The sequence below is a fragment of the Scyliorhinus torazame genome, chromosome 5, assembly GCF_047496885.1.
Source record: "Scyliorhinus torazame isolate Kashiwa2021f chromosome 5, sScyTor2.1, whole genome shotgun sequence".
In the NCBI taxonomy this organism is placed as follows: domain Eukaryota; kingdom Metazoa; phylum Chordata; class Chondrichthyes; order Carcharhiniformes; family Scyliorhinidae; genus Scyliorhinus; species Scyliorhinus torazame.
The window spans coordinates 180,640,766-180,763,335 of NC_092711.1; the positions used below are offsets into that span (position 1 = coordinate 180,640,766).

The following is a 122,570-nucleotide window of genomic DNA, read 5'->3' on the forward strand; positions in this document are numbered from 1 at the left end:
CCGGTGCTGGCCACACCACCGATCGGCAGTATGCGACCTGCGGCTCCGTTGTCAAGCTGTTCAATGGCCGGCACAACGTCCGCTTGCACTCCCACGACGTGAAGTACCGGTCGGGAAGTGGTCAGCGGTCTATTATCCACTGGGGTGTATGCAGCTACTGGACAGTGAGAGGGAAGCCAGGCCAGGTTTGTCGGCGAGGAATACCGACCAGACAAGGCCAGTCAGTATGGCTGACACATGTCAACACTGGAAGAAACATTCAGGCATCACTTTGTGTCGCCACTCTCTGGAAACCAGGAAGTAAGTGCTGTTGGTGAGAATGGAGAAGGAGATGACTTGGATGTATGGATAATGCAATGCAGTGGAAACAGTGAGAAATATTGTGACATTGTGTGCGTTTGATAAATTACTTCATCTCATCTTGTTATGGGCCAGGGTTCAGAAAATTCCAAAGTAGATCATGGAGTTCACCTGACTGACAATTGTTTATTGATTTTGGTTCCGATGAGCCCAAGGGCTGCCTTTCAGGGGATATTCAACAGAGGCCTTAAGCATTTTTAATCAAAACAAAAGTTTATTCTCCAAATTCAGTTAACATTTTTATAAACACACACATTAAACATTTTATCAACTACCAACATAAATACCCCGCACAGCTACAGTACTCTGTATATAACTCTTAATAACTTCCCTTAACTGTTTCAATTAAGTAACATCCATAATACAGAAAACCCTTTTACCAAAACAGTAGGTTTGAATTCCCTCCAGAAAACAGTTATCACTGTTAAATTATCAAGTGATCTAGAGACACCTTTTAACATGCAGAGAGACACACAAGACTGCTCTGTCTGAATCCAGCTTCCAAAATGTGGAAACGAAAGTAAAACTCAGAGCCACAGCCAGCTCCCAGCTCAAAAACGAAACTAAAACCCAGAGCCACTACCCAGCTCCACCCACACAATGACATCACTGAAGCCATTTGATAATACAAAACATTTCTTAAAGGGACACTCCCATGACAGTCTAAAGTCATAGTTTATAAAGTAAAATCTAGATTGTACTTTTTTCTATACTTGTTTAAATTTCTAAAGAAATGGGAATATATTTAAAACAAAGTCTGTGTGTAAATGTAAGGAAGCGCATGTTCAAATGAAATTGTTTTATGAAACCAGAGGCTGATTTAACACAGGGCTAAATAGCTGGCTTTTAAAGCAGACCAAGGCAGGCCAGCAGCGTGGGTTCAATTCCAGTACCAGCCTCCCCTAACAGGCACCGGAGTGTGGCGACTAGGGGCTTTTCACAGTAACTTCATGTGAATCCTACTTGAAATGAAATGAAAATCGCTTATTGTCACGAGTAGGCTTCAAATGAAGTTACTGTGAAAAGCCCCTAGTCGCCACATTCCGGCGCCTGGCTGGTACAATAAGCGATTTTCATTTCATTTTTTTTCATTTTAATTTTCAATAGTTAAAAAGTCATAAACTTGGAAAAATCAGGTATTGGAAATAAAGTTTCAAAATTTAATTAAAAGATTAAATATGAACGATGGAGTCTTTCTGCCAGAGGCAGCGGCAGAGAGGTCACGTAGCCAGCACATACACTGATGCCCTTTAGGTCCGTGCTTTGGACGCAAAATCATGGGGGAGAGATTCCTCCATTTTGGAGCTGCTGACAAGCAAGGCAAGAGGACTCTGCGAAGAACTGAAGATGGCTTATTTTGTAATAAGGAAGAGAGGGCCAGAGACACAAACAGGTCAGGATCTGAGAACTGAATCAGCTGGAGAGAGCTGCACAGGAGAATCCACGGTAGGACAAAGCAGTGCTGGTGTGAGATGGATACAGAGCCCCAGGGCTTCTGATGAACAATTCATTAACAAGAAACTGAAATCGGGACCAAAGCAGTATAAAGATGATTTCTTGAATTATGGCTTTAATTGTGCCGATGCAAATCAGGATGCAAAGCCCATGTGTGTTATATACAGGGAAGTACAGGCAAATGAAAGTTTAAAACCAGCAAATCTCCAAAGGCATTTCAACACTAAGCATGGCAAGTTGGAGGACAAACGTCTTGACTTTTTTTCCCAAAGGGTGCAGCGAGAACTTAAATCGTCAGCTGAAGATCTTAGCAGAAATGTAACCTTGAATGGCGAAGCAAGTGATATCTTGAGGACCAGGTCGGCTCACCTGGCGCATTAAAAGTAAGCGAAAATGGTGTGTCGCAAAGGTTGTCCAGCATGGGTCGCTAAGGTCGGCCGACATGTTGGGTCCCAAAGGTCCGCCGGTTGGTAAATGTGAGTTCCCTCGTGGTTTAGGGGATAATTTCTGTATCTTCCTCCATGAAGACAAACACATTGTTTAGTTTCTCTGCCATTTCCTTATTCCCCATTAAAAACTCTCCTGTCTCTGCCTGGAATGGACCCACATTGGTCCTTACTAATCTTTTGCTTTTCACATTCCTAAAGGAGCTTTTCCAGTCAGTTTTTATGTTTCTCACATTCTACTTTCTCTTTATCAGTTTCTTTGTCCTCCTTTGCTGAATTCTAAAACAAGTTCCCAATCTTCAGGTTGACTACTATTTTGGCTACTTTATGAGCCTCTTCCTTTGATCTAATGGAATCCTTAACTTTTCCTGTTCGCCATGGTTACATCACTTTTCCGGTTGGATTTTTGTTTCTGAAAGGAATCTATAATTTATGTACATATGTAATAATTCCTGAAGTACTAGCGATTGCCAGTCTATCATAATACTTTTTATTTCCGACTCTACCACATACATCTTGCCCCTCAGACCTTGACATTTTCCTTCTGTGAGAAACACGCTGATAAATTAAACAAAGGAACCATGTAACCACCATAGCCCACCTTCATGGCAATGTGGCATAATGTGGGGGGATCTAAACAGAAATGGGAACTAAATATATTTTAACTTCCAAACACTGTTTCATTCTGTGATCCTTATAAAATCTGAAACTGGGTATTCCCAACAAGACAGTTCATCATCAAGAAACTCTCTAACCAACGCTTGTCGCCAACTTTCAGAGTGATCAAAATGCAGTCCTGGATGTAATTGAGAGCAGAACCAATAACATCAGAATCCAGCCCCTGTAATCACTTGTGAACGTGTTGGTGTCTCAGCAGGTGCGAGGAAACACTGAATCCCTTCCCACATTGGGAGCAGATGAATGGCCTTTCTCCAGTGTGAACTCGCTGGTGTCCCTTCAGGGTGAATAAATCACTGAATACCTTTCCACACAGAGAGCAGATGAACGGCTTCTTCCCAGAGTGAATTTGCTTGTGCTTCAACAGGTGGGATACCTGAGTGAATCCCTTCTCACACTGAGAGCAGGTGAATGGCCTCTCCCCAGTATGAACTCGCTGGTGTGTCCGCAAGTTGGATGAAGCACTGAATCCTTTACCACACGCAGAGCAAGTGAATGGCTTTTCCCCAGTGTGAACTCGCTGGTGTATCTGCAGGGTGGATGAATGACTGAATCCCTTCCCACACCGGGAGCAGTTGAATGGTCTCTCCCCAGTGTGAAATCGCTGGTGTATCTGCAAGTTGGATGAATGACTGAATCCCTTCCCACACTGAGAGCAGGTGAATGGCCTCTCCCCAGTATGAATTCGCTGGTGTGTCCGCAGGTTGGATGAAGCACTGAATCCCTTCCCACACTCAGAGCAAGTGAATGGCTTCTCCCCAGTGTGAACTCGCTGGTGTATCTGCAGGGTGCATAAATGACTGAATCCCTTCCCACACTCAGAGCAGGAGAAAGGTCTCTCCCCAGTGTGAACTCGCTGGTGTATCTGCAGGGTGGATAAATCACTGAATACCTTTCCACATGGAGGGCAGGTGAATGGCTTCTCCCCGGAGTGAATTCGCTCGTGTTTCAACAGGTGGGATACCTGAGTGAATCCCTTCCCACATTGAGAGCAGGTGAATGGCCTCTCCCCAGTATGAACTCGCTTGTGTGTACGCAGGTTGGATGAAGCACTGAATCCTTTACCACACTCAGAGCAAGTGAATGGCTTCTCCCCAGTGTGAACTCGTTGGTGTACCTGCAGGGTGGATGAATGACTGAATCTCTTCCCACATTGGGGGCAGGTGAATGGCCTCTCCCCGGTGTGAAATCGCTGGTGTGTCTGCAGTGTGGATGAATGACTGAATCTCTTCCCACACTGCGAGCATATGAATGGCCTCTCCCCAGTGTGAACTCGCTGGTGTGTTTCCAGGGTGGAGGAACGGCTGAATCCCTTCCCACACTGAGGGCAGGTGAAGGGCTTCTCCCGAGTGTGACTGCGCCGATGAATTTCCAGTTCTGATGGGGATCTGTATCCTTTCCCACAGTCTCCACATTTCCACGGTTTCTTCATGTTTTGTGTCTCCTTGTGTCTCTCCACGTTTGGAAAATCAGTTGAAATCTGTCCACACACACAACACAGGTACGGTCTCTCCCCACTGTGAATGGTATAATGTTTTTTCAGGCTGTGTAACTGGTTAAAGCTCTTTCCACAGTCAGTGCACTCGCGTTGGGGGGTGGGTCTTGGTGCTTTTCCAGTCACACTGAGATTTTAAATATTTTCAAACCGACGGATTGGGCAAACATTTCTCCTTCTAGGTTCAAAGGTCGATGAAATTTAGGTGCTGATGAATCGAGTGACTATCAGACATCGACGTGACGTTTGAGATTTCTGTCTGTAATTCCTCGATTTGTAACATTCTGTAAAAATAAATCACAACATACACCGTTATCAGTACAGCGTCCTTTAGTTTATATGGTACATTCTTTGCTGTCTTATTCCACAAAATCTGTAAATCTCCAACCCACAAACTCTCCCTCCATTCTCACTCTGCTGTATCGAATATTCACCCTCCCAATTCTCCTGAAGGTGCTGATTCAGGCTGATTGACAGATCCATGCTCACTGCTTCCTGTCCTGGACACAGAGACCATAACAAGTAGGAGCTGCAGCCCATTGAGCCTGCTCAACCATTCAATGAAATCATTGACCAATCTGCCTCAGCACCATTTTCCTAAACTATGCCCTTGATATCTTCAATATCTAGAAACCTATCAATCTCTGTCTTGAAAATACTTGATGACTGAGGTTCCACGGTCCTCTGGGGGAGAGAATTCCAAAGCTTCACCACATCCTCGAGTGAGGAAATCCCTCCTCATCTCAGCTTTCTCTCCATTTTCATGCCGGTTCCCCATAACCCTCGACTCCCTCGTCAATCATAAGTCTGTCCAACTCAGCGGTGAATATATTCAGTGACTCCCAGACTCCACTGGTCCCTGTGGAAGAGAAATCCAGAGACTAACAACCCACTGTGGGAAGAGATGACTGGAAATATATAACGTAGCTACAGCACAATATTACACAACTGGAAATAATAATAAATGTATTTTATTACAGAACCAATCAATAATATATCTAATCTGCACCATATAAAAACACTGAACATTTCTCTGTCTGATATTAATTGACTGTCCCCTTAAATGTCAGCTATCTCCTGGGGAAAGCAGCCCTTTAATTGTGAACATTGGGAAAGAGACCATCCTTTTAGCCAGACAAATAAATGTGTCAAGCTGAGGGAGCAAAGGATGTCAATGTCTTTAAGAGAGAGAGAGAGAGACCTGGGCCAAGCTTTGCAGAGTCTGCACCCTCCCTGGATTCACTTCCTTTCCCTTCAGTTGCTGCAAGTGACCAATTGAAGGCCAGAATGAGAAAAGAAAGTGTTTTACTCACAGAGGTTGCAGACAGGAAGAGGTTTCAGTCTGTGTGACCCTGAAGCCTCATCAGCCCGCGGTCTGATTGGCTAGAGGACCAGACTCCTTCCGGTCATCCTTGTCTTCCCATTGGTCGAGGCCTCAGCAGCCAGGTCAGGGGGTGGGCACTCCGCCGCACATGCGCAGTCTCTGAGTCGGCTTCCCGCTCTGGCCGCAACCGTCAGCCGGTTGCCTGGAACCCTTGTCTGAAAGAGGGGGAGGGGGAACAATGGGTGGGGGCGGGGCCGCCCTGTCCATGCGGCCGGGCCTGCGCACTGGAACCCGGAGACGTCGCCGCGGAGCAGGCTGAATACTTTTGGCTGATTCAGGCAGGGCTCTATTGTGACGTCACAATGTGGAGGTTGTACAATGAGTTTCAGACTGAAACTTCCTCCTCTGGGCAACATCTGGGAGCAAATCAACATCTCCCCTTTCCACTTCTTATCTCATTCTGACCTTCAATTGGTGACTTGCAGCAACTGAAGGGAAAGGAAGTGAATCCAGTCTGTATTTTTTTTGTGAATTGTAAAAAATTAATTTTTATTATTTTTATCAAAGAGTGCAAATCACCTTAAAAGGCAAATAATTGCAATTAACAGTAACTTGTGTGAGAATTCTCACACTTGCAATGCAATATTAATACTGACTAATTAAACATAAATGGTGTGTGACAATTGAGTTGTATATCAGTGCACAATATATCAAAGCTTTTAGAGAATTTTAAAAAAATGTTTTTATTCTCCATTTTCACATTTTCCTTCAAAGTTTCCACCCCACCCACAAACAGTAAACGGTAACGAATACAAAATCAATCCCCTTAACAATACCAACGATCCCATCCGCCCACCACCCCAAACAACGGCCCACCTGTCAATATATGCATCCAATAAAACAAACCCTCCCACGGTGGCAATAAAAAACAAAGGAGAAAAAGAAAAAGGAGTCTGGGACCGCCCATGGTCACCATTGACCTATAGAGTCCACTCCCCCCCTACACTCAACGCCATCCAACCTCTGAAAGAGTACCGTACATGATACCCAAGAGTTGTACACCCCCCCCCCCCCGCCCCCCCAGCCTCCCCCCAGTCTCCAACTCCTCCCATCCACTGCCTCTTGTAAAAATCCTCCCCCCAACCTCGGTTCCTTCCCCCCAACTTTCCACCCCGGCTAGACAACTCGGACCCTGTTCTGCCAGACTCCGATGGCCGCAGCCCCTCCCCCCACCTCACTCCCATTCACTGGCCGGCACAAACCGGCCAGCATGGAGGCCCCCGCCCGGGTCCCTTTCCCCCTTGCCCGGCCCTAGGAAAGCCCAGAGATCCCCTTTTTGCACACACACGCTGCATATCCACCTACACCCCAAAGAGCCCTCATTTTGAGTGAAAGTCCCATCACTTCCCTTGTCCAAATATATACAACATTGGCTCCTTTAGCCCATACACCCGCACGCAGTGAAACAAAAAAATAAGAAAATACAGTCAGTCATGAGGTCACATCGGCACATGGCCATTTCTCAATTTCTCAGTTCTGCCACAGTCCTTCTGCCTTCGCAAACTCCTCCGCTGCTTCCGCCGTTCCAAAATAAAAGTCCCTGAGCTTGTAAGTCACCCTCAGCTTCGCTGGATATACAATGCCGCACTGCACCTTGCTAATGTACAGTGCCCTCTTCACCCGGTTGAAGGCAGCCCGCCTCCTCGCCAGCTCCACCGTAAAGTCCTGGTATACACGTATACCAGCTCCAGCCCACTGCACCACCCGCTTCTGCTTGGCCCAGCTCAGGACCTTCTCCTTCACCCTGTACCTACGGAAGCACAGAGTCACTGCCCTTGGCGGCTCACTTGCCTTTGGTACAGGCCTCCACGACCGATGAGCCCGATCCAGTTCATATCGGGAGGGATCCTCCCCCTCCCCCAATAGTTTCGTCAGCATCGCGGCAATATACTCAGTCGGCCTCGGGCCTTCAACTCCTTTGGGCAGCCCCACAATCCTCAAATTCTGTCACCTGGTTCTGTTTTCCAGGTCTTCCATTTTTTCTCACAGATCCTTGTTAATGTCCATCACCTTCCACATCTCCTTCCCCATTGAGGCAAGTTGATCACCGTGCTGCAATAATGTCTCCTCCACTTCCTTCAGCGCCTCCCCTTGCTCTCGCACCTCCGCCACTGCGCTCGCCACCGCCGTCCTCACCGGGGAAATCGCCTCCTCCACCAGCGCACTCAAAACCTCCCTCATCTCCTTCCTCACCGTCTCCATGTATCTTGTAAACTGCCTTTCGAATTCCGCAGCCATCACCTTAGTTATTTCTAAAGCCGTAAGCAATGCGGCCTCCCCTGGTGCTCCAGCCTCCATTTTCCTTAGTGACCCCGCGGTGACCTTTCCACTCCCCGACGGACCTTCAGCTGTTTTCTTTCCGGATGATTTTTTGCTTACCCTCGACATTTTTGTTCACTGTGCCTTCACTGTTTCTTCCTGCTTTTGCCGCCTCCGTGGACCCTGGGACCGGGCTTAAAGCCCCGAAAATGCCGTTCCCGAACGGGAGCCCTCCATTGTGCGGCCGCCTCCCGCCCGCCGTCACCGGAAGTCCCAGTCTGTGTATTACACACATTTTTAGACCATAATATCGACATATATTTGTCTCCAGGGCAGGATGTGGAGATGCCGGCGTTGGACTGGGGTGAGCACAGTAAGAAGTCTTACAACACCAGGTTAAAGTCCAACAGGTTTGTTTCGATATCACTAGCTTTTGGAGTGCTGAGAAAGGAGCAGTGAGCAGGGATCTGTCAATCAGCCTGAATCAGCACCTTCAGGAGAATTGGGAGGGTGAATATTAGATACAGCAGAGTGAGAATGGAGGGAGAGTGTGTGGGATGGAGATTTACAGCTTTTCACTAAATGAGAGTGAAAAGAATGTTGCATAAACACGAGAACTGAATTTCTATCCTGTACTGGCTGCGATGACTTTGAAACTCCTTTCACGGGATACTGGATGGGAAGGGTTTACAGACACAATCTCAAACCAAACGTCTGTTCAGAATTTCTATCCTGCACTGACAGTGATGACTTTAGCAAATTGCTTTACAGGATATTAGAAGAGGAGGAATTGCAGACAGAAATCTCAAGGCAAACATCACGTTCAGAGCCAACAGTCACTCAATTCCTCGTGACCTGAACACCATCGGCCTTTGAATCCGGAACAAGAAATATTTGGCTTATTAAAAATTTTTTAGACATCAATGTGACTGGAAAAGCACCGAGACACACAGGCACCCAGGTTACTGTGTTCCATTCATAAAATTCTTGCAGTGCAGAAGGAAGACATTTGGCCCATCCCAGTCTGCACCGACCCTCCAAAAGAGCACAGTACCTAGACGACACCCCTGCCCTATCTCCGTAACCCCATCTAACCTTTGCACATTAAGGGGCAATTTAGCTTGGCCATTTCACCTAACCTGCACATCTTTGGATTTTTTTTGGAAACCGGAGCACCCAGAGGAAATCCATGCAGACAAGGGGAGAACGTTCCAGCCGAGCCAACACAATGTCACAGCAGACGGGCTGTCTGCCCAGCCAGTTATCAACAAAGGCATCTGGTTGTAAGTCCTAGTCTCCAATAATGGTGCCAATGGCCTCAGCATTAACTGTTCCAATATTAAGGTTTCAACAAGGGACAATAACAGACAAATATTTCTCCTTCTAGAGGAAAAGGCCGATGGTTTCAACCATTAGTCAACCTGCAGCCAGTGTCTCCAAGAGTAAAAGGAACCCGGATTCCAACTGACCACCTCAGGTTTCCAGCCCTGGAAAAATACATCCTTTCTCCAACATCTCGGAGGAATGATGGGAGACGTGTCACATGACCTCGCCCAAGCTGCTCGCACTTGTAACATTGTCCTGTGGAACTGAACTCAGGCAGACGCTGCTGAATCTCTGAAGGAAACAGTAGCTCCAGGCAAGCAGACTGTGCTGTCCACATCTTACCATCAAGCCCGTGGCAGGAGCGGCTGTGTTTTTGCCCTTTTATTACCCTGATGCACATCTCATTATGACTTGCTTTTGGTGCATATGTCTTGTACTATGTCCCTTGTACTATCGTGATGATGGCTGCCATTGTGAATGATATTCTGGACGATGGTCTCAGCTCCGTGGTCCCGGTTGTTGGTGTTCACTTTGATGAACTGTGAAATATCCTTGAGAGAATAGTGGAAGTGGAGAAGAGAATCCTGTTGCTCGATGGGACAATCTCCCTGGTGAGGGCCCATCTTCAGTCCTTGGAAATCCTATTGCACGATGTGTCGTTTATCCTGACCGACTCAGGGAGTCAGGGCTGGACGGGGAGTGTTTGCGCGCCTGGTCCCTTGAGGGGAGCGGGGTTTGAGTTCCCGGCTGAATTTGAGAATTAGCTGCCGTGCTTTCACAATCTTGACTTGAAGTCTGATCTTTTTGAGTTTGACAGCACATCGTGTCCGGTCTTTGAGGCCTGGGGTCAGTCCAAGACCTCGACCACTGGCCTGCGTTGTCTGGTCATTGATGCTCGTCGAGAGGAGTTGGAGGTGGTTGGACACATCGGGTTATTGCCTCTCGCCGGGGCCGAGGTTTCTTGCTGCCTGGGCGTCGGGGCGGCAGTGTTGCGGAGGCAAAGGCGCTTCGTTCGATGGAGCTTTGGACGATCCTGTCCTGACTTTGGCCTTTCCAGATTCAATGGATGGTGTTATTATCCTGCAGCTCATAAATACTCCTGATATTATTCCCTTGTGACTATACAGCTGATTTATGATGTTGTCTATTCTCCTCACAAGGGTGTGAGATATATTAGCTCTGAGGAGGTGGTCGCCTGTTATCCTGTTCTGGTAAAAATCATACTGAGTCGGCAGGGTGACATGAAGTTTGTGCAGAGTCTTGTCTTTTTTTCTCTGATGTGCTGGAATAACAAAGAACAAAGAACAAAGAAATGTACAGCACAGGAACAGGCCCTTCGGCCCTCCAAGCCCGTGCCGACCATACTGCCCGACTAAACTACAATCTTCTACACTTCCTGGGTCCGTATCCTTCTATTCCCATCCTATTCACATATTTGTCAAGATGCCCCTTAAATGTCCCTATCGTCCCTGCCTCCACCACCTCCTCCGGTAGTGAGTTCCAGGCACCCACTACCCTCTGCGTAAAAAACTTGCCTCGTACATCTACTCTAAACCTTGCCCCTCTCACCTTAAACCTATGCCCCCTAGTAATTGACCCCTCTACCCTGGGGAAAAGCCTCTGACTATCCACTCTGTCTATGCCCCTCATAATTTTGTATACCTCTATCAGGTCGCCCCTCAACCTCCTTCGTTCCAGTGAGAACAAACCGAGTTTATTCAATCGCTCCTCATAGCTTATGCCCTCCATACCAGGCAACATTCTGGTAAATCTCTTCTGCACCCTCTCTAAAGCCTCCACATCCTTCTGGTAGTGTGGCGACCAGAATTGAACACTATACTCCAAGTGTGGCCTAACTAAGGTTCTATACAGCTGCAACATGACTTGCCAATTCTTATACTCAATGCCCCGGCCAATGAAGGCAAGCATGCCGTATGCCTTCTTGACTACCTTCTCCACCTGTGTAGCCCCTTTCAGTGATCTGTGGACCTGTACTCCTAGATCTCTTTGACTTTCAATACTCTTGAGGGTTCTACCATTCACTGTCTATTCCCTACCTGCATTAGCCCTTCCAAAATGCATTACCTCACATTTGTCCAGGTTAAACTCCATCTGCCATCTCTCCGCCCAAGTCTCCAGACAATCTAAATCCTGCTGTATCCTCAGACAGTCCTCATCGCTATCTGCAATTCCACCAACCTTTGTGTCGTCTGCAAACTTACTAATCAATGTTTGTATTTACAAAGGGGGAGGACATTTTCAATACCCCTCACCTCGTATTTTAGAGAAGATGAGTAGCCCCACGGCAGGGTGGTGGGTGGATGGTCGGTGTGGTGGTGGATGGTCCAGTTAAGTCCTCACTATGGATGAGAAAAGCCCCCAGTTCGAACTATCTGTGTTGTTTTTTTAAAAAATTGTTGCTATTTTGGGTTTATGGAATTCGTGCTTATTTCCAAGAAAGTCCGGACAGATCATATATCCTAGAACATAGAACATGCAGTGCAGAAGGAGACCATTCGGCCCATCGCGTCTGAACCAACCTACTTAAGCCCTCACTTCCACCCTATCCCCGTAACCCAATAACCCCTCCTAACCTTTTTGAACACTAAGGGCAATTTATCATGGCCAATCCACCTAACCTGCACATCTTTGGGCTGTGGGAGGAAACCGGAGCACCCGGAGGAAACCCATGCAGACACGGGGAGAACGTGCAGACTCCGCACAGACAGTGACCCAGCGGGGAATCGAACTTGGGACCCTGGCGTTGTGAAGCCACAGTGCTATCCACTTGTGCTACCCGTGCTGCCCTGGAGAGGACTGGTTTCCTGGTGATTCTTCCCTGTGGTTGGCACCTCTGGAGTTGCTGGAGTCGGGGGAAATGTATAATGGCGCACGCCTGAGTGTGGTCGGTTAATCCTTGTTCAACTTGTCGTCTTCAATATTCCCTTGGCTGCCTGGGCAGTGGTCACTTGATCGGGGAGGGCAGATGTAACTGTGTTTACCTGGGTCGGGCGGAGGGTCTGTTTGATGGTGGAGTGAGTCTCCCTTCCCCAAGTTGTCCCCTGTTGGGATAGGGTTTCACTGGGGAGGGAGTAGCCTGTGGGTTGGAGTGTTTGAGTGAGAGTTTGAGTGTTGAGGATTAAGGTTGTTGGAGCCCTTCTTCGTGTGAGGCTGCGTGGGGGGATAGACGTCCTCCTCCAACTGGTCTTATGTAGTGACTTCCTGAATGCCCTCCTTTGAAGCCGGGGATCCCCTGGGGAGGCAGTGTTTAGTCTTCGGTGGGGCTATGCTGCCCTGCTCCGAGTATCCTTTTTGTGATGGTGCACGGTGCTGGTCCCTGTCTGGTATCCTTTGGCTAATCCTGATGTTCCTCTCTTTTGGGGGTTTCTTTTCCTTTCTTGGGGTGGGACGGAGGGTGTAGCGTGCTGATGTAGGCCCCGATTTGGTATATTGTGTCTCGGGGATTTCCTTCGCCGTGTCCGGGGTGGTGGGGGGGGGGGGGGGGGGTCGTACACCTCTCGAGACGCCCAGTTGTTGGGTGTCCCGATGAATCTTCCTCTTCTTGTGGCTGGGGTCTCCTTGGTGGAGGACGGCGTCAATCCTCATGTGTCTACGGGGACGGTGCACTACCCTCGGATGTGGTGAGAGAGGATCCCTGGAACGAAGCGCTTGTCCTATGAGGAACGGTTGAAGACTCTGGGTCTGCACTCGTTGGGAGTTTAGGAGGATGAGGGGGGATCTTATTGAAACTTACAGAATACTGCAAGGCCTGGATCGAGTGGACGTGGAGAGGATGTTTCCACTTGTAGGAAAAACTAGAAGCAGAGGACACCATCTTAGACTAAAGGGACGGTCCTTTAAAACAGAGATGAGGAGGAATTTCTTCAGCCAGAGGGTGGTGAATCTGGGGAACTCTTTGCCGCAGAAGACTGTGGAGGCCAAATCACTGAGTGTCTTTAAGACAGAGATAGATAGGTTCTTGATTAATAAGGGGATCAGGGGTTATGGGGTGAAGGCAGGAGAATGGGGATGAGGAAATATCAGCCATGATTGAATGGCGGAGTAGACTCGATGGGCCGAGTGGCCTAATTCTACTCCTATTTCTTATGGTCTTACATATCTTGTAACATAGAATTTACAGTGCAGAAGGAGGCCATTTGGCCCATCGAGTCTGCACCGGCTCTTGGAAAGAGCACCCTACCCAAGGTCAACACCTCCACCCTATCCCCATAACCCAGTAACCCCACCCAACACTAAGGGCAATTTTGGACACTAAGGGCAATTTAGCATGGCCAATCCACGTAACCTGCACATCTTTGGACTGTGGGAGGAAACCGGAGCACCCGGAGGAAACCCACGCACACGCGGGGAGGATGTGCAGACTCCGCACAGAAAGTGACCCAAGCCGGAATCGAACTTGGAACCCTGAAGCTGTGAAGCAATTGTGCTATCCACAATGCTACTGTGCTGCACTGGCATGGTGTGGCTATGCTTGCGTTCCTGACCCCTGTGTATGAGGGTGTACAGGGCTGGGCCAGGTCTTGTATTGTGGTCGCTTTCCTGTTGCTCCCTTTTTCTCAGGAGCTTCCCTCTGAGCCGGGGTGTCCGGAGAGGCTGAGTGAGGTTTCGAATGAGCAGATTGTTCCCTTTCTGTCTTGTGGTGAGGGGCGTGCGACAGGGGACTGTGTTCCCTACTATCCTGCGACCCTCTGCTTTCGGTCGCACTTTTTAATCCTGTCATTGTTGGTCTCTTGGGAGTCACTGACTGCAGCGATTAGAATCTGAACCAATTGTGTGAATATTTGCTGCTCTTCTCTGTGTAGTTGTGTGGAGCGATGATCGTTCTGTGCTGTGCTGGAGTTGGGGGATCTATTGCGTCTGGTGGTTTTATGTAATAAATTCTTTCAGGTTGAGTGACCTCGCTGATATTTTCTGAAATTTTATGTCTCTGTTATTTTGGGATTAAAAAATCATTGACTGGTTCCTGCAAAGGTATAGACTGGTCTTGTACCCGAGAAGGGGACGTAAGGATGTGTTATTGATGCCTCTGGTGTGACTGGAGCTGGGGGGAGATGTGTTCTGACACCCGCACGAACCTGGCACCGTGATCTTATCCTGGACTCTGATGGGCGGTGCGAGCATTCGCTATGTAGGAATTGTAGTGATATGTATATATAGAGATATATAAAGGGTTAACAACTACATCATAGTGTAAGACAACCACTAGATGACAGCACTAGATTCATGTATAAATAAGTGAACTCAAAGGATCTTGGGTCTCTTCGAACCAGGAGTGACTAGACAGCAGTGTGTTAGAGAGATAGATAATAGCATAGTTTTCGTTAAAAAAAGTTCATACTTTATTCTGAATTACTTAATCACTAGTTATAGTTCTGTAAGAGTGAACAAACTCAACATTAATCAATTCGTTATTCATTAAACCTATTTTGCTTTAAGTTGAAGATTGGTAGTTTCTTTAGAATCTAACCATCAGACCATTCTGGAAGTATGGTAACAACATAAAGGGTAACAACATATTGGCAACGAGTAATATAACAGGAATGTGTGCGCCGTTTCACCACATTTTCATGGCCTTTTCCTCCTCTCCCTTGTTCTCCAAAATCTCCATTGGTACATACGGAGGCACCAAGCTTAACGGTTATACTGATCCATCTGTGTTGTCGTCCTCCTGTCCTCTCCTGTATTTCTGTATTGCTGAGACATTTCTGCTGTGCTGCACCAATCCTGAGCTTTTGTTGGTTATTTGTTAAAATGGAAAAACTTCAATAAAAATATATATGAAAAAACCCGCAAAGTGCTGAAACATTGGACCGTGTTCCTCCCAGACTGACTCACTCTCCGTGTCTTCCCCCATCGTGGAAGTCTCACTGCTGGAAAGACGGATCTCCCGCAACAGTAAACCTCCCTCTGAAGAAACATTCCATTAGACTTCGGATTCTGGAATCTGGACACACGGAAAACCGTAACTTGTATTTTATTGTGGTCATTCCCGGAGCCCTCTTCCTTTTCCCTTGTCCCCCGTTTATTGTGTTAGTGCAAAAAGGGGGCAGACGTTGTTAAACCCCTCCCACCCCCGTGTGTGTAAAAATAAACCAACCTCTTTATTTCATCTCACCTCGAGTTTGCTGTGCAGGTTTTTCAGAGAATTGAAACACTCCAAATTTAAGGGGTGGGGAAATACACCACCATTTATAAAGGGGGAAATCAGAATAAAATAAAACCCACAGCAATGTGGTTGACTGTCAAATGCCCTCTGAAATGGAGGGCAGTTAGGGATGGGCAAGAAATGCAGGTCCAGCCAGCAACGACCACATCAAGTAAATGAGTAAAAATAGAATCAGAGAGAGACCCTGTCCCTGGGACAGAACAGAGACCCTGTCCCTTTAATCAGAGAGAGACCCTGTCCCTGGAACAGAACAGAGATCCTGTCCCTTTAATCAGAGAGACCCTGTCCCTGGAACAGAACAGAGATCCTGTCCCTTTAATCAGAGAGACCCTGTCCCTGGAACAGAACAGAGACCCTGTCCCTTTAATCAGAGAGAGACCCTGTCCCTGGAACAGAACAGAGACCCTGTCCCTTTAATCAGAGAGATTCTGCCATCAGAGACTGAGAGACTATCTGCCAATCCCAGAACATTCTCAGCGATGGTCAAAGCCATTTTGAAATTCCAACTTGTACATCACTTTTCAGTAAATCCTGTTCTTTTGCCCAGAGACTCAACTTCCACATACTCGATCTGTCGAGGATTCACTGGTCCCACTGAAATTCCAGGATTTCTGATCCTGCAACGAACTCCCACATTGTTAGAATCCAGCTGATGTAATTACTCGGTGCTTTGAGGCAGCAATGCTAACCACTGTGCCACCGTGCCTAAATAAATTAAACTTAAAGCTGTATCTTATTCCTAATAAACACACATATAACTTACTTAAAATGATCTCCTGTTCCTAACACCTCCACAAGAATTCCCTTCGGAAATCTTGAAGTTTCGTTCACTTTCTTGCGGGACAAACACCCTCTGGAGTTTACTTTGATTTCTCACCAGATTCCCAGACTGGCACTTAGAATTCCAGAGTTCATTTTCTCTGGGAATGTTCCACTGCCTTCTCCAGCTTTGAACATACGGCTCTGACAGCTCTTTCCAAGCCGACTGCTCTCTGCCACAAGGCTAACTGCCTCTCACTGTGGGAACCCCAGGAGATTTCCTCCTCTAGCTTCATGCTGCGTAAATCTTCCAACTTCCTTTTCCTGTCATGAAACTCAAATAAATTGTAACTGACCAAAGACCAAATCTCTAACTGTCTTCTGTGAAAAACAGAGATAAATTGAACAAAAAAGCATACTCACCGTCTACCGACCATCTCCGTGGCAATGTGGCATGCCTTTGGAGATTCTAAACAGAAATGCAAACTAAATATAATTCTCATTCAGGGCGGCATGTGGCGGAGTGGGACTATGGCGCTGAGGACCCGGGTTCGAATCCCGGCCCTGGGTCACTGTCCGTGTGGAGTTTGCACATTCTCCCCGTGTCTGCATCGGTTTTACCCCCACAACCCAAAGGTGTGCAAGTTAGGTGGATTGGCCACGGTAAATTGCCCCTTAATTGGAAAAAAAAATAATTGGGTACTCTAAATTTAATTTAAAAAAATATATATATATAATTAACATTCAGACTATCCTTTGACTTTATGATCAATATATGAAACAATATATTTTGCAACAAGGCTCAAAGAGCATCAGCCCACTGGAAGCAAAGTTGTGAGGCCAACCAGTCCAGCAGAAAGAAACCCTCCAAGATAATCTAGTCCACTCCTCCACCATACCCAACTCCTCTCCCATCACCCATGGCACCTTCCCATGCAACCGCAGATGGTGTAATACCTGCCCCTTTACCTCGTCCATGCTTAACATCCCAGGCCCAAAACACTCATTCCAGGTTAAGCAGCGTTTCACTTGCATCTCTTTCAATTTGGCCTATTGCATTCGCTGCTCCCAATGGGGTCTCTCTATCGGAGAGCCCAAACGCAGACTGGGTGATCGCTTTGCTGAGCATCTTCGGTCTGTGCGCATTCAGGACCCTGACCTTCCCATTGCTCGCCATTTTAACAAAAGACCCCGCTCTCGTGCCCACATGTCGTCCTTGGCCTGCTGTAATGTTCCAGTGAAGCTCAACGCAATCTTGAGGAACAAAATCGCAGCTCTACCCCACCTCGACCCATTTGGTTTCATCCCATTACATTTTAACTATCTTTTACCATTTCTCTCTCTTGTCTTTCTTTATATATATTTAACCCCCCCCCCCCCCCCCCCGCCCCCATCTTATCCACCTTTCCTTACTCTTTCTCCCGTTTGCTTCCCTAATCTCCTCCGCCCCACATCTATATCTGTCACAGTTCACCCTCTGATGTTAGTTTCTCTGCTGTTTGGCCTTTCACACCTTTTGTCCTCTCTGGGGACTGCCATTAGCACTCTTTCCCCTTGGTTTCTGTGGCCATTAGCACCCGGTTTCCCTGGGTTTCTGTGGCTATGACTCATCTTTCATTCTCACTGCACAGGATAAATATTTCCCACTTTCTTCTTTGACAATGGGTCATCTGGACTCGAAACATTAGCTCTTTTCTCTCCCTACAGGTGCTGCCAGACCTGCTGAGATTTTCCAGCATTTTCTCTTTGGTTTCAGATTCCAGCAGTAATTTGCTTTTATCCAGTGCTATTAGGTAATTTAGACATTCTGAATTCTCCCTCTGTGACCCGAACAGGCACAGGAATGTGGCGACGAGGGGCTTTTCACAGTAACTTCATTGCAGTGTTAATGTAAGGCTATTTGTGACACTAATAAAGATTATTATTATAGTATTGCTCTCATTTAAGGAATGATGTAAATGTGTTGGAAGCAGTTCAGAGAAGGTTTACTGGACTCACACCTGGAATTGGAGGCTGGTCTTATGAGGAATGATTGGACAGGCTGGCATTGTGTCTGGAGTTTAGGTGACTTGATTGAACCGTATCAGATCCTGAGGGGCCTTGACAGGGTGGATGTGGAAAGGATGTTTCCTCTTGTGAGAGAATCAAGAAATTGGAGTCACTTTAAAAGTAATAACTTGTCCATTTAAGGCAGAGGAGAGTTTTTTCTCTCAGAGGGTTTTGAGTTTTTGGAACTCTCTTCCTCAAAGGGCAGTGGAAGCAGAGTCTTTGAAAATTTTGAAGTCAGCGCTGGATAGATTCTTGATAAGCAACGGGGTAAAAGGTTATCAGGGGGGACAGCAGGAATAAGACCATAATAAGATCATAAGAAGTAGGATCAGGAGTAGGACGTTCGACCCTGCTCCACCTTTCAATAGGATTATGGCTGATCAGACATATCTCTCGTCCACTTTCCTGCCCTGTCCATGTAACCCTTGATTCCTGACTGATCAAGAATCAATCTCAGCCTTAAATATAGACAAGGACTCTGCCACACAGCTCCCCCAGTTCCAAATACACACAACCCTCAAAGAAATTCCCCCTCATCTGTGTTAAATTCTTTATTGTGAGACGATGCCTTCTGAACCGAGACTCTCCCACGAAGGGAAACATCCTCTCATCATTTACCCTGTGAAGCCCCTTACGGATCCTATATGTTTCAATTGTTATGGGCGAGGCGTTTTCAGAACCCCAAAATGAATCATGGAGTTCAACCAACCTCTCTCTTTAATGTATCTGTTGCTTTTCCGAGCACACGGCTTGTTCCCTAGGGGTGGGATTACAATTATGGACACGTGGGTTTTTAAACACAAAACAATGTTTATTCCATGAACTCAACTTAACCCTTTTAAATAAACATTGGATCTCTTAACACCCCTTGCTTCAAAGATAACCCCGAAAATATTACACTAAATAATCCTTCAGTTATTCCTTTCAACATCCAAGAGAGACTTAACACCTTTAAACAGAAACACATCAGGTTAAAGGCATTACTATTATGAGTTTAAATCACCCAAATGATCCAGAGATAATCTCTCATTGCAGAGATCACAGCAGGTCCAGCTCACTGCAAACACAGACACACCCCAAGCTCTTTCAAACTGAAACTCAAACTAAAAAAACTGCAAAATGGCTGATCTAAAGCCCAGCTCCACCCACACTCTTGACATCACTGCATTTCTTAAAGGTACATTGCTTAAACATCCATTTCTTAAAGGCACTCTCACATGACACGATGAGATCACCTCTCAATCTTCTAAATTCCAATGAGTAGAGTCCCAACCTGTTTAACCTTTGTCCCAAAGACAATCCCTCCACACCGGGAATCATCCGAGTGAACATTCTTTAAAACACCTCCAATGAAATAACATCTTTCTTGAAATAAGGGAACCAAAACTACTCTCAGTTCTCCAGATGTCGTGTCACCAGCACCTTGTACAGCTGCAGCAAGACTTCCCAACTCTTATACTCCAACCCCCTTGGAATCAGGGCCAACATTCCATTGGCCTGCTGTACCTGCATGCTTACTTTCAGCGACTGATGCACGATGACACCAAGGTCTCACAGAATATCCACCTCTCTCAATTTACACCCATTCATTACTATTTTTGCTCCCAGAGTGGATAACCTCAAATTTATTCACGTGATACTACATTTGCCATGCATATGCCCACTTACTCAGCCTGTTCAAATCCCGCTGAAGTATCTCTGTATAGTTCACCCTCCCACCCAACTTTGTATCATTTCCAACTTTGGAAATACTACATTTAGTTCCCGTGTCCAAATCATTAATATATAATGTTGGGGTCCTTGGTTCTCTAGTGTTTTGAGGACAATTTCTGTACCTTGCTCCAAGAAGACAGACATACAGGGCGGGATTCTCTCAGGCCACGCCGGGCCGTAGAATCGCCGGTCCGGGCGCGAATCACGCGTCGCCACCCCGATGCCGGTGAGCGGAGAATCGGCGCCATTGGCGCTGGTCGGGGGCCGCTCTACACGGCGATTCTCCGCCCGAGATGGGCCGAGTAGCCACAAAAAAATCCGAGTCCCGCCGGTGCCGTCCACTTGTGGTCTTACCCGGCGGGACCTCGGCGTGCATCCTTTCGGGGGTGGCCTGGTTGGGGGGGGTCCGACCCCGGGGGGGGGGGGTGCTCCGTTGTGGCCTGGCCCGCGATCGGGGCCTACCGATCAGCGGGCCGGCCTCACGGGCTGAGAGCCTCTTTTACTCCGCGCCGGCCCCTGTAGCCCTACGCCATGTTGCATCGGGGCCGGCGCGGAGAAGGAAGCCACCGCGCATGCAATCGCGCCGGTCGCAGTGCACATGCGTGCATTTGCGTCAGTCGCAGACCCGCGGTGCACATTTGAGGCCGGTATCGGCAGCTGGAGCGGCGTGGGACGCTCCAGTGCCGTGCTGGCCTCCTGAAGGGCTCGGAATCGCTGCTCCTGGGGGCCTGGTGACGGCGTCAACACTTAGCCTCAGGATCAGAGAATCCCGCCCACATTGTTTAGTTTCTCTGCCATTTCCTTATTCCCCATTATAAACCTGGCTCTGTCTGGAATGGACTCACGTTGGTCTTTGCTAATCTTTTTTTTTCACGTTCACATAGGAGCTTTTCCCATCGTTTTTTACGTTTCACGCCAGTTTGCTCTCATATTCTATTTTCTCCTCCTTTGCTGAATTCTAAAACAAGTTCCTAGTCCTCAAGCTTACTACTATTTTGACCACTTTATAAGCCTCTTCCTTTGACCTAACGGAATCCTTAACTTTTCTTGTATGCCACAGATGCATCACTTTTCTTGTTGGATTTTTGTCTCATATATTCCGATCCCAGACCAGACTCCAACAGTGGCAAGGATACTGGACGAAAATTGCAATATTTTAGTTTATTTTGTAAGACTGTGTGGAAAGATCTCACTTATAAGCTAAAGGGTTAGTCAGATAAGAACTCAACTTAAAAAGCTTTCTCAAAATGTCTGAATACCTTAGCCCCACCCAGCAATGATAACATCCCCCCCAAGCTGAAAAACAATTTGCTCTCCAGGATGAAAACACATTGGCTCTACAGGGACTCACTCGAGTCAGACAACATTGCATTAGCCCAGGCAGGAAACACATTATTCTGGGCGATTTCACCTCTAAAAGCACGGTAGCATAAGTGGATAGCACTGTGGCTTCACAGCTCCAGGGTCCCAGGTTCGATTCCCCGCTGGGTCACTGTCTGCGCGGAGTCTGCACGTTCTCCCCGTGTGTGCGTGGGTTTCCTCCGGGTGCTCCGGTTTCCTCCCACAGTCCAAAGATGTGCAGGTTAGATGGATTGGCCATGCTAAATTGCCCAGAGTGTCCAAAAAGGTTAGGAGAGGTTATTGGGTTATGGGGATAGGGTGGAAGTGAGGGCTTAAGTGCGTCGGTGCAGACTCGATGGGCCAAATGGCCTCCTTCTGCACTGTATGTTCTATGTTCTAAAAGCTTTCTAGTCTTGCAAAACGAGATTGAAAAACAAACATGGCTACTGCAGTCAAACACACTCTAACCTCAGGCTGTTAACCCTTAAACTACCAAATGTTTACAATCTAATATATCTAAAATCCTGGATTCATCACATCACCCCCCCTTAGAAAAATGAACCAGCAATATATACAGATGGCTTCATTTTTCCATAGACTTTTAATTCTAAACATTTCTCATGATTAAACACAATTTATACTCTATAAGATATATATCATTTTACATTTTAAACATGCAAACGTAAACATGAGTATAGTCCATTCCAGTCTTCCCACACGTCACAGTCGTGATAAAGCATCAGGACAGCACGGTAGCATTGTGGATAGCACAATTGCTTCACAGCTCCAGGATCCCAGGTTTGATTTCCTGCTTGGGTCACTGTCTGTGCGGAGTCTGCACATCCTCCCCGTGTGTGCGTGGGCCCCCTCCGGGTGCTCCGGTTTCCTCCCACAGTCCAAAAGATGTGCAGGTTAGGTGGATTGTCCATGATAAATTGCCCTTAGTGTCCAAAATTGCCCTTAGTGTTGGGTGGGGTTACTGGGTTATGGGGATAGGGTGGAGGTGTTGACCTTGGGTAGGGTGCTCTTCCCAAGAGCTGGTGCAGACCCGATGGGCCGAATGGCCTCCTTCTGCACTGTAAATTCTATGATGAATCACATTTTCTCTTCCTGCCACATGTAGAATTCTCAATTTAAAGATTGTAACAATGAATTCCATCTGAACAGTCTTGCATTTTGATTTTTAAACTTGCCCCCAAAAAACTAATGGATCATGGGCTGTATATACAATTGTCTCCGATGAATTGTTACCAAAGTAAATGTCAAAATGTTGCAACACCAATACCAAACTTAATGTCTCCTTCTCGATGGTGAAATATTTATTTTGATCAGTATTTCGTTTCTGAGAAAAAAAAACATGGGTCTTTTGATTCTTTCATCACCTTCCTGTAACAGTACGGCACCAATACTCACATCACTTTCATCAATTGTCACCTGAAATGACTTGGCACAATTATGTGCCATCAGCACCGGTGTGGTGGTTAACGGTCTCCAGATTATCGAATGCTTCCTGACATTCTGAGGTCCACTGAAATTTCTTGTGCATTTTCAGAAGTTCAGTCAGTGGAGCAATGGTGCTGCTGAAACTTGGCATGAATTTCCAGTAGAAACCACTCCTGTCCAGAAATCTCAGAACTCCTCTCCTAGCTGATGGTGTTGGAAACTCTTCAATCGCTTACGTCTTCACATTCTGTCGGGCCATCTGACCATGTCCAATTGTATGGCCTAAGAACGTGATTTGACCTTTCGCAAATTCACTTTTAGCCAATATTTACCACCAATTCAACTTGCCGTAGTCGATCAAATGTTACAAATGCTCATTCCACATCTGACTGAACACTGTCAAATCGTCAATTGTTTAGTCCAGAAATGACTTTGTTGGTTAATCTTTGGAATGTTGTTGGTGCATTCTTCATTCCAAATGGCATGGCGTTAAAACAGATACAGACCATTTGGCATCACAAAAGACGAAAATTCCTTCGCCCTGTCTGATAAAGGTACTTGCCAATATCCTTTAAGTAAGTCAAGTTTGGTAATCTAATTTGCTTGTCCCACTTTTTCGACAGTCTTCCAAACGTGGAACGGTATACGAATCTGACTTTGTAACCGCGTTGACCTTTCTGCAGTCCACACACAAGTGTTTTGTTCCATCTGGTTTTGGTACCATGACAATCAGTGAGCTCCAATCTCTGCAACTCAGTTCAATGATATCATCCTTAAGCATGCTGCCAATTGCCTTTTGTACCTGTGCTAACTTTAGTGGATTGAGTCTGTGGGGATGTGGTTTAATGGAAATAGCATGTCCTACATCATGCATAATTGCTTCCATACTTCCCAATTTATTCCCACACACACAGCTCTTTGTGACTACAGTAACTCTTTATAATTTTCCTCCGGAAGGTAACTCAATAATTTATCCCAATTTCTTAATACATCTTCATTATCCAATGTAATTTGATGAATATCAAATTCAGAACCATCTGGATTTTTTTATTTTATTCATCTACGGGATGTGGGTATCGCTGGTTAGGTCAGCATTTATTGCCCATCCCGAGTAGCTCTTCAGAAGGTGGTGGCGAGTTGCCTTCTAGACCACTGCAGTCCTTGAGGTGTGGGTACACCCACTGTGCTGTGAGGGAGGGAATTCCAGGATTTTGACCCAGTTGCAGTGAAGGAACGGCGATATATTTCAAAGTCGGGGTGGTGAGTGACTTGGAGGGGAACCTCCAGGTGGTGGGTTCCCAGGTATCTGCTGCTCTTGTCCTTCTAGATGGTCGCAGTCGTGGGTTTGGAAGGTGCTGTCTCAGGAACCTTGGTGAGTTACTGCAGTGCATCCTGTAGGTGATACATACGGCTGCCACATAGCAGACTGCAGCGGTTCAAAAAGGCAAATCACCATCACCTACTGAAGGGCAACTAGGGATGGGTAATAAATGCTGAGCTAACCAGTGACGCCCACACCCCAATTCATTCAGTGCATCCCTAATTGCAAATAGTACAAATGGAATTCCTTTATCCCAAACCTCTGGATAATCCTGACGATAAGCCCTCAACATGGTCTTTAGAGTTTGATGCCGCCTTTCTAACGCCCCTTGTGATTCCGGATGATACTCTGTTGAGTTCAATTGCTTTATTTCTAAGCTATCATAACTTCCTTGAATAATTTTGACATAAAATTGGATCCCAGATTTGATTGTATTTCTTTTGGCGGTCCATATTAAGAAAAAAAAATTGGTTAACTCCTTTACAACCCTCTTAACTGTATTGTTTCTTAATGGAATTGCCTCCTGAAATCTAGTAGACACATCCAATATGATCAACAGATACTGATTACTACTCTTTGTTTTAGGCAGAGGTCCCAAGCAATCAGTTCGGACCCGAGTAAAAGGTTCCTTAATTGCTGGAATGGGTTTAAAGTGGCTGGCTTGATTCCCACCCCCTTATTCCTAATTTGTATGTTGTCACATCCGTTATAATAGATTGTAGCATTTGCCCTCCTACAGGTTTTTTCAAACTCAGGGTCACAAACCGCGGGCGGGTGTCGGGTGTTTGTGGAGTGATCTGTTGTGGTGTTCCCAATCGCGGAAAGAAGACCCCAACGGCCGTGAGCGAATGTTAAGAATGCCGGCTGTGGGCAGTGTCCAATTGTTTGCAGCGTTTGAGGGGGCTGGGCAGTGCAAGGCCGGGCTGTGTGCTGGTAACCGTGCGCAGAGCGGGGTGGGGGCAGGGGCTGACAGGCCTCTGCTCCGGTGCTCGTCCCACCACCGATCGGTAGTATGCGACCTGCGGTTCCATTGTCAAGCTGTTCAATGGCTGGCACAAAGTCCGCTTGCACTCTCACGATGTGAAGTACCGATCGGGAAGTGGTCAGCAGTCTATTATCCACTGGGGTGGATGCAGCTACTGGACAGTGGGAAGGAAGCCAGGCCAGGTTTGTCGGCGAGGAATACCGACCAGACAAGGCCAGTCAGTATGGCTGACACATGTCAACACTGGAAGAAACATTCAGGCATCACTTTGTGTCGCCAGTCTCTGGAAACCAGGAAGTAAGTGCTGTTGGTGAGAATGGAGAAGGAGATGACTTGGATGTTTAGATAGTGCAATGCAGTGGAATCAGTAAGAAATATTGTGACATTGTGTGTGTTTGACAAGTTACTTCATCTAGTATAAAGTCATAGTTTAGAAAGTAAAATCTAGACTGCACTTTTTTCTATACTTGTTTAAGTTCCTCAAGAAATGGGAATATATTTAAAACAAAGTCTGTGTGTAAATGTCAAGGATGCGCATGGTCAACTTAGATTGTTTTAATTTTCAGTCTCAAAAAGTCAGGAACTTGGAAAAATCAGGTATTGGAAATAAAGTTTCAAAATTAAAAAAAAAAATTAAATATGAACGATGGAGTCTTCCTGCCAGAGGCAGCGGCAGAGAGAAGGTCACGCGGCCGGCACATACACTGATGCCACGCACCCTTTAGGTCGTGCTTTGGGCACAAAATCATGGAGGGGAGATTCGGCCATTTTGTAGCTGCCAGCGCGCAAGCAACAGGACTCTGTGAAGAACTGAAGATGGATTATTTTGTAATAAGGAAGAGAGGGCCAGAGACACAAACAGGTCAGGATCGCACAACTGAATCTGCTGGAGACAGCTTCACAGTAGAGCCCACGGTAGGACAAAGCAGTGCTGCTGTGAGCTGCATACAGAGCCCCAGGGCCTCTGATAAACAACGCAGTAAGAAGAAACTGAAATTGGGACCAAAGCAGTATAAAGATGATTTCTTGAGATATGGCTTTAATTGTGCCACTGCAAATTAGGATGCAAAGCCCATGTGTGTTATATACAGGGAAGTACTGGCAAATGTGAGTTTAAAACCAGCAAATCTTCAAAGGCATTTGAAGACTAAGCATGGCGGGTTTGAGGACAAACGTCCTGACTTTTTTCCGAAGAATGCAGCGAGAACTTAAATCGTCAGCTGAAGGCCTTAGCAGAAATCTTGGCCAGCATGGGTCGCTAAGGTCGGCTGACATGGGTCCCAAAGGTCCGCCGGTTGGTAAAAGTGGGTCCCGGGAAAAATAGTTTGAAAAAGACTGCACTAGTTCATTGATTCTCCAGTGGTTTTGGGGATAATTTCTGTATCTTCCTCCGTGAAGACACACACATTGTTTAGTTTCTCTGCCATTTCCTTATTCCCCATTATAAACTCTCCTGTCTCTGCCTGGAATGGAATTTGGTCGTTGTTAATCTTTTCACATTCCTGTAGGAGCTTTTCCAGTCGGTTTTTATGTTTCTCCCCAGTTTGCCCTCATATTCTACTTTCTCTTTATCAGTTTCTTTGTCCTCCTTTGCTGAATTCTAAAACAAGTTCCCAATCCTCAGGTTTCTACTATTTTTGCTGCTTTATGAGCCTCTTCCTTTGATCTGATGGAATCTTTAACTTTTCTTGTTAGCCACGGTTGCATCACATTTCCTGTTGGATTTTTGTTTCTTAAAGGAATCTATAATTTATGTATATATGTAAGAATTCCTGAAGTGCTAGCGATTGCCAGTCTATCGTCACAGTTTTTATTGTAATTTCCGAATCGATCACAGACAACTTGCCCCTCAGACTTTGAAAGTTTCCTTCTGTGAGAAACACGCTGATAAATTAAACAAAAGCACCATGTAACCACCATAGCCCATCTTCATGGCAATGTGGCATAATTTGGGGGGATCGAAACAGAAATGAGAACTATATTTTAACTTCCATACACTGCTTCACTCTGTGATCCTTGTAAAATCTGAAACTGGGTATTCCCAACAAGGTTCAAAGAGCATCGGCCCACTGGAGGCAAAGTCATGAGACCGGCCAGTTCATCATTAAGAATCTCTCAAACCAATCCTTGTTGACCAACTTTCAGAGTGAACAAAATGCAGTCCTGGGTGTAATTGAGAGCAGAACCAATAACATCAGAATCCAGCCCCTGTAATCACTTGTGAACGTGTTGGTGTCTCAGCAGGTGCGAGGAAACACTGAATCCCTTCCCACATTGGGAGCAGATGAATGGCCTCTCTCCAGTGTGAACTCGCTGGTGCCTCCTCAGGGTGCCTGGATCAGTGAATCCCTTCCCACATTCAGAGCAGGTGAACGGCCTCTCCCCGGTGTGAATTTGCTGGTGTATCAGCAGGCTGGATGACTGGATAAATCCCTTCCCACACTGAGAGCAGGTGAATGGCCGATCCTCAGTGTGAACTCCCTGGTGTACCCGCAGGTGGGATAACTGATTGAATGTCTTCTCACACTTGGCACAGGTATATGGCCTCTCCCCGGTGTGAACGCGCTGGTGTGTCCGCAGATGGGTTAACTGCGTGAATCCCTTCCTACACTGAGAGCAGGTGAATGGCCTCTCCCCAGTATGAACTCGCTTGTGTGTCTGCAGGTTGGATGAGGCACGGAATCCTTTACCACACTCAGAGCAAGTGAATGGCTTCTCCCCAGTGTGAACTCGCTGGTGTATCTGCAGGGTGCATAAATGACTGAATCCCTTCCCACACTCAGAGCAGGAGAAAGGTCTCTCCCCAGTGTGAACTCGCTGGTGTATCTGCAGGGTGGATAAATCACTGAATCCCTTTCCACACACAGAACAGGTAAATGGCTTCTCCCCGGAGTGAATTCGCATGTGCTTCAACAGGTGGGATATCTGAGTGAATCCCTTCCCACACTGAGAGCAGGTGAATGGCCTCTCCCCAGTGTGAACTCGCTTATGTGTCCGCAGGTTGGATGAAGCACTGAATCCTTTACCACACTCAGAGCAAGTGAATGGCTTCTCTCCGGTGTGACTTCGCTGGTGTATCTGCAGGGTGGATGAATGACTGAATCTCTTCCCACACCGGGAGCAGGTGAATGGTCTCTCCCCGGTGTGAAATCGCTGGTGTGTCTGCAGGGTGGATGAATGACTGAATCTCTTCTCACACTGAGAGCAGGTGAATGGCCTCTCCCCAGTGTGAACTCGCTGGTGTGTCTCCAGGCTGGAGGAACGACTGAATCCCTTCCCACACTGAGGGCAGGTGAATGGCTTCTCCCCAGTGTGAATGCGCCGATGAATTTCCAGTTCTGATGGGGAGCTGTATCCTTTCCCACAATCCCCACATTTCCATGGTTTCTTCATGTTTTGTGTCTCCTTGTCTCTCCAGTCCACACACAGAACAAGTGTACGGGGGGGGGGGGTCTCTGTGCTTTTCCAGTCACACTGAGGTTTAAAATGTTTTCAAACCGACACATTGGGCAAACATTTCTCCTTCTAGGTTCAAAGGCCGATGAAATTCAGGTGCCAATGAGTCGAGTGACTCTATCAGACCTCGATGTGACGTTTGCGATTTCTGTCTGTAATTCCTCGTTTTCTAAAATTCTGTAAAAATAAATCACACCAGACATCGCTGTCAGTACAGTGTCCTTTGGTTTATACGGAACATTCTTTGCTCTCTTGTTCCGCAAAAGCTGTAAATCTCAATCCCACACACTCTCCCTCCATTCTCACTCTGCTGTATCTAATATCCACCCTCCCAATTCTCCTGAAGGTGCTGAATCAGGCTGATTGACAGATCCATGCTCACTCCTTCCTGTCCTGAACACAGAGGTCATATCAAATAGGAGCTGCAGCACATCGAGCCTGCTCAACCATTCAATGAAATCGTTGACCAATCTGCCTCAGCACCATTTTCCTAAACTATCCCCTTGATATCTTCAATATCTAGAAACCTATCAATCTCTGTCTTGAAAATATTTGATGACTGAGGCTCCAGTCCTCTGGGGTAGAGAATTCCATAGCTTTACCACATCCTCGAGTGAGGAAATCTCTCTTCATCTCAACTTTCTCTCCATTTTCCTGCCAATTCTCCATAACCCTTGACTCCCTCGTCAATCAGAAATCTGTCTAACTCAGCCGTGAATATATTCAGTGACCCCCAGACTCCACTGGTCCCTGTGGAAGAGAAATGCAGAGACTAACAACCCTCTGAGGGAGGAGATGACTGGAAATATATAACGTAGCCACAGTACAATGTTACACAACTGGAAATAATAATAAATGTACTTTATTATAGAACCATCAATAATATATCTAATCAAAGCTTTGATAAAGGGTCATCTGGACTCATAACATTTTAGCCCTTTTCTCTCCCACAGATGCTGCCAGACCTGTTGAGATTTTCCAGCATTTTCTTTTTGATTGGTCATTTCTGCACCCTACATTAATTTACTGTCCCCTTAAATGCCAGCCATCTCCTGGGGAAACCACCCCTTTAATTGTGAACATTGGGAAAGAGACCATCCTTTTAGCCAGACAAATAAATGTGTCAAGCTGAGGGACCAAAGGCTGTCAATGTCTTTCAGAGAGAGGGAGAGACCTGGGCCAAGCTTTCCAGAGTCTGCACCCTCCCTGGATTCACTTCCTTTCCCTTCAGTTGCTGCAAGTGACCAATTGAAGGTGAGAATGAGAAAAGAAATGGAAAGGGGAAAAAAAAGAAAGTGTTTTACTCACAGATGTTGGAGACAGGAGGAGGTTTCAGTCTGTGTGACCCTAAAGCTTCATCAGCCCGCGGTCTGATTGGCTGGAGGACCAGACGCCTTCCGGTCGTCCTTGTCTTCCCATTGGTCAGCACCTCAGCAGCCAGGTCAGGGGGCTGGGCACTCCCCCGCACATGCGCAGCTTCCCCTCAATGTCTCCCTCTTTCCATTTCTTTTCTCATTCTGACCTTCAGTGGGTGACTTGCAGCAACTGAAGGGAAAGGAAGTGAATCCAGTCTCTAAGTTACACATTTTTAGTCCAGACTATAGATATATATCTGTCTGGCAGTCTGCATGAAGATTTTCAGGTCCCTTTGTCCAGGACAGGAAGCAGTGAGCAGGGATCTGTCAATCAGCCTGAATCAGCACCTTCAGGAGAATTGGGGGAGGGTGAATATCAGATACAGCAGAGTGAGCATGGAGGGAGAGTGTGGGGGATGGAGATTTACAGCTTTTCACTAATTGAGAGTGGAAAGAATGTTGCATAAACACAAGAACTGAATTCCTGTCCTGTATGGTCAGTGACGACGTTTGTAAACTCCTTTCACAGGATACTGGATGGGAAGGGTTTACAGACAGAAATCTCAAACCAAACGTCTGTTCAGAATTTCTATCCTGCACTGACAGTGATGACTTTCACAAATTGCTTTACTGGATATTTTTAGAAGAGGAATTACAGACAGAAATCTAAAGCCAAACATCACGGGCGAGATTCTCCGACCACCCGCCGGGTCGGAGAATCGCCGGGGGCTGGCGTGAATCCCGCCCCCGCCAGTTGCCGAATTCTCCACCACCGGATATTTGGCGGGGGTGGGAATCGCGGCGCGCCGGTTGGCGGCCCCCCCCGCGATTCTCCCACCCGGATGGACCGAAGTCCCGCCGCTAAAATGTCTGTCCCACCGGCGTAGATTAAACCACCTACCTTACCGGTGGGACAAGGCCGCACGGGCGGGGTCCTGGGGGGGGGGGGGGGCGCGGGGTGATCTGGTCCCTGGGGGGTGCCCCCACGGTGGCCTGGCCCGCGATCAGGGCCCACCTGTGCCGTGGGGGCACTCTTTCCCTTCCACCTTCGCCATGGTCTCCACCATGGCGGAGGCGGAAGAAACTCCCTCCACTGCACATGCGCGGGAATGCCGTCAGCGGCCGCTGACGCTCCCGCGCATGCGCTGCCCGGAGATGTCGTTTCCGCGCCAGCTGGCGGGGCACCAAAGGCCTTTTCCGCCAGCTGGTGGGGCGGAAATTCGTCCGGCGCCGGCCTAGCCCCTTAAGGTTGGGGCTCGGCCCCCAAAGATGCGGAGCATTCCGCACCTTTGGGGCGGCGCGATGCCAGACTGATTTGCGCCGTTTTGGGCGCCAGTCGGCGGACATCGCGCTGTTTCCGGAGAATTCCGCCCCACGTTCAGAGCCAACAGTCACTCAATTCATCGTGACCTGTATACCATCGACCTTTGAATCTAGAAGTAGAAATATTTGTCTGTTCCGCCTTATTAAAAAGATTTTAAGCATCAATATGACTGGAAAAGCACCGAGACACACAAGCACCCAGGTTACTGTGTTCCATTCATAGAATTCATACAGTGCCATTTGGCCCATCCAGTCTGCACCAACCCTCTGAAAGAGCACGCTACCTAGGCCCACACCCCCGCCGTATCCCCGTAACCCCATCTAACTTGCACACTAAGGGGCAATTTAGCATGGCCATTCCGCCTAACCTGCACAACATTGGACTTTTCTTTGTAAACCGGAGTACCCAGAGGAAACCCACGCAGACATGGGGAGAATGTACAAACACCACCCAGACAGTGACCCGAGGCCGGAATTGAACCCGGGTTAGAACATAGAACATAGAACATAGAACGATACAGTGCAGTACAGGCCCTTTGGCCCACGATGTTGCACCGAAACAAAAGCCATCTAACCTACACTATGCCATTATCATCCATATGTTTATCCAATAAACTTTTAAATGCCCTCAATGTTGGCGAGTTCACTACTGTAGCAGGTAGGGCATTCCACGTCCTCACTACTCTTTGCGTAAAGAACCTACCTCTGACCTCTGTCCTATATCTATTACCCCTCAGTTTAAAGTTATGTCCCCTCGTGCCAGCCATTTCCATCCACGGGAGAAGGCTCTCACTGTCCACCCTATCCAACCCCCTGATCATTTTGTATGCCTCTATTAAGTCTCCTCTTAACCTTCTTCTCTCCAACGAAAACAACCTCAAGTCCATCAGCCTTTCCTCATAATATTTTCCCTCCATACCAGGCAACATCCTGGTAAATCTCTGCACCCGCTCCAAAGCCTCCACGTCCTTCCTATAATGCGGTGACCAGAACTGTACGCAATACTCCAAATGCGGCCGTACCAGAGTTCTGTACAGCTGCAACATGACCTCCTGACTCCTGAACTCAATCCCTCTACCAATAAAGGCCAACACTCCATAGGCCTTCTTCACAACCCTATCAACCTGGGTGGCAACTTTCAGGGATCTGTGTACATGGACACCTAGATCCCTCTGCTCACCCACACTTCCAAGAACTTTACCATTAGCCAAATATTCCGCATTCCTGTTATTCCTTCCAAAGTGAATCACCTCACACTTCTCTACATTAAACTCCATTTGCCACCTCTCAGCCCAGCTCTGCAGCTTATCTATATCCCTCTGTAACCTGCTACATCCTTCCACACTATCGACAACACCACCGACTTTAGTATCGTCTGCAAATTTACTCACCCACCCTTCTGCGCCTTCCTCTAGGTCATTGATAAAAATGACAAACAGCAACGGCCCAGAACAGATCCTTGTGGTACTCCACTTGTAACTGAACTCCATTCTGAACATTTCCCATCAACCACCACCCTCTGTCTCCTTTCAGCTAGCCAATTTCTGATCCACATCTCTAAATCACCCTCAATCCCCAGCCTCCGTATTTTCTGCAATAGCCTACCGTGGGGAACCTTATCAAACGCTTTGCTGAAATCCATATACACCACATCAACTGCTCTACCCTCGTCTACCTGTTCAGTCACCTTCTCAAAGAACTCGATAAGGTTTGTGAGGCATGACCTACCCTTCACAAAGCCATGCTGACTATCCCTGATCATATTATTCCTATCTAGATGATTATAAATCTTGTCTCTTATAATCCCCTCCAAGACTTTACCCACTACAGACGTGAGGCTCGCCTGTCTATAGTTGCCGGGGTTGTCTCTGCTCCCCTTTTTGAACAAAGGGACCACATTTGCTATCCTCCAGTCCTCTGGCACTATTCCTGTAGCCAATGATGACATAAAAAGCAAAGCCAAAGGTCCAGCAATCTCTTCCCTGGCCTCCCAGAGAATCCTAGGATAAATCCCATCAGGACCCGGGGACTTATCTATTTTCAGCCTGTCCAGAATTGCCAACACCTCTTCCCTACATACCTCAATGCCATCTATTCTATTAGCCTGGGTCTCAGCATTCTCCTCCACAACATTATCTTTTTCCTGAGTGAATACTGACGAAAAATATTCATTTAGTATCTCGCCTATCTCTTCAGACTCCACACACAACTTCCCATCCCTGTCCTTGACTGGTCCTACTCTTTCCCTAGTCATTCTTTTATTCCTGACATACCTATAGAAAGCTTTTGGGTTTCCCTTGATCCTACCTGCCAAATACTTCTCATGTCCCCTCCTTGCTCGTCTTAGCTCTCTCTTTAGATCCTTCCTCGCTACCTTGTAACTATCCATCGCCCCAACTGAAACTTCACACCTCATCTTCACATAGGCCTCCTTCTTCCTCTTAACAAGAGATTCCACTTCTTTGGTAAACCACGGTTCCCTTGCTCGACGCCTTCCTCCCTGCCTGACCGGTACATACTTATCAAGAACACGCAGTAGCTGATCCTTGAACAAGCTCCACTTATCCAGGGTTCCTGGCGCTGTGAGGCAGCAGTTCTAACCACTGTGCAACCAATTGCACGAACTGTGGAAAGAGCTTTGAACAGTTACAGTCTGAACAAAATTCCACCAATCACAGTGGGGAGAGGTTGTATTCTGTGTGTGGACGAGGCTTCAAATCATTGTTGAATCTGTAGAGGCCATGGAGAAACGCTGGAAATGTTCAGATTGTCAGAAGGGATTTATTTACCCATCCCAGCTGGAAATCCATCGACGTCGCCATACCGGGGAGAAGCCATTCACCTGCTCTGACTGTGGGAAGAGATTCATTGATTCATCTGCCCTGCGGAAACACCTGCGCATTCACACCCCGGAGACACTGTTCACCTGCTCCGATTGTGGGAAAGGATTCATTGATTTGTCTACACTGCGGAAACTTCTGCGAGTTCGCACTGGAGGGAGGCCTTCCCTCCGCTCTGTGTGTGAGTAGGGATTTTGTTTAAAAAAAAAAAAATTTAGAGTACCCAATTATAATTTTTTTCCAATTATGGGGCAATTTAGTACAGTCAATCCACCGAACCTTCACATCTTTGGGCTGTGGGGGAGAAACCCACGCAGACACGGAGAGAATGTGCAAACTACACACGGACAGTGACCCAGGGCCGGGGTCCTCAGCGCCGTAGGCTGCAGTGCTAACCACCAGGCCACGGGCCGCTCCGTGAGAAGGGTTTAATCAGTTATCTGACCCACAGAGACACCAGCGAGTTCACACTGGGGAGAGACCATTCACCTGCTCTCAGTGTGATAAGAAATTCATTGCTTCATCCAATTTGCTAAAACACCAGCACGTTCACCTGCTCCGTGTTTGGGAAGCGATTCAGTCACTCATCAAACCTGCTGACGCACCAGCGAGTTCACACTGGGGAGAGACCTTTCACCTGCTGTCAGTGTGATTTTACAAAATGTACAATAGCTGAGCTAACGGTCACATGCTGGTTTCTGGGAGTTTCTGAGCAATTTCAAAGTGAACAAAGGCTAACGGCTCAAACATCCTGGAATGTGACACACCTCGCATCACATGAACATTCCAGCCGAGCCGACACACTGTCCCAGCAGACGGGCTGTCTGTGCCCAGCCAGTTACCCACAAAGGCATCTGGTCCTAATCTCCAATAATGGTGCCAATAGCCTCAGCATTAACTGTTCCAACACAGAGGTTTCAACAAGGGGGCCACATTCAGTCAACCTGCAACCAGTGTCTCCAAGGATAAAAAACAAAACCCGGATTCCAACTGAACACCTCAAGTTTCCAGCCCTGGGAAAATACATCCTTCGTGCAACATCTCGGAGGAATGATGGGAGGTGTGTCATATGACCTCGGGCGGCACGGTAGCACAGTTGTTAAGTGGTTAGCATTGTCGCTTCACAGCTCCAGGGTCCTGGGTTCGATTCCCGGCTTGGGTCACTGTCTGTGCGGAGTCTGCACATCCTCCCCGTGTGTGCGTGGGTTTCCTCCGGGTGCTCCGGTTTCCTCCCATAGTCCAGGTTAGGTGGATTGGCCATGCTAAATTGCCGCTAGTGTCTAAAGGGGTTGGGTGGGTTCCTGGGTTACGGGTATGGGGCGGAGTTGCGGGCTTAAGTGGGGTGCTCCTGAGAGTTTTAATGAGAGTTTGGCTCAAGATAAAATAGAGCTTTGTGTAAACTGGAATGTCAAGGCTTTGTAATCGCTTCTGCTTTTGCACCTGCCAAATTGCAGTAACGGCCTTGGGAATGGTTCCTAATTTTAAAGATAACTATAACTAAGCTGAGAGCAACAGAATGCCGTAATGTAGGCCTCCTCTAAGGGGGCTGTCCTCAGAAAAGAAACAGTGTCATATATTGTATATAAACTACTGTCGGATGTATTAACTTTGGCTTGCTGCTGTGCTCCCCCGAAGCACAGTGGTGCAGCTCCGGCCGAGAATAAACGTATGTCAAAGTGACTTGGTGTTCGATTGATCATTTCATCCGTACTGGAGGGAAACAAATTCTCACTCCTTCCAAGGTCCGGTGCAGGCTCGATGGGCCGAATGACCTCCTCTGCCGTGTCTTATTTTTGTTGTTGTTGTTGCTTATTTGAAAGTGTTTAGATGTATTCTTTTTAAGTGGAGTTTTGTGATTGTATTAGAAAATTTTGCGAAGGACATGTTTCATCATTGATCTATGTTCCCCAAGCTGCTCGCACTTGTAACATTGTCCTGTGGAACTGAACTCAGGCAGTCGCTGCTGGATCTCTGAAGGAAACAGTAGCTCCAGGCAAGCAGACTGCGCTGTCCACATCATACCATCAAGCGCGTGGCAGCAGCAAGAACTCTGACCCTCATCACAAACTGGGATGGGGGAAACTGGGAGGGGGTCACGTGATGTGAGCACAGGAGCAGCTGTGTTTTTGCGAGCTCTGAAGCTACTCACCATTTAATCCTTTTATTCTTTTTTGAAAAAATAATTTTTATTAAAGTTTTCACAAAATATCAACAACAAAATGTAAAAGGAACCCAATAGAATTAAATACAAAACAAAACAACCCAGTGCCCCCTCCACCTATACATAAATAATATATTAACACCCCGAATTAACACATAACAAATATATACACCCCCTCAGATCCCTCAGTATAGACAAACACAAATAAAATAGAACCCCCCCCCCCCCCCCCCCCCCCGGGTTGCTGCTGCTGCTGACCATTGTCTACCGTTCTGCCAGGAAGTCCAAGAACGGTTGCCACCACCTGAAGAACCCTTGCACCAATCCCCTTAAGGCAAATTTCACCCTCTCCAATTTAATAAACCCCGCCATATCGTTGATCCGGGATTCCACGCTTGGGGGCCTCGCATCCTTCCACTGAAGAAGAATCCTTCGCCGGGCTACCAGGGACGCAAAGGGCAGAATACCAGCCTCTTCCGCCTCCTGCACTCCCGGCTCCTCTGCAACCCCAAATATTGCGAGCCCCCAGCCCGGTTTGACCCTGGATCCTACCACCCTCGACACCATCCTCGCTACGCCCTTCAAAAATTCCTCCAGCACTGGGCATGGTTTGCTGGGCTTCCTGAGCACCTAACACACCTGTCCTCACCCCCAAAGAACCGGCTCATCCTTGTCCCGGTCATGTGTGCCCTGTGCAGCACCTTAAACTGTATGAGGCTGAGCCTCGCGCACGAAGAGGAAGAGTTCACCCTCCATAGGGCATCTGCCCAAGTTCCCTCCTCGATTTCCTCTCCCAACTCCTCCCACTTACCTTTCAACTCCACCACCGAGCCCTCCTCCTGCATCACCTGGTATGTTGCCGAGATCCTCCCCACTCCCACCCACCCCCCGCGAGAGCACCCTGGCCTGTACTGTGCGTGGCCGTAGCCACGGGAATTCCACCACTTGCCGCCTGGCAAACGCCCTTACCTGTAAATATCTAAAGGTGTTCCCCGGGGGGAGCCCGTACTTCTCCTCCAGCTCACCCAGGCTCGCGAACTTCCCGTCCACAAACAGGTCCCCCAACCTTTGTATCCCTGCCCTGTGCCACCCCGAAAACCCTCCATCTGTTATCCCTGGGACAAACTGGTGGTTCACCCGCATCAGGGTCCACACCGAGGCCCCCACTTCCCCCCGTGCCACCTCCATTGCCCCCAAATTTTAAGTCAGCCGCCACCACCGGGCTCGTGGTATACCTCATTGGAGGGAGCAGCAGCGGCGCCGTTGCCAGCGCCTCCAGACTCGTACCCTCACAAGACGCCGTCTCCAGCCTCTTCCATGCAGCCCCCTCCCCCTCCATCACCCACTTGCGCACCATCGCCGCATTGGCAGCCCAGTATTACCCACAGAGGTTGGGCAGCGCCAGCCCCCCCCATCCCTACTCCGCTCCAGGAACACCCTTCTCACCCTCGGAGTCCCTCGCGCCCACACAAACCCCGTTATGCTCCTGTTGACCCGCCTAAAGAAGGCCTTCGGGATAAGAATGGGGAGGCACTGGAACAGGAACAAAAACCTTGGGAGCACCGTCATCTTTACTGACTGCACCCTACCCACCAGGGACAGCGGCAACGCGTCCCACCCCTTATAAACTCCTCCTCCATTTGCTCCACCAGCCTCGTGAAATTAAGTATATGCAGGGACCCCCAGCTCCTGGCCACCTGGACCCCCAAATACCTGAAGCTCCTCTCCGCCCTTTTTAGTGGGAGCTCGCCAATCCCCCTCTCCTGGTCCCCTGGGTGAACCACAAACAGCTCGCTCTTCCCCATGTTGAGCTTGTACCCTGAGAAATCCCCGAACTTCCTGAGGATCCTCATTACCTCCGGCATTCCCCCCACCGGGTCCGCCACATATAGCGGCAAGTCGCCGCATAGAGCGACACCCTATGCTCCTCCCCACCCCGCACCAACCCCCTCCAGTTCCTCGACTCCCTCAGTGCCATAGCCAGGGGTTCAATCGCCAGCACAAAGAGCAGGGGGGACAGGGGACACCCCTGCCTCGCCCCTCGATGCAACCAAAAGTACTCAGACCTCCTCTTGTTCATGGCCACACTCGCCATCGGGACCTCGTACAACAGCCTAACCCACCTAACGAACCCGTCCCCAAACCCGAACCTCTTCAGCACCTCCCACAAGTACCCCCCACTCTCCGCCTCCCCCTCCCTTGCTGGCACCATAATAACGTTCAGGAGCCTCCACACATTCACATTCAACTGCCTCCCCTTCACGAACCCCGTCTGGTCTTCGTGGATGACCTACGGCACACAATCCTCAATTCTCGTTGCTAAGATCTTCGCCAGCACCTTGGCATCTACATTTAACAATGAAATCGGCCTGTAAGACCCACACTGCAGGGGATCCTGGTCCCGCTTCAGGATCAAGGAGATCAGTGCACGGGACATCGTCGGGGGCAACGCCCCCCCCTCCTTTGCCTCATTGAAGTTCCTAACCAGCAACGGGCCCAAACAGGTCCACATATTTTTTGTAAAATTCGACCGGGAAACCGTCCGGCCCCGGTGCCTTTCCCGCCTGCATGCTCCCTATCCCTTTGGCCAGCTCCTCCAACCTAATTGGGGCCCCTAATCCCGCCACCAGTCCCTCCTCCACCTTCGGGAACTTTAGTTGGTCCAGAAAGCGGCCCATCCCTCCCTCCTCCAGTGGGGGCTCGGACCGGTACAATTCCTCATAAAAGTCCCTGAAGACCCCATTGATGCCAACCCAACTCCACACCACACTCCCTCCCCTGTCCTTAATTCCCCCAATCTCCCCAGCTGCATCCCGCTTCCGAAGCTGATGCGCCAGCATCCGACTTGCCTTTTCCCCATATTCATAAATCGCCCCCTGGGCCTTCCTCCACTGCACCTCCACCTTCCTGGTGGTCACCAGATCGAATTTGGCCTGGAGGCTGCGCCTCTTCCTCAACAATCCTTCCTCGGGCATCTCCGCATACCTCCTGTCTACCCTCACCATCTCCCCCACCAGCCTCTCCCTCTGCTCTCTCCTCTCCTTGTGGGCCCTAATGGAGATCAGCTCTCCCCTAACCACCGCCTTCAGCGCCTCCCAGACCATCCCCACTCGGACCTCCCCGTTGTCGTTGGCCTCCAGGTATCTCCCTATGCTTCTTTGGACCCGCTCGCTCACCTCCTTGTCCGCCAACAGCCCCACCTCCAAGCGCCACAACGGGTGCTTGTCCCTCACCTGCCCCAGCTCTAGGTCTATCCAATACGGGACGTGATCCGAAATGGCTATCGCCGAGTACTCGGTATCCTCTACTCTCCCTATCAGCGCCCTGCTCATAATAAAAAAGTTGATCCGGGAATAGGCCTTATGGACATGTGAGAAGAATGAAAATTCCCTAGCCCCCGGCCTTGCAAATCTCCAAGGGTCCACCCCCCCCCATCTGGTCCATAAATCCCCTCAACACTCTAGCCGCCGCCGGCCTCCTACCCGTCCTAGACCTGGAGCGATCCAGTGCCGGATCCAGCACCGTGTTAAAGTCTCCCCCCATTATCAGGCCCCCCACTTCCAAGTCCGGGATCCGACACAACACGCGCCGCATAAAACTCGCATCGTCCCAGTTCGGGGCGCACACGTTGACCAACACCACCCTTTCCCCTTGCAGCTTACCACTTACCATTACGTACCTGCCGCCATTATCTGCCACAATGCTCGACGCCTCGAACGACACCCTCTTTCCCACCAAGATCGCCACCCCTCGATTTTTGGCATCCAGCCCCGACTGAAACACCTGACCTACCCACCCCTTCCTCAATCTTACCGGGTCTGCCACCTTCAGGTGTGTCTCCTGGAGCATGACCACATCCGCCTTCAGCCCCTTCAGGTGCGCGAGCACCCGGGTCCTTTTATTATCCTGATGCACATCTCATTATGACTTGCTTTTGGTGCATATGTCTTGTACTATGTCCCTGGAAGATCCTGGGTATATTTTGATGATGAGAACCCGAGTTAGGTCAAAAACCCCTGATTGAAAATGTCGGAGGGGGTTGGGGTGGGTCCCTGCTTGCAGTGGGGGTTTTGCTGGTGAGGGGTCTACACCCCGACAGTGCTGTCAGCATCGTGATGATGGCTGCCATTGTGAATGATGTTGTGGACGCTGGTCTCAGCTCCGTGGTACAGCTGGTTGGTGCTCAGTTTGATGAACTGTGAAATATCCTTGAGAGAATAGTGGAATTGGAGAAGAGAATCCTGTTGCTCGATGGGGCAATCTTCCTGGTGAGGGCCCATCTTCAGTCCTTGGAAATCCTGTTGTATGGTGTGTCGTTTATCCTGACCAACTCGTAGAGGTGGGGCTGGATGGGGAGTGTTCGCACGCCCAGTCCCTTGAGGGGAACGAGTTCCCGGCTGAATTTGAGAATCAGCTGCCATGCTTTCACAATCTTGACTTGAAGTCTGATCTTTTTGAGTTTGACAGCACATCGTGTCCGGTCTTTGAGGCCTGAGGTCAGTCCGAGGTCACGACCGCTGGTCTGATTGTCTTGTCATCGATGCTCGTCGAGGGGAATTGGAGGTAGTTGGACACATCGGGTTATTGCCTCTCGCCGGGGCCGAGGTTTCTTGCTGCCTGGGTGCCGGGACGACAGAGTGACGGAGGTGAAGCCGCTTCGTTCGATGGAGCTTGGGAGGGATCCTGAATATTGATCGACAATCCTGCCCTGGCTTTAGCCTTTCCAGACTCCATGGATGGTGTTATTATCCTGCAGTTCATCAATAATCCTCAACTTCATTCCCTTGTGACTATGCCGCTGATTTATGTTGTTGTCTATTCTCCTCACAAGGGTGTGAGATATATTAGCTCCGAGGCGGTGGTCGCCTGTTATCCTGTTCTGGCAAAAATCATACTGTGTCGGCAGGGTGACATGAAGTTTGTGTAGACCCACTCACCAGCAAAACCCCCACTGCAAGCTGGGACCCACCTCAACCCCCTCCCACCACCTCAATCAAACAAGGGCTTTTTGACTTAACTTGGGTTCTCACCGCCAAACTCTATCCAGGATCTTCCAGGGACATAGTACAAGACATATGCACCAAAAGCAAGTCATAATGAGATGTGCATCAGGATAATAAAAGGATTAAATGGTGAGTAGCTTCAGAACCGGCAAAAACACAGCCGCCCCTGTGCTCACATCACATGATCCCCTCCCAGTCTCCCCCCTCCCAGTTTGCAGTTTTGATGAGGGTGCAGAGTCTTTTGATGAGTGGCAGAGTTCTTACTGCCGACACGGGCAGCACGGTAGCACAAGTGATTTGCACTGTGGCTTCGCAGCGCCAGGGTCCCAGGTTCGATTCCGACTTGGGTCACTGTCTGTGCGGAGTCTGCACGTTCTCCCCGTGTCTGCGTGGGTTTCCTCCGGGTGCTCCCGTTTCCTCCCACAGCCCAAAGACGTGCAGGTTAGGTGGATTGGCCATGCTAAATTGTCCCTAATGAACAAAAGGTTAGGAGGGGTTATTGGGTTACGGGGATAGGGTGGAAGTGAGGGCTTACGTGGGCCGGTGCAGACTCGATGGGCCGAATGGCCTCCTTCGGCACTGTATGTCCTATGTTCTTGTCTTTTTTTCTCTGGTGTGCTGGAATGTTTGTATTTACAAAGGAGGAGGACATTTTCAATACCCCTCACCTCGTATTTTAGAGATTATAAGTAGCCCCACGGCAGGGTGGTGGGTGGATGGTCGGTGTGGTGGTGGGTGGTACGGTTATGTAAGTCCTCACCATGGATGAGGGAAGCCCCCACAGAAATATCTGTGTCTTTTTTTATTTGTATTTTCGTCACTTTGGGTTTATGGAATCCATGCTTATTCCCCACGAAACTCCGGGGGGATCATGGGCAGGGTTCTCCAATAATGGGGCTCTGCCTCCACGTCCGCGGAAAAACGCACCCGAATCACTGCAGGGTGATTCTGTGATTTGCAGGGGTCTAGCAGGGCCCCGGAGTGCTCCTCGCAGCTCTGGCTGCCGATACGGGGCCCTGCACCTCCGGTCGGGGGTCCGCGCATGCGCAGGACGGCGGCCTGTGTCGGCTGCCCCGCGCGACATGGCCAGCCCACACCGCGGACCGGCACCAAGAAGATACGCTCCCCCCCCCCGAGATCGCGCACGCCCTCGGATCAGAGGCCCCGATCGATGGCCTGGCCATCCTGGAGGCCCCCCCCTCCCCGGTTAATGATCCCCCCCGCCCCCCCCACCAGGGTGGACTGAGTCCGCAGCCGACACACCGAGTGCCCGCCGGGTGGAACCATGAGAGAACCACGCTGGCGAGAACTTGGACAGCTGCACTTGGAGAATAGCTGCGGGGGCCCTTTTTGAATGGCCCCCGACTGCCGCCGCGTCAACTGCGCGGGCGCGATTGTGGCGGTTCTCCGGGGAACGGAGAATCACGGGAGCGACGTCTGACCCGATCTCAGGTCCATTCTCCACCCCCGCGCTGAGCACGATTCCGCTCCATGTATCTTGGATGCGGCTGGGTTTCTGGTGATTCTTCCCTGTGGTTGGAGTCTCTGGAGTTGCTGGAGTCGGGGGGAAATGTGTAATGGTGCACGCCTGGGTGTGGTCGGTTAATCCTTGTTCAACTTGTCGTCTTCAATATTCTCTTGGCTGCCTGGGTAGTGGCAGTGGTCACTTGATCGGGTAGGGCAGGAGTAACTGTGTCGGGCGAGGGTCTGTTGGGTGGTGGAGTGAGTCTCCCTTCCCTTAGTTGTCCCCTTTTGAGGGCTCCTGGTCTGCTCCCCCCATCTCGGGATAGGGTGCCATTGGGGAGGGAGTAGCCTGTGGGTTGGAGGGTTTGATTGAGAGTTTGTGTTGTGGATTGAGGTTGTTGGAGCCCTTCTTCTGTCAGAGGGTGAGGCTGAGTGGGGGGGATAGACGTCCTCCTCCAACTGGTCTTGTATAGTGACTTCCTGAATGCCCTCCTTGTTGAAGTCGGGCTCCCCTGGGGAGGCAGTGTTTAGTCTTCGATGGAGCTATGCTGCCCTGCCCCGAGTATCCTTTTTGTGATGGTGCACGGTGCTGGTCCCTGTCTGGCATCATTTGGCTAATCCTGGTGTTCCTCTCTTTTGAGGGTTTCTTTTCATTTCTTGGGTCGGTAGCGTGTTGATGTTTCCTTTACCATATCCGGGGTGAGGTGGGGGGGTGGGGGGCATTGCACCCCTCCCAAGATGCCGACTTGTTGGGTGTCACGACGAAACTTCCTCTCCTTGTGGGTGGGGTCTCCTTGGTGGAGGACGGCCTGAATCTTCTTGCGCTGCCCTCAGATGTGGTGGGCGAGGAGTGAGGTTGGGTGTGTAGTGAGTCCTGGCACAGTGTGACTATCCTTGCTTTCCTGACTCCTGTGTACGAGGGTGGACAGGGCCGGGCCAGGTCTTGTAATGTGGTCGTTTTCCCATTGCCCCCTTTTGCTTGGGAGGTTCCTTCTTGGCCGGGGTGTCCTGAGAGGCTGAGTGAGGTTTCGAATGAGCAGATTTTCCCTTGTTGTCTTGTGGTGAGGGGCGTAAGTCAGTGGACTGTGTGCTCAGGGCTGTACCTTGGTCCCTGTTATCCTGAGATCCTCTGCTTTTGGTAGTACTTTCTAAATCCTGTCATTGTTGGTCTCTTGGGAGGCGCTGACTGCATCAATTCGAATCTGAACCAATTGTGTGAATATTTGCTGCTCTTCTCTGTGTAATTGTGTGGAGCGATGATCGTTCTGTGCTGTGCCGGAGTTGGGGGATTTGTTGCATCTGGTGGTTTATTGAATAAATCCTTTTTAGGATCAGCGTCCTCGCTGATTTTTTCTGAAATGTTATGTCTCTGTTATTTTGCGGTTGGAGAACCGTTGACTGGTTCCTGCAAAGGTGCAGACAGGTCTTGTACCCGAGATTCGGACGTAAGGATGTGTTATTGATGCCTCTGGTGTGACTGGAGCTGGGGGGAGATGTGTTCTGACACCCGCCCGAACCTGGCACCGTGATCTTGGATTGGATTGGATTGGATTTGTTTGTTGTCACGTGTACCGAGGTACAGTGAAAAGTATTTTTCTGCGAGCAGCTCAACAGATCATTAAGTACATGAGAAGAAAAGGGAATAAAAGAAAATACATAATAGGGCAACACAAGATATACAATGTAACTACATAAGCACTGGCATCGGATGAAGCATACAGGGTGTCGTGTTAATGAGGTCAGTCCATAAGAGGGTCATTTAGGAGTCTGGTGACAGCGGGGAAGATGCTGTTTTTGAGTCTGTTCGTGCGTGTTCTCAGACTTCTCGCTACGTGGGAAGGTGTGCACCATGTTTTCATGGCCTTTTCCTCCTCTCCCTTGTTCTCCAGTATATCCATTGGTACATACGGAGGCACCAAGCTTAATGATTATACTGATCCATCTGTATTGTCGGCCTCCTGTCCTCTCCTGTATTTCTGTATTGCTGAGACATTTCTGCTGTGCTGCACCAATCCTGAGCTTTTGTTGGGTATTTGTTAAAATGGAAATTCTTCAATAAAAATATATATTAAAAACCCGCAAAGTGCTGAAACATTGGAACTTGTTCCTCCCAGACTAACTCACTCTCCGTGTCTTCCCCCATTATGGAAATCTCACTGCTGGAAAGACGGGTCTCCCGCAACAGTAAACCTCCCTCTGAAGAAACATTCCATTGGACTTTGGATTCTGGAATCTGGACACATGGAAAACCCATAACTTGTATTTTATTGTGGTCATTCCCGGAACCCTCTTCCTTTTCCCTTGTCCCCCGTTTATTGTGTGAGTGCAAAAATATGGCGGACATTGTGAAACCCCTCTCGCCCCCGTGTGTGTAAAAATAAACCAACCTCTTTATTTCATCTCACCTCGAGTTTGTTGTGTAGGTTATTCACAGAGAATTGAAACACTCCAAATTTAAGGGTTGGGGAAATACACCACCATTTATACAGGGGAAAATCAGAGTAAAATAAAATCCACAGCAATGTGGCTGACTCTCAAATGCCGTCTGAAATGGAGGGCAGTTAGGGATGGGCAATAAATCAAAGACTCTGTCCCTGGAACAGAACAGAGATCCTGTCCCTTTAATCAGAGAGACCCTGTCCCTGGTACAGAACAGAGACCCTGTCCCTTTAATCAGAGAGACCCTGTCCCTGGGACAGAACAGAGATCCTTTCCCTTTAATCAGAGAGACCCTGTCCCTGGAACAGATCAGAGATCCTGTCCCTTTAATCAGAGAGACCCTGTCCCTGGAACAGAACAGAGATCCTGTCCCTTTAATCAGAGAGACCCTGTCCCTGGGACAGAACAGAGATCCTGTCCCTTTAATCAGAGAGACCCTGTCCCTGGAACAGATCAGAGATCCTGTCCCTTAAATCAGAGAGACCCTGTCCCTGGAACAGAACAGAGACCCTGTCCCTTTAATCAGAGAGACCCTGTCCCTGGAACAGAACAGAGATCCTGTCCCTTTAATCACAGAGACCCTGTCCCTGGAACAGACCAGAGATCCTGTTCCTTTAATCAGAGAGAGACCCTGTCCCTGGAACAGAACAGAGATCCTGTCCCTTTAATCAGAGAGACCCTGTCCCTGGAACAGACCAGAGGTCCTGTCCCTTCAATCAGAGAGAGACCCTGTCCCTGGAACAGAACAGAGATCCTGTCCCTTTAATCAGAGAGAGACCCTGTCCCTGGAACAGAACAGAGATCCTGTCCCTTTAATCACAGAGACCCTGTCCCTGGAACAGAACAGAGATCCTGTCCCTTTAATCACAGAGACCCTGTCCCTGGAACAGAACAGAGACCCTGTCCCTTTAATCAGAGAGACCCTGTCCCTGGGACAGAACAGAGATCCTTTCCCTTTAATCAGAGAGACCCTGTCCCTGGAACAGATCAGAGATCCTGTCCCTTTAATCAGAGAGACCCTGTCCCTGGAACAGAACAGAGATCCTGTCCCTTTAATCAGAGAGACCCTGTCCCTGGAACAGATCAGAGATCCTGTCCCTTAAATCAGAGAGACCCTGTCCCTGGAACAGAACAGAGACCCTGTCCCTTTAATCAGAGAGACCCTGTCCCTGGAACAGAACAGAGATCCTGTCCCTTTAATCACAGAGACCCTGTCCCTGGAACAGACCAGAGATCCTGTTCCTTTAATCAGAGAGAGACCCTGTCCCTGGAACAGAACAGAGATCCTGTCCCTTTAATCAGAGAGACCCTGTCCCTGGAACAGACCAGAGGTCCTGTCCCTTCAATCAGAGAGAGACCCTGTCCCTGGAACAGAACAGAGATCCTGTCCCTTTAATCAGAGAGAGACCCTGTCCCTGGAACAGAACAGAGATCCTGTCCCTTTAATCACAGAGACCCTGTCCCTGGAACAGAACAGAGATCCTGTCCCTTTAATCACAGAGACCCTGTCCCTGGAACAGAACAGAGATCCTGTCCCTTTAATCAGAGAGACCCTGTCCCCGGAACAGACCAGAAATCCTGTCCCTTTAATCAGAGAGATTCTGCCATCAGAGACTGAGAGACCATCTTCCAATCCCAGGAAAGTCTCAGCGATGGTCAAAGCCATTTTGAAATTCCAACTTGTACATCACTTTCCAGTAAATCCTGTTCCTTTGCCCAGAGACTCAACTTCCACATACTCTATCTGTCGAGGATTCACTGATCCCACTGAAATTCCAGGATTTCTGATCCTGCAAAGAGCTCCCAAATTGTTAGAATCCCAGCTGATGTAATTACTCGGTGCCTTGAGGCAGCAATGCTAACCACTGTGCCACCGTGCCTAAATAAATTAAACTTAAAGCTGTATCTTATTCCTAATAAACACACATATAACTTACTTAAAATGATCTCCTGTTCCTAACACCTCCCCAAGAATTCTCTTCGGAAATCTTGAAGTTTCGTTCACTTTCTTGCGGGACAAACGCCCTCTGGAATTTACTTTGATTTCTCACCAGATTCCCAGACTGGCACTTAGAATTCCAGAGTTCATTTTCTCTGGGAATGTTCCACTGCCTTCTCCAGCTTTGAACATACGGCTCTGACAGCTCTTTCCAAGCCGACTGCTCTCTGCCACAAGGCTAACTGCCTCTCACTGTGGGAACCCCAGGAGATTTCCTCCTCTAGCTTCATGCTGGATAAACCTTCCAACTTCCTTTTAGAACATAGAACAGTAGGCATTGTGCAGGCCCTTCGGCCCACGACGTTGTGCCAACCACTTATCCTAATCGAAGATCAACCTGACCTACACCCCTTCAATTTACTGCTGTCCCTGTGCCTGTCCAAGAGTCGCTTAAATATCCCGAATGACTCTGACTCCAGCTCCGCTGGCAGTGCATTCCACACACCCACCACTCTGGTATTATAGGTATTACGGTACCTGATAGGCTGAAGCACCATTGGTGGAAACTGTATGCTTTCTATTGGTTCAAATGTATGATAGCTCCGCCCTGCTAGGCGGGGTATAAGAACCCGTTCCGTCCCAGCAGCCTTCATTCTGTACCTGAGCTTCTGGGGGAAACATCTAGCCTTATTAAAGCCTTCAGTTGGACTACAACCTCGCTTTAGTGGTCATTGATCGTGCATCAATTTAATAAGCTAGTTTTTTAAGAAGAAAGGATGGAGCGCCGAATCAAGCCGGAGTGTCTGCAACTTAGCTCCCACGCGGCGAACGCAGCGGCAATCTTTAAGCACTGGCTGGCGTGCTTTAAAGGGTATCTCGGGACGGCCGAAAACGCACCCAAGGGAGAGCAGAAACTGCACGTCCTGCACTCAAGGGTGAGCCCGGAGATTTACACCCTCATCGAGGAAACGGAAGACTTCGATGCAGCAATAGAGCTGCTAAAAGGACACTATATTCGCCCGGTAAACCAGGTCTACGCCCGGCACCTGCTTGTAACAAGGCGACAAACCCCTGGGGAATCGCTGGAGGACTTCTACCGTGCACTCCTGGTGTTGGGAAGAAGCTGCGGCTGCCCGTAAGTTTCGGCAAGCGAACACACGGAACTCTTAGTCCGGGAGGCTTTCGTGGCAGGTATGCTATCGTCACCAATCCGCCAGCGCCTGTTAGAAAAGGACACCCTGGGTCTCAGGGAGGCACGGACCCTTGCAGGCTCCCTGGATGTGGCCTCCAGGAACGTCCATGTTTACGTTCCTGACCGCACGGCAGCCCCCTGGACAGCGTGGAACCCCTCCGCGGCCGACCCCGAGACTTCCCCCATCCCCCCACAGGCCTGCGCTGCAAGGCGTTCTTGCAACCCCGAGGAGGCCCGCTGCTACTTTTGCGGGCATGCCAAGCACCCCCGCCAGCGCTGCCTAGCCCGCGCATCCACCTGCAAGAGATGCGGCAAAAAGGGCCATTTTGTGGGGGTATGCCAGGCCCGTGCGGTTGCCGCGGTCTCCGGCGGCGAATGCGGACCACAACCACAAACTTCTCCACGGTCCCCGTGCGGCCAGCGGTCGCCGCCATCTTCATATTTCAGGGCCACGTGCGGACCCCGGGCGCTGCCATCTTGTTCCGCGGACGCCGCGTTGGTGGGATAGGCGCCGCAGTGTGCACCCCCAGCCATGTGCGACCAATGGGAGCCGCCATCTTGGATGAACCCCCAGGACCCCAGCTCGGCTGACCACGCACTGCCCGAAGAGAACTCTGCGACTAGCCTCGGTGACTCTGGATCAGTCTCGGCCTCGAACACTCTCAACTGCTACGACGACCGTATTCATCAACGGGCACGAGACGTCCTGCCTAATCGACTCTGGGAGCACGGAGAGCTTCATACACCCTGACACGGTAAGGCGCTGTTCTCTCCTCATCCACCCCATTAATCAAAAAGTCTCCTGGCTTCCGGGTCACACTCAGTGGAGATAAAGGGGTTTTGTGTAGCAAACCTCACAGTCCAGGGAAGGGAGTTCAAAGATTTCCGTCTCTACGTCCTTCCCCACCTCTGCGCGGCTACACTCCTGGGTTTACACTTCCAGTGTAACCTTCAAAGTCTGACCTTCAGATTTGGTCGCCCTGTACCCCGCTTTACTGTCTGCGGCCTCGCGACCCTTAAGGCCGACACACCTTCCTGTTTGCGAACCTCACCCCGGATTGCAAACCCATCGCCACCAGGAGTGTCGTGTCGGGTGCTCTGCTACATAGACGAACCAACACGGTTGCGGATGGTACAACTCAGTTTTATTACTGACAATATTTACAATGGTAAACTGGTAACTGTGGTTCGTTCATTACCCTTGAATCTGTGGACCCAGCCCTAACACTATATTGGAGAGGCACTCAGCACATGGTGAATGTCTAAGTGTCTTGCTGTGAGCTCTGTGCCCTAAGCTGCCTCCTGCTGGAATGCTTGGGAAGTGTCATGTTCCCCGTTTTATAGTGTGTATGCTCTTGCCTGTGATTGGCTGTGGTGTTGTGTGTGTGTTGATTGGTCCGTTGATCTGTCCATCAGTATGTATGTTTGCACCATGATGTTTACCTGAATATCATGACATCCCCCCTTTTTTTACAAGAACATGTGCCTATGTGGTTATAAATAGAGATGTGTACTGAGTGCAGCTGAATGTGTGTGTGTGCAATATCTACAACATGTACATGGGGCTAAACTATATACAAGGGGCGATGTCGGGTGCGACATAACAACGAGGTTGTACCATAAACAAAACACATGGAAATATTAAACGTCAAAACAAACTCCTGTAACGACAAGAAAAAAGAGAAACATATTAACACAGTGGTATGATAAGTCAGTGAGTTCAATGTTCAAACAGGCTCATAGGTCCAGTCTAGTAGGTGGGCGATGAATTCGGGTTGACCGCCACAAGGGTGGGTCAGGAATCACCGGCTGAGGAATGGGCCTGGCCACGGGCGACGATGGAAGGGACATGGTGGCAGGAAGCTCCACAAAGTCGATATCAGGAACAACAGGAGGGCGTGGCACCGGTGTAAGTTCCCGTAGCGAGCGTGGAAGTAGGCGAAGAGCCCGGCGATTGCGCCTACGAACGGAGCCATCAGGCATGCGAACCAGGAACGAGTGGGGAGTCACACGCCGGAGAACTTCGGCAGGTGGTTGGTGGATGCGGACGTCGTCCCCAGGCGCCAGGGCGGGATGATCAGTTGCCCGTGTATCATGTGCCACCTTCTGGCGAACGCGCTGCTGTCGCATCCTGTGCAGTACCGGAGCATGGTTGGTTGTGGGGATCAGAATGGACGGCACAGTGGTCCTGAGGGCGCGACCCATCAACAGCTGGGCTGCTGAGAGGCCAGTGGCTAGTGGGGCCGAGCGATAGGCCATCAGAAATCCGATCCGGCAGCAGCAGCCTTGCAGAGGAGCCGCTTGACGATGTGAACGCCCTTCTCCGCCTTTCCATTGGACTGGGGCTGCAGAGGGCTGGACGTCACGTGTGTGAAGCCATACGAAGCAGCAAAGGACGACCATTCCTGGCTGGCAAAACATGGCCCATTGTCCGACATGACAGTAATCGGAATGCCGTGTTTTTGCAGGCCCTGATGACAGCGGACGATGTCAAATCGTGCAGGCGTATGACCTCTGGATAGTTTGAAAAGTAATCAATGACGATTACATAGTCCCTGCCAAGCGCATGAAAAAGGTCCACACCCACCTTCGCCCAGGGGGACGTCACCTGCTCATGGGGCTGAAGCGTCTCAGGAGGTTGCTCCGGCTGAAACCTTTGGCAGGTGGGGCAGTTGAGCACCATATTGGCAATGTCATCACTGATGCCCGGCCAGTATACCGCCTCTCGGGCCCTCCGTCTGCTCTTCTCGACCCCCAGATGGCCTTCATGTAGTTGGTCGAGGACCAGCTTGTGCATGCTGTGCGGAATCACAATCCGGTCCAGCTTTAGGAGCACACTGTCAATGACGGCCAAGTCGTCCCGGACATTGTAGAACTGCGGGCACTGTCCTTTGAGCCACCCTCCCGTCATGTGGCACATCACACGTTGTAGAAGGGGGTCAGCCGCAGTCTCCCGGCGAATACGGGCCAGACTGGAGTCATCGGCTGGCAGATTTGCCGATGTGAAGGCCACCTGCGCTTCGACCTGACAGACGAACCCCTCCGAATCGGGCGGTGTGCTCACTGCTCTGGATAGGGCATCCGCGATGATAAGGTCCTTTCCCGCGGTGTATACCAGTTGGAAGTCGTACCTCCTGAGCTTGAGTAGGATGCGCTGGAGGCGAGGGGTCATCTCGTTCAGGTCCTTATGTATGATGCTGACCAGGGGGCGATGGTCGGTCTCAGCGGTAAACTGGGGGAGACCATACACGTAGTCATGGAACTTGTCCATTCCGGTTAGCAAACCGAGGCATCCTTCTCGATCTGCGCGTAGCGCTGTTCTGTGGGGGTCATGGCCCGCGAGGCATAGGCAACCGGGGACAATGACACAGTGTCATCCCGTTGCAGGAGTATCGCCCCAAGGCCGGACTGGCTGGCATCAGTCGAAATTTTTGTATCACGAAAAACGCCAATACTGGGGCTGTGGTGAGCTTAATTTTGAGCTCCTCCCATTCCTTCTGGTGTGCGGGCAGCCACTGGAACTCTGTGGACTTCTTTACTAGGTGGTGAAGAGCCGTTGTGTGGGAGACAAGGTTGGGAATGAGCTTCCCCAGGAAGTTGACCATGCCTAGGAAGCGTAGCACTGCTTTCTTGTCTGCCGGCTGCGGCATGGCTGTAATGGCGCTCAACTTGTCTGCATCCGGACAGACCCCTGACCGGGATATGTGGTCCCCCAGAAACTTCAGCTCGGTTTGGCCGAAAGAAAACTTGGCTCGGTTGAGGCGCAGGCCGTATTGCCGTATTCGCGCAAAGACGCGCTGGAGACGACTAATGTGCTCCTGTGGTGTAGTGGATCAGATGATGACATCGTCAACGTAGACGCGCACCCCTTTGATGCCCTCCATCATCTGTTCCATGATCCTGTGATAGACCTCGGATGCCGAGATGATGCCAAATGGCATTCTGTTACAGCAGAACCTGCCGAAAGGAGTGTTGAAGGTGCACAGCTTCCTGCTGGACTGGTCCAGTTGGATCTGCCAAAAACCCTTCGAGGCATCCAGCTTTGTAAAGATTTTAGCCCGGGCCATTTCACTCGTGATCTCTTCCTGTTTGGGTATGGGGTAGTGTTCCCTCATTATGTTGTTGTTCAGGTCTTTCGGGTCGATGCAGATCCGGAGCTCGCCGGAGGGCTTCTTAACACACACCATGGAGCTGACCCATGGCGTGGGCTCCGTGACCCGGGATAGCACCCCTTGGTCCTGGAGATCCTGCAGCTGCTGCTTGAGGCGGTCTTTGAGTGGCGCTGGGACCCTGCGAGGTGCGTGAATGACCGGGGTGGCGTCCAGTTTGAGTCGTATTCTGTAGGTATCGGGCAGTGTGCCCATGACCTCGAATGTCTCCTGATTGTGGGCCAGGAGCGATTGAAGCTGTGCCCTAAATTCTGCATCCGGGAAGTCAGATGTGCCTTCTGGAGACAGAGCGTGGACCCGCTGCACGAGGTGGAGAACCTTGCATGCCTGTGCGCCGAGCAGGGAGTCCTTTGATGATCCGACTATTTTGAATGACAGTGTGGCTGATTATGTGTTGTGTGTGTTGTGTGTCACCTGGAGCTGGCAGGATCCCATGGCCGGAATAACATTTCCGTTGCAGTCGACCATCTTGCAACGGGATGGCCGAATTGGTGGTCTGACCTTCAAGACGTAGAAGGCTGACCATGCTATTAGGTTGTCCAAACGGAATGTTATCGGTGATCGGTTGACCGTTAGGGTGGCACACCATTCATCACCCGGATTGACACTGTTCACTGGCATCGGCTGGTAGGTCCTGCTTGGAGACATCCAGTTCCTATCAATGACCGCAACACAGAAGGCGTCCCGGTCGTCTGTGTCACTGGTTTGGATATCGTCTGGGCACGACTTGTAGTAAGGAGGCTGAATGGTCCTCACGTCTCTGCGAGGCTGTCGGAATTGGGGAGTATTGGCAGGTTGAGCTGCTCGGCAGCAGGCAGCGTAGTGGCCCATCTTGCCACAGCGGAGGCATTATCGGTTCTTTGCCGGACATTGCCGCTTTAAATGTGCGGCTCCACAGTTGCCGCACGCCGTGACGTAAAGGCGTTCGTTGCGCTACCGCGCATGCGCAGTTCGGTCTTGCATCGAGCGCGCCTGCGCATCACGTCCCTCTGCGTCGACGTCATTTTTCGCGCGCACAAATGCGGAAGGCCGTGGAAAGCGCGCAAAATGGCTGTTCTCGTCCGGGCCGCGGGCCGGGAGGAACTCGATCGCCTGGACCCGCTCGGCCTCGCAGGACACCTGCCTCGCCAACCCGGCCGCGTAGGACCCCTGCCGCGCCGATTCGGCCGCTTGAAATTGGGAGTAGCGGCTGGTCGCGTTTTCATGCAAGACACAGGCTTCGATTGCGGAGGCTAGGGTGAGGCCTTTGATTTTGAGGAGCTGCTGGCGTAGGGTGCCCGAGGTGAACCCAAAAACAATCTGGTCCCGAATCATTGAATCGGAGGTGGCGTCGTAACCGCAGGACTGCGCGAGGATACGGAGGTGTGTGAGGAAGGATTGAAAGGGCCCATCCTTACCCTGCAGGCGCTGCTGGAAGAGATACCTCTCGAAACTCTCGTCGACCTCGACGCTGAAGTGTTGGTCGAGTTTGAGAAGGATCGTCTTGTACTTGGTCTTGTCCTCACCTTCCGCGAACACCAGGGAGTTGTAGACATGGATGGCGTGTTGCCCTGCCGTGGAGAGGGGGATGGCGATTTTCCTGGTGTCCGAAGCGCTCTCCCTTTTGGTGGCTTCCAGGAAGAGCTGGAAGCGCTGTTTAAACAGTTTCCAATTGACGCTGAGGTTTCCAGCGACTTGTAGCGGCTGCGGTGTGCTGATGGTGTCCATGGCGCAGGATGGCAGATTCCTGAGGATTCGAAGGTAGGTCCCACAGTAACCGGGTTCCAATCCTGGTACTATGATGTGTTGGGTGCTCTGCTACACAGACGAACCAACACGGTTGCGAATGGTACAACTCAGTTTTATTACTAACATTTATTTACAGTGGTAAACTGGTTACTGAGGTTCGATCATAACCCTAGAATCTGTGGACCTATTCCTATTACTATCTTGGAGAGGCACTCAGCACATGGTGAATGTCTGAGTGGCTTGCTGTGAGCTCTGTGCCCTGAGCTTCTCCTGCTGGAATGAGCGGGAAGTGTCGTGTTCCCTGTTTTATAGTGTGTATGCTCTCACTGGTGATTGGCTGTGATGTTGCGTGTGTATTGATTGGTCCGTTGACCTGACCATCAGTGTGTATGTGTGTTTGCACCATGATGTTTACCTGAATATCATGTCAAGGAGCAGACGCTACAGTGCCCAGGACCAGATCTTTATTAGGACAAAGGTCCAAAGGCTACTGAGGGAAGGGGTCATTGAAGCCAGTAACAGCCCCTGGAGAGCACAAGTAGTGGTGGTAAAGACCGGGGAGAAGCATAGGATGGTCATCGACTACAGTCAGACCATCAACAGGTTTATGCAGCTGGACGCGTACCCTCTCCCCCGCATATCCGACCTGGTAAACAGGATCGCGCATTATAAGGTCTTCTCCACGATGGATCACAGGTCCGCCTACCACCAGCTCCCCATCCGCACTAGTGACCGAAAATACACTGCCTTCGAGGCAGATGGGCGGCTCTATCACTTCTGAAGGGTTCCCTTCGGTGTCACTAACGGGGTCTCGGTCTTCCAGCGTGAGATGGACCGAATGGTTGACCGGTACGGTTGACGTGCAACATTCCCGTATCTCGATAATGTCACCATCTGCGGCCATGACCAGCAGGACCACGACACCAACCTCCGAAAATTTCTCCAGACCGCAAAGATCCTTAACCTTACATATAACAAGGATAAATGCGTGTTTAGCACCGACCACCTAGCCATCCTCGGCTACATAGTGCGAAATGGAGTTATAGGCCCCGACCCTGAACGCATGCGCCCCCTTATGGAGGTCCCCCTCCCTCACTGCTCCAAGGCCCTGAAACGTTGCCTTGGTTTTTTTAGCTACTACACCCAGTGGGTCCCCAACTACGCGGACAAGGCCCGTCCCCTGATCCAATCCATAGCTTTTCCCCTGTCGATAGAGGCCCGCCAGGCCTTCAGCCGCATCAAAGCAGACATTGCAAAGGCCACAAAGCACGCCATCGACGGGTCCCTCCCCTTCCAGGTCGAGAGCGATGCGTCCGACGTAGCTCTGGTGGCCACCCTCAACCAAGCGGGCAGACCCGTGGCCTTCTTCTCTCGTACCCTCCATGCTTCCAAAATCCGCCACTCTTCAGTCGAAAAGGAGGCATAGTAGAAACTGTGCGACATTGGAGGCATTACCTGGCCGGCAGGAGATTCACTCTCCTCACTGACCAACGGTCGGTGGCTTTCATGTTCGATAATGCACAGCGGGGCAAGATAAAAAAAGACAAGATCTTGCGGCGGAGGATAGAACTCTCCACCTACAACTACGAGATCTTGTATCGTCCCGGGAAGCGAAACAAGCCTCCTGACGCCCTGTCCCGCGGCACATGTGCCACCGCACAAGTGGACCACCTCCGAGCCCTCCATGAGGACCTCTGCCACCCGGGGGTCACTCGCTTTTTCCATTTTGTCAAGACCCGCAACCTGCCCTACTCCATCGAGGAGGTCAGGACAGCCACCAGGAACTGCCAAATCTGCGCGGAGTGCAAACCGCACTTCTACCGGCCAGAGAAAATGCACCTGATAAAGGCTTCCCGTCCCTTTGAACGCCTCAGTATGGACTTCAAAGTCCCCCTCCCCTCCACTGACCGCAACACGTACTTCTTGAACGTGATTGACGAGTACTCCCGGTTCCCATTCACCATCCCCCGCCCCGACATGACCGCAACCACCGTCATCAAGGCCCTCCATAGCATCTTTACACTGTTCGGGTTCCCCGCGTACATACACAGTGAGAGGGTGTCCTCCTTTATGAGCGACGAACTGCGTTAATTCCTGCTCAGCAAGGGCATTGCCTCGAGCAGGACGACCAGTTACAACCCCCGGGGAAACGGCCAGGTAGAAAGGGAGAATGGTATGGTATGGAGGGCCGTCCAGCTGGCCCTACAGTCCAGAAATTTCCCGGCCTCCCGCTGGCAAGAGGTACTCCCTGATGCACTACATTCCATTCGCTCATTACTTTGCACTGCTACTAACAGTACACCGCATGAACGTCTTTTTGCCTTCCCCAGGAAGTCAACATCCGGGGTATCACTCCCAACTTGGCTCACAGCTCCGGGAACCGTGCTTTTCCATAAACATGTGCGGCTCCACAAGGCGGACCCGTTGGTGGAAAGGATGCACCTGCTCCTGTCAAATCGTCACTCCACGCAAACCCACAGTACGCCTACGTGGCGTTCCCCGACGGCCGCCAGGATACCGTCTCCCTCAGGGACCTGGCACCAGCAGGTTCCGCCCCCACACCACCCCCGTCGCCCCCGGCGTTACCCTCCCCTCCCCCGCCGCCCCCATCACCCCCCTAGGACCGTCCGTCCTCCCCCTGCCCACCCCCGTTGATGAAGAGGATTTCGGCACGCTCCCGGAGTCAACTTCGACCACGACAGCACCAACATCGCCGGCTCCACTTAGTCGATCCCAGAGGACGATCAAGGCGCCGGACCGGCTGAACCACTGACCGGCCCACCGGATGACCAGAGACATTTTTTTTTCACTGTTCTGTAAATATTAAAGATTGCGAATTGTATATAGTTATCCACCACCCCCGCCGGGATCAATTTTAACAGGGGGTGAATGTGGTAAACCACTGTGTTCCTATATTAAGGGTTGTACGGTAGAACCTGCACTACAGGTTCACCTGTGGCCCCTGCATGCTAGCTCCGCCCAGGAGCCGGGTTATAAATATGCGTGGCCTTCAGCTCGCAGCCATTTCATCAGCTGCTGTGGGAGGCCACACTTCAGATACTAATAAAGCCTCAGTTTGAATTCAACTTCGTCTCCAGCCAAATTGATTGTGCCTCATGGGAGTATGAGCTTCCCCATTGAGGGGGGCGGTGAAATCATTAGCAGACTCCCTGTATAAATAAAGCTGGCCAGTTTGGAACCAGCCAGGAAGGAGTGAGCTGCAAGCAAAGTTGCTGCTGCTGCTGTTGTATACATAGGTTATTGTAAATAAATGTTATTTCTTTGTATCCTTAAAACTCGTGCAGGATTCTTCGTGGCCCTCACAAAACTAAGCATATTGATCCTTGCAGATTCAGAGTAGATGGGAGGTTGATTTGGAGAGGATTTTGGTTTCTGTCATAGTTATGTTGAAACCATCCTGAAAAAGTGTTTAATGAATAACCTGCAGATTTCCAATATTGGATTTTCTTCAAATTAACCGGCCATTTGGTTTTCCAACATGTGTCTGCTCCGCACGGATCTGGGAAGAGTGGGTGGTGCTCTGAAAAATATACCATTCTGCTGTTTCTGAAGTGTTGAAAGGAATAGGTAAGAAAGGGATACCTCCCTCTGAATGTGTAGGAATTGCAGTACACACCCAACAACCGGAGATGTTAAACTTTTCAGCATAAACGTTAGAAATTTGAAGAAGGGTATTGTCATGTGACTGTTTAGTAAGGCCTGCTAGGCAGACCATGCAACTGAAAATCAAGATTGTGACAAACATTTTTACGGATTATAATTTTGACGCGCAGGCTTCACATGCGACGCGCGGATCCAGGTTTTCTTTCCTTGGAGTTTCATGGCCGACTGTGGTCAGAAGAATCAGGTAGGGGCCCTCCCACTTGGCCCCGAGGGGATCTTTTTGTACTTTTTAAAAAATAGACTGTTCCGCCAGGTATCAAGTCGTGACCTCCTTCAGGAGGGTCGCCCCAGGCCGCTGAAACCTGTTGAGAAGAAGAACTAACAGGATTTGGTAGATTTTGACAATAACTAAGTAAAGCATCACTCATTAAATGGCAGTCGGCCTTTCGTAAGTCAATAGTTCCCGGCAGAGACATGGGTCCTCCAGTGATGACCTCAAATGGACCCAGGCCTGTGGTTCTATTTGGGGTTGCTCTGATACTGCACAACACTAGTGGCAAGGCTTGAATACAATTCATGCACTCTGGTTGTATTTGGACAGTCGTACTTTTAAAGTCCTGTTCATGCGTTCCACTAGTCCTGATGATTCTAGATGACCAGGGCAGTGTAGGTTCCAATCGATGTTCAGTAACCTGCACATCTCCTGGCAAACAGCACCTGTAAAGTGGGTTCCATTGTCTGAATCAATGCTAGCTGGTGCACCCCATCTGGGAATATAGGGCGAAATTCTCCATAATTCGACGCGATGTCCGCCGACCGGCGCCAAACACGGCGCAAATCAGTCCGGCATCGCACCGCCCCAAAGTTGCGGAATCCTCCGCATCGTGAGCGGCCGAGCCTTAACCTTGAGGGGCTCGGCCCGCGCCGGACTGATTTCCGCCCCGCCAGCTGGCGGGAAAGGCCTTTGGTGCCCCGCCAGCTGGCGCGGAAGTGACATTGCCGGGCGGCGCATGCGCGGGGGCGTCAGCGGCCGCTCACGGCATCCCCGCGCATGCGCAGTGGAAGGGGTCTCTTCTGCCTCCGCCATGGTGGGGACCGTGGCGAAGGCGGAAGGAAAAGTGTGCCCCCCACTGCACAGGCCCGCCCGCGGATCGGTGGGCCCCGATCGCGGGCCCAAGCCACCGTGGGGGCACCCCCCGGGGCCAGATCGCCCCGCGCCCCCCCCCAGGACCCCGGAGCCCGCCCGTGCCACCTTGTCCCGCCGGTAAGAGAGGTGGTTTAATCCACGCCGGCGGGACAGGCATTCCAGCAGCGGGACTTTGGCCCATCCGCCGGAGAATCGCCGGGGGGGGGGGGGGGCCCAACCGGCGCTGCGCGATTCTTTCCCCGCCGAATCTCCGGTGCCGGAGAAGTCGGCAACCGGCGGGGGCGGGATTCACGCCAGCCCCCGGCGATTCTCCGACCCGGCGGGGGGGTCGGAGAATCCTGCCCATAGTCTGGATGGCTGTATGGGTGGCTGTAGCCTTTCTGGCTGGAGCAGCTTCTACCCATCTAGAAAATGTATCTACTATCACAAGAACTTCAGTGTATCTTTGGCATGGAGGAAGGCTGATGTAAACGACCTGTATGTTCTGAAATGGTCCTGCAGGGGCAGGAGCTTTTAGCTAAGGCAATTTTTTTAATAGGTTGTTCTTTTGACATGTTACACAGTCGTCCGATACCAATTGTGCATGTTTTTTGAATCCTTTGCCACACTAACTTCTCTGGAATCGAGCCTGATGCACGATCAATTGTACAAAGACTCAGACTGGGTACAACTGTGGCTTTATTGCAGTCAGATGCGTGGCTTCCTACAGCAGCTGGCGAAATGGCAGCTGAATGGAGGACACACATATTTATACTCCTCCTCCTGGGCGGAGCCAGCAGGCAGGGGCCACCGGCGAACCTGTAGAACAGGTTCTACCTTACATCCCCTAATACAGGTGTACAGTGGTTCACCACATTCACCCCCTGTTAAAAATGAGTCCGGCGGGGGTGGTGTAGAACTATATACAGTATTGAAGATTATGTACAGTGTTTTATTAAAAGGAAGTGAGAAAAAAAATGTCCTCTTGACAGTCCGGTGCCAGTTAGAGGTTCAACCGGTCTGGTGCCTTGACGTCCGCTGGGAGTGACGTAACGGTGGCGGCAATGTTGATGATGGCGACGTCGGTGTCGGCCTGATGTTGGTGACTCCGGGAGCTTGCCAAAATCCTCTTCATCCTCTTGCCTGGGCAGGGGAAGGAGGGATGGACCTGTTGGGGTTAATATTGGAAGCGCCGGGGAAGGGGAGGATTGCGCCTGGACGGGGAAGTGTGTATGGGTGGAACCTGCTGGTGCTGGGTCCCTGAGGGAGACAGTATCTTGGCGGCCGTCGGGGTACGCCACAGAGGCATACTGGGGGTTGGCATGGAGCGAGTGTACCTATCGACCAACGGGTCAGCCTTGTGGAGTCGGACGTGCCTACGGAGCAGGACCGGTCCTGGAGCTGTGAGCCACGTCGGGAGCAACACCCTGGATGTGGACTTCCTGGGGAAGGTAAAGAGACATTCATGGGGTGTATTATTCGTAGCGGTGCACAGTAGTGGCCGGATGGAGTCTAGTGCATCAGGGAGGACCTCCTGCCAGCGAGAGGCTGGGAGGTTCCTGGACTGTAGGGCCAGCTGGACGGCCCTCCAAACCATCCCATTCTCCCGTTCTACTTGCCCGTTTCCCCGGGGGTTGTAGCTGGTCGTCCTGCTGGAGGCGATACCCCTGCTGAGCAGGAACTGACGCAGCTCATCGCTCATGAATGAGGATCCCCTGTCACTGTGGATGTAGGCGGGGAAACCGACAGAGCGAAGATTGTGTTGAGGGCCTTGATGACGGTGGCAGACGTCATATCGGGCATGGGATTGCGAAGGGGAACCTGGAGTACTCATTGACCACACTGAGAATATACGTGTTATGGTCGGTGGAGGGGAGGGGCCCTTTGAAATCCACGCTGAGGCGTTCAAAGGGGCAGGAGGCCTTCACCAGGCGCGCACGATCCGGCCGGTAGAAGTGCGGTTTGCACTCCGCACAGACCTGGCAGTCCCTTGCGACTGTCCGTACTTTCTCGACGGAGTAGGGCAGATTGCGAACCTTGACAAGATGGTACAATCATGGGACCCCCGGGTGACAAAGGCTGTCGTGTAGGGCCCGGAGTTTGTCTACCTGTGCGCTGGCACATGTACCTCGGGTTAGGGCGACTGGGGGCTCGTTGAGTTTGCCGGGGCGATACAAAATCTCGTATTTAGAGGTGGAGAGCTCGATCCTCCACCTCAAGATTTTATCATTTTTGATCTTGCCCCGCTGTGTGTTATTGAACATGAAGGCAGCCGACCGTTGGTCAGTGAGGAGAGTGAATCTTCTGCCGGCCAGGTAATGCCTCCAATGCCGCACAGCTTCAACGAACGCTTGGGCCTCTTTTTCGATGGACGAGTGCCGAATTTCTGAGGCATGAAGGGTGCGGGAAAAGAATGCCACGGGTCTGCCTGCCTGATTGAGGGTGGCGGCAAGGGCGGCGTCCGATGCGTCGCTTTCTATTTGGTAGGGCAGTGTCTCGTCCACTGCGTGCATCCCGGCTTTGGCTATGTCTGCTCGGATACGGGCGAAGACCTGTTGTGCCTTGGCCGTCAGGGGGAACTGGGTGGACTGTATGATTGGCGGGCCTTGTCCGCATAGTTTGGGACCCACTGAGCGTAGTGCGAAAAGAACCCCAGGCAGCGTTTGAGGGCCTTGGGGCAGTGGGGGAGGGGAAGCTCCATGAGGGGGGCGCATGTGGTGGGAACGGGCCCCAGAACTCTGTTCTGGACCACATAGCCGAGAATGGCTAAGCGGGTCGTGCTGAACACACACTTCTCCTTGTTGTTGGTGAGGTTGAGGAGAGTGGCGGTGCGGAGGAATTTAACAAGGTTGGCATCGTGGTCCTGCTGATGGCCGCAGGTGATGACATTGTCTAGGTACGGAAAGGTGAGCTGCAAACCGTACCAGTCGATCATTTGGTCCATCTCCCTTTGGAAGACCGAGACCCCGTTAGTGACGCCAAAGGGAATCCTACGAAAGTGATAGAGACGACCGTCTGCCTCGAAGGCGGTGTATGGACGGTCCGATTTACGGATGGGGAGCTGGTGGTAGGCGGATTTCAGGTCTACCGTTGAGAAGACCCGGTACTGTGCAATCTGGTTAACCATGACAGGTATGCGTGGGAGGGGGTACGCGTCGAGCTGCGTATACCGATTGATGATCTGGCTATAGTCCACGGCCATTCTATGCTTCTCCCCAGTTTTAAAGACTACCATTTGAGCTCTCCAGGGGCTGTTGCTGGCCTTGATGACACCTTCCCGAAGCAGCCACTGGACTTTGGACCTGATGAAGGTCTTGTCCTGGGTGCTGTACCGTCTGCTCCTGGTGGCAACGGGTTTGCAATCCGAAGTTAGATTGGCAAAGAGGGAGGGGGGTCGACCTTTAGGGTCGCGAGGCCGCACACAGTGAGGGGTGGTAGGGTGAGGCACTGGAGATTGCACTGGAAGTCCAGGCTTATTAGTAGTGCAGTACAGAGATTAGGAAGGACCTAGAGGCGGAAGCCGCTGAATTCTACGCCCTGGACCGTGAGAGTGACCGTGCAGAACCCTCGGATCAGGACGGAGTGGGATACGGAGGCTTGGGAGATCCTTTGATTGGCGGGGTGGACCGCGAGGGAGCAGCGCCTTACCGTATCTGGGTAAATGAAGCTTTCGGTGCTCCCGGAGTCCAGCAGGCACGAGGTCGTGTGGCCGTTGATTTTCACCGTAGTCGAAGCGGTGGCCAGGTTGTGTGGACGAGACTGGTCCAGCGTCATCGAGGCGAGCTGCGGGTGATCGTCACTTGTGGCAGCGTGGAATGTCGTCTGCGTCCATGCTCCGTGGGGAAGACAAGATGGCGGCAACTGAAGATCCTGCGGGGGGAGGGGGCGATAACGGCGACTGCGTGGGCCTGGCACACTGCGGCAAAAAGGTTGCCCTTTTTGCTGCAAGCCTTGCGGGCCGGGCAGCGTTGGCGATGGTGCTTCTACTGGCCGCAGAAGTAACATCGGGGACCCCCGGGGTGCGCGGATTGGCGGGTGGCGCAGGTATATTGGCTGGGTAAGGCCCCGGCTGGGGCGGCCGTTTGCGGGGTCCAGGAGGGATAGGAGGGGTGGGCCGCGCGGCTGGAGGGGTAGGCCTGAACATTACGTGAGGCGACCGTCATGGAGAGCGCTAGTTTTTTTGTCTCCGCTCGGTCGAGTGTGGCCCCTTCCAGCAATCATTGTCGGATGAGGTCCGACCCAATCCCTGTTACAAAAGCATCGCGCATGAGGAGATTAGAATGTTCGGCGGCCGTACCGGCCTGACAGTCACAGTCCCGGACGAGTGGGATTAGGGCCCGCCAGAAGTCTTCGATGGACTCACCAGGGAGTTGACAGCGAGTGGCGAGTACGTGCCTGGTGAAGCGTGTGTTCGCTTTCTGCAGGTAGTTCTCTTTGAGGAGCGCCATGGCTTCCGCGTAAGTCGGGACGTCCTGGATCAGCGGGAACACGCTTGAGCTCAACCTGGAATACAGGACCTGTATCTTCTGAGCCTACGTCAGTGGGGTGTTCGCTGAGTTAATGTAGGCCTCGAAGCAAGCTAGCCTGTGATTAAAGTCTTTCCTGGCATCGGTCGATTGCGGATCCAGCTGCAGGCGGTCTGGTTTGATTCGGATGTCCATCTTGTAGAAATCTGACTGCAATAAATTGATGCACGATCAATTGTACAAAGACTCAGATTGGGTACAACTGTGGCTTTATTGCAGTAAGGTGCGTGGCCTCCTACAGCAGCTGGCAAAATGGCAGCTGAATGGAGGACACGCATATTTATACTCCTCCTACTGGGCGGAGCCAGCTGGCAGGGGCCACCGGCGAACCTGTAGTACAGGTCCTACCTTACATCCCCTAGTACAAGTAGTTCACCACAGAGCCATCATCTGCAGAGGGGATAAATGGCCCCATGAATGGATCTGTTGTGCCAGGAATGGCATCAGTGCCTGTGGTGTCACTGTTTATCAGTCTGTACTTGTCTCCAAATATCATCATCATACACCTCAATACCTGAGTCTAGCCATGACCATTTTTCTTCTTTTGTAGAGTTATGTTGCATTTCGATAGCTCTTGTAATAACTTGGTTACTCCCAATTTGTAGGTGTGTCTTGGTTCTGCTGAAAAATGCGGAGCAGCAGGTGGGAGAATGCAGAGGTCCGTATATACCAGGACTGGAGCGCGGAGGTGGCCAAGAAGAGGGCCGGGTACAATCGGGCTAAGGCGGTTCTGCATCGGAAGGGGGTGAAATTCGGGATGCTGCAGCCGGCGCGACTGTGGGTCACGTTTAAGGACCGGCACCATTACTTTGAGACGCCGGAGGAGGCGTGGACCTTTATTCAGGCCGAAAAGTTGGACACGGACTGAGGGTCGGTTGTGCGGGGAGGTCGTGGGGGGCTACTGTGGTTACTGTGCTTTGGGGGATGTTCTGTTCTGTATTGTTTCCTTGGGTGCTGGGTGGGGTAGGGTGAAATGGTTCGAAGTGGGGGTTTTGTGAGAGTGTGGGCGTCGGTGGTTGGAAGGACGGGGCCCGTTGGGGGGAGGGGAGATAGGAGGCCCGAGGTGGGGGAGATGGGGTTAGGCCGCAAAAGGGAGCTGCGCCAGAGAGGGCGGGGCCGGTTTGATGGACAGCGTGGGCTTTTTCCTACGCTAGGCAAGGAAGGGGGCAGGGCCAGGGGGAAAGGCGGTGTTGGAGAGGAGCGCCCGCCGATGGACAGGAGGGAGGGTGGGGGAGGGGGGGGGAACTACCACACTGGGGAGTCGATGGAGTGGCAGGAGTGGCCGGGGTCAGCAGGAGTCAGCTGACTTACGGGAGTGCTATGGGGGGAGCAACGCAGCTAGGGGGGGACCTAGCTGGGGGGTGGAGGGGTTGGGGGGAACTGGGTTGCTGCTGCATTGGCCAAAGGGGAGCTGGAGCTCGGTGAGAGAGTCGGGGCGGGGGTCTGCCGCTGGGGGAATGGAGAGTGCGGGAGGTGCGGGCACGTGGTTGGCCTAGAAAAGAGGATGGCTAATCGGCGGGGGGTGGGGGGGGGGTGAGCCCCCTGATCCGGCTGATAACTTGGAATGTGAGTGGCCTGAACGGGCCGGTCAAGAGGGCCCATGTGTTCGCGCACCTGAAGGGACTGAAGGCAGATGCGGTTATGCTCCAGGAGACGCATTTGAGGGTGGCAGATCAGGTCAGGCTGAGAAAGGGGTGGGTAGGGCAGGTTTTCCACTCGGGGTTGGACGCAAAGAATCGAGGGGTGGCGATTTTGGTGGGGAAGCGGGTGTCGTTTGAGGTGCTGAACATCGTGGCAGACAGTGGAGGTAGGTATGTGATGGTGAGTGGTACGCTGCAGGGGGTGCGGGTGGTATTAGTGAATGTATATGCCCCGAATTGGGATGATGCCGGATTTATGCGGCGCATGTTGGGCTGGATTCCGGACCTGGAGGCAGGGAGCTTAATAATGGGGCGGGGGGGGGACTTCAACACGGTACTGGATCCAGCATTGGACCGCTCCAGGTCCAGGACGGGTACGAGGCCGGCAGCGGCCAAGGTGCTGAGGGGGTTTATTGACCAGATGGGAGGAGTGGATCCATGGAGGTTTGTCAGGCCGGGGGCCAGGGAATTTTCTTTTTTTCCTCACGTCCATAAAGCCTACTCCCGGATAGACTTCTTCATTATGAGCAGGGCACTAATCCCGAGGGTGGAGGTCACGGAGTATTCGGCCATAGCCATCTCAGACCATGCCCCACATTGGGTGGAGCTGGAGCTAGGGGAGGAGAGGGACCAGCGCCCACTATGGCACCTGGATGTGGGCTTGCTGGCAGATGAGGAGGTGAGCGGGCGGATCCAGGGGTGCATTGAGAGCTATCTAGAGGCTAACGATAATGGGGAGGTGCAGGTGGGGGTGGTCTGGGAGGTGCTGAAGGCAGTGATTAGGGAAGAGCTAATCTCCACTAGGGCCCACAAGGAGAAGAAGGAGAGGAGAGAGAGGGAGAGATTGGTGGGGGAGATTTTAAGGGTGGATAGGAGGTATGCAGAGGTCCCCGATGAGGAACTACTCAAGGAGCGAAGAAGCCTCCAGGCCGAGTTTGACCTGTTGACCACCAGGAAGGCAGAGGTGCAGTAGAGGAAAGCGCAAGGGGTGGTGTATGAGTACGGGGAGAAGGCTAGCCGGATGTTGGCACACCAGCTTCGGAAGCGGGAGGTAGCGAGGGAGATTGGGGGAGTTAGGGATAAAGGGGGGAACATGGTGTGGAGTGCGGTGGGAATAATTGGGGTATTTAGAGACTTTTATGAAGGGCTGTATAGGTCTGAGCCCCTGACGGAGGAAGGGGGATGCGTCGATTTTTTGATCGGCTGAGGTTCCCGAGGGTGGAGGAGGAGCAGGTGGCTGGGCTTGGGGCCGTAGGGCTGGAGGAGCTAAGGAGCTGGGAAGTATGCAGGCGGGGAAGGCACCAGGGCCAGATGGGTTCCCAGTGGAATTTTACCGGAAGTACATGGACCTGCTGGCTCCTCTATTAGTGAGGACCTTCAATGAGGCGAGGGAGGGGGGGCCCTACCCCCGACAATGTCCAGGGCACTGATCTCGCTGATCTTGAAGCGGGACAAGTATCCATTACAGTGTGGGTCGTATAGGCCAATCTCTCTCCTTAACGTAATCATGATGCCTGCAGTGGAAGGGGAGGCGGAGATAGTGGCGCCGATGGACGCGGAGAAGGCCTTCGATAGGGTGGAGTGGCGGTACCTCTGGGAAGTGTTGAGGAGGTTTGGGTTCGGGGAGGGGTTCATTAGTTGTGTTAGGCTACTTTACGAAGCCCTGGTGGCGAGTGTGCCCACGAATCGGCGGAGGTCGGAATACTTTCGGCTGTACAGGGGGACAAGGCAGGGGTGCCCCCTATCCCCCTTGCTATTTGCACTGGCAATTGAGCCTTTGGCTATGGCTCTAAGGGAGTCCAGGAACTGGAGGGGGCTGGTCCGGGGTGGGGGTGGGACTTTTCTGGGTATAAGCTCAACATGGGGAAGAGTGAGCTCTTCGTGGTACACCCAGGGGACCAGGGAAGGGGGATAGACAAGCTTCCACTGAAGAGGGCGGAAAGGAGTTTTCAGTACCTGGGGATCCAGGTGACTAGCAGCTGGGGGGCCCTACACAAGCTCAACTTTACGAGGCTGGTGGAGCAGATGGAGGAGGAGTTTAAAATGCCACTCTCCTTGGCGGGTAGGGTACAGTCGATGAAGATGACGGTGCTCCCGAGGTTCCTTTTTATATTCCAGTGCCTCCCCATCCTAATCCCCAAGGCCTTTTTTAAGCAGGTCAGCAGGAGCATCATGGGATTTGTGTGGGCGAAAAAGACCCCGAGGGTGAGAAGGGTGTTTGTGGAGCGGAGGAGGGACAGGAGGGTTAGCGTTACCTAATCTGTGTGGGTGTTACTGGGCTGCCAATGTGGCGATGATACGCAAGTGGGTAATGGAGGGGGAGGGGGCGGCGTGGAAGAAGCTGGAGATGGCGTCCTGTGTGGGCACGAGTCTGGGAGCGCTGGTGACAGCACCGCTGCCGCTCCCGCCGACTAGGTACACCACGGGTCCGGTGGTGGCGGCGACTTTGAAAATTTGGGGGCAGTGGAGACGCCACAGGGTTGAGGTAGAGGCTTCGGTTTGGTCCCTGATCCGGGAGAACCATCGGTTCGTCCCGGGGAGAATGGATGGAGGGTTCCTGAGCTGGCACTGGGCAGGAATTAGAAGGATGGGGGACCTGTTTTTAGATGGTACCAGGGGATTGGAGAGTGGCGAATGTCGTGCCCCTGTTCAAAAAAGGAACTAGGGATAACCCTGGGAATTACAGGCCAGTTAGTCTTACTTCGGTGGTAGGCAAAGTAATGGAAAGGGTACTGAAGGATAGGATTTCTGAGCATCTGGAAAGACACTGCTTGATTCGGGATAGTCAGCACGGATTTGTGAGGGGTAGGTCTTGCCTTACAAATCTTATTGAATTCTTTGAGGAGGTGACCAAGCATGTGGATGAAGGTAAAGCAGTGGATGTAGTGTACATGGATTTTAGTAAGGCATTTGATAAAGTTCCCCATGGTAGGCTTCTGCACAAAGTAAGGAGGCATGGGATAGTGGGAAATTTGGCCAGTTGGATAACGAACTGGCTAACCGATAGAAGTCAGAGAGTGGTGGTGGATGGCAAATATTCAGCCTGGATCCCCGTTACCAGTGGTGTACCGCAGGGATCAGTTCTGGGTCCTCTGCTGTTTGTGATTTTCATTAATGACTTGGATGAGGGAGTTGAAGGGTGGGTCAGTAAATTTGCAGACGATACGAAGATTGGTGGAGTTGTGGATAGTAAGGAGGGCTGTTGTTGGCTGCAAAGAGACATAGATAGGATGCAGAGCTGGGCTGAGAAGTGGCAGATGGAGTTTAACCCTGAAAAGTGTGAGGTTGTCCATTTTGGAAGGACAAATATGAATGCGGAATACAGGGTTAACGGTAGAGTTCTTGGCATTGTGGAGGAGCAGAGAGACCTTGGGGTCTATGTTCATACATCTTTGAAAGTTGCCACTCAAGTGGATAGAGCTGTGAAGAAGGCCTATGGTGTGCTCGCGTTCATTAACAGAGGGATTGAATTTAAGAGCCGTGAGGTGATGATGCAGCTGTACAAAACTTTGGTAAGGCCACATTTGGAGTACTGTGTACAGTTCTGGTCGCCTCATTTTAGGAAGGATGTGGAAGCTCTGGAAAAGGTGCAAAGAAGATTTACCAGGATGTTGCCTGGAATGGAGAGTAGGTCTTACGAGGAAAGGTTGAGGGTGCTAGGCCTTTTCTCATTAGAGCGGAGAAGGATGAGGGGCGACTTGATAGAGGTTTATAAGATGATCAGGGGAATAGATAGAGTAGACAGTCAGAGACTTTTTCCCCAGGTGGAACACACCATTACAAGGGGACATAAATTTAAGGTGAAAGGTGGAAGATATAGGAGGGATATCAGAGGTAGGTTCTTTACCCAGAGAGTAGTGGGGGCATGGAATGCACTGCCTGTGGAAGTAGTTGAGTCGGAAACATTAGGGACCTTCAAGCAGCTGTTGGATAGGTACATGGATTACGGGAAAATGATATAGTGTAGATTTATTTGTTCTTAAGGGCAGCACGGTAGCATTGTGGATAGCACAATTGCTTCACAGATCCATGGTCCCAGGTTCGATTCCGGCTTGGGTCATTGTCTGTGCGGAGTCTGCACGTCCTCCCCGTGTCTGCGTGGGTTTCCTCCGGGTGCTCCGGTTTCCTCCCACAGTCCAAAGATGTGCGGGTTAGGTGAATTGGCCAATGATAAATTGCCCTTAATGTCCAAATTGCCCTTGGTGTTGGGTGGAGGTGTTGAGTTTGGGTAGGGTGCTCTTTCCAAGAGCTGGTGCAGACTCAAAGGGCCGAATGGCCTCCTTCTGCACTGTAAATTCAATGATAATCTATGATTAATCTAGGACAAAGGTTCGGCACAACATCGGGGGCCGAAGGGCCTGTTCTGTGCTGTATTTTCTATGTTCTATGTTCTATGTGACGTTTACGACCCTTGGGGCACTGGAGGAAAAATTTGGGCTTCCCCCCGGAAATGCCTTCAGGTACATGCAGGTAAGGGCGTTTGCAAGACGGCAGGTGAGGGGGTTCCCGCTGCTTCCAGCACTCAGGATCCAGGATAGGGTGCTCTCAGGGGCGTGGGTTGGAGAGGGCAGGGTCTCGGCGATCTACCAGGAGATGCAGGAGGAAGAGGAGACCTCGGTGGAGGAGCTAAAGGGTAAATGGGAGGAGGAGCTTGGGGAGGAGATAGACAAGGGTACGTGGACGGACGCCCTGGGTAGGGTTAATTCTTCCTCCTCTTGCACCAGGCTTAGCCTGATACAATTTAAGGTTCTTCACAGAGCGCATATGACAGGGGCGAGACTGAGCAGGTTCTTTGGGGTGGAAGACAGGTGTGGGAGGTGCTCGGGGAGCCCAGCAAATCACACCCACATGTTCTGGGCATGCCCGGCGCTGGATGGGTATTGCGAGGACGATGTCTAAGGTGGTGAACACCCAGGTTAAGCCGAGCTTGGGGTTAGCACTATTTGGGGTATCGGACGAGCCGGGAGTACAGGAGGCGAAAGAAGCCGGTATTCTGGCCTTTGCGTCCCTGGTAGCCCGGTGGAGGATTCTGCTCCAGTGGAAAGATGCGAGGCCCCGAGCGTGGAAGCCTGGATCAGCGACATGGCAGGGTTCATTCAATTGGAGAGGGTAAAATTTGCCTTGAGAGGGTCTGTGCAAGGGTTCTTCAGGCAGTGGCAACCGTTCCTAGACTTTCTAGCGGAGCGTTAGGAGGTGGTCAGCAGCAGCAGCAAACCAGGGGTGGGGGTGTACTTTGTGTTTTCTACTGTGTTTAGTATTGCTTAATGGGGGGTTTGTATATTGGGGGAATTCGTGATGTAGTTGGAAGATGTTTATCTATGTGTTCTTTGTTTTTCTTTTTTCTGTAAGGTTGTTGAAAATATGTAAAAATTTGAATAAAAATATTTCTAAAAAAAAACTTTCATGACATCTTTGCTCTGTTTCCACAGCCTTCTGCTGTAACTATTCAATAAAGCATTCCTTACTCTCTCTCTCTCTCTCTCTGAGCTCCCCCCCGCCTTCAAACAAAGTTCTCCCTTGAAGTTGCCAGACTTGAATCCCTTATCGTTGCCTTGGCTGATTGCCAACTCCTGTTTGTACAAAATAACAGAGCTGTGCCGTTTATATGCAACTAACCTTCCATTGACGGACAAATAGGTCATCAGACTCTGTGTTGGACTGATGGCTGGTCAAATGTGGTTGTCCCGAATGACACTGGATCTTGAGTGGATCATCCTCTCTGAACCAGGGCATCCTGCGCATTCCCACTAACAAAGTTAAGTCTGAATGGGAAAAGGTAACTCAGGCTGTGGACGATGTATCCCTCTAACCCTGCTGCTGGCAGTATTTTCCTTCAGTCTATTTAACCCTTAAATTGCCTGATCGATTTATGGACCCAAGTTTCTCCTTATCTGACACTATGCCCCTGTTGCGGGACCTTCACCATAGTTATTCAACCACAGCGTTCTTCACTCTCCAACTGACAAGACGACATTCAGAGTTCGAGGTTCAGCTCATGAACTTCTTTATTCAAGCTACAGCAGGGGAACTAGGCTGCCACTAAATGGCTTGCCAGCCCCAAGAGCACAGAACATGCAGGTCATTTATACTTTACTCTGTTATGTCAAGTAAGTAATGTACACCAATCAAAAGAATACATTTGTTTACACCAATCAAAAGATTGTTCAAAAACTATGTCCATTCACAACTAATAAAGATTAGAATTACATAATGCATGACATGAGTGTAATCACCAATCATCATCAAGGCACGTACATGGTACAATATCGCAAAGCACGTAGGTATCTGTACATATCAATGAGCTACTAGGCATATATAAGATTAGAAGCATAGATTATCTGTGGTGTCCCTTATTCCCATCCCATTGTCCTGTGTTTGCACGGTTCACATCTGCATGATCAATTGAATTACTGAATGTTTGTGTGCAAGCTGTGTGACTATATCCTCACTGTCATTTTAAAAGGTCCTTGAGACTTAACTGCTGTGGCAACAGCCTTCTGCTGCCAGCTGGTTCTGTCTGTGGGAAGTCAAACTTTCCAATTATGGCAAGTAAGCTCCTCAAGCAGCCCATGTGAGCGCTTAAGTTGTATTTTAAAGCCTATCTCGGTTTTATACATGAACCTGTACGATTTGATTTATTAACCCTTTCAGCCCCATAGTTTTAGAATCTCCAACCAGTGGAAATAGTTTATCTTTACCGACCCTGTCTTTCCCTGTTTATATCTTGAATATTTTGATCAGATCACTCCTTCACCTTCTAAATTAGAGTGAAAACAGGTCTAATTTGAGGAATCTTGCCTCATAATTCAACTGCTGTAAACCTACGTTGCACTCCCTCCAAGGCCAAAATATCCTTCCTAAAGTGTGGTGTCCAGAACTGCTCACAGTCTCCAAGTGGAGTCTAACCAGGGTTTTGTACATAACCTCTGTATCTTTATATTCCAACCCTCCAGATATAAAGGCCAGAATTCCATTAGCCTTTTCATTTTTTACTGCACTTGTTCCTGGTATTTTAAGGATCTGTGCACCTGAACCCCCCCCCAAGTCTCTTTGGACATCCAATGTACCTCTTTCCATTTAGAAAGTATTCTGCTCGATCCTTTTTTTTGGTCCCAAATGGACAACCTCATACTTGCTTGCATTAAAGTCCATCAGCCACAATATCGCCCATTCACCGAGTCTGTGACTATCTCCTTGCAATTTTCTGTCATCATCTAGCTGTCTGCAATGCCACCTAACGTTGTCTCAAATTTGGATCTGGCTTCTATGCCTTCGTCCAAGTCATTAATGATGTGTGAATAATTGAGGCCCCAACACAGATCCCTGTGATACACCACTAGACACCTCTTGCGAATTAGGGTAATTACCCATCACCCTCACTCTCTCCTGCCACTCAACCAGTTTCCTGACCAGGTCAATAATCTGCCCTCAACTCCGCGGGCTCCCAACTTAGTTAACAGTCTCTTGTGTGGATCTTTATCCAATGCCTTCTGGAAGTCCATATAAATGACATCCATAGACAATCTCCTGTCGACTACCGTAGTCACCTCTTCAAAAAATTCAATAAGATTAGCCAAAGAATTTAATAAGATTAGTCTGGCATGACTTCCCTTCACGAATCCATGCTGGCTCTCTCTGATCGACCAAAGTTTCTCAAGGTGTTCAGTTACCCCATCCCTCATTCTAGACTCCAGCAATTTCCCCACCATAGATGTTGGGCTAACTGGTCTGTAATTCCCGGGTTTCCCCCTTCTTAAAAAGTGGAGTAACATGTACAGTTTTCCAATCCAGAGGGACTACTCCTGAATCTAGGGAACTCTGGAAGATTCTAGTTAGAGCATCTACAATCTGCTCCCCGACTTCCTTTAACACCCTCGGATGGAAACCGTCAGGTCCAGGGGATTTGTCAGTCTTTGGTTCCATTAATTTCCTGGTTATTTACATCGTGTATTATGTCCCTGTCCTCCATCAATTATTATTTTTTTCGGGACTTCCAGCAGGTTTTCCATCTTTTCAACTGTAAATCCTGAGGCAAAGTAATTGTTCCGCCTGTCTGCCATTTGCCCATTATCACTGACAATATCTCCATTTTCAGCTTTTACTGGGCCTACATTGCTCTTCGCCACCCACTTGCCCTTTATATAACTATCACATTTCTTCTTATCGATGTTCCTTGCAAGTTTCCTTTCACAATCCTCTTTAGTTGCTGAGAAGCTGCTTTGTGACCCTTTGCTGGTCCTTGTATCGATCCCATTCCAGATCTGTGCTATGTCTTGCATTTTTGTCAGCCCCTTCTTTTAGTTTTAAGCTGTCCTTATCCTCTTTAGTTGTCCATGGCTGTGACGACTGCACATCGAAATAGGAATTTGGTACTTTAAAACAAGACTTTATTATTAATACACGAGTAAACACAACCGCAAATAGCTTACTATTACCCATTGTACTACTCAATACAGCAAATACAATACCCTTAATTATTATCTCTATTCCCAATTAAACAACAAGGGAAAAGTATACAGCCTTCAACCCATCTCAGTAATACTTGCTTTCCAGTACAGGAGTCGCTCCTGTTTGAACCCTTGCAGATTCTGACTGGATGTCTTCATAAAGCTGTTTCAACCTCTGTAGGTTTCACCTCTGGCTCCTAAAAGCTTTCTGGTCTTGCAAAAACTGGTTTTAAAAAACATGACTACTCCAGTCGAAGACACTCTATCGATAGGTTATTAACCCTTAAATTGGCAAATGCTTATAATCCACCATATCTAAAATCCTGCATTTGTCATACTTAAAAGAATTTATATTTGATGTAAATATATAATAATTCCTTAAAAGGTAGTGATTGCCTATCTATCGCCAAACCTTTGATTGCAAGCTCCCAATCTACCACAGACTTGCCCCTCATACCTTGATAGTTTCCTTCTGTGAGAAACACCCAGATAATTTAAACAAAAGTACCATGTAACCATCATAGACCACCTTCATAGCAATACGGCATGCTTTGGGGGGGTTCCAAACATAAATGGGAACGAAATACCTTCTAACATCCAAACATCATTTCACACTGCAGTCCTCATGAAAGTTGAAACCAGATATTCGCAACAAGGCTCAAAGAGCATCAGTCCATTACAGGCAAAGTGGTGAGACTGGCCAATCCAGCAGAGCAGAAAGAAACCCTCCAACCCTCCCCATTGACCAACTATCAGAATGAACAAAATGCAGTCCTGGGTGTAACTGAGAGCAGAAACAATAACAGCAAAATCCAACCCCTGTAATCACTTGTTAACGTGTTGGTATCTCAGCCGGTATGATGAATTACAAAATCAGCCTGAACCCCAGAATGAACTCGGTGGTGTCTCCGTAGGTGGGATGGATCACTTAACTGCCTTCCCCTACACAGAGCAGGTGAATGGCCTCTCCCCAGTGTGAACTCGCTGGTGTGACTTCAAGCTGGATAATCGAGTGAATCCCTTCCCACACTGAGAGCAGGTGAACGGCTTTTCCCCAGTGTGAACTCGTTGGTGCGTCTGCAGGGTGAATAACTGAGTGAATCCCTTCCCACACTGAGAGCAGATGAATGGCTTCTCCCCAGTGTGAACTCGCAGATGTTTCCGCAGGGTGGATGAATCACCGAATCCCTTCCCACACTGAGAGCAGATGAACGGCTTCTCACCAGTGTGAACTCGCTGGTGTGCCTGTAGGTGGGATAACTGAGTGAAACCCTTCCCACACTGAGAACAGATGAACGGCCTCTCCCCAGTGTGAACTCGCTGGTGTCTCTGCCGGGCGGAAGAATCACCGAATCCCTTCCCACACTGAGAGCAGGTGAACGGTCTCTCCCCAGTGTGAGCTCGCTGGTGCGACTTCAGGCTGGCTAAATTAGTGAAGCTCTTCCCACACAGGGAGCAGCTGAATGGCTTCTCCCCAGAGTGAACTCGCTTATGTGACTTCAGGTTGGATAACTCAGTGAATCCCTTCCCACACACCGAGCAGGTGAACGGTCTCTCCCCAGTGTGAATTCGCTGGTGTGACCTCAGGCTGGATAATTGAGTAAATCGATTTCCACATTGAGAACAGGTGAACGGTTTCTCTCCAGTGTGAACTCGTTGGTGTGTCTGCAGGTTGGGTAACTCAGTGAATCCCTTCCCACACCGAGAGCAGGTGAACGGCTTCTCCCCAGTGTGAACTCGCTGGTGTCTCTGCAGAGTAGATGAATGACTGAATCCCTTCCCACACTGAGAGCAGGTGAACGGTCTCTCCCCAATGTGAACCCTCTGATGTGACTGCAGGTGGGATATGCAAGTGAATCCCTTCTCACACTGACTGCAGGTGAATGGTCTCTCTCCAGTGTGACTGCGTCGATGAGCTTCCAGCTCAGATGGGGCTCTGTATCCCTTTCCACAGTCCATACATTTCCATGGTTTCTCCATGGTGAGGATGTCCTTGTGACTCTCCAGGTCGGCAATCAGTTGAAGCCTCGTCCAATCACAGAACACGTGTATGGTCTCTCACCGATGTGAATGGTGTGATGTTTCTTCAGGCTGTGTAGCTGGTTAAAGCTCTTTCCACAGTCCGTGTTCTGGAACACTCTCACTCGGGTGTGTATGTGTCTCGGTGCTTTTCCAGTCACACTGATGTTTAAAATCTTTTGAAATCGACAGATAAGCCAAACTTTTCTCCTTCTCAATTCAAAGGCCGATGATATTCAGGTCCCAAGGAATCGAGTGACCCTGTCAGACCTTGACTTGAGGTTTCTGGTCTGTAATTCCTCCTCTTCTAATATCTGTATGAACAATTTCCAAAGGATATCACTGTCAGTACAGGCTCACTACAGGATGAAAATTCAGAACAGACAATTCAAGTTTCTCTGGAACATTTTTTCCTTTATCATTCCCCAAAGGCTGTAAATCTCCATCCCACACACTCTCCCTCCATTCTCACTCTGCTGTATCTGATATACACCTTCCCAATTCTCCTGAAGGTGCTGCTTCATGGTAATCAACAGATCCCTTACTTTTCCTGACAGTTCATAGACCTAAATATCATCATGCAGCTGTTAAACATATACATCTTGATATTACAAGATGAAAAATGTGACCCTTGATCAGAGATACAGGGAGATTAGATATATAAGGAGGAGCTTTTAATAATAATCTTTATTAGTGTCACAAGTAGGCTTACATTAACACTGCAATGAAGTTACTGCGAAAAACCCCTGGCCGCCACATTCCGTAGTCAGAGGGAGAATTCAGAATGTCCAATTCACCTAACAAAGATGACCAATAATTTCAATCTGAAATCGATTGGACCATTGAAGCTGGTGGTGAGCTGTCTTCTTGAATGTCAGCAGCCAGCGTAGGCCATTTGGCCCAATAAATATTTTGCAAAGTCCCCTCCCTCCCCACTCCCTCAGCTGGCAGCAAAGCATGCAATCGCAGAAAGGGAGTACTTACTATGATATCAGAATAATAAATGCAATCTACTAGAGAATCATAAATATCTAGTATGTACCTTCTGACACTCATACTCTTACTACCTTACAACGTTGTACACTTAAATGTCAGCCATTCTCTGGAGAAACCACAATAATGTGAGGGAGACCTGGGCCAAGCTTTGCAGAGTCTGCACTCTCCCTGGATTCACTTCCTTTCCCTTCAGTTGCTGCAAGTGACCAATTGAAGTTGAGAACGAGAAAAGAAATGGCAAGGGGGCGAAAAAAGGTGCTTTCCTCCCAGATGTTGGAGACAGGAGGAAGTTGCAGTCTGCGTGAAGCTCAACTGTCATTCACACAAAGTCCGCGCTCCGAGTGGCTGGAGGATCAGAGCCCTTCCGGTCCTCTACCTCTTCCCATTGGTCAGCACCTCAGCATGACGGTCAGGGGGCGGGTTCTCCCCCACAACTGAGCAGCTTCCCCTCTCCCTTGTACATGCGCAGTCCCGGGCCGGGGAGATCACCCAGCGGCTTCTCGCTTTGGCCGGAGCCGTCAGCCCGTTGCCTGGAAACCTTGTCCGGAGGAGAAGGAACAACGGGTGGGGGCGGGGCGGGCTTCGTTGTCCGCGCGGCCTGGCCTGCGCTCTGGAACCCGGAAACGTCACCACGGAGCAAGGTGATTCCTATTGGCTGACCAAGGCAGGGCACCGTTGTGACGTCACAAAACGGAAGTTAGACGTTGAGTTCCAGACTAAAACATCCTCCTCTGGGCAACATCTGGGAGGAAATCAATGTCTCCCCCTTTCCATTTCTTCTCTCATTCTGGGGGGACATTGGTGACTTGCAGCAACTGAAGGAAAAGAAGTGAATCCGGCCTGTATGTCCATGTGGGAGGGAGAGTTACAGCTTTTCAGAAAATGAGAGGAAAGAATGTTGCATAAACACGAGAACTGAATTTCTATCCTGCACTGACAGTGCTGACTTTCGCAAATTGCTTTACAGGATATTAGAAGAGGAGGAATTACAGACAGAAATCTCAAGCCAAACATCAGAGCCAACAGTCACTCAATTCATCGTGACTTGAATACCATCGGCCTTTGAATCTGGATGAGAAATATTTATCTGTTCCGTCTGATTGAAAAGATTTTAGACATCAATGTGACTGGAAAAGCACCGAGACACACAGGCACCCAAGTTACTGTGTTCCATTCATAGAATTCATATAGTGCAGTAGGAGGCCATTTGGCCCTTCCCAGTCTGCACCGACCCCTGAAAGAGCACCCTACCTAGGTCGACACCCCTGCCCTATCCCCGTAACCCCATCTAACCTTTGCACACTAAGGGGCGATTTAGCATGGCCATTCCGCCTAACCTGCACATCTTTGGACTGTTTTTTGGAAACCGGAGCACCTAGAGGAAATCCACGCAGACAAGGGGAGAACGTGCAAACTCCACACAGACAGTGACCTGAGGCCGGAATTGAACCAGGATCCCTGGCAATGTGAGGCAGCAGTTCTAACCACTGGGCCACCAATTGTACGAACTGCGGAAATAGTCTGATCAAAATTTCACCAATCACAGCGGGGAACGATCGTATTCTGTGTGTGTGGACAAGGCTTCAAATCATTGTTGAATCTGTAGAGGCCATGGAGAAACGCTGGAAATGTTCAGATTGTCAGAAGGGATTTATTTACCCATCCCAGCTGGAAATCCATCGACGTCGCCATACTGGGGAGAAGCCATTCACCTGCTCTGATTGTGGGAAGAGATTCATTGATTCATCTGCCCTGCGGAAACACCTGCGCATTCACACCCCGGAGACACTGTTCACCTGCTCCGATTGTGGGAAAGGATTCATTGATTCGTCTACCCTGTTGAAACATCTGCGAATACACACTGGAGAGAGGCCTTTCCTCTGCTCCGTGTGTGAGAAGGGATTTAATCAGTTATCTGCCCTGCAGAAACACCAGCGAGTTCACACCGGGGAGAGACCATTCACCTGCTCTCAGTGTGAGAAGAAATTCATTGATTCATCCAACTTGCTAAAACACCAGCGAGTTCACACTGGGGAGAGACCGTTCACCTGCTCCGACTGTGGGAAGGGATTCAGTCATTCATCCAACCTGCTGACGCACCAGCGAGTTCACACCGGGGAAAAACCGTTCACCTGCTCTCAGTGTGGGAAGGGATTCACTCAGTTAACCCACCTCCACACACACCAGCGTGTTCACAAACAATAGGGTGATTTATGGGGTGCAGGTTGTTTTTCAATAAATCCCCACTGTGAATTAAATCGAGTTCAGCAAGACTTAACCATCCAGCCAGAATGAACACTTCAAGTGGTAAATTTAAAAGATTCATAAACTGTTAAAAGGTTGAAAAGCAACAAATTAAAAAGATTAAAACCAAAATTTCAATTAAAAGTACCTCACCGTCAAGATGGGGAAAATATACATATCTGTGTCAGTTTGACTCCTTTATAAAGTCTTTTTTTTAATGATTTTCAAATTGCTGAGCTGAAGGGTTCACATGCTGGTTTCTGGAAGATTCTGAGCAGTTTCAAAGTGAACGAAGGCTAACGGCTCAAACGTCCTGGAATGTGACACACCTCGCATCACATGAACATTCCAGCCGAGCCAACACTGTGTCCCAGCAGACGGGGTGTCTGTACCCAGCCAGTTACCAACAAAGGCATCTCGTTGTAAGTCATAATCTCCAATAATAGTGCCTGTGGCCTCAGCATTAACTGTTCCAACACAAAGATTTCAACAAGGGGTCCCCATTTAGTCAACCTGAAACTAGTGTCTCCAATAATAAAAGGAATCCGGATTCCAAGTGAATACCTCAAGTTTCCAGCCCTGGGAAAATACATCCTTTATCCAACATTGCGGAGGAATGATGGGAGATGTGTCACATGACCTCCCCCAAGCTGCTCACTCTTGTAATATTGTCCTGTGGAACTGAACTCAGGCAATCGCTGGTGGATCTCTGAAGGAAACAGTAGCTCCAGGCAAGCAGACTGTGCTGTCCACATCTTACCATCAAGCCGATAGCGGCAGTAAGAACTCTGACCCTCATCAAAACTGCAAACTGGGAGGGGGTCATGTGATGTGAGCACAGGAGCAACTGTGTTTTTGCGAGCTCTGAAGCTACTCACCATTTAATCCTTTTGTTATCCTGATGCACATCTCATTATTACTTGCTTTTGGTGCATATGCCTTGTACTATGTCCCTGGAAGATCCTGGGTCGCTTTTGGCGATGAGAACCCAAGTTAAGTCAAAAAACCCTGATTGAGGTGGTGGGAGGCGGCTGGGGTGGGTCCCTGCTTGCAGTGGGGGTTTTGCTGGTGAGGGGTCTACACCCCGACAGTGCTGTCAGCATCGTGATGATGGCTGCCATTGTGAATGATGTTGTGGACGCTGGTCTCAGCTCCGTGGTACAGCTGGTTGGTGCTCAGTTTGATGAACTGTGAAATATCCTTGAGAGAATAGTGGAATTGGAGAAGAGAATCCTGTTGCTCGATGGGGCAATCTTCCTAGTGAGGGCTCATCTTCAGTCCTTGGAAATCCTGTTATATGGTGTGTCGTTTATCCTGACCAACTCGTAGAGGTGGGGCTGGATGGGGAGTGTTCGCGCGCCCTTGAGGGGAGCGGGGAACGATTTCCCGGCTGAATTTGAGAATGGGCTGCCAACAACAGAGCACATTGTTTCTGGCCTTTGATGCTTGGGGTCAGTCTGAGACCTCGACCACTGGTCTGCGTTGTCTTGTCATTAATGCTCGTCGAGGGGAGTTATGAGGCGGCTGGACACATCGGGTTATTGCCTCTCGCCAGGGCCGAGGTTTCCTGGTGCCTGAGCGGCGGGACGACAGAGTGACGGAGGTGAAGCCGCTTCGTTTGATGGTGTTTTGGAGGGATCCTGAATGCTGTTCGACAATCCTGCCCTGGCTTTGGCCTTTCCAGACTCCATGGATGGTGTTATTATCCTGCAGTTCATCAATAATCCACAACTTTATTCCCTTGTGACTATGCCACTGCTTTTTTGTTGTTGTCTTTTCTTCCCACAAGGGTGTGAGATATATTAGCTCCGAGGCGGTGGTCGCCTGTTATCCTGTCCTGGTAAAAATCATCCTGAGTCGGCAGGGTGATATGAAGTTTGTGCAGAGTCTTGTATTTTTTTCTCTGATGTGCTGTAATGCTTGTATTTACAAAGAGGGAGACATTTTCGAGACCCCTCGACTCGTTTTCTAGAGATGAGTAGCCCCACGGTAGGGTGGTGGGTGAATGGTCGGTGTGGTGGTGGATGATATGGTTATGTAAGTCCTCGTGATGTATGAGGAAAGCCCCCAGTTAAAACTTTCTGTGTCAGTTTTTTTTCTTTGTATTTTTGTTATTTTGGGTTTATTCAATTTGTGCTTATTTCCCATGAAAGTCACCAATGTCCCCCCCAGAATGAGATAAGAAATGGAAAGGGGAGACATTGATTTGCACCCAGATGTTGCCCAGAGGAGGAGGTTTTAGTCTGAAACTCATTGTCCAACATCCACATTGTGACGTCACAATAGAGCCCTGCCTGAATCAGCCAATAGGAATCACTCTGATCCGTGGTCCACCTCCACCTCCTCGGGACACGGTTTCCAGACAACCTGCTTGCGGCTCCCGCCCCACGGCCCGGGACTGCGCATGTGCGGAGGAAAGCCCACAACCTGGCAGTCGTGCTGAAGTTTAGACCAAGAGTTGGAGGACTGGAAGGACTCTGGTCCTCCAGCCAATCAGAGCGCTGAGCTTGCGCGAATGAAAAGATTGAGCTTCACACAGACTGAAACATCTCCTGTCCAACATCTGTGAGTAAAACACTTTCTTTTCTCCCCCTTTCCATTTCTTTTCTCATTCTGGCCTTCAATTGGTCACCTGCAGCAACTGAAGGGAAAGGAAGTGAATCCAGGGAGGGTGCAGACTCTGCAAAGCTAGGCCCAGGTCTCTCTCTCTCTGAAAGACATTGACATCCTTTGCTCCCTCAGCTTGACACATTTATTTGTCTGGCTAAAAGGACGGTCACTTTCAATGTTCACAATTAAAGGGCTGGTTTCCCCAGGAGATGGCTGACATTCAAGGGGACAGTAAATTAATATCAGACTGAGATATGTCCAGTGTTGTTGTATAGTATGTATTAGATATATTATTTCTGGTTCTGTAATCGAGTACATATTATTACATCTAGTCTTGTAATGTAGTACTATAGTGATGTTGTATATTTCCAGTCATAAAATCATTACGGCACAGAAGGAGTCCATTTGCTAACTCCAGTCCACGCTGACTCATTTGCTCAGAGGCAGTGAGTTCCAGCACTTGATAACTCTCATCAAAATAACGTTCTTCCTCACATCCTACTTGTACCTGTAAGGGCGCAATCTTGTATATGATGCACATTTTAAGTTGAAGTATATTGGTTGGTAAGCTGCATGACTATTTTCAGGTCTCTCTGCTGACGCCAGCAAGTGGTGCATATGGATCTGTCAATCAACAGGAATTCTCACCTTCAATATAATGAAGAGGTTGTATGCCAGGTATGGCAGAGTGAGAATGGGGGGAGAGTGTATGGGACAGAGATGGACAACTTTTGCAGAAGAGAGGAAAGAATGTTCCAATAGAAACTAGACTGTCTGCTCTGAATTGCTATCCTGTACTGATAGTGATGAATTTTGTAAACTCCTTTTCCAGGATATCAAAAGGGGAAGATATACAGACCAGAAACTGTGACCATTCATCATACCAAGATCCAACAGGGTCACTCAATTCCTCGGCACCTGAATATCACTGGCCTTGAATTGAAATGTTTGTTCTGTTTTAAAGATCAGTGTGACTGGAAAAGCACCGAGACACGCACACACCCGAGTGAGAGTGTTCCAGAGCACTGACTGTGGAAAGAGCTTTAACCAGTTATACAGCCTGAAAAAACATTTGCAATTGGACAAGGGAAAAACCATTCACGTGTTCTGTGTGTGGACACCTTAGTTGAGCGTGGAGAAATATAAGGTCACCTGTACCATGGAGAAACAATGGGGATGTGAGGAGTGTGGGAAGAGATTCAGATTCCCATCAAAGCTTCAAACTCATCGACACTGTCACTCAGCGGAGAGACGGTTCACCTGCTCTAAATGTGGAACCAGTCATCCACACTGCTGAGATACCAGTGAGTTCACACTGGAGAGAGGCCATTCACCTGCACTGAGTGAGGGAAGGGATCCGCTCAGTTATCCCACCTGCTGAGACACAATGTCACTCACACCAATGAGAGACCCTTTAAATGCTCTGACTGTGGGAGTGGCTGCAAAAGTACACAGGTTCTGATGGCCCACCAGCGCACTCACACCGGGGACAAGACTGTTCAGCTGCTTCAACTGCACATAGGTGTTTAGAACATCATCCAACTGCTGGGACACCAGCAAGTTTACACTGGGGAGAGACAACTCATCTGCATTGTGTATGGGAAGGGATACACTTAGTCAACTCAAATACAAACACATTGGGCGGGATTCCCCGAAATGGAGGCAGTGTTCGCTCTGTCGAGGTTCACGCCGGCGCGAAACGGACCCTATCCCGACCAATTCAGGGCCCGATAATGGGCTAGGAGCAGCGCCGCGTCATTTACGCACGACAGACCTTGGCGCCGCGTGAAGGTGGCGGCGCATACATGACGTGGCCGGCGCCGCATAACGGGCGTCACCCGCGCATGCGTGGTTGCCGTCCTCTCTGAGTCCGCCCCGCAAGAAGATGTCTGACGGATCTTGTGGGGCTGCGGAAGAAAGGAGGTCCTCCTTCAGAGAGGCCGGCCCGACGATCAGTGGGCACCGATCGCGGGCCAGACCCCATTTGAGGCCCCCCCCCCGGTGCAGGATCCCCCCTCAGCCCCCCGCAGGCCGCCCCCCCCCCCCCCCCAGCGTTCCCGCGCTGTTCCCGCCGGCAGCGACCAGGTGTGGACGGCGCCGGGGGGAACCCGCCGTTTTGGGCAGGCCGCTCGGCCCATCTGGGCCGGAGAATCGCGGGGGTACCGGTGAATCGCCATTTTGGCTGTACCGGGCGATTCACTGTACCGCGCCGCGCAAAACGCGATTGTGCCGAGCTGGCCGCTTCCGTGAATCGCGGGAGGGCGTCGGACCAGCGTCGCGGGAAAATATGGCGACCCAGGCGATTCTCCCAACCGGCGCGGGAGCGGAGAATCGCGCCCATTGGGTTCACAAGTGATGACAGGGGTTGGATTCTGCTGCTGTTAATCACATCCAGGACTGAACCATGTTCATTCTGACACTTGGTGAAGTGGGAGGGTCGGAGGGTTTCTTTCTGCTGGACTGGACGGTCTCACCACTTTGCTCCCAGTGGTCTGATGCTCTTTGAGCCTGGGAGAGCACATTTCCACTGAAATGATCCACAAAAGCTGATGAAGGACATTTATTTTATCCTGGATAGTAAATAGTGTTTTCCCCCCACTGCAGGTAGATCTAAAATAAACACATTTGTCTCTGTTCCATTGAGGCTACAGCACAGGGCCAGGCCGGTCGGCTCAATTGGTCTCTGTCAGTATTGATGCTCCACATGAGCCTCCACCCACCCCTCTTCGTCTCCCCCATCAGCATCTCCTTCTATTCCTTTCTCCCTCATGTATGTATCTAGCTTCCCCTTCAATGTATTCATGCTGTTCACCTCAACCACTCGCTGTGGTAGTGAGTTCCACATTCTCACCACTCGCTGGGTAAAGAGGTTTCTCATCAAATCCCTATTGGATTATTGAATCCCTTCATCATCTTAAAGACTTCCATCAGGTCACCCTTCAGTCTTCTCTTTTCTCGAGAAAAGCAGCCCCAGCCTTTCCTGAGGGTGAAATGCTCTCAGTTCTGGTATTTTTGTGAATATTTGCAGCACCTTCTCCAGTGCCTCGATTTCCTTTTTCTAAACGGCTTGGAGGCCGAAAGACCTGTTCCTGTGCTGTATTGGTCTTTGTAAACGGAGATCTCAAATGCTGGCAGTCCTGCCAGTGTAGTCTTCTCATGAACATATAAATTAATCAAGGTGAAAAAATAGATAACAGGTAGAATTGATTGAAAATGAGGACTTTATACTTTAGAATTGAACAAAGGGTTATGTTTTATTTAGAATTGTGCAAAGGGGGGGCAGCACGGTGGCGCAAAGGGGGGGGGCAGGACGGTGGCGCAGTGGGTTAGCACTGCTGTCTCATGGCGCCGAGGTCCCAGGTTCGGTCCCGGCTCTGGGTCACTGTCCGTGTGGAGTTTGCACATTCTCCTCGTGTTTGCGTGGGTTTTGCCCCCACAACCCAAAAGATGTGCAGGGTAGGTGGATTGGCCACGCTAAATTGCCCCTTGATTGGAAAAAAATTAATTGGGTACTCTAAATTTATTTTTAAAAAAGAATTGTACAAAGGGTTAATTTTTACTAACAGGAAGAGAGGAGCCAAAACCTTATTAAGTTTGTGTTAAGGGGTTCGGCTCAGGGGTTCACCAGGCGGTGGCAACCGTTCGTCGACTACCTCACAGAAAGATAGAGGAAATGGAAAAGAAGTAGATAACAGCAGCAACCCAGGGGGGAGGGTGGGGGGGGGGGGGGGAGGGGGGAGGAATCGGACGGACTCTCAGGGATGTTATTGTACATGTATAGGTATTTGGTATATGTAATTGTATATTGGACTGTTGGATTGTAATTTTGGAGAGTATTTATTTTGGACAAGGCAGTTGCCATTTAGTTTTGTTTTTCTTTTGTTTTTGTTTATATATATTATTTATTTATTTGTTTAAAACTGGCCACGGCTATTTATATTGCTTTATTGTTGTGTAAAAGAAACACTACGTAGTGTTATGTTTGGCTAAAAAACTCGAATAAAATATATTAAAAAAATTTTTTTTAAAACATTGAGGAGCGAGATTGGTCTTGACGACCCACATTGCAATGGATCCTTGTTCCGCTTCAAGGTCAAAGAAATCAGCGCCCTGGACATTGTCGGGGCAAGGTAACCTCCTCCCTCACCTTATTAAAAGTCCTCACTAGCAACGGGCCCAGAAGGTCCACATATTTCCTATAAAATTCAACCGGGAACCCATCCGGCCCCGGGGCCCTCCCCACCTGCATGTTCCCCAATCCTTTAACCAGCTCCTCCAGCCCAATCGGTGCCCCCAAACCAGCCACCTGCTCCTCCTCCACTCGTGGGAACCTAAGCTGATCTAGGAATCGTCGCATCCCCTCCTCCCCTGCTGGGGGCTCAGACCTGTACAGATCCCAATAGAAGTCCCTAAATACCTTGTTTATTCTTACCGCACTCCGCATCATATTCCCCTCTCTATCCCTAACTCCACCAATCTCCCTCGCTGCCTCCATCTTACAAAGCTGATGTGCCAGCATCCGACTCGTCTTCTCCCCATACTCATAAACTGCCCCTTGCGCTTTCCTCCACTGTGCCTCTGCTTTCCCCGTGGTCAACAGGTCGAATTCCGTCTGGAGGTTCCATCGCTCCCTAAGTAGTCCCTCCGCGGGGGCCTCTGCATAACTCCTGTCCACCCTTAAAATCTCCCCCACCAACCTCTCCCTCCTCTCTCTCTTCTCCCTGTGGGCCCTAATGGAGATTGGATCTCCCCTGACCACCGCCTTCAACGCCTTCCAGACTACCCCCACCTACACCTCCCCGTTGTCATTGGCCTCCAAGTATCTTTCAATACACCCCTGCACCCCCCCTCATCCGCCAACAGTCCCACATCCAGGCGCCACAGCGGGCACTGGTCCCTCTCCTCCCCCAACTCCAGTTACACCCAATGCGGGGCGTGGTCCGAGATGGCTATGGCCGAATATTCCGTTCCCTCCACTTTCGGGATTGGCGCCCTACTCAAAATGAAAAAAATCTATCCGGGAGTAGGCTCTATGGACGTGGGAAAAGGAAAATTCCCTGACCTGCGGCCTGTCAAACCTGCATGGATCCACTCCCGCCATCTGGTCCATAAACCCCCTGAGCACCCTGGCCGCAGCCGGCCTCTTACCCGTCCTGGACCTGGAACGGTCCAGTGCTGGGTCCAGCACCGTGTTAAACACCCCCCCCCCCCCCATTATGAAGCTTCCTGCCTCCAGATCCGGAATCCGACCCAGCATGCGTTTCATAAATCCGGCATCATCCCAATTCGGGGCATATATGTTCACCAGTACCACTCACCATCACATGTCGACCTCCATTATCCGCTCCAATATTCAGTGCCTCGAACGACACCCGCTTCCCCACCAGTATTGCAACCCCTCTGTTCTTCGCATCCAGCCCTGAATGAAAGACCTGCCCTACCCATCCCTTTCTCAGCCAAACTTGATCTGCCACCTTCAGATGTGTCTCCTGGAGCATAACCACGTCTGCCTTCAGTCCCTTTAAGTGCGCAAACACCCGGGCCCTCTTGACCGGCCCGTTCAGGCCCCTCACGTTCCAAGTTATCAGCCGGATCAGGGGGCTACTCGCCCCCCCCCCCCTCCTGCCGATTAGCCATCTCCTTTTCTAGGCCAGCCACGTGCCCGCACCTCCCGCACTCTCGAGTCCCCCAGGCGGCGGACCCCCGCCCCGACCACCTCTCCTACTTCCAGCTCCCCTTTGGCCAATGCAGCAGCAACCCAGTTCTCCCCCCCCCCCCCCCCCCCCCCGCTAGATCCTCATCTAGCCATTTTGCTCCCCCCATGACACTCCTGTAAGTCAGCTGACTCCTGCTGACCCCGGCCTCTCCTGCCATTCCATCGACCCCCCAGTGTGAGAATCCCCCCTCCCCTTCGCAGTCAGTGTGCGCTCCTCTCCAGCACCGCCCTTCCCCCCCGGCCCCGCCACCATCCTTCCCTAGCGCGGGAAAAAGCCCGCGCTTTCCGTCTGAGCTGGCCCGGCCCCTCTGGCGCAGCTCCTTTTTGCGGCCTTACCCCAACTCCCCATCCCCGGGCCTCCACCCCCCCTCTTCCTCCGCGGGGCCCTGCCCCTCCAACACCGACTCCCACACTCTCCCACAGCCCCCACATCAAATCCATTCACCCATCCCCACTCAGCACCAAAACAAAAAGAATATTCCCAAATGCAGTAAACACAGTAAACATCCCCCCACGACAAACCCTCAGTTTGAGTCCAACTTTTCAGACTGGATAAAGTTCCATGCCTCATCAGGCATCTCAAAATAGTGGTGCCGATCTTGGAACGTGACCCACGATCGCGCTGGATGCAACATCCCAAACTTCACCTCCTTCCGATGGAGAACCGCCTTAGCCCGGTTAAAACCAGCCCTCTTCTTAGCCACCTCCGCACTCCAGTCCTGATAAATTCGGATCTCCGTGTTCTCCCACCTGCTGCTCCGTTCTTTTTTGGCCCATCTCAGGACACACTCTCTGTCCATAAAGCGGTGGAACCTCACCACTACAGCCCTTGGCGGCTCGTTGGCTTTCGGTCTCCTTGCCAGGACCCGATGAGCCCCATCCAGCTCCAGGGGCCTCAGGAAAGCTCCCGCGCCCATCAGCGAATTGAGCATCGTGCTCATATATGCCCCGGCATCGTGCCCCTCCACTCCTTCAGGGAGACCCAGAATCCGTAGAGTCTTCATCCTCGACCTGTTCTCCAGGTCCTCAAATTTTCCCTGCCACCTCTTGTGCAGTGCCTCGTGTGCCTCCAGCTTCACCGCCAGGCCCAAGATCTCGTCCTCGTTCTCCGAGGCTTTTTGTCGCACCTCCTGGATCGCCGCCTCTTGGGTCTTCTGGGTCTCCACAAGCTTCTCAATCGCCGCCTTCATTGGCACCAGCATTTCTGTCTTCAGCTCCGCAAAGCAGCGTTTAAGGAATTCCTGCTGCTCCTGCGACCATTGCGCCCATGCTGCTTGGTCTCCGCTCGCCGCCATCTTGCTTTTCCTCCCTCGCACTTTCCGCTGCACCGGGATCACTTTTTTGACCGCTCCACTCCTGGTCCAATCCATACAGTGCCAGGGGAACCTTGCTGTCACCTTCCCACGCTGGGAGCCGTCGAACAATTGCCGTTGGCCCCTCTGAAGAGCCCAAAAGTCTGTTCCTGGCGAGAGCTGCCGAACGTGCGACCTACCTAGGCATAGCCGCAACCGGAAGTCGAAATCTGCCATCCTTACCCGGTCTGGCCAACATGTGACTCCAGACCCACACAGCCAAGTGGGTGACTCCTAACTGCCCCTCTGAAATGGCCGAGAATGCCACTCAATTCAAGGGCAATTAGGAGATGAGCAACACTTGCTGAGCTTTGCCAGCAGTGTCCACACCCCGTGAATGAATAAAGAATATTCCATCGAAGGCGATGAATGATTTGAAATGAATTCAGTGGGTCAGGAGGTGCTCGTATTGTCCAGAGATACTTTTCAATGGATCCTCCTGCTTAAAATAAAAGCACATCAGGGTGTCCATTTTGTAGAGTTGACCTTGGGATATTACAATGCCCTTTTAAACATTCCCTTGCTGAAGAATCCATCATTTCGAATTGTGAAGCAGACGGAAGTTAAATGTTCTGTTTTTCTTGAGATCCTCCTGTACCTGGCACCTGTGTGCTGAACAAGGTTTTTAACATTCTTTTGGCTCAAGGTACATCCTGGTTCTTGCTATCTTTAATAATAATAATCTTTATTAGTGTCACAAGTAGGCTCACATTAACACTGCAATGGGGTTACTGTGAAAGGCCCCTCGTCGCCACATTCCGGCGCCTGTTCGGGTACACAGAGGGAGAATTCAGAATGTCCAATTCACCTCACAAGCACGTCTTTCGGGACTTGTGGGAGAAAACCAGAGCACCTGGAGGATATCTGTTGTGTCCTTTGTAACAGTCTGTACCAGGGCATTTATATTGAAAGATTAAGAAATTCCAATGAATTCCACCGCCTTGTGCAACGCTCCATTTGCTGTACGTCAGGTTCAGAGGTGTTCCCGTGTGTGTTAAGAGGATTCTGGGTAAGGTTTTAGCTCCTCTCTTCCTGTTAGTAAAAATTAACCCTTTGTACAATTCTTTGTTTAAATTAAATTTAAAGTACCCAATTAATTATTTCCAATCAAGGGGCAATTTAGCGTGGCCAATCCACCTACCCTGCACATCTTTTGGGTTGTGGGGGCAAAACCCACGCAAACACGAGGGGAATGTGCAAACTCCACACGGACAGTGACCCAGAGCTGGGACCTCGGCGCCGTGAGACAGCAGTGCTAACCCAGTGTGCCACCGTCCTGCCCCCCCCTTTGCACAATTCTAAATAAAACATAACCCTTTGTTCAATTCTAAAGTATAAAGTCCTCATTTTCAATCAATTCTACCTGTTATCTATTTTTTCACCTTGACTAATTTATATGTTCATGAGAAGACTACACTGGCAGGACTGCCAGCATTTGAGATCTCCGTTTACAAAGACCAATACAGCACAGGAACAGGTCTTTCGGCCTCCAAGCCGTTTAGAAAAAGGAAATCGAGGCACTGGAGAAGGTGCTGCAAACATTCACAAAAATACCAGAACTGAGAGCATTTCACCCTCAGGAAAGGCTGGGGCTGCTTTTCTCGAGAAAAGAGAAGACTGAAGGGTGACCTGATGGAAGTCTTTAAGATGATGAAGGGGTTCAATAATCCAATCGGGATTTGATGAGAAACCTCTTTACCCAGCGAGTGGTGAGAATGTGGAACTCGCTACCACAGCGAGTGGTTGAGGTGAACAGCATGAATACATTGAAGGGGAAGCGAGATACAGACATGAGGGAGAAAGGAATAGAAGGAGATGCTGACGGGGGGAGATGAAGAGGGGTGGGTGAAGGCTCATGTGGAGCATCAATACTGACAGAGACCAATTGAGCCGACCGGCCTGGCCCTGTGCTGTAGACTCAATGGAACAGAGACAAATGTATTTATTTTAGATCTACCTGTAGTGGGGGAAAACACTATTTATTATCCAGGATAAAATAAATGTCCTTCATCAGCTTCTGTGGATCATTTCAGTGGAAATGTGCTCTCCCAGGGTCAAAGAGCATCAGCCCACTGGGAGCAAAGTTGTGAGACCGGCCAGTCCAGCAGAAAGAAACCCTCCGATCTCCCACTTCACCAAGTGTCAGAATGAACATGGTTCAGTCCTGGATGTGATTAACAGCAGCAATAACAGCAGAATCCAACCCCTGTCATCACTTGTGAACTCAATGGGCGCGATTCTCCGCTCCCGCGCCGGTTGGGAGAAACGCCTGGGTCGCCATATTTTCCCGCGACGCTGGTCCGACGCCCTCCCGCGATTCACGGAAGCGGCCAGATCGGCACAATCGCGTTTTGCGCGGCGCGGTACAGTGAATCGCCCGGTACAGCCAAAATGGCGATTCACCGGTACCCCCGCGATTCTCCGGCCCAGATGGGCCTGCCCAAAACGGCGGGTTCCCCCCGGCGCCGTCCACACCTGGTCGCTGCTGGCGGGAACAGCGCGGGAACGCAGGGGGGGGGGGGGCGGCCTGCGGGGGGCTGAGGGGGGATCCTGCACCGGGGGGGGGGGGGGGGGGGGCCTCAAATGGGGTCTGGCCCACGATCGGTGCCCACCAATCGTCGGGCCGGCCTCTCTGAAGGAGGACCTCCTTTCTTCCGCAGCCCCGCAAGATCCGTCAGACATCTTCTTGCGGGGCGGACTCAGAGGACGGCAACCACGCATGCGCGGGTGACGCCAGTTATGCGGCGCCGGCCACGTCATGTATGCGCCGCCACCTTCACGCGGCGCCAAGGTCTGTCGTGCGTAAATGACGCGGCGCTGCTCCTAGCCCATTATCGGGCCCTGAATTGGTCGGGATAGGGTCCGTTTCGCGCCGGCGTGAACCTCGACGGCGCGAACACTGCCTCCATTTCGGAGAATCCCGCCCAATGTGTTTGTATTTGAGTTGACTAAGTGTATCCCTTCCCATACACAATGCAGATGAGTTGTCTCTCCCCAGTGTAAACTTGCTGGTGTCCCAGCAGTTGGATGATGTTCTAAACACCTATGTGCAGTTGAAGCAGCTGAACAGTCTTGTCCCCGGTGTGAGTGCGCTGGTGGGCCATCAGAACCTGTGTACTTTTGCAGCCACTCCCACAGTCAGAGCATTTAAAGGGTCTCTCATTGGTGTGAGTGACATTGTGTCTCAGCAGGTGGGATAACTGAGCGGATCCCTTCCCTCACTCAGTGCAGGTGAATGGCCTCTCTCCAGTGTGAACTCACTGGTATCTCAGCAGTGTGGATGACTGGTTCCACACTTAGAGCAGGTGAACCGTCTCTCCGCTGAGTGACAGTGTCGATGAGTTTTAAGCTTTGATGGGAATCTGAATCTCTTCCCACACTCCTCACATCCCCATTGTTTCTCCATGGTACAGGTGACCTTATATTTCTCCACGCTCAACTAAGGTGTCCACACACAGAACACGTGAATGGTTTTTCCCTTGTCCAATTGCAAATGTTTTTTCAGGCTGTATAACTGGTTAAAGCTCTTTCCACAGTCAGTGCTCTGGAACACTCTCACTCGGGTGTGTGCGTGTCCCGGTGCTTTTCCAGTCAGAATGATCTTTAAAACAGAACAAACATTTCAATTCAAGGCCAGTGATATTCAGGTGCCGAGGAATTGAGTGACCCTGTTGGATCTTGGTATGATGAATGGTCACAGTTTCTGGTCTGTAAATCTTCCCCTTTTGATATCCTGGAAAAGGAGTTTACAAAATTCATCACTATCAGTACAGGATAGCAATTCAGAGCAGACAGTCTAGTTTCTATTGGAACATTCTTTCCTCTCTTCTGCAAAAGTTGTCCATCTCTGTCCCATACACTCTCCCCCCATTCTCACTCTGCCATACCTGGCATACAACCTCTTCATTATGTTGAAGGTGAGAATTCCTGTTGATTGACAGATCCATATTCACCACTTGCTGTAGTCAGCAGGGAGACCTGAAAATAGTCATGCAGCTTACCAACCGATACACTTCAACTTAAAATGTGCATCATTTCAGTGGAAATGTGCTCTCCCAGGCTCAAAGAGCATCAGCCCACTGGAAGCAAAGTTGTGAGACCGGCCAGTCCAGCAGAAAGAAACCCTCCGACCCCCCCCCCCCCCCCCCCCCCACTTCACTAAGTGTCAGAATGAACATGGTTCAGTCCTGGATGTGATTAACAGCAGCAATAACAGCAGAATCCAACCCCTGTCATCACTTGTGAACTCAATGGGCGCGATTCTCCGCTCCCGCGGAGGTACAAGATTGCGCCCTTACAGGTACAAGTAGGATGTGAGGAAGAACGTTATTTTGATGAGAGTTATCAAGTGCTGGAACTCACTGCCTCTGAGCAAATGAGTCAGCGTGGACTGGAGTTAGCAAATGGACTCCTTCTGTGCCGTAATGATTTTATGACTGGAAATATACAACATCACTATAGTACTACATTACAAGACTAGATGTAATAATATGTACTCGATTACAGAACCAGAAATAATATATCTAATATACTATATAACAACACTGGACATATCTCAGTCTGATATTAATTTACTATCCCCTTAAATGTCAGCCATTTCCTGGGGAAAGCAGCCCTTTAATTGTGAACATTGGGAAAGAGACCGTCCTTTTAGCCAGAGAAATAAATGTGTCAAGCTGAGGGAGCAAAGGATGTCAATGTCTTTAAGAGAGAGAGAGAGAGAGACCTGGGCCAAGCTTTGCAGAGTCTGCACCATCCCTGGATTCACTTCCTTTCCCTTCAGTTGCTGCAAGTGACCAATTGAAGGCCAAAATGAGAAAAGAAATGGAAAGGGGGAGAAAAGAAAGTGTTTTACTCCCAGATGTTGGACAGGAGGATGTTTCAGTCTGTGTGAAGCTCGATCTTTTCATTCGCGCAAGTTCAGCGCTCTGATTGGCTGGAGGACCAGAGTCCTTCCAGTCCTCCAACTCTTGGTCCAAACTTCAGCACGACCGCCAGGTTGTGGGCTTTCCTCCGCACATGCGCACCTTCCCCCCTGCCTTGCACATGCGCAGTCCCGGGTCGTGGGGCGGGAGCCGCAAGCAGGTTGTCTGGAAAACATGTCCCGAGGAGGTGGAGGTGGAACAATGGTTGGGGGCGGGGCTCCCGTGTCCACGCGGCCTGGCCTGCACACTGGCAACCCCAGACATCACCACGGATCAGAGTGATTCCTATTGGCTGATTCAGGCAGGGCTCCATTGTGACGTCACAATGTGGATGTTGGACAAGGAGTTTCAGACTAAAACCTCCTCCCCATAGAACATAGAACGATACAGCGCAGGACAGGCCCTTCGGCCCACGATGTTGCACCGACATGGGAAGTCAAAAAACAAAAGCCATCTAACCTACACTATGCCATTAGCATCCATATGCTTATCCAATCAACTTTTAAATGCCCTCAATGTTGGCGAGTTCACTACTGCTGCAGGTAGGGCATTCCACGGCCTCACCACTCTTTGCGTAAAGAACCTACCTCTGACCTCTGTCCTATATCTATTACCCCTCAGTTTAAGGCTATGTCCCCTCGTGCTAGCCATTTCCATCCGCGGGAGAAGGCTCTCACTGTCCACCCTATCTAACCCCCTGATCATTTTGTATGCCTCTTATTAAGTCTCCTCTTAACCTTCTTCTCTCTAACGAAAACAACCTCAAGTCCATCAGCCTTTCCTCATAAAATTTTCCCTCCATACCAGGCAACATCCTGGTAAATCTCCTCTGCACCCGCTCCAAAGCTTCCACGTCCTTCCTATAATGAGGTGACCAGAACTGTACGCAATACTCCAAATGCGGCCGTACCAGAGTTTTGTACAGCTGCAACATGACCTCATGACTCCGGAACTCAATCCCTCTACCAATAAGGGCCAACACTCCATAGGCCTTCTTCACAACCCTATCAACCTGGTTGGCAACTTTCAGGGATCTATGTACATGGACACCAAGATCCCTCTGCTCATCCACACTTCCAAGAACTTTACCATTAGCCAAATATTCCGCATTCCTGCTATTCCTTCCAAAGTGAATCACCTCACACTTCTCTACATTAAACTCCATTTGCCACCTCTCAGCCCAGCTCTGCAGCTTATCTATGTCCCTCTGTAACCTGCAACATCCTTCCGCACTGTCGACAACACCACCGACTTGAGTGTCGTCTGCAAATTTACTCACCCACCCTTCTGCACCCTCCTCTAGGTCATTTATAAAAATGACAAACAGCAACGGCCCCAGCACAGATCCTTGTGGTATGCCACTTGCAACTGAACTCCATTCTGAACATTTCCCATCAACCACCACCCTCTGTCTTCTTTCAGCTAGCCAATTTCTGATCCACATCTCTAAATCACCCTCAATCCCCAGCCTCCGTATTTTCTGCAATAGCCTACCGTGGGGAACCTTATCAAACATCTGGGAGCAAATCAATGTCTCCCCCTTTCCATTTCTTATCTCATTCTGGGGGGACATTGGTGACTTTCATGGGAAATAAGCACAAATTCAATAAACCCCAAATAACAAAAATACAAATAAAAAAAACTGACACAGAAAGTTTTAACTGGGGGCTTTCCTCATACATCACGAGGACTTACATATCCATATCACCCACCACCACACCGACCATTCACCCACCACCCTACCGTGGGGCTACTCATCTCTAGAAAACGAGTCGAGGGGTCTCGAAAATGTCTCCCTCTTTGTAAATACAAGCATTACAGCACATCAGAGAAAAAAATACAAGACTCTGCACAAACTTCATATCACCCTGCCGACTCAGGATGATTTTTACCAGGACAGGATAACAGGCGACCACCGCCTCGGAGCTAATATATCTCACACCCTTGTGGGAAGAAAAGACAACAAAATAAAAGCAGCGGCATAGTCACAAGGGAATGAAGTTGAGGATTATTGATGAACTGCAGGATAATAACACCATCCATGGAGTCTGGAAAGGCCAAAGCCAGGGCAGGATCATCAATCAACATTCAGGATCCCTCCAAAACATCATCAAACGAAGCGGCTTCGCCTCCATCACACTGTCGTCCCGGCACCCAGACAGCAAGAAACCTCGGCCCCGGCGAGAGGCAATAACCGGATATGTCCAACTACCTCCAATTCCTCTCGACCAGCATCGATGACAAGACAATCAGACCAGTGGTCGAGGTCTCGGACTGACCCCAAGCATCAAAGGCCAGAAACAATGTGCTCTGTTGTTGGCAGCCCATTCTCAAATTCAGCCGGGAACTCGTTCCCCGCTCCCCTCAAGGGCGCGCGAACACTCCCCATCCAGCCCCACCTCTACGAGTTGGTCAGGATAAACGACACACCATACAACAGGATTTCCAAGGACTGAAGATGAGCCCTCACTAGGAAGATTGCCCCATCGAGCAACAGGATTCTCTTCTCCAATTCCACTATTCTCTCAAGGATATTTCACAGTTCATCAAACTGAGCACCAACCAGCTGTACCACGGAGCTGAGACCAGCGTCCACAACATCATTCACAATGGCAGCCATCATCACGATGCTGACAGCACTGTCGGGGTGTAGACCCCATACCAGCAAAACCCCCACTGCAAGCAGGGACCCACCCCAGCCGCCTCCCACCACCTCAATCAGGGGTTTTTGACTTAACTTGGGTTCTCATCGCCAAAAGCGACCCAGGATCTTCCAGGGACATAGTACAAGGCATATGCACCAAAAGCAAGTAATAATGAGATGTGCATCAGGATAACAAAAGGATTAAATGGTGAGTAGCTTCAGAGCTCGCAAAAACACAGTTGCTCCTGTGCTCACATCACATGACCCCCTCCCAGTTTGCAGTTTTGATGAGGGTCAGAGTTCTTACTGCCGCTATCGGCTTGATGGTAAGATGTGGACAGCACAGTCTGCTTGCCTGGAGCTACTGTTTCCTTCAGAGATCCACCAGCGATTGCCTGAGTTCAGTTCCACAGGACAATATTACAAGAGTGAGCAGCTTGGGGGAGGTCATGTGACACGTCTCCCATCATTCCTCCGCAATGTTGGATAAAGGATGTATTTTCCCAGGGCTGGAAACTTGAGGTATTCACTTGGAATCCGGATTCATTTTATTATTGGAGACACTAGTTTCAGGTTGACTAAATGGGGACCCCTTGTTGAAATCTTTGTGTTGGAACAGTTAATGCTGAGGCCACAGGCACTATTATTGGAGATTATGACTTACAACGAGATGCCTTTGTTGGTAACTGGCTGGGTACAGACACCCCGTCTGCTGGGACAGAGTGTTGGCTCGGCTGGAATGTTCATGTGATGCGAGGTGTGTCACATTCCAGGACGTTTGAGCCGTTAGCCTTCGTTCACTTTGAAACTGCTCAGAATCTTCCAGAAACCAGCATGTGAACCCTTCAGCTCAGCAATTTGAAAATCATTAAAAAAAAGACTTTATAAAGGAGTCAAACCGACACAGATATGTATATTTTCCCCGTCTTGACGGTGAGGTACTTTTAATTGAAATTTTGTTTTTTATCTTTTTAATTTGTTGCTTTTCAACCTTTTAACAGTTTATGAATCTTTTAAATTTACCACTTGAAGTGTTCATTCTGGCTGGATGGTTAAGTCTTGCTGAACTTGATTTAATTCACAGTGAGGATTTATTGAAAAACAACCTGTACCCCATAAATCACCCTATTGTTTGTGAACACGCTGGTGTGTGTGGAGGTGGGTTAACTGAGTGAATCCCTTCCCACACTGAGAGCAGGTGAACGGTTTTTCCCCGGTGTGAACTCGCTGGTGCGTCAGCAGGTTGGATGAATGACTGAATCCCTTCCCACAGTCGGAGCAGGTGAACGGTCTCTTCCCCAGTGTGAACTCGCTGGTGTTTTAGCAAGTTGGATGAATCAATGAATTTCTTCTCACATTGAGAGCAGGTGAATGGTCTCTCCCCGGTGTGAACTCGCTGGTGTTTCTGCAGGGCAGATAACTGATTAAATCCCTTCTCACACAGGGAGCAGAGGAAAGGCCTCTCTCCAGTGTGAACTCGCAGATGTTTCAGCAGGGTAGACGAATCAATGAATCCTTTCCCACAATCGGAGCAGGTGAACAGTGTCTCCGGGGTGTGAATGCGCAGGTGTTTCCGCAGGGCAGATGAATCAATGAATCTCTTCCCACAATCAGAGCAGGTGAATGGCTTCTCCCCGGTATGGCGACGTCGATGAATTTCCAGCTGGGATGGGTAAATAAATCCCTTCTGACAATCTGAACATTTCCAGCGTTTCTCCATGGCCTCTACAGATTCAACAATGATTTGAAGCCTTGTCCACACACACAGAATACGATCGTTCCTCGCTGCGATTGGTGAAATTTTGATCAGACTGTTTCCGCAGTTCGTACAATTGGTGGCGCAGTGGTTAGAACTGCTGCCTCACAGTGCCAGGGACCCTGGTTCAATTCCGGCCTCGGGTCACTGTCTGTGTGGAGTTTGCACGTTCTCCCCTTGTCTGCGTGGATTTCCTCTAGGTGCTTCGGTTTCCAAAAAACAGTCCAAAGATGTGCAGGTTAGGCGGAATGGCCATGCTAAATTGCCCCTTAGTGTGCAAAGGTTAGATGGGGTTACGGAGATAGGGCAGGGGTGTCGACCTAGGTAGGGTGCTCTTTCAGGGGTCGGTGCAGACTGGGAAGGGCCAAATGGCCTCCTACTGCACTATATGAATTCTATGAATGGAACACAGTAACTTGGGTGCCTGTGTGTCTCGGTGCTTTTCCAGTCACATTGATGTCTAAAATCTTTTCAATCAGGCGGAACAGATAAATATTTCTCTTCCAGATTCAAAGGCCGATGGTATTCAAGTCACGATGAATTGAGTGACTGTTGGCTCTGATGTTTGGCTTGAGATTTCTGTCTGTAATTCCTCCTCTTCTAATATCCTGTAAAGCAATTTGCGAAAGTCAGCACTGTCAGTGCAGGATAGAAATTCAGTTCTCGTGTTTATGCAACATTCTTTCCTCTCATTTTCTGAAAAGCTGTAACTCTCCCTCCCACATGGACATACAGGCCGGATTCACTTTTTTCCCTTCAGTTGCTGCAAGTCACCAATGTCCCCCCAGAATGAGATAAGAAATGGAAAGGGGGAGACATTGATTTCCTCCCAGATGTTGCCCAGAGGAGGATGTTTTAGTCTGGAACTCAACGTCTAACTTCCGTTTTGTGACGTCACAACGGTGCCCTGCCTTGATCAGCCAATAGGAATCACCTTGCTCCGTGGTGACGTTTCCGGGTTCCAGAGCGCAGGCCAGGCCGCGCGGACAACGAAGCCCGCCCCGCCCCCACCCGTTGTTCCTTCTCCTCCGGACAAGGTTTCCAGGCAACGGGCTGACGGCTCCGGCCAAAGCGAGAAGCCGCTGGGTGATCTCCCCGGCCCGGGACTGCGCATGTACAAGGGAGAGGGGAAGCTGCTCAGTTGTGGGGGAGAGCCCGCCCCTTGACCGTCATGCTGAGGTGCTGACCAATGGGAAGAGGTAGAGGACCGGAAGGGCTCTGATCCTCCAGCCACTCGGAGCGCGGACTTTGTGATTGACAGTTGAGCTTCACGCAGACTGCAACTTCCTCCTGTCTCCAACATCTGGGAGGAAAGCACCTTTTTTCGCCCCCTTGCCATTTCTTTTCTCGTTCTCAACTTCAATTGGTCACTTGCAACAACTGAAGGGAAAGGAAATGAATCCAGGGAGGGTGCAGACTCTGGAAAGGTCTCCCTCACATTATTGTGGTTTCTCCAGAGAATGGCTGACATTTAAGTGTACAACGTTGTAAGGTAGTAAGAGTATGAGTGTCAGAAGGTACATACTAGATATTTATGATTCTCTAGTAGATTGCATTTATTATTCTGATATCATAGTAAGTACTCCCTTTCTGCGATTGCATGCTTTGCTGCCAGCTGAGGGAGTGGGGAGGGAGGGGACTTTGCAAAATATTTGTTGGGCCAAATGGCCTACGCTGGCTGCTGACATTCAAGAAGACAGCTCACCACCAGCTTCAATGGTCCAATCGATTTCAGATTGAAATTATTGGTCATCTTTGCTTCGACTAGCTTCATAAACAGCAAGTTCAAAGTCATGATCAATTAATCCCTTAACAGTAGCATAATGGTTAGCCAGTAACCGCCAGTTACATGGGTTCAATTCCTGGCTTGGTTCACTGTCTATACGGAGTCTGCACGTTCTCCCCGTGTCTACGTGGGTTTCCTCCGGATGCTCCAATTTCCTCTCACAAGTCCCAAAAGACGTGCTGTTAGGTGAATAATGGTTAGCCAGTAACCGCCAGTTACCTGGGTTCAATTCCTGGCTTGGTTCACTGTCTGTACGGAGTCTGCACATTCTCCCCGTCTCTGCGTGGGTTTCCTCCGGATGCTCCAGTTTCCTCTCACAAGTCCCGAAAGACGTGCTGTTAGGTGAATTGGACATTCTGAATTCTCCCTCTGTGTACCCGAACAGGCGCCGGAATGTGGCGGCCAGGGGTTTTTCGCAGTAACTTCATTGCAGTGTTAATGTAAGCCTACTTGTGACACTAATAAAGATTATTATTAAAAGCTCCTCCTCATATATCTAATCTCCCTGTATCTCTGATCAAGGGTCACATTTTTCATCTTGTAATATCAAGATGTATATGTTTAACAGCTGCATGATGATATTTAGGTCTATGAACTGTCAGGAAAAGTAAGGGATCTGTTGATTACCATGAAGCAGCACCTTCAGGAGAATTGGGAAGGTGTATATCAGATACAGCAGAGTGAGAATGGAGGGAGAGTGTGTGGGATGGAGATTTACAGCCTTTGGGGAATGAGAGAGGAAAGAATGTTCCAGAGAAACTTGAATTGTCTGTTCTGAATTTTCATCCTGTACTGACAGTGATATCCTTTGGAAATTGTTCATACAGATATTAGAAGAGGAGAAATTACAGACCAGAAACCTCAAGTCAAGGTCTGACAGGGTCACTCGATTCCTTGGGACCTGAATATCATCGGCCTTTGAATTGAGAAGGAGAAAAGTTTGGCTTATCTGTCGATTTCAAAAGATTTTAAACATCAGTGTGACTGGAAAAACACCGAGACACATACACACCCGTGTGAGAGTGTTCCAGAACACGGACTGTGGAAAGAGCTTTAACCAGCTACACAGCCTGAAGAAACATCACACCATTCACATCGGTGAGCGACCGTACACGTGTTCTTTGTGTGGACGAGGCTTCAACTGATTGTCCGACCTGGAGAGTCACAAGGACATCCTCACCATGGAGAAACCATGGAAATGTACGGACTGTGGAAAGGGATACAGAGCCCCATCTGAGCTGGAAGCTCATCGACGCAGTCACACTGGAGAGAGACCATTCACCTGCAGTCAGTGTGAGAAGGGATTCACTTGCATATCCCACCTGCAGACACATCAGCGGGTTCACATTGGGGAGAGACCGTTCACCTGCTCTCAGTGTGGGAAGGGATTCAGTCATTCATCTACTCTGCAGAGACACCAGCGAGTTCACACTGGGGAGCAGCCGTTCACCTGCTCTCGGTGTGGGAAGGGATTCAGTCATTCATCTATTCTGCAGACACACCAGCGAGTTCACACTGGAGAGAAACCGTTCACCTGTTCTCAATGTGGAAATCGATTTACTCAATTATCCAGCCTGAAGTCACATAAGCGAGTTCACTCTGGGGAGAAGCCATTCAGCTGCTCCCTGTGTGGGAAGAGCTTCACTAATTTAGCCAGCCTGAAGTCGCACCAGCGAGCTCACACTGGGACGAGATCGTTCACCTGCTCTCAGTGTGGGAAGGGATTTTGTGATTCTTCCGCCCGACAGAGACACCAGCGAGTTCACACTGGGGAGAGGCCGTTCATCTGTTCTCAGTGTCGGAAGGGTTTCACTCAGTTATCCCACCTACAGGCACACCAGCGAGTTCACACTGGTGAGAAGCCGTTCATCTGCTCTCAGTGTGGGAAGGGATTCGGTGATTCATCCACCCTGCGGAAACATCTGCGAGTTCACACTGGGGAGAAGCCATTCATCTGCTCTCAGTGTGGGAAGGGATTCATTCAGTTATTCACCCTGCAGACGCACCAACGAGTTCACACTGGGGAAAAGCCGTTCACCTGCTCTCAGTGTGGGAAGGGATTCACTCGATTATCCAGCTTGAAGTCACACCAGCGAGTTCACACTGGGGAGAGGCCATTCACCTGCTCTGTGTAGGGGAAGGCAGTTAAGTGATCCATCCCACCTACGGAGACACCACCGAGTTCATTCTGGGGTTCAGGCTGATTATGTAATTCATCATACCGGCTGAGATACCAACACGTTAACAAGTGATTACAGGGGTTGGATTTTGCTGTTATTGTTTCTGCTCTCAATTACACCCAGGACTGCATTTTGTTCATTCTGATAGTTGGTCAATGGGGAGGGTTGGAGGGTTTCTTTCTGCTCTGCTGGATTGGCCAGTCTCACCACTTTGCCTGTAATGGACTGATGCTCTTTGAGCCTTGTTGCGAATATCTGGTTTCAACTTTCATGAGGACTGCAATGTGAAATGATGTTTGGATGTTAGAAGGTATTTCGTTCCCATTTATGTTTGGAACCCCCCCAAAGCATGCCGTATTGCTATGAAGGTGGTCTATGATGGTTACATGGTACTTTTGTTTAAATTATCTGGGTGTTTCTCACAGAAGGAAACTATCAAGGTATGAGGGGCAAGTCTGTGGTAGATTGGGAGCTTACAATCAAAGGTTTGGCGATAGACAGGCAATCACTACCTTTTAAGGAATTATTATATATTTACATCAAATATAAATTCTTTTAAGTATGACAAATGCAGGATTTTAGATATGGTGGATTATAAGCATTTGCCAATTTAAGGGTTAATAACCTATCGATAGAGTGTCTTCGACTGGAGTAGTCATGTTTTTTAAAACCAGTTTTTGCAAGACCAGAAAGCTTTTAGGAGCCAGAGGTGAAATTGTCCAGCGTATTGCAATGCTGCTGGCCAGAGTGAGTCCATGGGGAGTTAATGTGTTTGGAGCCTGGAGAGTTAATTTGTTTTCAGTTTGGAGAGATTATGTCATTGCTGGGTGGAGCTAAGCTATTCAGACATTTTGAGAAAGCGTTTTGAGTTGAATTCTGATTTCGCCCAGTAATAAGGTCTTTTCTCACAGCAGGACAGTTAAACAAAACTGAGTAATGATATTTAAAGCAGAGCAGACTTGTCTGAGGACAAGGGGGAAGCTGAAACAATCCAGTTGAAACAGCTTTATGAAGACATCCAGTCAGAATCTGCAAGGGTTCAAACAGGAGCGACTCCTGTACTGGAAAGCAAGTATGACTGAGATGGTTTGAGGGCTGTATGCTTTTCCCTTGTTGTTTAATTGGGAATAGAGATAATAATTAAGGGTATTGTATTTGCTGTATTGAGTAGTACAATGGGTAAGAGAAAGCTATTTGCGGTTGTGTTTACTCGTGTATTAATAATAAAGTCTTGTTTTAAAGTACCAAATTCCTATTTCGATGTGCAGTCGTCACAGCCATGGACAACTAAAGAGGATAGGGACAGCTTAAAACTAAAAGAAGGGGCTGACAAAAATGCAAGACATAGCACAGATCTGGAATGGGATCGAGACAAGGACCAGCAAAGGGTCACAAAGCAGCTTCTCAGCAACTAAAGAGGATTGTGAAAGGAAACTTGCAAGGAACATCGATAAGAAGAAATGTGATAGTTATATAAAGGGCAAGTGGGTGGCGAAGAGCAATGTAGGCCCAATAAAAGCTGAAAATGGAGATATTGTCAGTGATAATGGGCAAATGGCAGACAGGCGGAACAATTACTTTGCCTCAGTATTTACAGTTGGAAAGATGGAAAACCTGCTGGAAGTCTCAAAAAAAATAATTGATGGACGACAGGGACATAATACACGATGTAAATAACCAGGAAATTAATGGAACTAAAGACTGACAAATCCCCTGGACCTGACGGTTTCCATCCGAGGGTGTTAAAGGAAGTCGGGGAGCTGATTGTAGATGCTCTAACTAGAATCTTCCAGAGTTCCCTAGATTCAGGAGTAGTCCCTCTGGATTGGAAAACTGTACATGTTACTCCACTTTTTAAGAAGGGGGAAACCCGGGAATTACAGACCAGTTAGCCCAACACCTATGGTGGAGAAATTGCTGGAGTCTAGAATGAGGGATGGGGTAACTGAACACCTTGAGAAACTTTGGTCCATCAGAGAGAGCCAGCATGGATTCGTGAAGGGAAGTCATGCCCGACTAATCTTATTGAATTCTTTGGCTAATCTTATTGAATTTTTTGAAGAGGTGACTACGGTAGTCGACAGGAGATTGTCTATGGATGTCATTTATATGGACTTCCAGAAGGCATTGGATAAAGTTCCACACAAGAGACTGTTAACTAAGTTGGGAGCCCGCGGAGTTGAGGGCAGATTATTGACCTGGTCAGGAAACTGGTTGAGTGGCAGGAGAGAGTGAGGGTGATGGGTAATTACCCTAATTCGCAAGAGGTGTCTAATGGTGTATCACAGGGATCTGTGTTGGGGCCTCAATTATTCACACATCATTAATGACTTGGACGAAGGCATAGAAGCCAGATCCAAATTTGAGACAACGTTAGGTGGCATTGCAGACAGCTAGATGATAACAGAAAATTGCAAGGAGATAGTCACAGACTCGGTGAATGGGCAATATTGTGGCTGATGGACTTTAATGCAAGCAAGTATGAGGTTGTCCGTTTTGGACCAAAAAAAAGGACAGAGCAGAATACTTTCTAAATGGAAAGAGGTACATTGGATGTCCAAAGAGACTTGGGGGGGGGGGTTCAGGTGCACAGATCCTTAAAATACCAGGAACAAGTGCAGTAAAAAATGAAAAGGCTAATGGAATTCTGGCCTTTATATCTCGAGGGTTGGAATATAAAGATACAGAGGTTATGATGCAACTACAAAACCCTGGTTAGACTCCACTTGGAGACTGTGAGCAGTTCTGGACACCACACCTTAGGAAGGATATTTTGGCCTTGGAGGGAGTGCAACGTAAGTTTACAAAAATCATACCTGGATCACGGCGGTTGAATTATGAGGCAAGATTCCTCAAATTAGACCTGTTTTCACTCTAATTTAGAAGGTGAAGGAGTGATCTGATCAAAATATTCAAGATATAAACAGGGAAAGACAGGGTCGGTAAAGATAAACTATTTCCACTGGTTGGAGATTCTAAAACTATGGGGCTGAAAGGGTTAATAAATCAAATCGTACAGGTTCATGTATAAAACCTAGATAGGCTTTAAAATACAACTTAAGCGCGCACATGGGCTGCTTGAGGAGCTTACTTGCCATAATTGGAAAGTTTGACTTCCCACAGACAGAACCAGCTGGCAGCAGAAGGCTGTTGCCACAGCAGTTAAGTCTCAAGGACCTTTTAAAATGACAGTGAGGATATAGTCACACAGCTTGCACACAAACATTCAGTAATTCAATTGATCATGCAGATGTGAACCGTGCAAACACAGGACAATGGGATGGGAATAAGGGACACCACAGATAATCTATGCTTCTAATCTTATATATGCCTAGTAGCTCATTGATATGTACAGATACCTACGTGCTTTGCGATATACCATGTACGTGCCTTGATGATGATTGGTGATTACACTCATGTCATGCATTATGTAATTCTAATCATTAGTTGTGAATGGACATAGTTTTTGAACAATCTTTTGATTGGTGTAAACAAATGTATTCTTTTGATTGGTGTACATTACTTACTTGACATAACAGAGTAAAGTATAAATGACCTGCATGTTCTGTGCTCTTGGGGCTGGCAAGCCATTTAGTGGCAGCCTAGTTCCCCTGCTGTAGCCTGAATAAAGAAGTTCATGAGCTGAACCTCGAACTCTGAATGTCGTCTTGTCAGTTGGAGAGTGAAGAACGCTGTGGTTGAATAACTATGGTGAAGGTCCCGCAACAGGGGCATAGTGTCAGATAAGGAGAAACTTGGGTCCATAAATCTATCAGGCAATTTAAGGGTTAAATAGACTGAAGGAAAATACTGCCAGCAGCAGGGTTAGAGGGATACATCGTCCACAGCCTGAGTTACCTTTTCCCATTCAGACTTAACTTTGTTAGTGGGAATGCGCAGGATGCCCTGGTTCAGAGCGGATGATCCACTCAAGATCCAGTGTCATTCGGGACAACCACATTTGACCAGCCATCAATCCATCACAGAGTCGGATGACCTATTTGTCCATCAATGGAAGGTTAGTTGCATATAAACGGCACAGCTCTGTTATTTTAAATTATTCCAACTGTTTTCTGCCTGTCTGCTAACCAGCTTTCCATTCATCTCAAGACACTACCCGCAATCCCATGCGCTTTAACTTAGTATTCTTCTGTGGCAGACCTTGTCGAAAGCCTTCTGAAAGTCTAAATAAACCACATCCACCGGTTATCCCTGGTCAACTCTATTAGTTACATTTTCAAAGAATTCCAATAGATTTGTCAAGCATGATTTCCCTTTCATAACTCCATGCTGAATTTGTCTGATTATACCACTGCTTTCCAAATGCTGTGCAATGAAATCCTTGATAATGGACTCCAGCAACTTCCCTACTACTGGCGTTAGCCTTGGTATAATCAGACAAAATTAGCATGAATTTATGAAAGGGAAATCGTGCTTATAGAACATTACAGCGCTGTACAGGCCCTTCGGCCCTCGATGTTGCGCCGACGTGTGAAACCACTCTAAAGCCCATCTACACTATTCCCTTATCGTCCATATGTCTATCCAATGACCATTTGAATGCCCTTAGTGTTGGCGAGTCCACTACTGTTGCAGGCAGGGCATTACACGCCCTTACTACTCTCTGAGTAATGAACCTACCTCTGACATCTGTCCTATATCTATCGCCCCTCAATTTAAAGCTATGTCCCCTCGTACTAGACATAACCACCCGAGGAAAAATGCTCCCACTGTCCACCCTATCCAATCAAAGAACAACAAAGAACAAAGAAATGTACAGCACAGGAACAGGCCCTTCAGCCCTCCAAGCCCATGCCGACCATGCTGCCCGACTAAACTACAATCTTCTACACTTCCGAGGTCCGTATCCTTCTATTCCCATCCTATTCATGTATTTGTCAAGATGCCCCTTAAATGTCACTATCGTCCCTGCTTCCACTACCTCCGCCGGTAGCGAGTTCCAGGCACGCACTACCCTCTGCGTAAAAAACTTGCCTCGTACATCTACTCTAAACCTTGCCCCTCGCACCTTAAACCTATCCCCCCAAGTAATTGACCCCTCTACCCTGGGGAAAAGCCTCTGACTATCCACTCTGTCTATGCCCCTCATAATTTTGTAGACCTCTATCAGGTTGCCCCTCAACCTCCTTCGTTCCAGTGAGAACAAACCAAGTTTATTCAACCGCTCCTCATAGCTAATGCCCTCCATACCAGGCAACATTCTGGTAAATCTCTTCTGCACCCTCTCTAAAGCCTCCACATCCTTCTGGTAGTGTGGCGACCAGAATTGAACACTATACTCCAAGTGTGGCCTAACTAAGGTTCAATACAGCTGCAACATGACTTGCCAATTCTTATACTCAATGCCCCGGCCAATGAAGGCTAGCATGCCGTATGCCTTCTTGACTACCTTCTCCACCTGTGTTGCCCCTTTCAGGGACCTGTGGACCTGTACTCCTAGATCGCTTTGACTTTCAATACTCTTGAGGGTTCTACCATTCACTGTATATTCCCTACCTGCATTAGACCTTCCAAAATGCATTACCTCACATTTGTCCAGATTAAACTCCATCTGCCATCTCTCCACCCAAGTCTCCAAACAATCTAAATCCTGCTGTATCCTCTGACAGTCCTCATCGCTATCCGCAATTCCACCAACCTTTGTGTCGCCTGCAAACTTACTAATCAGATCAGTTACATTTTCCTCCAAATCATTTATATATACTACAAACAGCAAAGGTCCCAGCACTGATATCTGTGGAACACAACTGGTCACAGCCCTCCAATTAGAAAAGCATCCTTCCATTGCTACTCTCTTCCTTCTATGACCTAGCCAGTTCTGTATCCACCTTGCCAGCTCACCCCTGATCCCGTGTGACTTCACCTTTTGTACTCGTCTACCATGAGGGACCTTGTCAAAGGCCTTACTGAAGTCCATATAGACAACATCTACTGCCCTACCTGCATCAATCATCTTAGTGACCTCCTCGAAAAACTCTTATCAAGTTAGTGAGACACGACCTCCCCTTCACAAAACCATGCTGCCTCTCACTAATACGTCCATTTACTTCCAAATGGGAGTAGATCCTGTCTCGAAGAATTCTCTCCAGTAATTTCCCTACCACTGAAGTAAGGCTCACCGGCCTGTAGTTCCCGGGATTATCCTTGCTACCCGACTTAAACAGAGGAACAACATTGGCTATTCTCCAGTCCTCCTGGACATCCCCTGAAGACAGCGAGGATCCAAAGATTTCTGTCAAGGCCTCAGCAATTTCCTCTCCAGCCTCCTTCAGTATTCTGGGGTAGATCCCATCAGGCCCTGGGGACTTATCTACCTTAATATTTTTTAAGGCACCCAACACCTAGTCTTTTTGGATCTCAATGTGACCCAGGCTATCGACACACCCTTCTCCAGACTCGACATCTACCAATTTCTTCTCTTTGGTGAATACTGATGCAAAGTATTCATTTAGTACCTCGCCCATTTCCTCTGGCTCCACACATAGATTCCCTTGCCTATCCTTCAGTGGGCCAACCCTTTCCCTGGCTACCCTCTTGCTTTTTATGTACGTGTAAAAAGCCTTGGGATTTTCCTTAACCCTATTTGACAATGACTTTTCGTGACCCCTTCTAGCACTCCTGACTCCTTGCTTAAGTTCCTTCCTACTTTCCTTATATTCCACGCAGGCTTCGTCTGTTCCCAGCCTTTTAGCCCTGACAAATGCCTCCTTTTTCTTTTTGACGAGGCCTACAATATCTCTCGTCATCCAAGGTTCCCGAAAATTGCCGTATTTATCCTTCTTCCTCACAGGAACATGCCGGTCCTGAATTCCTTTCAACTGCCACTTGAAAGCCTCCCACATGTCAGATGTTGATTTGCCCTCAAACATCCGCCCCCAATCTATGTTCGTCAGTTCGCGCCTAATATTGTTATAATTAGCCTTCCCCCAATTTAGCACATTCATCCTAGGACCACTCTTATCCTTGTCCACCAGTACTTTAAAACTTACTGAATTGTGGTCACTGTTACCGAAATGCTCCCCTACTGAAACATCTACCACCTGGCCGGGCTCATTCCCCAATACCAGGTCCAGTACCGCCCCTTCCCTAGTTGGACTGTCTACATATTGTTTTAAGAAGCCCTCCTGGATGCTCCTTACAAACTCCGCCCCATCTAAGCCCCTGGCACTAAGTGAGTCCCAGTCAATATTGGGGAAGTTGAAGTCTCCCATCACCACAACCCTGTTGTTTTTACTCTTTTCCAAAATCTGTCTACCTATCTGCTCCTCTATCTCCCGCTGGCTGTTGGGAGGCCTGTAGTAAACCCCCAACATTGTGACTGCACCCTTCTTATTCCTGATCTCTACCCATATAGCCTCACTGCCCTCTGAGGTGTCCTCTCGCAGTACAGCTGTGATATTCTCCCGAACCAGTAGCGCAACTCCGCCTCCCCTTTTACATCCCCCTCTATCCCGCCTGAAACATCTAAATCCTGGAACGTTTAGCTGCCAATCCTGCCCTTCCCTCAACCAGGTCTCTGTAATGGCAACAACATCATAGTTCCAAGTACTAATCCAAGCTCTAAGTTCATCTGCCTTACCCGTAATACTTCTTGCATTAAAACATATGCATTTCAGGCCACCAGACCCGCTGTGTTCAGCAACTTCTCCCTGTCTGCTCTGCCTCAGAGCCACACTGTCCCTATTCCCTAGTTCTCCCTCAATGCTCTCACCTTCTGGCCTATTGCTCCCGTGCCCACCCCCTGCCATACTAGTTTAAACCCTCCCGTGTGACACTAGCAAACCTCGCGGCCAGGATATTTATGCCTCTCCGGTTTAGATGCAACTCGTCCTTCTTATACAGGTCACACCTGCCCCGGAAGAGCTCCCAGTGGTCCAGATAATGGAAACCCTCCCTCCTACACCAGCTGTTTAGCCACGTGTTTAGCTGCTGTATCTTCCTATTTCTAGCCTCACTGGCACGTGGCACAGGGAGTAATCCTGAGATTACAACCCTCGAGGTCCTGTCTTTTAACTTTCTGCCGAGCTCCCTGAACTCCTGCTGCAGGACCTCATGCCCTTTCCTGCCTATGTTGTTAGTACCAATATGTACAACGACCTCTGCCTGTTTGCCCTCCCCCTTCCGGATGCCCTCTACCCGTTCGGAGACATCCTGGACCCTGGCACCAGGGAGGCAACATACCATCCTGGAGTCTCTTTCACGTCCACAGAAGCGCCTATCTGTGCCCCTGACTATAGAGTCCCCTATTACTATTACTCTTCTGCGCTTTGACCCTCCCTTCTGAACATCAGAGCCAGCCGTGGTGCCACTGCTCTGGCTACTGCTGTTTTCCCCTGATAGGCTATCCCCCCGACAGTATCCAAAGGGGTATATCTGTTCGAGAGGGGGACAACCACAGGGGATTCCTGCACTGACTGCCTGCCCTTTCTGGTGGTCACCCATTTCTCTGCCTGCACCTTGGGTGTGACCACATTTACATAACTGCGATCTATGATGCTTTCCGCCACCTGCATGCTCCTAAGTGCATCCAATTGCTGCTCCAACCGAACCATGCGGGCTGTGAGGAGCTCCAGTTGGGTGCACTTTCGGCAGATGAAGCCATCCGGGACGCTGGAAGCCTCCCGGACCTGCCACATCTCACAGTCAGAGCACAGCACCCCTCTAACTGACATTGCGTCAATTAATTAAAATTAAAATTCAAACTTTTTAAATTTTATTTTGAATATATATTTTTTTAATTTCAAAGTTACTGTTAACTATCTGTTTCCTAGCACTAGATTTCTAATAGAAATGCGAACGCTAAATATAGTACTCTCCGATCTCTGGCTTAGATATCCCTCTGAATTATAATTAAGTAATTATGTTTAATTAGTTACCAATGCTCAATTTTTTTAAATTTAGTATAGAATCCCAACCAGCCACTCAGGCCACAGCTTTTCTGTGATGTCACTTCAGTTTCCCCCCCGACACACACACAATTTGAAAAAGGTACAAAAGTAAAAATGCGTAAAAATCACTTACTTACCTTCTTAGTGTTAATAATAAAATATGGTACTTACCTCACACCAATGGGTTTTATTATTAGGTTAGAGGAGGAGGGCGGGTGGGAGACACTACAAGTGTAGTGTCTCGGGTTTCCTCTCCACCAGAATTTATTGGTGAGGGTCTTCCCAGAAGTCCGCGGGTCGAACTTCCTGTTCCCGCCTTAAATACTAAAATATTAAAAAAAAACAGAAAAGAGGGACCGAAAACGGGACCAGGTAAGTGTTTTTAAAGGACAGACTTACCTCCCAGCAATCACTTCCGCACTGCCCCCGCTGAAATTGACAAACCAGCTCCTCCTCTCCCGCCGAAATCGACTGGTCTGCCCCTGCAAAGACAAGTGTTTTTAAAGGACAGACTTACCTCCCAGCAATCACTTCCGCACTGCCCCCGCTGAAATTGACAATCCAGCTCCTCCTCTCCCGCCGAATTCCAGCTAGCCAATTTCTGATCCGAACTGCTTTAGTGTCATCTGCAAATTTACTGATAGGGCCCAAGGCCTGGTGCTCTCTGCTGTCCAAAAGTGATGAGGACCCCAGGCTTGGTGCTCTCTGTTGCCTGAATATGATAAGGGCCCCGGGCCTGGTGATCACTGCTGCCCGAAGGTGATGAGGGCTCTGGGCCTGGTGCTCTCTGCTGCCTGAAGGTGATGAGGGCCCCAGGCCTGGGGTTCTCTACTGTCCGAAGGTGATGAGGGCCCCAGGCCTGGGGCTCTCTGCTGTCCGACGGTGATGAGGGCCCCGGGCCTGGGGTTCTCTGCTGTCCGAAGGTGATGAGGGCCCCGGGCCTGGGGTTCTCTACTGTCCGACGGTGATGAGGGCCCCGGGCCTGGGGTTCTCTGCTGTCCGAAGGTGATGAGGGCCCCGGGCCTGGGGTTCTCTGCTGTCCGAAGGTGATGAGGGCCCCGGGCCTGGGGTTCTCTGCTGTCCGAAGGTGATGAGGGCCCCGGGCCTGTGGTTCTCTGCTGTCCGAAGGTGATGAGGGCCCCGGGCCTGTGGTTCTCTGCTGTCCGAAGGTGATGAGGGCCCCGAGTCTCGTCTTCCCTTTACTCTCCACTCCCAATAGAGTTTCCCTCACAGGTTCGATACTGTCTGTTGCCTGAATGTGATTGAGGGCCCCAAGCCTCATCTTCTCGTTATCCTCCGCTCCCAGTAGAGTGTCCTTCGCAGGCCTGGTTCTCTCCTGCCCTAAGGTGAAGAGGGCCCCGGGCTTCGCCTTGACAGAGTGAAATTGAGTGAGGAGTTGGAGAAAGAGTTTTCCACGAGGTGTGGACTAAGATCCTGGGTGACCCCCCCCTCTCCCTGTAAAAGGGACCAAACTCCAGCAGAAATCAAGCAGAGCTGAGAACAGACGACTTGCCGTGTGGGAACAGGGAGATAAACAGCTCCCAGCGGACAGAGAAAACAAGAGTGCCTGGAATCCTAGACCACACCCTGGGTGTCAAGGCCACCATGTTTTCACTGCTTGGCATGGGAATGCTGACTCCCTGTACCGGGGACGGAGCGTGGGGAAGACAATTGTTTGAGAATTTGACGTGGTTTGGGCGGGGGCAGATGGTTCAATGACAGGTTTGTAATTGGTCCGTTCAAATGTTAGCTCGGCAATGATTGGGTTAAATCAGTCTCCACAGACTTTGTGATGTAATAAAGTATAAGAAGGGATTCCCCGAGCACAGAGATTTGTTGAGGTTTTACATATTCCACTGACTGGGACCATGGCATCTGGGGCAGAGCAGGGAGCATTTACCTGGAGATGGTGCTTCGACCCAGAGTGTAATGGGAATGCTGCTGCACTTTGATATTACTGCTCAGACATTAGCATGTGTCAGCTCTTATTTATACTGAATAAAATCTAACCACTATCAGCAATAAGGGTTATGACTGTGAATCATTTGGATTTGGGAAAAGGGGAGAGAGGGTTAATTGACACCCTGAACCCCATTTCCGAACATCACTGTGTCAAAAATAAAATCTCATCTCCCCCTCTGGCTCCTTTGCCAATTATCTTCGAAGGACTCACTTTCTGTTAAAGACCCAAATTGTTTCTCTCGCCTGTTCTGTACCCTGTTCCCGTGCCACCATACTTTGGACACAGCGGCACTGAACCCCGGGTCACATCACTATCACCCCCTCCAGCACCCCGATTAGTTGGAGACCCATTTCCCAGATAGTCCTCCAGCACCTTCCTGTCTCTATTAGTGCGACGCCCATGGCAGTTTCTCAACTGGGGCGCTGGCCCGTTATTCTCAGCTAAATTCAGCCTCAGCTCCGTTGCCTGGCTGTCATTGACATGAGCAATAGAGACAGAAAGGTACCTGAGGGTCAATGGGAAGTGGAAACCTGTGACTCCAAACCAACACTTCAACATTTGTCAGTCAAATCCATGTTATTTATACCGGGGGGTTTATCATTAGTTGCACTGCACTCCAGCTACCCAGCAAACACGAGAGGCCCTGATTCCCAATTTTTCAATACTTGTGCCTTGAATAACAAATGCTTCTCACTTTATTCCCTGACTGACTGGAATTCCATCATCCTGAGCTGCTGTGGGTGTTACCTCTCTGTGTAAACACCTCTCCATTTTGATACGGTTGTATCATTCCTTATTGTTGGTCAGTTCTTTAATGGTCAAGGATTGTTCTGTGATGTAGTGAGCGTTTATCCGGTTAACAGATGTTTGTGATGTCAGTCGTCACACTCATTGTTACTTTTCACCTGTTTCCTACTTTCAGAATCTGTTTTATTAAAAATAAAGTTTTGAAACTTTACAGAGTGGTCAGCTTCAGATTTCTTTAGCTCGTCTGTCGAACTCGCTGGTGCATTAATTAGCAGGTAGGATAACAGTGAATCCTTCCCCACACTGGGAGTAACTGAGTGGTCTCTCCCCAGTGTGGACCTGCTTGTATACAGTGAGATTAGGTGATGTCTTGAAGCCAGTCCTACATTGAGAGCCTCTGAAAGGTCTTGCGCAGTGTTAACACTGGTACAGACTGATGTCCCATCAAATATTGGGACGTCAGTTCACTGGAACTTTCATAGCACTTCCCATAATCTGGACACTGAAAAGGTCTCTCTCCAGTGTGAACGCGCTGGTGTGTCAATAGGGCGGATGACTGAGTGAATCCCATCCCACACTCGGAGCAGGTGAATGGTCTCTGTCCAGTGTGAACACGCTGGTGTACACTGAACTCAGATGAAGTCTTAAGTCCAGACCCACTGCACGAGCAGCTGAATGGTCTCTCTCCCGTGTGAACACGCTGACGGCGTATCAGTTCCCTGGAAGTTTTGTAGGACTTCCAACTCTGGGCATTTGAAACGTTTCTCGTCAGTGTGCACTCGCTGGTGGGATGCCTGATTGAATCTCTTCCCACACTTGGAACCAAAGCCTTTCTATTTTTGCCTTCCAGTTTAACCAAGGGTCCTGTGAAATATTCCAGTTAGCGGGAGGTGGTGGCACAGTGGGAGTGTCGCTGGAAGAATCATCCAGAGACCCAGCACTGGATCTGGGGACAGGCAGCTGGTGGGATTTGAATTCAGTGAATAAATCTGGAATATAAAGCTAGTCTCAGCAACGCTGACTATTAAACTATCATCGATTGTCGTAAGGGAAAAAAAACATCTGGTTCACCAATGCCCCCTTTTAGGAAAGGAAATCTGCCATCCTTTTAAAAATATATATATTTATTCAAGTTTTCAACAAACCCCCCCCCCCCCCCCCCCCCAACAAAAAGAAAGCAACAAGAACACAACAAGTAGAAATTATACATTGGATTTCCCCCATATACAGTAACCCCCCATATAACAGGAAAAACACAGTACGAAGTCTTACAACACCAGGTTAAAGTCCAACAGGTTTGTTTCGATGTCACTAGCTTTCGGAGCGCTGCTCCTTCCTCAGGTGAATGAAGAGGTATGTTCCAGAAACATATGTATAGACAGATTCAAAGATGCCAGACAATGCTTGGAATGCGAGCATTAGCAGGTGATTAAATCTTTACAGATCCAGAGATGGGGTTACCCCAGAATTGTGTCAAGCCAGGACAGTTGGTAGGATTTCGCAGGCCAGATGGTGGGGGATGAATGTAATGCGACATGAATCCCAGGTCCCGGTTGAGGCCGCACTCATGTGTACGGAACTTGGCTATAAGTTTGGCTATAAGTAAAAACACAAGTAGGGAAGAAAAAAACCACCTTAACCCAAACGCCACCCCAAGAGAATCCCCCCCTCCCTTCCCGCCCCCCCCCCCCCCCCCCCCAGCCCCTGGGCTGCTGCTGCTGCTGACCTCCTCCTAACGCTCCGCGAGGTAGTCTAGGAACGGTTGCCACCGCCTGAGGAACCCTTGCACAGACCCTCGCAAGGCAAAATTTATCCTCTCCAGCTTGATGAACACTGCCATGTCATTGATCCAAGCTTCCACACAAGGGGGCTTTGCATCCTTCCATAGTAGCAAAATCCTCCACCGGGCTACCAGGGATGCAAAGGCCAGAATACCGGCCTCTTTCGCCTCCTGCACTCCCGGCTCGTCCGATACCCCAAATAGTGCTAATCCCCAGCTCGGCTTGACCCGGGCATTCACCACCTTGGACATAGTCCTCGCAAAACCCCTCCAGTGCCAGGCACGACCAGAACATATGGACATGATTTGACGGGCTCTCCGAGCACCTCCCACATCTGTCCATCCACTCCAAAAAAACTACTCAACCTCGCCCCTGTCATATGCGCTCTGTGAGTAACCTTGAACTGTATTAGGCTGAGCCTGGCGCAAGAGGAGGAAGAATTAACCCTACTCAGGGCATCAGCCCACAGACCCTCATCTATCTCCTCCCCAAGCTCCTCCTCCCACTTGCCCTTTAACTCCTCCACCGAGGCCTCCTCCTCTTCCTGCAGCTCCTGATAAATCGCTGAAACCTTGCCTTCTCCAACCCATACACCCGAAATCACTCTGTCCTGAATCCCACGTGCTGGAAGCAGCGGGAATTCCCTCACCTGCCGCCTCACAAACGCCCTCACTTGCATGTACCTGAAAGCATTTCACGGGGGTAGCCCAAACTTCTCCTCCAGCGCCCCTAGGCTCACAAACGTCTCATCAATGAACAGGTCCCCCATTCTTCTAATCCCTTCCCGATGCCAGCTCCGAAACCCCCCATCTATCCTTCCCGGGACGAACCGATGGTTCTCCCAAATCGGGGACCAAACCGAGGCCCCCAACCTCGCCCCTGTGTCGCCTCCACTGCCCCCAGATCTTCAGAGTCGCCGCCACCACCAGACTCGTGGTGTACCTTGTCGGCGAGAGCGGCAGCGGTGCCATCACCAGCGCCCTCAGGCTCTTGCCCACACAGGACGCCATCTCTAACCTCTTCCACGCCACCCCCTCTCCCTCCATTACCCACTTACGGATCATCGCCACATTGGCTGCCCAATAATAGCCACACAAATTTGGCAGCGCCAGCACCCCCCTGTCCCTGCTACGCTCCAGAAACAACCTCTTCACCCTCGGGGTCTTATTCGCCCACACAAATCCCATGATGCTCCTGCTTACCCATTTGAAAAAGGCCTTGGGGATCAAAATGGGAAGGCACTGGAACACAAAGAGAAACCTCGGAAGGACCGTCATTTTTACCGACTGCACCCCACCCGCCAGTGAGAGTGGCAGCATATCCCACCTTTTAAAATCCTCCTCCATCTGCTCCACCAACCGCGTCAAATTAAGCTTGTGCAGGGCTTCCCAACTTCTAGCTACTTGGATCCCCAGGTACCGAAAGCTCCTTTCCGCCCTCTTCAGCGGTAACTTGTCAATCCCCCTGCCCTGGTCCCCTGAATGCACCACAAAGAGCTCACTCTTCCCTACGTTGAGTTTATACCACGAAAAGTCCCCAAACTCCCTGAGGGTCCGCATGACCTTCGCCATCCCCTCCACTGGATCCGCAACATACAACAACACATGCTAATGTCTGAGCAGTAATATCAAAGTGCAGCAGCATTACCATTGCACTCTGGGTAGAAGCACCATCTCCAGGTAAATGCTCCCTGCTCTGCCCCAGATGCCATGGTCCCAGTCAGTGGAATGTGTAAAACCTCAACTAATCTCTGTGCTCGGGGAATCCCTTCTTATACTTTATTACATCACAAAGTCTATGGAGACTGATTTCACCCAATCATTGCTGAGATAACATTTGAACGGACCAATTACAAAGCCTGTCATTGAACCATCTGTACCCGGCCAAGCCACGTCAAACTCTCAAACAATTGCCTTCCCCACACTCCGTCCCCGGGACAGGGAGTCAGCATTCCCATGCCAAGCAGTGAAAACATGGTGGCCTTGACACCCAGGTGTGGTCTAGGATTCCAGGCACTCTCGTTTTCTCTGTCCTCTGGGAGCTGTTTATCTCCCTGTTCCCACACAGCAAGTCGTCTGTTCTCAGCTCTGCTCGATTTCTGCTGGAGTTTGGTCCCTTTTACACCTTTCGGATCAATAAAACATTTGGTCAGTGAAGACCCAAACCACAATTTCCCACCCTGTCACCTGTCAACCATCCTTACCCAGAGCGTAGTCACAACAGGAATAAAAACAATCAAATTCAAAATAAATCCACAGCCAGTCATAGAATTTAATTAGCAGGAAAACCCAAAGTGTGTGTGGGGGGGGGGGGTGTCACCCAGGATCTTAGTCCACACCTCGTGGAAAACTCTTTCTCCAACTCCTCACTCTGTCAAGGCGAAGCCCGGGGCCCTCTTCACCTTAGGGCAGCAGAGAACCAGGCCTGCGAAGGACACTCTACTGGGAGCGGAGGATAACGAGAAGATGAGGCTTGGGGCCCTCAATCACATTCAGGCAGCAGACAGTATCGAACCTGTGAGGGAAACTCTATTGGGAGTGGAGGGTAAAGGGACAGCGTGGCTTGGTGCCCGCACTTACATTCAGCCAGCAGACAGCACCAGACCAGTGAGGGACACTGTACTGGGAGCAGAGGATAAAGGGAAGACGAGACTCGGGGCCCTCATCACCTTTGGGCAGCAGAGAGCACCAGGCCCGGGGCCCTCATCACATTCGGACAGCAGATAACCCCAGGCCCGGGGCCCTCATCACCTTCGGACAGCAGATAACCCTAGGCCCGGGGCCCTATCACATTTGGACAGCAGAGAGCACCAGGCCCAGAGCCCTCATCACCTTCGGGCAGCAGTGATCACCAGGCCCGGGGCCCTTATCATATTCAGGCAACAGAGAGCACCAAGCCCGGGGCCCTCATCACCATCGCTATCAGTAAATTTGCAGATGACATTAATGTCGGTGGAGTTGTGGACAGTGCGGAAGAATGTTACAAGTTACAGAGGGACATAGATAAGCTGCAGCTCTGGGCTGAGAGGTGGCAAATGGAGTTTAATGCAGAAAAGTGTGAGGTGATTCATTTTGGAAGGAATAACAGGAAGACAGAGTACCGGGCTAATGGTAAGATTCTTGGCAGTGTGGATGAGCAGAGAGATCTCGGTGTCCATGTACATAGATCCCTGAAAGTTGCCACCCAAGTTGAGAGGGTTGTTAAGAAGGCGTACGGTGTGTTAGCTTTTATTGGTAGAGTTTCGGAGCCATGACGTCATGTTGCAGCTGTACAAAACTCTGGTGCGGCCGCATTTGGAGTATTGCGTGCAATTCTGGTCGATGTGGAAGGATGTGGAAGCATTGGAAAGGGTGCAGAGATTTACCAGAATGTTGCCTGGTATGGAGGGAAGATCTTATGAGGAAAGGCTGAGGGGCTTGAGGTTGTTTTCGTTAGAGAGAAGGTTAAGAGGTGACTTAATTGAGGCACACAAGATGATCAGAGGATTGGATAGGGTGGACAGTGAGAACCTTTTTCCTCGGGTGATGTCTAGCACGAGGGGGACATAGCTTTAAATTGAGGGGAGATAGATATAGGACAGATGTCAGAGGTAGGTTCTTTACTCAGAGAGTAGTAAGGCAATGGAATGCCCTGCCTGCAACAGTAGTGGACTCGCCAACACTAAGGGCATTCAAATGGTCATTGGATAGGCATATGGACGATAAGGGAATCTTGTAGATGGGCTTTAGAGTGGTTTCACAGGTCGGCACAACATTGAGGGCCGAAGGGCCTGTACTGCACTGTAATGTTCTATAAGCATGATTTCCCTTTCATAAATTCATGCTGATTTTGTCTGATTATACCAAGGCTAACGCCAGTAGTAGGGAAGTTGCTGGAGTCCATTATCAAGGATTTCATAGCTCAGCATTTGGAAAGCAGTGGTATAATCAGACAAATTCAGCATGAATTTATGAAAGGGAAATCATGCTTGACAAATCTATTGGAATTCTTTGAAGATATAACTAGTAGAGTTGACCAGGGAGATGCGGTGGATGTGGTTTATTTAGACTTTCAGAAGGCTTTTGACAAGGTCTTCCACAGAAGAATACTAAGTTAAAGCGCATGGGATTGCGGGTAGTGTCTTGAGATGAATGGAAAGCTGGTTAGCAGACAGGCAGAAAACAGTTGGAATAATTGAGACTTTTTCCGATTGGCAGGCACTGACTAATGGGGTACCGCAGGGATCTGTGCTCGGACCCCAAATGTTCACATTATATATCGATGATTTCGATGAGGGAACGAAATGTAATGTCTCCAAATTTGCAAATGATATGAAGTTGGATGGGAGGGTGAACTCTGAGGAGGAGTCAGAGATGCTTCAGTGGGATTTGGACAGGTTGAGTGAATGGGCTTATGCATGGCAGATGCCATGTAACGTGGACAAATGTGAGGTTATGCACTTTGGGAGCAAAAATAAGAAGGCAGATTAGTACTTGAATGGGTGTAAATTGGGAGAGGTGGATACACGGCGAAACCTTGGTACCCTTGTGCATCAGTCGCTGAAAGTAAGCGTGCAGGAAGAACAGGCAGTAAAGAAGGCAAATGGTATGTTGACCTTCACAGCGAGAGGATGGAGTATAGGAATGGGGGTGTATTACTGCAATTGTATGGAGCATTGGTGAGGCCATACCTAGGCTTTTGTATGCAATTTTGGTGTCCTTATCTGAGAAAGGATGTTCTATAGAGGGAGTGCAGCGAAGGTTTACCAGGCTGATTCCTCAGGTGGCGGGACTGTCATATGAGGCGAGGGTTAGGATTATATTCATTGGAGTTTAGAAGAGTGAGGGGGGAATCTCAAAGAAACTTAAAATTCAGAGCAGCATGGTGGCGCAGTGGGTTAGCCCTGCTGCCTTACGGTGCCGAGGTCCCAGGTTCGATCCCGGCTCTGGGTCACTGTCCGTGTGGAGTTTGCACATTCTCCCCGTGTCTGCGTAAGGGCAAGTCCTGCGTAAGTCCTTTTAGGACTGGGGTGAGGAGAAATTTCTTCACCCAGAGAATGGTGAATCGGTGGAATTCACTACCACAAATAGTTGAGGTGAAAACATTGCGTAATTTCAATGAGGAATTAGATATTGTTCTTGGGGCTAAAGGGATATGGGGGGGGGGGGGGGAAAGGAAGGTGGCATCAAGGTATTGAGCTTGATGGGCCATGATCATAATGAATGGGGAACAGGCTCGAAGGGCAAAATGCCTCCTGTTTCTATTTCCGATGTACAAGGACAGATGCTTCAAGCAACAAATCAAGCACGGATGTAAGAGATTCTCCAGCTCTCTCTTTATCCCAATCCAACTGGGGACAATTCTTACTCAGTATTATTTCTCCCAAGACTTTAATTGAGCCACTCCAAATTTCATGCATATTGCGATGTTAATCACACTTTGCCCATGTCCAGTGTGTTTAATTCTATCCGGATTGTTTTAAAGTCAGTTTCTCTCTGGAGTGTGTCAATGTCTTGATGGTGTCTCAATCCCCTGGCCACATTGACCATTTCATCTCCTGCTGTGTCTCCAGTTGCTGTGTGTGTTTGGGACCCGGTCTTCAGAGCAGGTTAGGTGTGAATTTCTGCTTGTTAGTTGCTTCACATGTAACAAATCACATCTGCACACTCGCACCGTGTATCCCACTTTCAAGCCAGATATTCTTACTGTTCAGATGCTCTCATCAAAATGTCAAAGTGGGTGTCTCTTTTTACTGATTTCCCTCCTGTTATGTTGCTGATATTTTAGATCGTGACCACACTATCAAAGTTGGATTCCTTCAAAACAAAGTTGTTAGGCAAGGATGTAAATATTTTCAAGAGAAAGCGATCAACTCATTCATCCCATCTACACATTCCAGACTTTCTTGTGGATTCCACATTGATATATTTCATTAAACGAGACCCAAAGTGAGTTATTCCAATTCCTTTATTGTCCAGGACAATATATTCACAATATCTTTGAGACAGAAATTAAACATTCCCATTGATTTCAGTATGAACATATTGTGTTTGTCTGTTCTTTATTGTTCATGTCAGGCTGGGGTTGTTCACCTTGGAGCAAAGGAGATTGAGGGGAGATTTGATAAGAGATGTAGAAGATCGGCCATAACTTTCTCGGAGTGGCGATCAACGTCAGATCTTTGCACTGACTCTACGATCTAAAAATATAAATTTCAGCTGATCCAGTCTCTCCAACTAACTGAAGTCCCTCACCCCTGGTGCCATTCTCGTAAATTCCCTCGGTACCCTCTCTGAGAACTTCACATCTTTCCTGAAGTGTGGAGCCCACATTTAGGGCTCCATTCTAGAGGAATAGAACTAAAAAGCAGGGAGGTTATGTTCAGCTCATTTAGAACCAGGGTTAGACTACACTGGGAGCACCGTCAACATTTGTCATCTCCATTCAGAAAAAGGAAATAGAGGCACTGGAGAAGGTGGAACAAAGATTCACAAGAATAATACCAGAACTGAGAGCATTTCACCCTCAGGAAAGGCTGGGGCTGCTTTTCTCTAGAAAAGAGAAGACTCCAAGGTGAACAGCCTCTGGCATGTTGGAACAATGTAGGTAAGGGAAGTCGGCAAGTCAGATCCGTAACTTCGGGATAAGGATTGGCTCTAAGGGCTGGGTCGGTCGGGCTGGGGTGCGAAGCGGGGCTGGGCACGTGCCGCGGCTGGACGAGGCGCCGCCCTCCGGGGCGGTGGCGACTCTGGGCGCGCGCCGGGCCCTTCCTGTGGATCGCCCCAGCTGCGGTGCTCATCGGCCTCCTCGGCAGGCGAGTGGCCTCGGCCGGCGCCTAGCAGCTGACTTAGAACTGGTGCGGACCAGGGGAATCCGACTGTTTAATTAAAACAAAGCATCGCGAAGGCCGCTGGCGGGTGTTGACGCGATGTAATTTCTGCCCAGTGCTCTGAATGTCAAAGTGAAGAAATTCAATGAAGCGCGGGTAAACGGCGGGAGTAACTATGACTCTCTTAAGGGCCGTGACCCTCTTAATGAGAGTCAGCTTTGGTTCCTTTAAGATGAGAGTGATGGAGGGACTGAGACGGGGTCAGCTCTCCTGTCATGACTCTTACTGGTCCATAGTTAAAGTTACAGTAGCTACAGCAATCTATGACCTAAGCACGGTTCTATACTGTAGTGAGTTGCGCCTCCGCGCCGGGCAACGGTTCCTATGATGGGGGAGAGGAGAGGAACCGGCGAAAGCAACTGGCCGAGAACATGCGAGAGTAACTGGGCTGTACCTTAAAAATGGGTGCCGTTTCGGATCCGGGTCCCCAGTTACATGTAA

General features: G+C 49.6%; 3 protein-coding genes across 6 annotated transcripts in view; 1 reads left to right on the forward strand and 2 right to left on the reverse strand.

Annotated features, from left to right (window-relative positions):
- Positions 1–551: 551 nt before the first annotated feature.
- On the reverse strand, positions 552–77,288 carry LOC140418073 (uncharacterized). Its single transcript, XM_072501498.1, is given in 6 exon segments — positions 552–4,561; positions 10,628–10,685; positions 16,609–16,730; positions 27,420–28,687; positions 74,567–75,966; positions 76,695–77,288. Coding segments are annotated over 5 exon segments (3,948 nt in total). The 5' UTR covers positions 75,614–75,966; positions 76,695–77,288; the 3' UTR covers positions 552–3,108.
- A 15,576-nt stretch (positions 77,289–92,864) lies between these two features.
- Positions 92,865–122,570, reverse strand: part of LOC140422544 (uncharacterized) — a 44,390-nt gene continuing 14,684 nt past the window's right edge. The window contains 2 exon segments of the mRNA XM_072507570.1: positions 92,865–97,432; positions 97,434–97,802. Coding sequence (XP_072363671.1) covers positions 97,265–97,432; positions 97,434–97,802 — 537 coding nt within the window. The 3' untranslated portion in view covers positions 92,865–97,264.
- LOC140422521 (uncharacterized) lies at positions 98,639–105,508 on the forward strand. 4 transcript variants are annotated; one of them, XM_072507538.1, is made up of 2 exons: positions 98,639–99,470; positions 100,509–105,508. In XM_072507538.1, exon 2 carries the CDS (start codon positions 100,863–100,865, stop codon positions 101,814–101,816), a length of 954 nt encoding a protein of 317 aa, XP_072363639.1. In that variant the 5' UTR covers positions 98,639–99,470; positions 100,509–100,862; the 3' UTR covers positions 101,817–105,508. The 4 variants fall into 4 exon arrangements, with proteins under 4 accessions (XP_072363639.1, XP_072363638.1, XP_072363640.1 ...); XM_072507537.1 differs by having other exon boundaries at positions 98,639–99,412; XM_072507539.1 differs by having other exon boundaries at positions 98,639–99,387.

Excerpts from the sequence above, each read along its gene's own strand:
- LOC140422521 (XM_072507538.1), top strand. The coding sequence starts at position 100,863 with ATGGAGAAACCATGGAAATGTACGGACTGTGGAAAGGGATACAGAGCC.